The sequence below is a fragment of the Balaenoptera musculus genome, chromosome 4, assembly GCF_009873245.2.
Source record: "Balaenoptera musculus isolate JJ_BM4_2016_0621 chromosome 4, mBalMus1.pri.v3, whole genome shotgun sequence".
NCBI classification, from domain to species: Eukaryota; Metazoa; Chordata; class Mammalia; order Artiodactyla; family Balaenopteridae; genus Balaenoptera; species Balaenoptera musculus.
Genome location: NC_045788.1, coordinates 141,222,119 through 141,352,484, shown reverse-complemented (window position 1 = coordinate 141,352,484; position 130,366 = coordinate 141,222,119). Strand labels below are relative to the sequence as shown.

At 52.1% G+C, this 130,366-nt stretch overlaps 1 protein-coding gene and 1 long non-coding RNA gene across 2 annotated transcripts; one reads left to right on the top strand and one right to left on the bottom strand.

Moving 5' to 3' along the window:
* Nucleotides 1-26,475: 26,475 nt before the first annotated feature.
* Nucleotides 26,476-84,733, bottom strand: UMODL1 (uromodulin like 1). Its single transcript, XM_036851046.1, has 22 exons — nucleotides 84,658-84,733; nucleotides 80,954-81,196; nucleotides 73,673-73,834; nucleotides 72,788-72,909; nucleotides 70,170-70,356; nucleotides 68,349-68,489; nucleotides 62,127-62,381; nucleotides 59,205-59,317; nucleotides 57,473-57,692; nucleotides 52,034-52,171; nucleotides 50,671-50,911; nucleotides 50,315-50,529; nucleotides 48,981-49,238; nucleotides 46,378-46,490; nucleotides 43,442-43,655; nucleotides 40,683-40,820; nucleotides 38,678-38,997; nucleotides 34,404-34,549; nucleotides 33,671-33,907; nucleotides 33,239-33,398; nucleotides 31,358-31,442; nucleotides 26,476-26,657 (listed from the first exon to the last, which is right to left on the bottom strand). Exons 1-22 carry the CDS (start codon nucleotides 84,731-84,733, stop codon nucleotides 26,476-26,478), a joined length of 3,966 nt encoding a protein of 1,321 aa, XP_036706941.1.
* LOC118894648 lies at nucleotides 64,183-65,156 on the top strand. The gene is made up of 3 exons (XR_005019728.1): nucleotides 64,183-64,307; nucleotides 64,494-64,639; nucleotides 64,739-65,156. It is a non-coding gene; the product is annotated as an uncharacterized LOC118894648 (long non-coding RNA).
* Nucleotides 84,734-130,366: the final 45,633 nt, after the last annotated feature.

Genomic DNA, 130,366 nt, shown 5'->3' with positions numbered 1-130,366 from the left:
GCCCATCATCAGGCCCATGCACAAACAAATGGCGGTACCTTCATACAATGGAATAATGCTCTTCAGGAAAAAGGTCTGCATCACTAGTACATACAACAGAGTGGCTTTCAGAATATGATGTAGGAGGAAAGAACCCTTACACACAAGAGCACACACCATGCGGTTCTGTTTACATGACGGTCTAGAACTGGCAAAACTACCTATAGTGGAAAAAATCAGAACTGGGTTGCCTCAGTTGGGGGGATGGGCCTGGGAAAGACCATGAGGAAACGCTCTCTATTTTTTAGATGTAGGGATTTTTTAAAATTTTATTTTATTCAAGTATAGTTGATTTACAATGTTGTGTTAATTTCTACTATAGAGCAAAGTGATTCAGTTATACCTCTATATACATTCTTTTTCATATTCTTTTCCATTATGGTTTATCACAGGATATTGAACAGAGTTCCCTGTGCTGTACAGTAGGACCTGGCGGTTTATCCATCCTATACGTAATAGTTTACATCTATTAACCACAAACTCCCAGTCCATCCCTTCCCCACCCCCCTCCTCATTGGCAACCACAAGACTGGAACTTTATTTTGATAGAGGTTTGGATTAGGCTTAAATTTGATACATTTTACTGTTTATAAATTTTATCTTAAAAAACCCATAAACTAATAATGAACTCTAATTAATGATATGCATGCTGAAGCACTTAACGAGTGAAATGTACTGATATCTACCACTTTAAAATGATCCCCAAACAGTCTGGATTAATGGATAGAGGAATGGACAGATGTGTGATAAAGCAATTATAGAAAAATGTTAATTTTAGAATCTAGGGCAAGGGTCGGTAAACTTTTTCTGTAAAGGGCCAGATAGAAAATATTTTAGACTTTATGGGCCGTACAGTATCTGATCCATCCACTCAACTCATTCATTGGTGCAAGAAACCCGCCATAGACTATATGTAAACGAATGTATGAGCTTGTGTTTCCATACAATTTTATTGAGATGCTGAAATTTGAATTTCACATAATTTTCATGGGTCACAGGATAATCGATATTTTTCTTCTTTTGATTGCTTTTCAGGCTTTTAAAAACATAAAGCTATTCTTAGCTTGCAGGTCCCACAAAAACAGGCAGTGGTGAGGTTGGGCCCCCAGACGGTAGGTGGCTGACCCCTGATCTAAGGGGTAGGTATATGAGCATTCACTGTACAATTCTTTCAACTTTTCTGTGTATTTGGAACTTTTCCATAGTAAAATGTTGGGGAAAATACAAAAAAAAGGTAAAAAATAAACCACAACATGTATTTTCTTAAGAGTGTTAGCACGGAGATCCTGTATATATGTCACCGTATCTCCTGTAATTCTTACTCTGTACATGTTGAAACCTGTCATATGTTTTCTTGCCTGGGACATGTTGGTTGTGAATTGCATTCTTTATTATTCTAGAGCCCTTCTTGGTCTTACCTAATGCTTTTCTACCTAAACTCAGCCTGGCCTGGCGTAACCTACCTTTCCCTTCACACCCATCCTCTGGGTTTAGGAGAGTCTCCTGGATAAGGCACAGAATTGGGTTCTTAATGGTTAAGTTTATTCCATTTATATTTAATGACCTGACATGCATTTCAAAAGTATATGAGCTCTAATCACCATTTACATTTTCACTGCATTTAAAAATTTTTTTTAGCTAAGAAGAAAGACAGTGTTTCCTTATTCTGAGAACATCTAAAACCACTTTTGCGTATTGCTGCTTGGGTTATTAAAACAGGATGGTCTGTAGGTTAAATATGATAAGGTTAGTGAGTCAATCCAATTTTTGATAATGAACAAAATATGAGTAAATATAATTTCTCAGCACGAATAAGTAAAACAAACATCATAGTCTCTCAGTTAAGAGTGAGATAAAATAAACCATTGTAGTTTAAATAGCCTTTCACAAGGAAGCTTCTTGCTCATAGTGACTCAGTTTTACGACAGCAAGACACAGACTAAAAGTAGGTTTAGTTTTAAGTACGACCTCAGAGAGCTACAGTTCTTTTTGTTCACAATTTGTACATGTTTCCTGCTTGTCTACCCAACACCAGATGGTGTCCATCCAGGACATTCTCGAAAACACATATGTCCACCACCTCTTCTCCCAAGGTTCTCATCAGTGTTGTGACCTGTGGCCTCTGGTTTCACCTGTAATTCTGCCCACACTAAACCAAGGTCTGGGGATTCAAACTAGTCAGTTTCTTTCCCCTTCCTCTGGTCACAGCTCCTTGACTTTGGAGGGATGCCCTTGACCACTAACCGCTGTGGGCAGGAATAAAGGGCCATCCATCAAAGAGCGCTGGCCCCTGGCCAGGGTGGGGCTTGGACACAAGCTGGCCAGTGGAACTCTCAAGCCTGGAACCCTGACCAGGGTGATGGAGGGGTGGGCACAATTCCTCCCAGGGGCAGTGGCCTGGACCCCTGGGGCCGCCTGGAAACTGCCCTTTCTAAACTTTATTCTTTGGCTGTTCCACCAGTTTTGCGAGTCTCTGTAACCTGACCAGCCTGGCTGGTCGCTAGCTCCGTCCTTGTACCCAGAGGCCCACAACAAACACCAGGGCCGGCCATTAGGTGTCCTCCTGGGTGAGTCTGCAGATGGTGGCTGGGTTTCCTATTGGGTTAAAGATGGCTTAGGCGCCACGGACAGGAGGGTGGGGCGAGAAGGGGGCTGGCGGAGAGTACCAGATGCTAGCCTCAGGGGAAATGGGTGGGCACGGGTGAGATCTTTCTGAGTTACTTCTCATAACTGCAAGTGCATCTACAGTTATCTCAAACGAAAAATATTTCAAATGACAGAAGGTCATCGCCCTCCATCACTAACTGCCCACCATGCTGCCCAGCCCCGCTCTGAGCTGTGGCCTCACCTCTACTGCGCTGGGCAGGGGGCCGGGGGCTCGGGCTGCAAGCCCAGCTTCCGGCCACACTTCCTGAAGCCACACGTCCTCTCTCCGCCGCCCCTTCCTCCCTCCCCCCTCCCCGCCCCCTTAGCGGGGCAGTTCAGCAGGCCTGGTAGTTGCCCCCTTGTTCTGCTGCACTTGCCGCATGAGTTGCCCCCGTTACCACCCCCCTCAGCGCCCCTCCCCTCTTCCCCCTTCTGGCCGGCAAACCTGCTCCTTGCCCCACAGGCTGAAACAAAACCTTCCTTTAAACTAGGAACCTCTCTAGCAGCTGGTTTTTCCTTTGTCTTTCAAGGCCAGACTCCCTAAGAAAGCAATCCCCCTGCCTCGACCCGACCCTCGATCTAAACCCAGCCACCTGAACCCGCCCCCTCAGCTCAATCTAACCCAGCCACCTGAACCCAACCCTCCCCCTCAGCTCAAGTCCGCTTGCAGATCCCCGCTGCTCCTCCGTCCCACCGGCATGGCAGCCTCCCCACTCTCTCCATCCCCTCCCTCCCCTCCTCCCCCCTCTCCCCTCCCTCCCCTCCCCTGCTCCCCTCTTCCCCCCCTCCTCCCCTCCCTTCCCTCACCCCTCCCTCTGCCCCTCCCTCCCCCCATCCCCTCCCTCCCCTTGCCCTCCCTCTCCCTCCCTCCCTCCCCTCCCTCCTCTCCCCTCCTCCCCTCCCCTCCCCCTCCTCTCTGAGCCCCTCCCTGCCCCTCCCTCCATCTCTTCTTCCTACCCTGTCCCCTCCTCTCAGGGGTGTCCTGAGTCTTTATTTTTTCATATGAAAAACAAATGGGAATAATAGAGGCTTCCTTCAGAGACCGTTGGAGTGAGGAGATTATAACCGCAAGTATTTTGAAAACTCAGAGGGCTTATGTTTGGTAGCGTTTATGCAAATCGGAGCAGGCTTGTGAGCAGGGTGGCAGTTCACCCGTCATGGCCACTGGGGGCGGCGTGTGTGCCTGTGTGTGTCTGCGTGTGTGAGAGGTACCCTGCTGAATAAACGAACAACCCAGGTAACCTCTGCCCGTGAGTTGGTGCTACCTCAAGCCCATCACGTCTCTGATGGGAAGCAATTCGAATTACATTTGCAGTCATGGAAAAATCTGGCGCTGTTCCCAGCCAGAGCTGCTCCAAGAATACCTCTTGCCCCTACTCACCGCCCTGAATTTCTTTGGATTGTAAGAGAAAGTAGCTCTTGTGGCCTCAGGAATCTGGTCACACCCCGGAGCCGCGTGAGGGCGTCTGGGAGAATCCTGCAGCCACGCAGAGCGCTGGTGCTGAGGCTGCAGGCCTGTCCCTCTGCTGTCTCCCCATCTGTGTTTCTCCCCATCTCTCCTTCCTGACTCCCCCGGCTCAGCAAGGTTTCCTGGCCTAAGGAGAACGGCTTTCCCGCCACTCCCCAGGTCCAGGAAGAAGCTGAGGGACCTGCTCCTCGTCAGTTACCTAAATTACCACCTGCCTCGCTGCTGGGCTGGCATTTCATGGGTCCGTCCTGATGGGAGGATGGACAGACAGCAGGGAGGCCCACAGCTGGGAAGTGGGTCCTCAGGGACCCAGTGGTCCTGCCCCCCGCCCCGCCCTTTCCAGGTGGGTGCCTCCGCCTGGGGATCGGGCAGGGACAGTAGAGGAGCCCCCAGTGAACGACAAGGACAGAGGAGGTTACAGGCATCCCTTGGGAGCTCTGCAGCCTCAAGCCAGGCCAGTAACTTGCAAACGGCACCATGGTCAGGAAGTATTTTGCGGTGGTCTCAGAGGCTGGCTCTACGAGGCTGCCCTGGTGCTGACATTCGCCAGAGACAAACCTCAGGCTCCCATCTGTAATATGAGTGATCCTGAGGGTCGCCCACGCAGGCTTGTGTACAAGGAAGGGGCCCGGCCCAGCGCCTGGCATGGCAGGGTGCCAGCCACTGCAGCCGAGTCACCGCCACCTGAAGACTTGGCTTCTCTCCTGGGATCCCATCTGGTCCCTCCTTCACCTCCACCCATCACCCCGCCCACCAGGAACTACACAACCTCGTGAAGCAGGTGAGGCCCTGCTGCTTTCATCAGCGCTTCCCACCAGCTGCCCCGGTTGGGGAGCGGAGGGGAGGGGAAGGAGGGGAGGGGAGGTGGGGAGGGGGGGGGGGGGGGGGGAGGGGAGGTGGGGAGGAGAAAGGGCCCACCCGGACAGATGGCCTCCCCGTCTGCGCTGGGGGCTCCCAGGAGCTGTCTCCCCATTAACTGCCTCCCTTTGCTCCTGAGCACACCTGGCCCAGGATCTCAGCTCCCAGGATCCCCTGGGGAGGCCACTCATCTGCCCTAAGCCCCGGGATCCCCAACCCCTGTGGCTTCGCATAAAGAAGCCCTTTGTCGGGGGTGGCAGGCATGGAAGCAGAAGGTGAGGCTCCCTCCAGACACAAGGGGACGGACGGGGTGGGGCTCCGTTCTCTCATTCCCCCAGTGTGCCCAGGAGACCCCACCCCCTAGGGACCGGCTCCCTCCACAACTGTGTCTACATCAGGGCTTCCTCCTGTGTCCCGGGAGAAACTCAAAGGCCTTACCACGCCAAGAACAACCCCAGCTCCTTCCATGGATGTCTGTGGAGCACCTACTACATAGGGATGGTGCTGGGCTCTGCACAGCCAGGGCCAGTGGCAGAGACAGAGAAGCGAGCCCGGTTCTGGGTGTGGGGATGGGGGGGGGTGTGATATGAGCCCACAGGATGGGCACTCCACCCAGCCCAGGGCCAGGACAGCCTCCTGGGCAAGGTGGCTCCTGCATGGTGCCTGAAGGGCCAGCAGGATCAGCCGGGCGACGGGGCGGGTGGAGTGGGCAGGGGTCATGCCACCCTGTGCAAACAGCATGTGTACAGCAGGGAGGATTCTGGAAAATGTAAGCAGTTCAGAGGGCAAGGGCACAGAGCACAGGGGCTGGCAGGTGGGGCTCGGGGAGGGAGGGGTAGGTGGTGATGTGCTGATAAGCGATGAATAACCAGCTGCCTGCAAAGAGAGGCATGAGCACACACACGTGTATCAGTTTATTCTCCATTTTATTGAGATAAAGGAAGTACAGTATGCAGTTTACGGATAATAATAAAACAGACAGTACTTTTTATTGTGAAGTCCCCATGGCCAGTTGATTCACACGGAATGCTTTGGTTGATCTTTGCCAAACTCTTGCATTTGTAGCCAACCTATAGTTGCATTTCAATCCTGATGGGACAATTTTTTGTGCTATGCACGACGTAACAGTTACAAACACCACACACTTTTAGGTCAGTCTGCGTTACTGGTATTTTCTCCACCACTTTCTAAAGACTAAACCATCAACAAAAATATCTCGAGCTCTGATTTGTAGCATTTGCTGAATCCCGTGGCGTAAACGGCTGATTTCAAGCTGCTGCCACGCAAAGTTGGGAAGAATTGTGTAGTGGAGGTGTTGGCCAGGATTTCCGCCCCTCAGATGCAATAGAGGCAAATAACTGAAAAAGCAGAGATGATAGTAACATACAGTAATAGAATTAGGAAGTGATGAGTTTTGAGCATTTGTTACCTCTGTTTTAATGTATTTCATTGCACGTTTATCTACATTATTAATAACAACTGTTTAACACTCAGTTCTCAAAAGCCAGTATAAGCCAGCCCAGCACCCCCTGCAGGTAGAGACTGGACCTTGGAGGGACGGCCAGTCCAAGCAACGGGATGGAAGGTGGCCGTGGAGGGCACAGATCTGAATGTGCCACCCTCCCTCTGAAGCCTCTCCAGGTCCTGATCCTGGAACCCGTAAATGTATTATCTTACATGGCAAAAGGGATTAAAGGTAGCAGATGGAAATGAAGTCGGTAATCAGCTGGCCTTAAAATAAGGAGATTATTCTGGATTATCGGGGTGGGCCCAGAGTAATCACCAGCATCCTTAAACGTGGCAGAGGAAGGTAGCAGAGGGGCTCAGAGCGATGCGATGTGAGGAAGACGTGACCTGCCCTTCTGCCCTCGCAGACAGAGTAAGAGCCACGCCGAGCCAAGAACCGACGGCGCCCCTCCAGCTGGAATAGGCAGGAGACGGGGTCCCCCCCTGGAGCCTGCAGGAGGGACCAGCCCTGCCGACACCTTGATTTGAGCCCAGTGAGACTCGTGTCAGACTTTCAATGCCCAGACATGTAAGATGATCGATTTGTGTAGTTTTAAACTGCTAAGTTTGTGCTGATTTGTTACAGCCACAGGAGACTAGCGCACAACCTTCCGTATTTCTAGCTCCTGTTCCGTGACCTCTGTGAACGGCCTGGTGGGGCAACAGGTGGGGGTCTGGGCTGACCCACCAGGGCCTTGGGTGGGACTTAGCTTCTGAAAGAGGACTAAGGACAGCAGTCTTGATCTGGTTGGGTTGTTATGAGGATTAACGAAGTTCACGAATGCAGAGGGCTTAGTGCCGGGTGAAGCTCCGAGGGCCTGTGGTCCTTGATTATCTTCACGGCTGCAGAAACCGGAGGCAGGAAGGGGCCCGTCTTTATGAAGCCAGCCCCTCTGGGCAAACTGTTTCTCTTTTTCCAGAAACAGCAGCAGTTGAAAGCCAGTCCTCCGGCTGTTCATTGTTTCCCAGCAGATGTGACTGCAGAATCTGCCTAATTCTGACGGCCGCTTGGCCCCAGGCCAGCAAGGCCAGTGAAGTGTTTGTTTGCCTTAGTCCTTTAATGACTTGGGAGAAAGCCCATCTTCGGGCAACCCCTCCTTCAAACAGATCAACAGAGCCGGAAACGCTCCTTTTCTCGGCCACAGCTGGGTGGAGCAGGGGTGGGGTGGCGGGCACCAGGCCTTCCCCGCAGCCTCCGGGCCCACATCTTGGGTGCTCAGTGCTCACGTGGAGGTGCCCACCTCCAGCCCTGTGTGTGGCCTCACCTGAGAGCAGCTGGGGGAGGCAGGGCAGGTGTAAGGCTGGGACGTGGGTGAGCAGGTCGTCATGGTCACCAGAGCACCTGCTGAGAGAACGAGGGATAAAGATCAGACACCAGGACGACTGTCTCACGTTTCCGAGGTTCCCCCTACACCACGCCTCAACCGACTCTAGTCTCGGCCAGGTCAGAGCCCCTCTGGGTTCAAAGATACAGGCCAAGGGGGAAAAGGGGGAGAGGGAGGGATGGAGTGGGAGTTTGGGGTTGGTAGTGCAAACTATTAGATAGAGGATGGATAAGCAACGAGGTCCTACTGTAGAGCACAGGGAACTATATCCAGTCTCCTGGGATAAACCCTAATGGGAAAGGGTATTGACAAAAGAATGGATATATGTGTATAACGGAGCCACTTGGCTGTACGGCAGAGACTGGCACACCATTGTAAATCGACTATGCTTCAATTAAAAAAAAAAAAGATACAGGGCCTCCGAGTCTGGAAAAATCCGCAGAATGGACCTGCTGCTGCAGGGCCAACTTAGGGCAAAGTAGGGAGGTGGGGGGCAGAGCTCAGGGGCGCGAGGCCCCCCCTCCCACCTGCTCGGGGGTCTCCATCCGCTGCCCCTCCCTCTCCAGGCTGAGAAGCATCGCGACCGATGGGGGAGGGGAGGCAAGACCCTCGACCCTGAGCGTGGGGGGCTGGGGCCTGGGCTGCCTCTGCCCCCTCAGCCCCCAGGACCGCTTCCCTCAGGGGACGCTTGCGCCTCGGGAGAAGACGAGGCTCCGCTTGGCAAGGCATCGGGACGGTCCCTGTGCTGAGGTCAGATGCTGGCAGCCGAGGGATGGGCAGTGCTGCCAGGGCTTCGGGACCCTCTGACACTTGGGCACGGTCTGAGGTGTGCTCAGGGACCCCAGGCCCAGTGGTCGTGTCACCCGGAACCACAGGGACCCCTTTGGCCTCCCATTTCTTCAGCCCTGCCGAGGGCGAGATGCTGGCTGCCAGGAAGAGGGGAGACCCATGCCAGCCCTCGGCCGTGAGGAAGGCGGCCGCGCTGCCCTGGACCCTAGTCACAGGGCAGCGCGGGGAGGGCCCTCCTGCCCAGTTCTCACGGGGCCCTGCGTGCACGTGGGGGCCCAGGGAGAGAGAAGGTCCAGCGGCTCGCAGGACCTCAGGTCAGACTCGGGCAGGCGGGGCCGGGGGCCGGGACATCGGCTCCCGCTGGCTTAGGGGACGGGCGCTCGGCTAGGCAGGGAGTCCCCCCACAGCCCCGCCCGCAGGGCCACCCGCCCTCTCTGCCCCCAGCCCCGCCCCTGGCAGTTTTCTGCTTCTGACCTGAGTTCTGGCTCTTCTTGCTCAGTGAGAAGACCTCGGGGCGGGCCTGGGTCTCGGCGGTCTTTCCCGCCCCAAACGTCTGTCTTTGCTTCTGCATAGTAGGGGCTCAGCCAGGACTCACTTGATCAGCGGTTCCACGGCTGACCCTACAGGGCCCTATAAAGTCTGCCTGAGGCTCAGGGCCTTGGGGAGGGGAAGGCCTCGGCAGCATCCAGCGCTGCCTCCCCCGAGCCCCCTGGAGCAATGAGGATCCGCCTGGGGCTCGGAAATCTGCAGACTCCAGCTGTGCTTGCAGCACCTTGCAGGGAAGCGCGGAAGCTTCTGAGAAACCAGGATACAGATGTGGCCTCCTCCCACTTATCGAACCAGAAACCCTGCGGGTGGGGACCCGGGAACCTGTAATACAATCCCCGCCCCGGGGAGGGGCTGGTTCCAGTGCCGGTGAAAGTTCGGGAAGACCCTTCCCAGATCCACTCGCTCGCGGAGCGCTCCCGCGTCACGGTGCGTCCCAGCCCGTTTACAGGTGAAGCCTGGCCAGACCCCTCCGCGGGGAGCCCCGCTCGGGTGCTGCCTGCATGCCGCCACCCCCAGGAAAGGCTCCCTCCACCGAGGGCTGCCCGCCCTCGCCTCCAGCCCAGCCAGGCTCCCTGCCCTGCGCTCTGGTTCAAGTTCACACTCTCCCCAGTGCCTGTGAGAGGGCTTCACGGCGGGAGGGGCTGCCAGTGCCCCCTTGGGCCCCAGGGGCCCCCAAGGGTCGCTGATGGCGAGCACCCAGCAGGCTGGCCCTCCCTCAGCTTGGCCTCCGTGGCTGTGGCCTCCTGACGCCCAGCCTCTTGCTCATTTGAGGCCACAGAACTTTCTAGACTGCATTGGAAGGAGAGGGCAGAGCCACAGGAAGGAGACTGTGGGCCTTGCTGTCTGCATTTTCTAAAGATTCTGAGATAGTTTTCACAAAACATTTCTTCTAAGGCTGCCAGCCCCAGGTAAGCTCAGGCCAACAGTGCGTGCGTGCCCGGCCCTGAACCCTCAGACCAGCCTCTGGCTGTGCCCTGGCCCCTCTCTCCTCCCTCCCCGGCCTCTGTCCTGTTCCCTGTCCCCTGGCTTCTCTGCCCCACCGCTGTTTAAGGCTCTCCTGCATCTGTCTCTCATTACAGGGTGCAGAGGACACACCCTTGCATCTTAATACAGACACGGCGTCCAAACTCAGAGTCACCCTGCAGGGGTGTCCTCTCTCTTACCTCAACTGGTGTGAATGTGATGAGCTGAGAGCTAGTTAGAACTTTTACAGACGGGTGTAATCAGAGCTCCACAATTTGTGGAGATGCATGTTGTCGATGATCTGGGGGTCATTTACCATTGAAAATTCTGCATGCTAATTATAGTTTTCTCTCCCTCTTGGTTCCTTGGGGTTTTGTTGTTGTTGTTCTTTCTCTCGTTCTCTCTTTTTTCTTTAATCACAAAATCCACAGAGAGAATACTGGAGTGAGCTGGTCAACTTTGCAATACTCGGGCTTCCCGGCAACAACTTTGTGAAACAGAAGCGCAAACAGATCATCGGTTCGGGCCACAGGGAAGAAAGCCTCGCTGTGCTGCAGGCAGGACTCTGGCCCCAGGTGGGCAAAGCTGGTGCCCGGAGAGCAGGGTGTGGCCTCGGAGGACCAGCCTGGGGCTTCAGAGGTTGTGAAACGGGACAGACACCCTGCAGAAAGATGAGAAATACTGTGAAAGTTTCAATCTGATCGATTCCACCCGGAATCAAACCCCAGGATAAACATATTAAATCCTGGGTCCGCCTGAGGTGGTTTTTACGCTGCGCTGAAACACGCAAGTCCCCATGGTTACCCGCATGTTTATTTTGCTGAGCTGACGGCCATTTCTGCTACACTCAAAAGCGTATTTGTAAACACTTTGTGAGATGTGTAAAATACGATGCAGCCCCAAACGACGGAGAGAACGTCTTCCCCTGCACACTCTTGTTGCCTTTACTGGTCGGTGCTGGTTGTTACACATGGCCGGGGTCAGGCGCCTCTGAGCCGAGGCCCTGCCGCCTTAGCCCAGAGCTGCCTGAGTCCTGCGATGATTTCCCTGCTCTGTAAGGAAATCAGGGGGGGAAGCAGGGAGGGGCTGGCCTCCCAGTAGCCTGGGCACCTCTTTAGGAGGACTCCGCCCTCAGAGGGGCCCTCGGGTGCCCTCAGACATCTACTCCCCTTGGCACCCCTGGTCCCTGTGCAGTAGAGGGTTAGCTCAGCGGGGGTGGGGTGTTAAACCCTGCACCTTCCCAAAAAGGGCCCCTTTCTGCTGGGTCCTGGGAATGTCCAACCTGCTAAGAGGGTGTCTGTGCACCTGGGGTCTAGGACCCTGCCTGGTATTTGTGCTAACGGTGCGATTGATTGAGGGGGGCGGGTGTGCTGAGCACATCAGTTTTTTCTTTTTTTAAATATATTTATTTATTTATTTTTGGCAGTGTTGGGTCTTCGTTGCTGCGTGTAGGCTTTCTCTAGTTGTGGCGAACGGGGGCCACTCTTTGTTGCAGTGCGCGGGTTTCTCATTGCGGTGGCTTCTCTTGTTGCGGAGCATGGGCTCTAGGTGTGTGGGCTTCAGTAGTTGTGGTATGCAGGCTCAGTAGTTGTGGCTCGTGGGCTCTAGAGCGCAGGCTCAGTAGTTGTGGCGCACGGGCTTAGTTGCTCCATGGCATGTGGGATCTTCCCGGACCAGGGCTCGAACCCGTGTCCCCTGCATTGGCAGGTGGATTCTTAACCACTGCGCCACCAGGGAAGCCCCTGAGCGTATAAGTTTGACCTGGTGGCGGGAGGAGGCTGCGCTCTGAGTAGTTCAAGTCGCCCACGTGGGTGCCTCACACCGACGCAACTGACCTCCAGTAAAACCCTGGACGCCAAGGCCCACGAGCCTCCCTGGTTGGCAGTGCCCCACACAGGTTGTCACACGCCGTTGCTAGAGAATTAGCAGCGTCCGCAAGACTCCACTGGGAGAGACAGGGCGAGCTCAGCCTGGTGTCTCCTGGTCTCCTCCCCGCGCTCCTCCCCCTTGTTGATTCTCATCTGCATCCTTTCACTAGAATAAACTGTAACCTCTGTGTCTGGTGAGTCTTTCTAGAGGGTCATCAAACTTACAAGTGGCCTTGGGGACCCCGGCACACCCTTCTCCCCAGAAATGTCCCCCACTGGAGCCTCCATCAGAGCAAGGTTAAGATGATTCCTGCCCTTTATGGGAGAAAGGGACCTTCTAATATTCTCATAACAGGAGGATGGGTGGATAGCTGTGAAGGGGAGGAAAATGACATCGCCTCCTTTTGCTGCCACTAAGACTTTAGGTCCCAGCAGATCCGGCCCAGCCCTAGTCCCCAGCGTGAATCCCAAGAGAAGGTGTTGGGCCTCTTGTCCCGGGTTCTAGGACGGTCAGAGCAGTGTGGTGCCCATCCTGTAACAGCCTTGGCCTTGCTCTCAAGCCGGGTTCCTACACTGAAGCCGCCCGTGGTGGTCGGCCGCTCGGAAGCCTGATATCACCACCACCCATGGGCCTCGTGCGAGGTCCTTCCTCTCTCCGGGCTCAGTTCCTCCACCTGAAGAATGAGGAGCAGGGCTCCTGCCTCAGAGGGTAGATGAAACCATACGATCTATGCAAAGCACACGGCTCAGTGCCCGGCACGTCAGTGTTAGCACTGGAAATGGTGTCGGGGTGCAGTCTCAGCCCTGAACCCCAATCAGCAAGGCTGGCAGCTGTCACAGCCTCCCAGGTTACTCAGCTTCCCCCGGCTTCTGTGCCACCTGTGAGACGGGGATCGTAATAGATCCTGCACAGCGCTGCTGTTGGGGGCCATGAACCCCGACACACGCCTGAGACGAAGTGCATCTCCAATGAAAGCCAGCTGTCGTTATCCAGGTTCTAGGGGGCACTAGTCAAGTGACTTTGATCAGCCCCCAATTGTGTCTTAGCGTCAAGTCCTCACCTCGGAAACCAGGAACATGCCCACTACTCACTTGGTCTGTGTGGGGCTGGGTGAAGCTTAGCCCACGCCTGCCCGGCTCCAGGACCCTCCTCCCCAGGGTGGGCCTGGGGGAGGGGTCGCCACCTTGGATGAAGCTCCAGGGGTGGAGGCCCCCAACAACAATCCCAGGTCTCTCTCTGAGCGGGCCACTGGAAGCCATCCCGCTGGGACTTCGTCCAGGACGGTGAAGGTCAAGGTTACAGCTTGGCCAGGCCTGGGTTGGAGGCCCAGTCTACCATGCGGTCAAGCAGTGGAGACGTCCCATCGTAAAAACATCCGTGTGGCCTTGCTGAGCCAGCCGTTCTCACATTTGTTTGAACACAAACCCTCTTCTCCACGTGGTCCACACTTTGGGAAGCGGAGTAATGGCCATGGCCGAGGACAGCCCTGAGCTGACATCCAGCTCCTGCACTTACTGCTTAACCAGGGGAACTTAGAATGTCTCAGGGCCTCTGCTTTCTTCCTACGGTCTGACGCTTGCCTCCCAAGACCTCAGGGCTCGTGGTGAGCGTTCTGGAAGCATCGTCACCGCCAGACACACTCAGAGGTTGAGTACCAGAGCCCTGACTCTAGAGGGTAAGTGGTTTCTCGGCATCTCCCTCAGCTGCCACAGGCAGACTTAAAAGAGAACTCACTGAGGCCCACCCAGGCTCCCCCAGGGCCCCTGGGCGCACACCCCTCACCACTGTCGGGGCCCCCGCCTTTCTCCTGGGGAGGGAGTCTAAGTGGGAACTATCCAATCAGAAGCCATTGCTCACCCACAAAGAACATTCTGGAAGAACGATTTGACAAGGCTGGGTTATTCTTCCTCGGCTCCCAGAAAACATCCTGGGAGATGGAGCCCATGGAACCCAAGGGAGAGAGGCAGACGTCCACACAAACTGATCTGAACCATCTTCAGTCCTCTCCTCTTCACTGGCGCCAGGCCTGGGCTGCGTGAATCAGGAATGTGTGTGTTGATTTCCTGTGGCCTCGGACTGGCTGAAACCGACCAGCATGGTGCCACCTCTCCACCTCCCATGGAAATGGCTCCGAGGCCCAGGCCCCAGCAGTCAGCACAGGACGTCCTTCTGGCTGGAGCGATTGGCTCAGGGTTGGGACAGGACACAGGATGTTTCAATCAAGAGATAATCCCAGCCCCCTTGGTCAGTAGTTGAGGAGACACTTTCTTTCGCTGGACACAAATGAGAATTTCGTGCTGGTTACTGCTTACAGGTATTTGGGAACTAAGAGGGAATTTCTGGTTGAAGCTGGAGCCATGGAAGAAGAGCGAAAGGAGGAACAAAGCCTGGTCCTTGGTTGCTGCAGGAGAGAACCGCACCTGGAGTCCACCCTGCCCTGGACTTCGTACTTGCAAGAGGTCGTAAATTATCGTTATCATTAAAGCCCCTTAGAGGCGATGCTTCTATTACTTGTAGCCCCAAACTCCCTGATTAATGCTAGTACCATCCCCACTTCACAGGTGAGAAAACTGAGGCTCAGAGAGATCAGGTGACAGGCCCTGCAAGGCGGAGCAGGTGCCTTCAGCCTCAACAGCACCCTGACTCCCACAGTCCCCGCTACCTTGTGAGGTGCAAACTCTATTGCCTGGGCTGGGGAACCCCAAGCTAAGTCCTTACTGTCCATTTCTTTCCACCAGAATCGCTTTTGTGTCCGGGATCTCGACAAGCAAGAACCCACAGTCCCTGATGACGGAATGACCTTTCCCTGCCCACAAGGGCGCAATGTCCAGGCCAGAAGCACTTCCACTGGTGACACAAATGCTTTCCTCCTCACGCTGGCTGGATACCCAGCTTTGCTGGCGGCCCCAGAACCTGCGTTCCCCACCACACCCCAGCCCTGGTCCAGGGAAGCTCACTCACTCACCCTCGGTTCCACGGCACAGAGACACTGTTTCCTGCTGTGGCTGCCCTTTTCCTCCCAGAGACAAAGACGGATGAGAGAGAAGGCGTCCCCTCCCTCGGGGAGTCCAGGTAGGAAAGCAGAGTCCACGTGGGCTCGGCCCCTACAGTTGCCCAGACCGGCATCTCTAGTGCCCCTGCTCTGAAGGCACCGGGTCTGTCCACCCTGAAAGACCAGTGATGAAATAAAAAATTCCCCTTTTAAGGCAAGACACGTAAACTTTAAATATAAACCTTTTTCTCTGCTGTTTGGCCTGTTCCCTCCCTTCCCTCCAATGTGCATGGTGTGTTAACCAGACCTCCCCAGAGCAGAAATACCTGCTCAACCATAAAGACCAATTTTTCTTCTCCTGAAACCAGCCATGTAACTCCTTAGAAGACAGTGTTCCTTTCTTAATCCTGTAAGGGGTCATGATGACCCACCACTCACTTTGTACACGCAGACATCTTCGGTGACCTTTATGTAAAACGCCAATATATCATTTCCCTTAAAGACAGCGATTAGAATAGACTGCTCAGATGACCTGGGGAGATACTGGGCCGCACTTCTTGGAAGTTCCGAGCTTAAATACTTACTCATGACCTTATTAATGTTACTAGCCGTATTACTTGTATTCTGTCTATTTTACAAGATTATTGTTTCTTGTATCACCAAATGTGTGACTGAGCCTCAGATAAAATTAATGATGACAAGGTGACCTAAGATGATTGACCAAATATATAGTCCTATAAGATCAATGATTGTTAGTAGTGTAGCTCTAGATGTGGGGAGAAGCAACAAGGGGGACCATTTCCTGGACCAAAACAGACCAGTAAGACAGGTGGTCCAGAGGCTTTCGGCCCCTGTTAACAGGGCCTACTTCAGGGAGAGCACATTGAGGGGCCGATCAACGAAGTCCTCGCCTGACCTGGGAATGAGCGTTCCTAGCGCTGTAGGGTTAATTGGTCCTGAAATGCCTCCCAAACTTTGGCTGAAATTAAGACCGAAAGGGAGGGGATTGTAAAATAAAGAACGTTGCCCACCCTCCGATTCTACAAGAATCAAGCCCTCAGCCACTGCATTCTCGGACCTACAAGGAATTCGGAGTGAAGATCGGGATGAGGCCCTCTGTGCTCTGGGAAAACTGGCAGAACTGGCCTTCAGATAGATATTTCAGGAGAAAATTTTTATGATGCTGGATTCTTGCGTCTTCCCGTACTTAGAAAAGCACCCAAACCATTAACCGAGTTGTCCGTTCCTGGTGACCAGCGGCCGCCTTCTACCGACGTGTGTGCTTGGGTGCACGTACCCTTCCCCCAAATCACACATACGCTGACCCCCCATCTCCTCGGAACAGTCCCCAGAGCTCCTGAAAGGCTGTCTCCTGGGTTATAATCCTCAGGTTGTCTGGAATAAAAGTTTTCATTTATTTCTTAGAATGACTGTTGATTACTTTTTCTCGTTACCACCAGCGTGGTTATCTGAGACTTACCCCGGCATACAGGTGCGCTGGGAAGCTCTGTGGAATGATTTCGGATTCCCTTCGTTTGCAGGCAAGAGGCTCAAATTGGGCGAAAAGGAACAAACCGGAGAAGCAGCGCTCTGGTTGCTGTGGAACCAACAGGACTCCCGCCCTGGTCTGCGGCGCCATCTCGTGGTAGCCCCGCGGTAGTGCAGCCTGGGCCGGAGAGTGCGAGGCGGGCGCCGGTGGGTCTCCATCGACCCTCCGTTTCTATCAGACCCTCCGCCACAGAGCAGATCACAGGGCTTTACAAGCAGGCAGGCCTGGTTTCAATTCCAGCTCCTCCACTTATTAGCTCTTTGACTTTGGGAAAGTTGCGTCCCCATTTCCTCCATTTTAAAGTGAGAAGGCGCGTAATTAATATCTGCAAGGTAAGGGCACAGCGCGCACACAATCCCCGCCCCTCACTGGGGGGAGAGCCCACTCAGTCCGTGAAGGGGTCTTCTGGAGGGTCTCCAAGGCTCCCAAGTCTGGCCTCACAGGTTGTGCCTTGCACAGCCCTGGAGGTGACCTCTGCATTGGAGAGCAGTGAACAACCTCTACAGACGTCCAGGGCCACCCTGGATCCCTCCCTTCCTTCTTCTGTTTCAACATGCTTTCAATCTAACTCCGGAGCCATGCCAGCAGAAAGAGTCTGGGATCAGAGGCATTAAACTACAAGCAAGATGCAGACTGAGTCTAATCCTACACAGCAACCCTGACACAGCAGCATCCCAGAGCCCTCCCGTAGAAGTCTGTCTCCCTCCCTCCCTTCTTGGCCTCCCTGACTTTACTGCGTGTAGTATTCACAGGGGCTTTTCTTTAGCTGGATTTTGAGTTCCCCAGGGCAAGCACCCTACCTCATTCTTTTTGTCTTCCTAATGTCAGCCTAAGAACTGGAACTCAACAACATTCCTTGGTTGGATGGATGGATGGAAGGAAGGACAGATGGATGGATGGGTGGATGGATGGATGGATGGATGGATGGAAGGACAGATGAGTGGATGGATGGATGAGTGGATGGATGGATGGATAGATGAGTAGTTGGATGGATGGGCAGATGGGTGGGTGGGTAGAGAGGAGAATGGTGGATGCTTAGATGAGTGGAGGGGTGGACCAGGTCAGGGTACCTCACAGCACACATGCACTTGTCCGTTTCAGCACATGACCCCCATCACCTGTTGATCTGAGTAGCTCTCTCTCCCCCACAAGACCACGTGCTCTGTGAGGGCAGAACCAAGCCTGCCTCTCTCACAGTCATCCATAGCACTGAGCCCAGGGCCTGGTGCATGGTGTGTGATCAGGAAATATTTGTTGAAAAAGTGACTGGGGCAGTTGAGGGAAAAGGGGGTGGGAGGGAGACCAAATTTTCATAATTACAGAAAACACAAATGAATGGACACAGTAGTTACTGAGATTACATGAACACTGTAGATGGAGTTTTTAAATGCACATCAACTACTTTACCTGAGATCCAAAGAGCCACACGGTGATGGGGCTCAAGCCTGGGTTTACTAAATACTTATTGTCTCTTCCTCAAGAAAGGTAAGTTAGAGGTACCAAGCTGATGTCAGAACAAGTGGATGCAGCTCAGGAAGAGCCAGAGATGGGCTCTTGGTCTCCCTGAAACGCACAGCACAGCATCCACCCTCTTGGATGCTGGGTGAGCATGTGATGTGGATGGAGCCAGACAGAGCAGTCAGCACGGTCACTTTTCAGTGTCACAGCAATTTATTCCACTTGTTCAGAATTGGTATCCACGGTATTACATATTGTAATTCTGTACTGACTATGAGACTATCCAATAAATCAAAATAGTCACATTTCCCAAATGTTCTGTGTTAATGGCAGTTAATTACATTTGACAAAATTAATCTCATCAATTAAAAACTAAGACCAGGTGGAGGCCAAGTCAAGAAGGAGTAAGGAAAGATGCGGAGTTGGCGTCTCCCCACAACTAGGGCGCCTGCTGGCTGCTGGTGGGGGACTCTGACGCCCAAGGAGACGGGAGGAACCCCCAAATGAACCGGTAGGATGCGGGGGGACAGAGGGGGAGGAGAAGTGGAGGCCAGACAGGATCAGCGCCCCTGAGGCCGGGGAGATCAGGAGAGGCAGGCGGAGGGGCCATCCAGGAGGAGCAGGACAGGAGCAGAGGGCAATTGCCCCACCCACTTGGGCACAGGGAGCCTCCTGAGCTCCCAGCCTGGTCCCCCATCCTCCAAGGGCCCTCCCCCCCCAGCCACATTGGTCCTGGAGGCATAGGAGGGAGGCTGGGGAGATCAGGAGAGGCAGGCGGGAGGGGCCCTCCCAGACCGGAGGAGCAGGAGAGGAGAAGAGGGCATTTGCCCTGCCCACTCAAGCGCAGGAAGCCTGCTGGGCTCCCAGGTGAGGTCCCCGCCCTCTGAGACCAGGGGTGGGGGGCATGCATACACATATTAATCAAACTAACAAAAATTAAATTCAAAGAAAAAATATTAAAAGCAGCAAAGGAAAAACAAAAAATAACATACAAAGGAATCCCCATAAGTTTATCAGCTGACTTTTCCACAGAAACCCTGCAGGCCAGAAGGGAGTGGCAGGATATGCTTAAAGTGATGAAGGAGAAAAACCTACAACCAAGATTACTCTACCCAACAAGGATCTCATTCAGATTTGATGGAGAAGTCAAAAGCTTTTCAGACAAGCAAAAGCTAAGAGAATTTAGCACCACCAAACCAGCTTTACAACAAATGCTAAAGAAACTTCTCTTGGCAGGAAACACAAGAGAAGAAAAAGACCCACAAAAAGAAAACCGAAAACTATTAAGAAAATGGTAATAGGAACATACTTATCAATAATAACCTTGAATGTAAATGGATTAAATGCCCCAACCAAAAGACACAGACAGGCTGAATGGATACAAAAACAAGACCCATATATATGCTGTCTACAAGAGACCCACTTCAGACCTAGGGACACATACAGACTGAAAGTGAGGGGATGGAAAAATATATTCCACGCAGATGGAAATCAAAAGAAAGCTGGAGTAGCAATACTCGTATCAGATAAAATAGACTTTAAAATAAAGACTGTTACAAGAGATAAGGAGGGACACTACATAATGATCAAAGGATCAATCCAAGAAGAAGATATAACAATTATAAATGTTTATGCACCCAACATAGGAGCACCTCAATACATAAGGTAAATGCTAACAACCATGAAAGGAGAAATCAACAGTAACACAGTAATAGTAGGGGACTTTAACACCCCACTTACACCAATGGACAGATCATCCAAACAGAAAATAAAAAAGGAAACACAAGCTTTAAATGACACAGTAGACCAGAAAGATTTAATTGATATTTATAGAGCATTCCACTCAAAAGTGGCAGATTACACTTTCTTCTCAAGTGCACATGGAACATTCTCCAGGATAGATCACATCTTGGGTCACAAATCAAGCCTTGGAAAATTTAAGAAAATTGAAATCATATCAAGCATCTTTTCTGACCACAACGTTATGAGATTGGAAATTAGTTACAGGAACAAAACTCTAAAACACAAATACATGGAGGCTAAACAGTGTGCTACTAAATAACCAAGAGATCACTGAAGAAATCAAAGAAAAAATTTAAAAAATACATAGAAACAAATGACAATGAAAACATGATGACCCAAAATCTATGGAATGCAGCAAAAGCAGTTCTAAGAGGGAAGTTTATAGCAATTCAATCTCACCTCAAGAAACAAGAAAGATCTCAAATAAACAATCTAACCCTACACTTAAAACAACTAGAGAAAGAAGAATAAAGAAAACCCAAAGTCAGTAGAAGGAAAGAAATCATAAAGATCAGAGCAGAAATAAATGAAATAGAAATGAAGGAAACAGTAGCAAGGATCAATACAACTAAAAGCTGGCTCTTTGAGAAGATAAACAAAATTGATAAACCCTTAGCCAGACTCATCAAGAAAAAAAGGGAGAGAACACAAATCAATAAAATTAGAAATGAAAAAGGAGAAATCACAACTGACACTGCAGAAATACAAAGGATTATAAGAGACTACTACAAACAACTATATGCCAATAAAATGGACAACCATGAAGAAATGAACAAATTCTTGGAAAGGTACAATTTTCCAAGACTGAACCAGGAAGAATTAGAAAATATAAACAGACCTGTCACAAGTAATGAAACTGAAACTGTAATTAAAAATCTTCCAACAGACAAAAGTCCAGGACCAGATGGCTTCACAGGTGAATTCCATCAAACATTTAGAGAAGAGCTAACACCGATCCTTCTCAAACTCTTCCAAAATATTGCAGAAGGAGATATACTCCCCATATCACCCTGATACCAAAACCAGAAAAAGATATCACAAAAAAAGAAAATTATAGACCAATATCACTGATGAACATAGATGCAAAAATCCTGAACAAAATACTAGCAAACAGAATCCAACAGCACATTAAAAGGATCATACACCATGATCAAGTGGGATTTATCCCAGGGATTCAAGGGTTCTTCAATATATGCAAATCAATCAACGTGATACACCACATTAACAAATTAAGGAATAAAAGCCATATGATCATCTCAATAGATGCAGAAAAAGCTTTTGACAAAATTCAACACCCATTTATGATAAAAACTCTCCAGAAAGTGAGCATAGAGGGAACCTACCTCAACATAATAAAGGCCATATATGACAAACCCACAACAAGCATCATACTCAATGGTGAAAAACTGAAAGCATTTCCACTAAGATCAGGAACAGGACAAGGATATCCACTCTTGCCACTCTTATTGAACATAGTTTTGGAAGTTCTAGCCACAGCAATCAGAGAAGAAAAAGAAATAAAAGGAATACAAATTGGAAAAGAAGAATTAAAACTGTCACTGTTTGCCAGTGACATATTATACGTAGAAAATCCTAAAGATGCCACCAGAAAACTACTAGAACTAATTAATGAATTTGGTAAGGTTGCAGGATACAAAATTAATGCACAGAAATCTCTGGCATTTCTATACACCAACAACAAAAAATCAGAAAGAGAAATTAAGGAAACACTCCCATTTACCATTGCAACAAAAAGAATAATATACCTAGGAATAAACCTGCCTAAGGAGGTGAAAGACCTGTACTCAGAAAACTATAAAACACTGATGAAAGAAATCAAAGATGACATAAACAGATGGAGAAATATACCATGTTCTTGGATTGGAAGAATCAATATTGTGAAAATCACTATACTACCCAAAGCAATCTACTGATTCACTGCAATCCCTATCAAACTACCAATGGCATTTTTCACAGAACTAGAACAAAAAAATTCACAATTTGTATGGAAACACAAAAGACCCCGAATAGCCAAAGCAATCTTGAGAAAGGAAAACAGAGTTGGAAGAATCAGGCTCCCCAACTTCAAACTATACCACAAAGCTACAGTAATCAAGACAGTATGGTACTGGCACAAAAACAGGAATATACATCAATGGTACAGGATAGAAAGCCCAGAGATAAACCCATGCACATATGGGCACCTAATTTATGACAAAGGAGGCAAGAACATACAATGGAGAAAAGACAGCCTCTTCAATAAGTGGTGCTAGGAAAACTGGACAGCTACATGTAAAAGAATGAAATTAGAACACTACCTAACACCATACACAAAAATAAACTCCAAATGGATTAAAGACTTAAATGTAAGACCAGACACTATAAAACTCTTAGAGGAAAACATAGGAAAAACACTCTTTGACATAAACCACAGCAAGATCTTTTTTGACCCACCTCCTAGAGTAACAGAAATAAAAACAAAAATAAATAAATGGGACTTAATTAAACTTAAAAGCTTTTGCACAGCAAAGGAAACCATAAAGAAGACAAAAAGACAACCCTCAGAATGGGAGAAAATATTTGCAAATGAAACAGCGGACAAAGGATTAATCTCCAAAATATGCAAACAGCTTATGCAGCTCAATATCAATAAAACAACCAATCCAGTTAAAAAATGGGCAGAAGACCTAAATAGACATTTCACCAAGGAAGACATACAGATGGCCAAGAGGCACATGAAAAGATGCTCAACATCACAAATTATTAGAGAAATGCAAATGAAAACTACAATGAGGTATCACCTCACACTGGTCAGAATGGCCATTATCAAAAAATCTAGAAACAGTAAATGCTGGAAAGAGTGTGGTGAAAAGGGAACCCTCCTGCACTGTTGGTGGGAATGTAAATTGATACAACCACTATGGAAAACAGTATGGAGGGTCCTTAGAAAACTAGACATAGAACTACCATATGACCTAGCAATCCCACTACTGGGCATATACCCTGAGAAAACCATAATTCAGGAAGAGACATGTACCACAATGTTCATTGCAGCACTATTTACAATAGCCAGGACATGCAACCAACCTAAATGTCCATCAATAGATGAATGGATAAAGAAGATGTGGCACATGTATACAATGGAATATTACTCAGCCATAAAAAGAAACAAAACTGAGTTATTTGTAGTGAGGTGGATGAACCTAGAGTCTGTCATACAGAGTGAAGTAAGTCAGAAAGAGAAAAACAAATACCGTATGCTAACACATATATATGGAATTAAAAAAAAAAAGTTCTGATGAACCTAGTTGCAGGGCAGGAATAAAGAGATAGACATAGAGAATGGACTTGAGGACATTGGATTGGAGGGGGAAGCTGGGGCGAAGTGAGAGTAGCATCAACATATACACAGTACCGAATTTAAAATAGCTAGTGGGAAGCAGCCACGTAGCACAGGGAGATCAGCTCTGTGCTTTGCGACCACCTAGAGGGGTGGGATAGGGAGGATGGGAGGGAGGCGCAAGAGGGAGGGGATATGGGGATATATGTATACGTATAGCTGATTCACTTTGTTGTGCAACAGAAACTAACAACACAGTATTGTGAAGCAATTATACTCCAACAAAGATCTATTAAAAAAATTCTTTTTAATAAAATAAAAGCTTGAGAAATGAAAAAAAAACTAAAACCCTGTTATATATAATTCTGTCTAAGTTCTTCACGGAAAAACACTATCCTCTCAGGTGTTAGGTATCAAATACAATTCCATTTGCTTTAAATAAAGTGAAAAGCATTATCAGTTAGCATGGTGTAATGAAGAAAATTCTAGACTAAAATGCCTAGATTCTAGACCTATTTCCTCATGAACTCATTTTGTAAACTTATGTAAATAACTCACCCATTCCTTCTCCGGTTTCCCATTGTGCAGTGGGTAAATAGTGCCTCACCCCTGGTAAAATTATTTATTTTAATATCTGTGAAAGTGCTTGGAACAATATAAAATAAGGATACATATAATGTTATTTCTACTTGCTATAAAAATTTTCGTATTAATAGATGCCTTTTGAGTCACTGCTGTGTAAATAAAAATAATATCCTAGTAATGCAGGACAAAAGTTAAAGAGTATATATGTCTACTAAAAATCACATTGGCAGTATTTTTATGACTCACCTATTTTTATTTTTTTATTTAATTGTATTTTTTTATACAACAGGTTCTGATTAGTTATCTATTTTATACATATTAGTGTATATGTGTCAATCCCAATCTCCCAACTCATCCCACCACCACCCGCCCACCCCCGCTTTCCCCCGTTGGTGTCCATATGTTTATTCTCTACATCTGTGTCTCTATTTCTGCCTTGCAAACTGGTTCATCTGTACCGTTTTTCTAGATTCCACATATATGTGTTAATTTACAACATTTGTTTTTCTCTTTCTGACTTACTCTGTATGACAGTCTCTAGGTCCATCCACATCTCTACAAATGACCCAATTTCAATGACTCACCTATTTTTAAAAGAACTTCAACTGCACTGTCAAATAGTTTCGAAAATGTTATGTATTTGACAGAGGGTCAAATGGATGGATGGATGGGTGGCTGGGTGGGTGGGTGGTAGGTGTTAGATGTCAATGGTGAGCAAAGCCAGGAAGGACCGCCTGGACCACTTAGGGTGGTAAGGGGCCTGGGAGCTCTGTGTGGTGGAGGCGATTGCGTGATGGCAGAGCTGCGTTCGAGCTTGGTTCGAAGATCCCTGTGTCTGAGGCTCTGGGCATCCAGCTCCTGGCCTGCTTCTCCACCAGCTCCGCTCGCCCACCTGGTGCTGCCTTGTCTGGGACCCAGGCAGAGGACGGGCCTCCTGGGGGCAGGCAGAGGCTGTGTTTTCACCACTTCTGGAGCTCATCCAGGCTCTGGATGCGGGACAGAGCAGACTGCCATCAACGCTTGAGTGAAGACTGGAGCTTGATTCACGGCTACCTGTGCGGGGAAGGAGATCACCTGCGTCAGTCTGCAGCAGGAAAGGTGGGGTTGATGCTGGAAAGCCCAGAGTGGGTCGTGGAGGTTACCACCAACCCCCAGGACACGACATCTGTGCTTGCCGAATAGTGAGAGATTGAGCCCAAATAAAAGGGCAGCGAATCCCAGGAGGCACAGGAACCCCAGTCTCCGGTGAGTGCAGCTCCCGTAGGTCAGCAGTCAGGTGAGACAGGTACACACACCTGAGCCAGAGGGCCACACCCTCGGGGCTTTGTGCCTTTGTACTGTGGACCACCCACGGACGGCCACACCCTCGGGGCTTTGAGCCTTTGTACTGTGGACCACCCACCTGGACTCAGGGCTCATCACCGAGTGGGGCTGTACCAACTGCCAACCTTGGGGATGTTTATTTGTTTGAGATTTTCAAAAAGCAGATTTTTTCAGGAACTTGAGAACCAGTTATAGATGTTTTTTACTTTGGAAGACAGAAGTCCCAGGAGAATAAGAAAAGAAAAGGGGACAATTTTCCCTCTAGTGTTTTAATTTCGAGGAGGGGGCCATCCAGCACGGCTGAGGCACCAACACACAAGATTTCCTTAGAAATTCCCCAGGACAAGTGTTGGCCTCCTTGTTGGAATTCATTTCCTAAATATTAAGTAAAAGTTGCTGAAATTCCCTTGCGATTCTATGCGGGGAGGTGATTGGCCCTGGTCCAACCCTTCCCATCCAGGCTGTAAGGGCTCCGAGGCCCTGGAATCACGTGAGCTCTTGGGTCCTCGGAGCAAAGGGGGCTGAGACAGGGTGAAGACATCACGTTTCCAGTGTCTGCAGGACCAGCCCCTGGAGGAGGTGACATTTTCTCTGACGACGCTGAAGTCACCCAGAAAGGGACGTTGCCTTGTGGGGAAGTGCGCTGTAACCCCGCCTCTGCTGTGTGATGGGGGTGATTCACTTGAGCTCTCTGAGCCCCCTTTCCTCATTTAAGGGATGAGGCCAGGAACTGCCACACTTTGAGGAGCTGTATCAAAGGTCTGTTATCTCGAGAGAATGAAGAGCTAAACGTGGGGAAGGTGGCCCAGCTGGGGACGCTGCTGACCCAGGCAGGAAACTGGGACCTAGGCCGGCCACTGCGGGGCATGTCCACGTGACAGGACCCCCGATGGGGGCAGGATCGAATAGGATGGGGAAGTGGAAGGGTCTTCGTGACCAAACCTTGCGGGCCCCCAACCAGACTGGAAGGCACCCCGCCAAGGCAGCTGTTATCTTTATTATTAGAGGAAAGTTGAACTGAAGTTACCGCTGTTGGTCCCCTATCTAGAGCCTCAGCAGAGCACATCTAGCCCTCTAATCACGCGGCAGTCTCTCCCAGCAACCGGCCCCCATCCTAAGGCACAGGCCAAAAGTCACCTCACTAACATGACAAAAACACCTTTACCGCCCTCAGCACTTAGGAAATTCCAAGGGTTTCAGGACCTCTGTGCCAGGAGCAGTGGATGAAGACCAAATATATATTTCTGATTATAAATCACAGTATCACAGGCACGAGACGCCGAAACCCACAAATCTACCCTTTGCCAAACCCCGCGGGACGCGCTGTGCAGGCACCCTCGGTGGCAAAGGCAGGACTGGTGCATCAGATGAGACGGGCCTCGCTCCTCACCCACCTGCGGGCAGCCGGGCGCCTTATTCGTGGAACACCTGGTAGCTGAAGTTGTCGGACTGGGTTTTGAAGTTGTATTTTCCGGTCATTCTCTGGTAGCGCATGATGAGAAGGGCAGCTGAACCCGCCACCAAGGCAAAGGCGGCCACCAGGATGAGGACCAGGTAACCGGCTCCCAGGCCCGGCTTTGCAGCTGGAGGTTCTCCTGCAGGGATGAAACAGGCACAGGTGGCAGGTCTGTCCAAAGCAGCTGGGCCTGGTCCCAGCGGGGGCCCAGCATGGTCCCTGGATGGAGGGCTCGGGACGGGACGAACCTGCGATGGAGCAAGTTCTCACGCGTCAGACGTCCAGCGTGCCCGTGTACCCGTCCCAAGCCCAGGAGAGCACAGCAGCCAGGACGGGTCTGCCTGCCCACGTTCTGGATAATCACTGGCCAAGAGGAGGAGGCCGCGTGGGAGCCACAGGCCCTCCAGGTCGGGGCAGAGCGCTCAGCGTGCCCCGCACAGAGACACACTGTGCCCACACACTGCACAGCGCCGGGAAGCCGGCCTTCCCCGGACTCGGGGGCAAGAAAGCACAGGAGAGCCTGGACCCCAAATTGCTGAAAACAGGGACTCAATAAATACTCATACACACGGCCTCATGGCAGCATATCCAGAATAGCTGAAAGGGGGAAACAGCCCCCAAATCCATCAGAGGATGAATGAATAAACAACATGTGGTCCATCCACCCAGTGGAATAATATTTGGCCATAAAAGGAATGAGATTCGGCCACAGTTTATGACATGGATGAGCCTTGAAAACATCCATTGTGCTGAGTGACAGGCAACAGTCTCCAAGGACCACACGTCGTCGTGTGACCCTGTTTCTAGGGAAACCAGAGACAGGAAGCCAACCTAGGTAGTTTCAGGGGCAGGGGAAGGGCTGGGGAGTCTCTCCCTCCTGTGGGCACGGAGCTGCTTTGGGTGATGAAAATGTTTTGAAACTAGAGAAGGGTGGTGAATGTGCTAAATTCCGCCCAATTATTTATTTTAAAACAGTTAACTTTATATTAGGTGAATTTTATCTCAATTTTACCACAGGAGCTTATCAGAAAGGTCTGGGTAGGAAAGCATTCCTGGACGATAAGGGACACTCGAGATCCCATTTTCCATTTCTGGAGCTGTTTCCGGAAGTGGCCGCAGCTCTGGGTCTCCCAGTCATGGCTCAGACGAGTGCAGACACCAAAGTGATCCAACAATGGCCTAGAAGAGGCTCCCACGCAACTGCCTGGATGGTGGGCCAGCTGGAACCGGGCAAACCCCTCCTCCAGAGGGAGGACCACACTGGGATAGGGATACTGGGGACAGTTGCTGGAGTGGCTGCAACCTCCTAAGGAACCTGAGGCCTCCAGACTCTGGGGCACCAGCTTCCTGACAACTCCTTCATGGCTGGATCTTAAATCCATCCTCCAGTGGCTGCTACAGTGGACCCTTCCCCCTCCTCCTGTGCCTCATGTAGGGGACCAACTTGTGAGCACAAGGGGGGCTGTCTGCCCTGAGGATGCTGGAGCAGAAAGGCAGAAGAGTCCCCCTTGTTGGTCCCGTGGAGCCCAGCCCCAGCCCCAGACTGGCAGCTACAGAGATGACCGAACCTGTTCGGTCGCTGCCTCTCCAGCTGGGTTTCTGTTCCCTGCAGCTGAGCACTCTTAACTGGCCACTGACTCAGAGCTGCTCCGAGTGGGGTCCACAGGCCGGTGCCGTCCACTGGTTACCATGGTCCAGGAACCGTTACTGGTCCAGGAGAGATGTTTACAAATCGAGAGGGAGCCTGTGTCGCAACGTGACCTGCGCTATCAGTGGGGGTATTTCCTTAAACATAGTATCCATCTGTCAGTCCATGATGGACGAGATGCTTAAATAAAAGACACTGGTCCTCCCGCAGGATAGCAAGAGCAGCCGGCACCATGCACAGGGCTGTTGTGATATCACGGCGGTGATGCACATGATCAATCTTTTTGCAAAGACACTAAAACCTATCGCTGCTCTTGTGAAGGGGACACATCTCGGTGAGGGAAAGTGATGGAGGACCTCCCGGCACGCAAATAACCTAGGAGCAGGGTACATATAACCCAGGCCCCTTCCAGGGGGTCCAGGTCCTTCCAGAGGTCTGAGGTCCAGCTCAGCTGTCCTCTGGGGACACCCAGGCTCCTCACTTCTGAGCTGCCTCAATAATTGTTCCAGACCCTTCCCACTGGGACATTTCAGGATCCCACGGACATTAATCTCAAACATTCTCTACCTCTTCACACAAAAAACTCTAGTGAGAGAGAAATAATGTTCTCTATAAAGCAAATGGCCATGGATGATTTCCAAAAATTAAGTGCAAAAATTACAGTGCCGATATATGATTTGTTGGTAGCACAGATTCAGCAACGATTACCAGTGGGATGCTGCCTTAAAATTGCCAACACACAGTGTTACGTGTTGAAGTGTATCCCTCCGAAACAGGTATGTTGAGTCCTAACCCCCAGTGCCGGAGAATGTGACCTTATTTGGAAATAGGGTCATTGCAGACATCTTTAGTTAAGTTATACTGAAGCAGAAGAGGCCCCCAATTCAATGACTGGTGTCCTTGTCAGAAGACGGAGACCTTCAGGAGAAGCCATGTGATACAGAGGCAGAGGCTGGAGGGATACAGCCACAAGCCAAGGATGCCAGAGCAGAACCACCAGAAGCTGGGAGAGAGGCCTAGAACGGATGCTCCCTCAGGGACTTTGGAAGGAACCAGCCCTGCCCACCCCTGCCCACCCCATGATCTTGGACTTGGGTCTCCAGACTGTGAGAGAGTATTTTCTGTTATTTTAAGCCACCCAGTTTGTGGTTCTTAGTTTCCTGTGTCACTAGCCCCAGAAAACTAACACCCGTGGTGTGAAGGCTGGGGTGGACTGACCCCTGGAAAGGAAGCCAGGGCAGCCCCTGGAGACCAAGGGTGGGTGGGTTAGGAAAAGCCTGGAACTGCTGGGAGAGGCCCAGCTTGTCCAGGTGACAGCTGTGTGAGCTTGGACATGTTCCCTGAGATCTCCCAGTGTTCTCATTCTCCCCCAGAGTAGAAGTGATGTGATAGCAGGGGACAGGTCATGGGTGCCCAGTGGGAGGGGCCGGGGTGCAGGTGCCCAGTGGGAGGGGCAGGGATAAAATCCTGGAGGTACTTGTCTGCCAGCCTCTTTTCACTCTGTGTCTCCAGCAGTATTTCTGTTACTACACACTATTAAAATGTAATCACCTGCCTACCAGCTGAGAGATTCCATGTTTCTAAGTGATGTTTCTGTATATTTGTATGACACAGTTATGAAGCAAAAAAGCTAATAATACAATGAGAAAGAATGATGAACAAAATGAGTAATTATAATCCTTGTTATTGAGCTTGACCGTCTATACCCTTATTGTGTTTGGTGTTCTCTGCAATGGTTGTGTTAGTAAAGTGCACTACCAGTTAGGAAGGACAACAAATAACACTTACCAGTAACTTCTATGGACAAGGCACAGTATGAACTAGGAATTGCCGTCATCATCATTGTTGTCCCCATTTTACAGATGAGGGAAATGAGGCAAATGCAACATGCCCAAAGTCAGACCCAAGTTTTGTCTCCAGGCAACCTAGCTCCAGCATCACAAATTTTAGCCTCACAGAGGATTTTTATTTACTGTAATCTTATTGGCCAGGTATGTAGGACTGTTGTAATAACTCCTATGATGTAGAGAAAAAGCACAGGGCCTGACATACAGTAGTTAGAGGAGATAATGAATAAGTGGGTAGATGAGTGGATGGATGGAGGAATGATGGATGGATGGATGGGACTCAGAAGACTCAGGAATGTTCCTAAGACCACACAGCTCAGAAGTGTGAGAGCCTATGTTTAAACAAAAGCCTCCTGACTCCAAACCCAGTGTTTTTTTCCACTCTGGTTTTGACATTATCTGTAATATCTACGAATAAATAGAAGTTCTGTTTCTATAAATAAGAATGCAATTCACATACATTCTCTTTCATATTAGATCAATCAGTTCTCAGCCATTTAAGACAGTGAAGAGGGTAGGAAAAGCACATTGTCCCAGGACCCAGGCCAGCGATGGCCCGAGGACCAGTGCAAACACCAGGGCCTGGAATCCAGCTCCAGAGACGTTGAGTTGGTTGGCCTGGGGCATGGCCTGGGACCTGTGATGTTTTTTTAATTTCCAAAATCCTTTGGATGAGAACCAGCAGTTGAATATCACTGGCCAAGAAGACCTCCCTTCCCAAGCCCTGGTTGGCACACCCATCCCGGTTTACACCCTGCATCCAAAACCCAGAAGTTCCTGTATGGGAAAATAGAGAGGCAAGGAGGGCCATCCAAATCAGGAAGAAAAACAATAAAAAAGGAAAGTCAACTAGGATTAGGTTTAGCTGTAAGGAAGAGAAAAACCCGAAATAGCAGCGACAAAGAAAATGGAAGCTTATTTCTTTCTGGCATAAAAATTGGAGGTCAGAGCCCAGGCCTGGCCCTGCAGCTTTGCTCTGTGGTGCCCTGGGGCACCCGGCTCCTGCCCCCATGGTGCTCATGGCCCCAGATGGCGGCTGGCTGCAGCCGCCTCCCCTGAATGTCAGGCAGCCGGGTGGGTACCAGATGTTTATAAGGCAGGCATCCTTAAAAAGTTGTCACTTGACACTCTCTCTTGCATCTCATTAGCCAGAGCTCACTCATATGGCCACTCTTGCTGTGAGGTCGGTTGGGAATTATAGTTTTTATTCCTGGCAGCCCCCTGTCCCCTAAAAACTGGGGTTTCTATTACCATGGAAGGAGAAGAGAACAGATATTTGGGGACAGCTAGCAGTTTCTGAATCAATACCCGAGTTTAGTTGTCTAAACCAAGTCACCAACTCACCTTCGGACCGAATCAGGGGTCCCCAGGACATCTGGTGCGTTGCAGAGGGCTCACCATTTCTCAGCGACCGAAAGTCATCGCAATTCTGTAATTTTAAAAGGAGAAGAAGTACAAATTAGTTGAACAACGTTTATGAGAAATGTACCCACTATCAGCGTTGATACTCTGATTCGTACATGTTCCTTCCAGCTGGAAACGTCAAGTCACGATGGATGAGTTCAGTCAGGGGAGAAGGAGGAGGGGGGAGGCTGGACCACCTGGGCCTCGGGGCTCTGCAGGTGGGGTGCCCAGCTGGATGGGGGAGGGCTGGGCAGCAGGAGGGCTGGAGGAAGCAAGATGTAGCCCCCTGTGCTGTCTCCAGTTTCTAGCTCTGGCCCCTTGGCCCCTGGGGGCATCGTCTCAGAGTCACCCTTTGTTCTCCACAGCCTGCGGCAGACACCTGCTCCTTTTAACACCTTTGCCTGATGAAAAGTTTCAATGACATGATAGAATCTGTCTACCATATACCTGCCATGGGGTGCAATGTGTCCCCCAAAAGATGTTGCAGTCCTAACCTCAGTACCTGTGGACGTGACCTTATTTGGAAATAGGGTCTTTGCAGATGATCAAGTTAAGATGAGGTCATTAGGGTGGGCCCTAATCCAATACGATTGTGTTCCTGTAAAAAGAGGACATTTGAACACAGACACAGATATGCACAGAGGGAAGACATGTGAAGACACAGGGAGAAGGTGGCATCGATCAGTCAGGGAGCTGGACCTGGAACAGATTCTCCCACAGCCTCACAAGGAACGGCCCAGCCGACGACACCTTGATCTCGGACTTCCAGCCTCCAGACTGTGCGAGGATAGATTTATGTTATTTAAGCTGCCCAGCCTGCGGTACTTCGTTACAGCAGCCCCAGGAAACCAATACAACACCCATCCTAGAGGAGCTTGGAAAGAAATACGTGAAGCTCATAGTGTAGAGAATTTGAGAACCGGAAGCTCCTTCTCAAAGCTGTCGTGGTCATTAACACCCTAGGGTTTCTAAGGGGCTGATACAGGCTTGGAGCCCCTCAGCGGGCAGGCACCAGGAGTCTGTGTTCCTTTCCTGCTGTTGTTCCAGAAGACCTACTGTTTGAGAAAAAGTGACAGCAAAATCAGGGCTCACTGGATTTCTTCTGCTGTGCATTCTGAATGATGTTTGGCCCTGATCACCCAGGAAAACCGCCCAAGTTTTGTAAGGAGCACAGGAACAAATGTGTCCCCAAAGGAGAGAGAAATATACAGTTGCTGAACCAAAGGCCAGCAGAGCCCTCCGTGCCATCCCCAGCCACAGGTGACACATGACAATCACTTCATATACTTGTCTGCGGATGAAGAATAACTCTCCAACCCAGAAGTGCAAAGCACATTGCAAATTCAAAGTTCTGAGGAAATGAGAATGTAAAGTTATTCATAATCCCAGCGTAAATGCTGAACGGGAAAGAACAAAAACCTGATTAAATAACCTAGCGGCTAGGATTCAGCAGCGTGCCATCGACTTGCTAAAAATAATTTCAAATTAAAATAACATTTTTACACCGAAATATGCATTCGGTCACCTGGAGGAGAAGCATTACAGCACCATGACAAGCAAGGTCTGATGTGATGGCCAGTGGAATGGTATGGTCTAAGGAAGGACTCAAGTTAGCCACCCAGCGACACTGGTCCTCCACCCAGGACTGCCCACCGTTAAAACCTCATTTCATGTCTTTTAAGAGCCAGGTCTGCAGAGCCCAGCACCTCCTCCCTGAAGTCTGGCCCCAGAAATGCCCAGGCCCTGGGCTTCTGATCACAGAGCAACCCTCCTCATAACAAAGAGGATGAGTCCAGAGGTTTAGAACAGCTAAACACCTACTATTTTGCACGTCGTTCCAGGGGATTCCATGCAGATGCGGAGTTTGCAGTGCAGATAGACTATGGAGTTGTTGATGAAGGAAAAGATTTTCAGCTTAAACTGGGCCTTGTTGGAGTTCCCGTTCTCAATCACATTCGTGTGTGTATTGGGGATAGGGCAGCTGGGAAGAGAGAAAGTGACTCATTAGTTCTAAACTGGCCCTCCTGTCCTTGTTCCCAGGTGAGTTTCCTTACCGTGCACCTGAGTGCACACAGGGCATCCCCACTAGGCTCCAAGAAGGCAAGGATGGCTAGGTCTCCAGTTCCCAAGAGGAGGGTCTCCTGAGGGCACCACCTAAAACCCGGGTCTGCATCCATGCATGTCTGGAAATTCAGAGGGTCCAAAGAAGGTTACACAGAGGGGGTGGGTGCCCAGTGCCCCCTGAGCCCCTACCTGTTGTTAATGAAGCCAAACATGACCGGGTCCCTGGCATTGCTGGATGGCGTTGCCCAGCACTCGGTCAGGACCACCTTGAGGTTGCTTTTCTGTTTATAGAGCCCTACTTCAATCTTGACGTCATCACTGGCAGACACGGTATAATTTTGAGGAATAGGAGAGTCTCCAATAAATAACTGCATTTCAGTGACAAAACTTCCAGCGCCATGGAGGTCCTCGATGACGGTGTAAACCCTGCAAGAGGGAGCGTTTGCAGGGGGGGCTCTGCTTCTGTGACCCTCCTGTTCCCATTTCTCCCCAAAATACAACTCCAAAGAAAGATGGAATTAAAAGAAGACCACCCAAATGAGAACAAGCAAAGAAAGGCTATTTTTTTTTGAGCTGGCTAGAGCTGGGGTCAGCCCCGGTCACTAGAGTTTGGTGGAGACTCAAAGGCAGGCAGAGGAGGGGTGAGCTTCACAGGGGAAAGGGGGAGACAGGCGTGCCCTGATGGGGGCGTCCCATGCAACTGGCTAAGGGAACAGATCTGGCTTTCCCGGGTTGGTTCTAAACTGGAAATGGGGACAAATCTAGGGAAGCTGGCAGTTATTAATCGTCTTGGCCACTGCCTTTTGTATGTTCAGTCTCTCAGAAGGGTCCTCAAGTGATTAAAACCCGAAAGAAACCCCCAAGTGATGGTGCTGGGAGGAACGTGAGCTGCAGGGAATTGGGGAGAGACCTCTGCACTCACCCCCACTCCGGGGTGTAGCCCGATGACGTCAGGAGGTCATTCTGGAAGGCACAGTGGATGGGGCTCAGGATCTTCAGGTGATGGATGATGCCCTCTGGGGACAGGTCGTTCCTCAGCGTGGTCCTCACCACCGTATTCGTCATGTTCTGAACACAGACGGGAAACGAGTGAGCTCCCGGGCCCCAGCAGGCCCCCGACATGGCTACGGACCACAGTTCTGGGTGCAGGGGTTGTTTAAAGCTTATCCCCCCAAATATGAAAACCTTGACAACTTTTTCCCAGTGTAAATTGCAAAAGAGAACATAACGTCGTGACATCTGGTTTAGCCTATTTCCTGTACCCGCTTTCTTCATTAAAAGAGAACCAGAGACAGACTAGATCAGATGATACCCCAAACAATAGATTAGATTCTTCCCCAAATAATCCCCAAGTACACTTCTGAAAATTAGAGAGCAAGCCCTCACCAAAGGAATCGAGTTAAAATAAATTGGTTAAAGTCTGCAACTAAGAAGTACTAGGGATGTCATGATAAATATAATTAGCACTGCTGTACTTTATATATGAAAGTGGTGAAGAGGGTAAACCCTCAGAGTTCTCACGCCAAGGAAAAAAGTTTTTTCTATTTCTTTAATTTTGTATCTATATGAGACGACAGATGTTCATTTAAACTGTAATAATCATTTCATGATGTACGTAAGTCAAATCATCATGCTGTACATCTGAAACTAATACAGGCTGTATGTCAATTACATCTCAATAAAACTGGAATAAAAACTTTTTTAAAAAGAATCTTTAGCTGTTGGATATTATTAGTCTCTCTAAGTTTTTATACAGATGCTGAAATTAGAATGATTGAAAGTCATAATAATTTTTAGAATTCATTTTCCTTGGTAGAGATTCCTGATGCATTAGCTTCTGGGAACAAAGGTGGATAGGTTCTTAACTGAACGATCCAAAATGGAAACATTTAAACACAAACTCTTCTTTGTTTGCTTTTTAAAATAAAGTGCTTGTGTTCGTATCTCATATTTTTAATTATCTGCATGATGTTTACAGGTCCTGTGGTTTCTTCAGCTCAGAAGCAGACCCTCATTCAGCACATTTAGTTTTACAATAGCCAGGAAGCCACATCTCGGATTGGGCTGTATTAGAGGCACCAAGTTTAGAACATGTGTCCTCACAGTGGTGGACATGATGTGCCTTGACTCACTTTGAAAAATGCCTCAGAAAACCTGGACAGTCCCCTGCTATCTTCACAAGAATTTTACACGTATTTATGAAGATGATTCTGTACTTCGTGAATCTCTGGGGCACGGGCTAATTTCTCTCTTCTTAGTCATACTCTAAACCATCTGAATATGGTATATCAAACTGAGAGGTGAGACCTTAAATTTAACGGAAACATAGATAGTATGAAACATAGTTTGATGTATATAGTACATTAAACTGAAAGATGAGACCTTAAATTTAACTTTTTTTAAAAACTAGGAGGTCAATAAAATTTAACCCCCTTCCCCCCAAAAAAGAGGAAGAACCTGCTAACCGTACCTAATCTGTTGTATTTGTATAACTAAGTCTCCAGGGGGACACTTAGTTTTTGACAAATTTCAAAACACAGAAGAGCTCCTGTGGTTTCCAGGGCCTGGATGACTCATAAGAGATGAATTTCCCTCTGCTCTGAAAGCACCCTGAATTTCACTGAATTTAATTGCTAAACCAGGTGTTTGTCTACCACGGAAAAACAAGCAAGTGGGAGAGCCGACGCCTGCAGCCTTGTGTCTGTGCCTCCGTGTAGGTGGTGCTGGTTCCCCCGAGGGCAGCCCGGCCAGCCCATCGCACCTGAGCACTGCGGGCAGGACTGTCTTATTTTCTAGCATCTGTCACTTGAGGTCTGCAGGTCCTGCACCAACGTGGACCTGAGAACCACAGCGGCAGCTCTGCCCACACCCGCGCCCGCCCCCCGCCAGCGTGTGTGCAGACTCTGGCTCAGAACTGAAGTCGCCCAGAAGCTGCGGCCCCCCCACTCCGCACCTCCCACCTTGGCTGCTCGCTCCCTCTCCGAGCCCCCACCTCCAGGTGAGAGTCTTAGGAATCTTTAAGAAAGAGAAGCCAAACCCTGGTTATTTTCCAGTTGTGCTGGCTGGAGGGGTTGGAGGGGGACTGCTGAAGGCTGTGGTCACTGGAAACGTCCCAGCTGGTCCGTCAACCCAGCGGCCCTGTGTGTGGGTCTGAGGACCACCCCACCCCCGTCAAGGGGAAGGTGGAATCACGCCTGAGGGCGGCCAGCCGGGCCCGCAGGTGCGCGTGGTCCTCCAGCTGCCTGGGCAGCCCTCGCCCCGGGTCTGGCCTCCAGGCAGGCTGGTACCTTGGAGCTGCCGTTGTCCCCGTGCCCTGTGTCCCCTGCCTGCCCTCCCCGGGTCTCTTCTGCGAGAAGTCTCCCACTGTGTCTCCCCTGCCTCCCCTCCCCAGGGCCCTTCCTACTGAAGCCCACGCCAACTCTGAGCCCTTCAGCCCGCGATGTCGCCTCCCTGTGCCCTTGACCTGGGGTCATCAGCAAGCCTAGCCCATCCAGAGCCTGGGCTCACCTGCCCCACGAGGGAGCTCACCCAGGGCTCCAACCAGAGCCTCTGAGGGTGCGGGTCCCTTGCCCACCCCGTGCCATTGAGGCCCCTGGAGAGGCAGAGTCGCAGAGGCCGCAGGGCTGGTCCTCGGAGGCCAGGAGACCTTGACCTTGACCACCGTCCCCATAGACCTTGGTGAGCCTCCAGGTCCCACTGGTTAAACGTGGATGACAACACCTGGCCTGGGGGTGATGAGGGGGCTAGACACCCAGCCAGCAGGTCCTTGGGGTCCTCAAGACCCGGTTCCCTCTCCACCCCTGTGCTAGGAAGCAAAGCCGGAGACCCTCAGCCCCACCCCCGCCCAGCCCAGCAGCTCAGCATCCCTGAGGACCACCTTCCCCCAGTGCCATGGCCGGGCCCCTGCTGAGACCGTCCCCCAGCCCACCTCCCACAGGAGGCCCTTCCCCTTCGGGCCGCCGTCCCACCCAGGGCCCAGCCATCCCACTGGCCAGAGCTACTCGGACACCCTCCACCTTGTAAATCCTGCCCCATTTCTGACCTCCCTCATCCGGCTATCTGCACTTGCCCTCTGGGGTCGTGGTCCACCCCCCATACACCCCTTGGGACCACTTCAGCCTCCTTCCAGAAGGCCCCTCCCCACCCCAGGCCCAGGAAGCCCAGCCCCACCCTGCTCTACTGGGTGATGGCACCTCCCGTGCCAGGACCTCACATCTCTCCAGGGACAACACCACCCAATGCTGTTTCTGCTCCCCCCGTGCCCGGCACTGGCTGGACCCATGGAAGGTGCTGCTCGTCGGCCTGGCGTGGCCTTGAAAGCAGTGGCCAAGCGTGGGGAGCGGGAAGGATGGGGGGTGAGGGGTGCAGGAGCATCACTGTGGCCTAGAGGCAGCATTTGAAGACGCAGGACCTGGAGCCATCAGCCCACCACGTGATGGACGCTGCAAACCAGAGGTGCTGACATGGGCCCAGGACCCCCAGTCCAGAGTCACCCCGGCACTTGGGGAGGCATGGGAGCCCCTCTCTGCACATGAGATGCGAATGCCTCCCGGCCAGGACAAGCCCACTCCCCGCACTGTGCCATAGAGGAAAGGCCCTCAAGTAAGGAGATTTTGGATGGGCCACGGCTCTCCAGCCACCCCGCATCCCCACCAATGCACGGGAACACACAACCGTTCACACATTCTTCACAAACACACTCCCACATGCACACACATGCTCACCAACACACATGCACACGGACACATTCTTATACACGTGCACGCATGCGCACACACACGCTCGCCTATGCACATGCACACACACACACTCACCTACGCACATGCACACGAACATGTTTTCATACACGTGCACACATGTACACAGGCACACACATTCACACGCAGGCTCCCGGCTTTCCTGCCCTTTCTCCTCCCCCACTGGCTCTCCATCCCGCCTGTGCATCAAAATCACTGGGAGGCTGTTGTAAACCCTGACTTTCCACCAGAATCCCTGCACCAGGGTGCAGCCTGGTCCCCAGTGAGAGCTCGGTCCTATTCTAACCCTTGGCTGGGTCCTCCTGCACTTAGAGTTGGAGGCCTCGGGGTGCAGGGTCTTCCCGGCCCCCCAGGCCACACGCGGACCCTCCCCGGATCGAGATCCAGACTCCCAGAGCTCCCTCCCCGCGCCCCATGGTGGGTCTGAGCCCGGCCTCACACTCTGCACGACGGTTCCACACTCGCCCCACGCGGCCACCAGGATCACGTGTGTGCTGTTGTGGTCGCTGACATTGCAGGACGGGTGTCCCAGGTACAGGGAGGATTCAGGGATGGACTCCTGCTGCAGGAAGCGCTTCTGGATGGCGATGGCCACCTTCTCGATCTCACAGAGCACCCTGACGGCCCCGGTCAGGTTCAGCCGCGGGGACAGGCCCTGGGGGTCTGGGCGGGCACCCTGCACAGAGGCAGCCCCAGGTCCTGCTGGGGTAGGGGGCTGCTCTGGGCCGGGGGTCTGGGATGTGTTGCCAGGAGAGTCGCCTGCAAGGCACGAGGAGACAAAGGCATAGGGTGGGTCTGTGCTTCGGGACAGCCATGTGAGCCTGGCCAGCGAGGTGGCACAGGGCGGGGGCGGGGTAGGGGGCAGACAGCAGGTGGACCACCCTGCACCTGCAGCAGCGCCCACCAGGGTCGCACGTGCCAGCAGAGCCACACACATGCGTGTTGCATGTTCCTGCCAGCCCAGGCAGCTGGGCCTGCCCTGGTTCACCGTGGCCCCCGTGGCTGGGGGACTGAGGGGTCCCCTGCCCTCCCAGACTCTCCCAGGCCGACGCTGGGCGTGTGCTGAACCCTTGGGCTTGGGATCAGCCGTCACCCCTGGGGGCCCCTGAGTCTTATCTCTAAACTGGGCTAATGAAGTTTACTCTCTGGATCCTTGTGTCCCTTGCTCCTACTCCAGCTTCCTGCTTCCCTAAAGCACGCTGGGTTTCGACCTCTAGAAGAACACGAGGCTCTGTAAGAGCATCCACCGTCCTCGGAGGGCAGACCCAGGACACGCCTCAGCCCTCCCGGAGCCTCCTCTACGGCCCGGCTCTGCCGCCTGCCACCCCGGCACCTGCCCTCTCATCTCAAGATGCTGCTTACCTGGCTTCCTGGCCCCAGGATGCAGTCCAAACCCCTGCTCGTGGCGTTCACAGCCTTCTCAACTGGCCTCACCCGGCCTCGCTGGGCGGGGTGCTCCCCCTCTCTCCCACCCATCTCCTGTAGGAACCACGCTGCAGCCAGCCCACGCTGCATGCCTGGACCATGCCCGCCTTCAACAGCTCTCTTCTTACTGTTGCACCCACCCACCACACCCTGCCCCACCGCAGCCCCCTCTGCTGGTGCCGTCTGAGCCATCCTTTAAGACTAGCTCGAAGACACCTCTTCCAGGAAGCCTTCCCTGACCACACTCATGGGACTGAAACAATTTAGTCTCCTCAGGGCCTCCTGCTTCTGCCTCAAGTAGAGCATATTCCATATTCCTTGAGACACTGTGTTCACTCCTATAAGCATCTGTCTCCTCTACTTGACCACAGATCCCTGGATGGCAGGGGCCATCTCCGGGTCAACAGTGAATCCACGAAGGCCCCATGTAATGGGAAAAGTGCTGTGTGGACAGTGGGGCTGAGTAGAAACGCTTCCATGTCATGTGTCATTTGTCACACAGGCTGTATGTTTTGCAGGATCATCTTTTAGCATCTGAGAGGACGCACCTGAGTTGATGTGTGTATTTTCTCATCAAGGGCATCAGAAGAAGCACTTGGAGATGAGGCACCACCCAGAAGGCTGGAGGGATGTGGAAGGATGGGGCGGCACAGGCATGTGCACACGTGTACACACACACACACACACACGCACACATGTGCACACACATGCACGTGCACACACACATGCATTGTGCACCTATGCATTGCACACGTGCGCACATGCACGTGTGCACCTATGCATTGTGCACGTGTGTACACACATGCATTGTGCACATATGCATTGAGCACCCTGCACACATGTGTACACAAATGCACTGTGCACGTATGCATGCTTGTACGTGTGCACACACACGGAAACTTGCCCAAGACATAAAACTATGCCAATCTCGTTTAGAAAAGACGCACTTTGGGGATGAATGTCCTTCAAAGAACAGACTATCTGAGCGTATTCCGGACAAGGGATCCAGAGACTATTACCTTCGCAGGGTCTTCCAGAATATTCCACGGGGAGGTCGGGGGTGCCTCCCTCGCAGCTGCAGGTGAAGGACCCCAGGCTGTTGCGGCAGGAGGAGCCCGGGGCGCAGTCGTCCTCCCCGCTGTCACACTCATCGTAATCTGCGGCGTTTAGGAAACAAGACAGGAAACCCTCACAGGAGGTTTGAGCATCGCGGCTCTGCCCACCGTTACAGGCAGCCTGCATCTCGGGAACCAAGATTAAAATTATCAAATGATAGCAAAGATGGCCAGTTCTGCAGGGTTCAGGAGACAGGGCGGTACCCCGATCTTCTGCCGGGGATGGGGGTGGGAGGCGGGTGGCAGGAAGTTTGCAGGGGCTGTTCTGGAAGGAGGATGATGGGGGCGGATGGGAGGGGGGGAGGGTGCAGGCAGCTCAGCATCCCCTCAGCTCCCTGCAGACCAGGAGACCAACGGGCCCCACCTGGACCCTGGTATCAGGCAGACGGACCCCGGCACACACTTGCTTTCATCTCTAAGCTCAATTACTTACCTTATGAACCATAATGTGCCTTTATTGCAGAAAATGGATAAAAACCAGGACAGCTTAGCAAAGAACATAAAATCCCCCCGTGAGGCCACCTCCCAGGTGTTAAGTGTTTGCATGTTGGTGTATTCCTTTCCAGCCTTTTGAAAGGCAGACTGCAATGCAGCTAAGATCACATTTTATACACAAATGTGAGTCCTGCTTCCATCCCATTTCCTTGGGTCAGGAATATTTTCTATCTCAGCAAACCTCATTTTTAATAATTGCCTGACAGTCCATGGCATGGATTACCAAAATTGACTTACTACCTTCCCTATTATGGGACTGTGGGTTATTTCCAATCTTCTGCTTTTAAAGTAACACTGAGAAGAATGTCTTTGCATGTAAACTATAGTCCACATGAGTTCTGTTTCCTTAGGATGGAGTCCTATAAGTGCTATGATCATGTGCTACATGCAATAAGCAGGATAAAACATTAAGGAAGAAAGACAAATATCATATGATATAGCTTATCGGTGGAATCGAAAAAATTGGTACAAGTGAACTTATTTACAAAACAGAAATAGAGTCACAGATGTAAAAAACAAACTTATGGTTCCCCAGGGGGTGAGGAAGGGATAAATTGGGAGATTGGGATTGACATACACACACTACTAGATATAAAATAGGTAATTAATAAGGACCTGCTGTATAGCACAGGGAACTCTATTCAATACTCTGTAATGACCTATATGGGAAAAGAATCTAAAAAAGAGTGGATAGGTATATATGTATAACTGATTCACTTTGCTGTACAGCAGAAACTAACGCAACATTGTACATCAACTGTACTCCACTAAAAATTAAAAAAACAAAAACAAAAACAAAAAAACAAAGTAAAAAAAACCCCCCAAAAATAAAAAAACAAAGTGGATGAAACATTTTTAAAGCTGTTGACAAATACCAGGAAGTGTGAGCAAATCCTATTCTCCCAGCGCTGTGTGCAGGGGCTGCTTCGCTATCAGGATTATCTTTAAAAAAAAAAATTCCTTGTAGATGGGCAAAAAGAGTAACTCATTTTAATGGGAATGCCTTTGATTCTTCCATCTTTGTTAGTCGCGTGGGAGTCATCTTTCACATATGGTCTATTTGGGTCTTTTGTGCCTGTGTCTATTGGGTTCTTAGTATTTTATTACCAATGTGTGTGATCGCTCTTTATTTAGGATATAATACTTCATCAGATTGTTGAAATTACTTTTTGGTTCACTGCTTGCTTTACAATGGTGACTGTTTTGTTTGACATGAGAGTTTTAACTTTTTATAGAGTCAAAGAGTCCAGGCTTTTCCTCTGCAGGCTTAACCCTTCTCATTCCAAAGATCAGAAAAATATTCATCTATATTGTCTTTGACTTTATCCATACATGTAATTACAAGCTTTTTATCGTTTATTCTCAGGCATGCTATGTGCTAGGGTCTGAACTGTGTGTCCTCAAAATCTGTGTGTTGAGGCCTTGACTCCCAGTGTGACTGCATTTGCAGGTGGGCCCTTTAGGAGATAATTAAGGTTAACTGAGGTCGTTAGGGAGGGGCCCTGATCCGATAGGACTGATGTCCTTATAAAAAGAGACAGCAGAGCACTCCCCCTCTACACACACAGAGGAAAGGCCATGTGAGGACACAGCAGGAGGGCGGCCGCCTACACATCAGGAGCGGGCCCTCACCAAAATCAGCCGGCACCTTGATCTTGGACTCCCAGCCTCTAGAACTGTGAGAAAATAAATGTCTGTTGTTTCCATCCGTGGTATTTTGTTACAACTCCAGCTGACTAATACAATATGAGAAGAGACTCTAAATTGCTTTTTCTCCCTGCTTTTCTTTTCAATTATTTTTCCTAGGAGCTCCTTGGAAACTGTGCTTGGGAGGAAGTCTGACAGCAGAGAGGGACCTGTCTGCCCTCAGCCCATGGAAGAGCAGCAAAGGCGGGAGGGGCAGGACGCAGTCTGCAGAAAGGATGCAACATCCCCGGGAATCTTTGCAGGTTCACCCGAAGATTTTTCAACCCTTAAACCTTTTTTAAAAAAAAAAAAAACACATAGGAGCAATAAGAGAGATGAGGGTCCTATCTGTTTCACATTCTCATCTAACGCAGGGAAGCCCTCAAGAGGAGGCGCGTCTTTCAGAAACAAAGCCAGTGGCTAGGATTTCACTGCCTCTCCTTTGCAGAGTGAGCCGCCATCGGGGTCCAGCCTCCGCCTACCCGTTATGAAGGGGTCACCTCCGACCACCTCCAGCAGAGGGGCATTCTGAAAGGCGGCCAGGAACGTGGCAGACACCTCCCGGACATCCACGTCTGCGATGACCAGCAAGTTGAACTCCACCACGACGCTGCCACTGGAGATGCGGGTCACTTCCACCTGCACCCCACCTGTGTCCAGGTGCTGAAGCATGGAGGCTGGCAAGGAATTTCGCACCTTTAGAGAAACAGGTCTGGTGAGAAGAACCGCATGCCGAGAGAGAGGAAACGGGGTCCTCGTCCTAAGGTGGCTCCTCTGGGGATTGCAGCCAGCAGCAGCGCTGGCCTTGGGAAAGATGTCAAGGCCACAGGTCAGTGCTGCCCAGTCCCCAGGCCCGGCACGAATGCCGGTGGGGTCTGAGACACGGAGCCCTGTCCCCCAACCAGAGCCAGCCGGTCAACGTGGGGCTAAGTGCCAAAGCCCCCCCGCTACGGGGCTTGTAACTTGGTAGGGGGCTCACAGCGGCATTTAGGATCTGCTGCTCTTAGCTCAGAGCCCCGGAGGGCAGGGCTGAGCAAGTGGTCCTAGGGAGGGACACCACCTCCCCGACTCCATTTTTTCCAGGACAGTCCTTGTGACCCGCATACTGCAGAACACTTCCCCTTCCTTTCTTCCTGCTGCCTTTCCGAAAACTGCTTCCCCGTGAGCACCCTACTGAGACAGATAGTTCCTGCCTCTAAAAGCCTTGTTCATTATTCCATCAATTTGGACAGAATCCTACATCACACACCATATTATTCCATTCTAGCCCATCATGGCCAAAATGCCCAGAAAGGTACCCGATCTTGTAATGAGCTTTAAGTTGTGCATATAATGCAAATGTGCTATGGAAGAGCCCACCTCCACGGTTTGCCCTCACAGAGAAAACCTGGTCTGCATCTGAACTGCATGAGGTTCAAGGCACAGGCTCGTGGATTCCCAGCCTTGGGACAGCCAGTGTGAACAAGTCTGTTGTCAACCATCAGAGGGTGCAGATGCCCAGGAGACCCCAGAGCCTCCTGCAGTCACATGGCTGCCACCTTTATCATTGGAAGAGTTGGTCTTCTCTCTCTCTCTGTCTCTCTTTCTCTCTGGGATTTCCAGAGAGGGATCTGCCAGAGTCCTGGATTAATATCACTTTTATCTGCATTTCAAGCCAGTCTCAAAGCGAACTGAGCGAACTGTTCAGCGAACTGTTCCTGTCAGTTGCTAGGAACTGACAAAGAACAAAGTGACACATTAACCCACAACCTCCCAAAATGTGTCCTAATGTCCTATGTAGGTGTTAAGTTGCATAATTATTTGCTATCCTGAAACTCTAGACAGACAAAAACTGTCCCCCTAAATAGGCAAAAGATGAAAAGTTTTAAAAAGGAGAGATTAATCAAGGAACTTAGGGTAGCACTGAAGCTGCCTCATGTGACCACCAGAGCTATGTGAACTGATTTCAGTGATTGTTGTTTAATGTGACGTGTAACTATCATTTAACCTAAGGAAGATTTGATATTGTTGTTTAATGTGATGTGTAACTATCATTTAACCTAAGGAAGATTTGATATACATATGAATCAAACCATCAACAGCTCTTGAATCCACACACTGGGCCAGAAGCTGGGGACCTCAGAATAAGTAAAGCAGGATCCCCGATCCCCAGAATAAATCAAGCAGGATCCCCGATCCCCAGAATAAATCAAGCAGGATCCCAGATCCTCAGAATAAATAAAGCAGGATTCCAGATCCAGAGGAGTCCCAGTGGGGCAGTTCCTGGAGGCAGCATGACTGTTTTATCAGGAACGCTGATGGGATTGAACGGAATCCCCAAACAGCGCGGCCACCAGCGTTGCTAAGGCTAAGGCGCCACCGTGTTATGACTCCACCAACAGGTGGCGCTGCCGAGCTCTCTCTAGTCTGCGTCTTAAACCCCCAGAACAAGGAAAAGCTAAAATGTATGAGACGTCCTCTACGCAAACAAGATCATGACAAGTGCATTCTCTATTCATCAAAGGGTAATCTAACCACCAGCAAAAAGAATATTGAGATTGCTCCTCTAACTAAATTGTAACAATATACCATCCCAAAGAATGCCAGTGGGTTGGCGGAGGGCACTGCAAGGAAGAGTAGGAAAAAGAATTTTTTTAAGGTCGGATCATAGTGGCATTATTCACAATAGCCAAAAAGTGGAAGTAACCCAAATGTTCATCAATGGATCATGGATAAAGAGAATGTGGTCTGTCCATACAATGGAATACTATCCAGCCATAAAAAGGAATGAAGTTCTGATGTTGGTACAGCATGGATGAATCTTGAAGACATTATACTCAGTGAAATAATCCAGACACAGAAGTCACATATTGTATGATTCCATTTCTATGAAATACCCAGAACAGGCAAATCCATAGAGACAGAAAACACATATCTGGTTCCAGGGGCAGAGGGAAGGACAGATGATGAGCTAATGGGTTTCTTTCTGAGAGGATGAAAACTTTCTGGAATTAGCTGGTGGTGATGGTTGCACAATTCTGCAAATACAGTCTAAACCACTGAATCACGCACTTTAAAAGCGTGAGTTTTACGGTATGTGAAATAGATCTCAATTTTTTAATTTTTTTCTTTTTAAGGCCGGGGGAGGCTTTCTGCTCTACGGGGTCCCACATCAATAAAGAAGTTTCACTGAACAGGAAATGATGTGAAGTAAGGATGCAGCAGAGGAAAAGGTGTGTCTCCCACCTGCTGATGTGTCTGTCTAATGGCAGATCCAGGACACAAAGGCACCACACCAGAGCTGGAAGTCCCAGCTTCCTTCAGAAATGAGAAGTCTATAGCACCTTCAGGTCTGGGTCCCATTTGGCTGCCACTAGGATGCTACCACCTCCCTCCTTCACATCCCAAGAGAAAATAAGGACCGATTCCACCAACTTACCATCCTAAAGAATAGCTCTAGGAAGGCCTGGTACTCCTTGCTGCTTGCGTTGCGGAAGGATTCTGAATAATTGACGTTTGCTATTCTGACTTTTCCACTGAGCTTCTGGGCCGCTGCAGGATGGAGAATAAACACGTTTGCAATGGTATCAGGTAGCAGATTACCATCTCTATCTTAATAATAGTATTTTTACGTTGGCCGGGAAGAACATCAAACTGAGGCTGATTTGCACTCTGTAAAGAAGGAACAGCGCCTGGTACACACAGACACAGCCCCCAGCTCCAGAGGACGACGGGACAGAGGCTGGGCGCAGAGGGAGACCCTTCCGGAGGCCGCGGAACCAGCTCAGCCCCTGCGTCTCTCTCCTGCCTGCCTGGAGAGAGTGTGGCAACAACTGGAGTGTGTGACCCGACCTATAAGCCATCAGGAGCAGGAAGGTGCACCGGTGAGAGCAGAGGTGGACCCATCTCAGGCCGGGGTCACACACGCGCGGGCCGCTCCTCCCCGTTAGCTGTGCACGAAGTGGCCACGTAATTCACCAGCAATCTGGGATAACTCTGAGAGTGAAAGGAGGCACGATCCGGTAATGATGCCGAGGCTCAGCTGTACGCCAGCTGTGCAGGCAAACCAGGATATAGATAGTGTCGCCTTGCCACGCGTCTGCTTGGATCCCACAGCTCAGGACAGAGCGCCCAGAGGTCCTACTCTTCCCTCCGCCATCCCCACAGCCCTGCCTCTCCCTGCTTTGCACTGGTCTGTTCCATCTGAATCTTCTCCCTCCGAGTAGGGCTTCTAGGAGTACGTGGTCCAGGAGCATCGCCCCGCTGCATGCTGGGTCCCGAGTAGCAGCCGTCTCAGTTCTTGTTCAGTGATTCATCAGGTATCTGTGAAGCCCCTGCTATGTGCGTGGTATTCTGGGCAGTGAAGGAGGAAGGCTACGTTGTCCTGTTGGGTCTGAGTGTCCCTCTCCCAGGAGTGTGTTGCCCAGACGTGTGACAGACCACAAAGCTGTCCCACTATGCGTTCCTGGATGAACCCCAAACCCCGTATCCTCGGGATCATGGCTGTCACTGTGCCTGAGGGCCACCGGTCCAGACTCACAACAACTGGAGAGTGTGACCCGACCTAAAAGCCATGAGGAGCAGGAAGGTGCACAGGTGAGAGCAGAGGTGGACCCATCTCAGGCTGGGGTCACACAGAAGCGCGGGCCGCTCCTCCCTCCAAGCACGGGTGAGACCTTCAGATAGCAGATGTACCCGAAAGCCCAGCACCAGCTGTCCTCCGGGGCTGCCCTGCCTGACCGTCCGGCCAGCAGCGACCTCCACTTCTCCAGCTTGCCATGAACTTGCACTTGCCTTCATCACCCACATCTCCTCTCTAATTTCCCAGTTCACAGCTAATTCGTGTTTTCAAGCATATAAAAAGAAGTTCTGGGCTTCCCTGGTGGCACAGTGGTTGAGAATCTGCCTGCTAATGCAGGGGACACGGGTTCGAGCCCTGGTCTGGGAAGATCCCACATGCTGCAGAGCGACTGGGCCCATGAGCCACAACTACTGAGCCTGCGCGTCTGGAGCCTGTGCTCCGCAACAAGAGAGGCCGCGACAGTGAGAGGCCCGCGCACCACGATGAAGAGTGGCCCCCGCTTGCCGCAACTAGAGAAAGCCCTAGCACAGAAACGAAGACCCAACATAGCAATCAATCAATCAATCAATAAATAAATCTTAAAAAAAAAAAAAAAACTCTTTAAAAAAAAAATGGTAGCCTCCTTCTACCCTAGTAGCTCGCCATCGGTCGCACCTGGTGGCGTGTCGCTCCAGGACCCTTTAAAAAAAAAAAAAAAAAAAAAAGAAGTTCTAAACGTTTATGACTTAGGCATCCCCCAATGGGTCATCTTAGGCATCTCCCAAGGGATGTGCACCCCATCTCGAAGACCACTGTTATCAACTCTTAGACAGTTGCCCAAGATTTGAGGACTAATCTGCAATATCAGGTCTGCCCTTGGCTGTTCAGGTAAGCTGGACATTCAAGAAGGTATGTGGATGGCAAATGCTAATGAGGATAAAAGAGGAATTTTATCTGAATATATAACTATCGACAAGGATCAGCTCCACCTTACCAGAGGCTACGTTTGACTTGCTCAATTCTACTCCCCTCCTTTTTACTCTGCAGCCCCAGGCTCAGTGGGCGGGGAGGGGGGCACACAGATCTGTCCATCATCATCCTTCCTGAAAGCCAAGTCCAGGTCTGTTAGGAGTGAGGATGGTCACAGGAAATGGATAGACCAGCACTGCACCCATTTCCCTGCCACGTACCCATGAGGACACAGATGAGCGAGCGTCTGCAACCTCTGCAGAGTCTGGAGCGCTTTGCAAAGCAGCCTCTTTGTCCACCACCTGTCCCTGAAATAAGCCCCCTCCTGTGTGGCCTTTGAACACCAGCTGAGTATGAAGTGAGCCAGACATTCCTACACTGAGAGGAAAACGGAATCCCAACATCCACAAGTTCATGCAGCTATTTTAAACCTTAACCCACCGAAAATCTTTTTCATGCCTTTTCTCCTCCCTTTAAGAACCAATGGCAAAAGCGTTTCTGAAGCCTGTTACCTGTCCTCACTTTCAGGCGGGCTCTGGCACTTTCTTTTCCACATGCTTTGGCCACGATCTCCACCAGGTACAAAACGCCAGGCTCTAGGCCAGACAGTGTCAGGCTTGCATTCCGGGTCTCCAGGTGCACAGTGGGGGTCTGCGCAGAAATCAGGGTGAGCTGGAAAGTGGGGCGCAGGGTGAGATCCGCCACCCAGGCCACGTGAAAGCCCGTGCTGGTCACATTGGAGACGATGACCCTTCTGATGGGCATGGGAGCTGAGAAGTGGAATATAAATGCCCTGATTAAAATCAGTCCAACGTTCCCAGGAGACAGGAAGGAGAACCAAACCCCCCCCTCGGGGACATGAGAGTCCTCAGGGGAGGCCATCCCAGGGGAGTCAAGTCCCCCAGCTGCCAGCTGCACATGTGGATGCAGAGTCCCTGGACAGCCCCTGAGCCCTGGGCTCCCAGGGACGGCACCCCTGCCCCTTAGGTTTGCTCTGTGTCCACCCCTGAGGTCCCGGGACCTCTGGCAACAAAGTTTTCTTGAGCAGGTTCTGGGCGGCTCCTCCAGAGTGGCTGCCCCCCTCAACCCCTGGGCAGACTTCCCAAGGAATCAGCATGGTGGGCTTTGCTGGCTACAGACCATTGCTATGGGGGACTTGGGTGATTTACGTGGGCTTAAGAGCTTAGTTTTGGATCTAGCACTGTGCAGCAGAGGAAATGCATCCACGGAGCTGCATTTAACAGCTGGATGCAATCCAGGGCCAGGCTAGCTCAGTGAGCTCACACAGGGATGCCAAGGCCACCTCCTTCCGTGGGAGTCACAGGGCCAGGCCCGTTCCCTGCACAGAGCGGCTGCCTGTCTCCTGGGGTATCACCCAGGGGTCTTGGTGATGGCTCAAGCCTCTACAAGTAATGGGTAATGTGGAACTGCTGGGGGTCAGTACGGCTGGGAGGGTACAGAGCTGCTGGGGGAGCTGCAGCAGCTTGGGGGTGCAGAACTTCCGGGGAGGTACAGAAAGGTTGGGGGCCCAACCCTGCTGGGAGGATGTGCCCCGAGCTCAGTGCACTTAATGCAACACATGCCCAGCTTCCTGCTCCAGTTGTTGGCAACCGGGAGGCTTAGGAAGGGGGAGGGCTGGGCTGGAGAGAAAGTGGGGAGACCAAGTTCTCACCCTTACGAGACCGGAAGCTGACCGCCAGGGGACAGAGCTGCACTGTGCTGGGTTTGCCCTACCCAGTGCTGCTGGACTGCCCTGGACTGGACGACTGCGTGAGCCTTTGCCCAAGGGAGCTCACACACCAGCAGCTCCACGTGGCCCCTGGGACGCACCCTTCCTGCCACTCACCGCAGGCTGGGGTCTTCAGAGATGCAGGCGTGGTGGCCGAGGGCAGGTCTGGGGAGCCGGAGGGTCCAGGGTCTGAGTTTTTTGGCCATGTGGGGTCCAGAGGTACTGGCGGTGTGTCCCTTGTGGGGAGGCTGGCGTGCCACTCAATGTGGTCCATGGGGCCCTGGGTAGGAGCGGGCCGGAAGGGCGGCTCCGTGGTGGAGTTCGGGGGCAACCATCCAGGGGAGTCTGGTAGGCTGTCCATGGCCCCAGGAGGGGAGCTGTGGGTTGGCCCAGGAGCCCGGGAGGAGAAGGTGGTGCCAGCCACCCTGCTGGCCGTCCACCGGCTGGTCCCCAGGCCCGGGGCCACGCTGGCCTCCTCCTCCACGGCTTGCCCAGTGCTGTTCCTGCCATGACCGAGCATGCCGCTGACCCCTCTCCTGGGTGGGAGCCCTGGGGTCCAGGCCTGGCCTGCTGCAGTGGTGCCCCACGGGTATCCAGGGCTGGGGGACAGGGCGGGGGTCTCCAGGCCGAGGGCTGTTGTTTCTGTGCTGGGACCTGGGGCTGTTTCGCCTGTCACCGGAGATGGCGCACCACCCGTGAGGCTCACCGCATCACCTGCCGAGACACATCCTCTCTCAGACGGGGCATCTGGTCTACTCTGGTCAAGAGCTCCCCCACCCCCAGGTGACCTTAAGAGGGGGCACAGGCTATCCCCACGGGTGGTTAAGAATGTTTGACACGGCCCATGTTCGTGGTCTCCCAAGAGCTCTCTCGGAAGGCCTGGAGCCTCTCCATTGATCAGTGAGGATGCCGTGACCCCGAGATTAGGGGGTCCACCTGGGAGGCTGCAGAACCAGGACATAAACGCAAGGCTTGGTTCTTGCAGGCCTCAGATGGATCATGGATCCACGGGCCTTTGGGAAATTAGGATAATTTCCCCCAAATGTGTGCTCAGTGTGGGGCTAGGCTCTGGTCACTCTTATCAGCTTGCTGGGCGACACAGGTATAAGAAAAAGGATGGGAGAAGAGAAGCTGTGTGGGTCTTAGGAAGCGGGACAATATACACAGTAGTTAAGGACTAGAGGCTTTCTCCCAGGGAGCCATTTTCTGCTGCTTCCTCCAGCCAGAAAGCCTTTGCAGGGATGGCAAACAGGTAGCTGAGCACCTCTGCTGCCCACTCTGTGTCCAGAGCAGACATTGCTAGTCGATCACAGCATTTTAAGTCTGTATATGACCTCCTCCTGCTTCTGAACTCAGCACGCCAGATAGCCCCAACAAGCTGATCAGACCTGGCCCCCAAAACATTGGGGCAGAGACATGCCAAGAATGGGGCTCAGAGGCCCCACATGAAGGCCTTCTCCACGCTCACCGGGGCTCCTACACCATCTTGGGCTCCTGCCCACCCAGGGAGGGACCCCTGCCCACCCAGGGAGGGACCCCTGCCCCCAGGGGTTTCATCATGACTTTCTCTGACCCTTTCATTCATAAAAATAATTTAAAATCATACTTTCAAACGGCATTGGTATAAAGACTAGATTCGTAATTGATATTTACTGTTATTAGATTATTTTTTTCTTTTGATTTTAAAAGCAATTAAATCATTCTCATGGGCCCCTAACAGTATGGTGGGCCCCGGGCACTGTGCCCACGCTGCTTGAGGGAAGCCAACGCTGGTCCACCCCAGGTCCTCAGGGAGGGGGCTCAGCCCAGAGCTGGGGGCTTGGGGGCGGGGCGCACCGTCGCAGGCCCGGCCCGGTCTGGAGGGGTGGGCGTCCCTGGCCGTCCGGCACCGGCAGGTGTACGAGCCCTCGAGGTTGATGCACTGGGCTGCCGGCGAGCAGTCGTGCTCCGGGCTGTCTGCGCACTCGTCCCAGTCTGTGGGCGGGAAAGAGACAGGACGGGAGTGGGTGAGAGAACCGCCGGAGGCTGCTCAAGCAGAGGCGATGGTGGCAACTTCTTGCTGACCGTCTTTGCAGCGAACGACCAGAAGGATGGAGCAGGGCGTCAGTGAAGCCCTTGGCATCCAGCACCCGGGGCTGGCGGTGGGGTTCCCTGTGCAGAGCCCTCCCTGAAGCTCCTATTTGGGCCAAGGCGACGAACCGAAAGCCCGCCCTTGCCCACCTCCACTGCTGGCTGATCTGGGGGCAGAGGTTAGGGAACGCTGGGATTCCTGTGGAGGTATCAGCACCCACAGGTGTGAATATATTCCCCTCTTGTTTATTCTTTGTTCATAAGGTGCTTTCTCTTCCCTCTGATGTGCCAACATCCTCTCATATTTAGTGTCTCAAGAAAGAAACAGAAAAGTAACTGAGCCAGGAGGTATCCAGTTAGTATAACATGAACTTTCCAAGACACAGATAGGACGGCTGTAAATACCTCCTCCCCGAGTCTGGGAAATGACTGTGAGAGACCCCAGAGCCACGTGCCCCTGGGAAGCCCTGACCCTTCTGACCTGGGCAAGGAAGGCTCAGAGAGCCCCCCAGCCCTATAAATCCCCCCAAACCCTCCCCTGCCACCATCCTTTCTCGGCCTCTGAACTTGAACTTATTTACAAAACAGAAATAGAGTCACAGATGTAGAAAACAATCTTATGGTTACTGGGGGGAAAGAGGGGAGGGATAAATTGGGAGATTGGGATTGATATATACACACTACTATGTATAAAATAGATAACTAATGAGGACCTACTGTACAGCACAGGGAACTCTATTCAATTCTCTGCAATGACCTGTATGGGAAAAGAATCTAATAAAAGAGTGGATATATGTACAACTGATTCACTTTGTTGTACACCTGAAACTAACATAACATTGTACATCAACTCTACTCCAATAAAAAATAAATAAATAAAAATAAACCCTTAAGGAATCAATACTCAAGCTGTATTTCAGGCTGGGAGGAGCCGGGGGTCGGGGGGCAGTCTTCCCACGGCTCTAGAAATCCATCCTTCAGCCCAGGTCCGGCTCTACGGGTCACTGCCTGTCCCATCCCCGCCCAGGAGAGCAGGTGGCTGTTAACAGAGTTGCATCTGCCAGCTGGGGAGGCTGGGTGCCTCGACCGGGTGAGGTTACCCTTGGGGAGTGGCTACCAGGCTTCCCGAGAGCTGCAGGCGGGGTCCCCGAGCCAGGCTCAGGGCGCCAGCGAAGCCCGGACTTGGCTGGGCTTCAAGTCAAGATAAGGCATGAGTCCAGTTTCGTGCAGAGAAAACTCTGCCACTGGGTGCTCCGAGGCCCGTCCTGTGGTTTTCAGTTTTGCTTCATGTGATCTTCACAGAAGCAACCCCCACCGAGCCCAGCAGACTCATCAGCTGACGCAGCAGTTACACCCCGACCCAGATCGCCCTGGAGCGCAGCCTGACCTCCAGGTGGCTCGAAAGTGCTGGGGCGTTAAGGCCGGGGCTGGAGCCAGACCGGCCGGGCAGCAGGGCCACGAGGAGAGCGGAAGTCCCCGTGGAGACCTGAGCTCAAAGCGCAGAGCACTGGAAGTTATCTTGGGGAGGTGACTCCCCACCCGCTTCGCTCCGCCAGCACGTGGCTCAGGGGTAAGTCTGAGTAAGATGCAGACAGCTCTGCTTTTTCTTGTACAAAAGCCCGAGGCCTGGCAGTTCTTGGGTTCAGAGCGGGAGGCGGGTCTGCGAGCTGTGAGAGCTGCCAGGCGGCCTTTGCGCCTCCTGGGCCGTCAGACGAGGATGTGGACCAGCTCCTGGTGCAGGACCTGCCCTCTGCTCCTGCCGGGCCTGCAGCTGGGATGAGGATGTAGCCCACTTCCCGGAGGAGGGGGCAGCTGTGACAGAGCCAGGACTCCTGGCACAAGTAAGCCCCCAGGAATGAGGCAGGGAGGCCCAAGGATAAGCCGCCCCATCCCTGAAAAGGCAGGCTCTGCGGGAGGCCCCAAACTGTCTTTGGGGCCCAGGTGGCCTTCGGAAGTGAAGCCTGGCCGGAGCCCTCAGCCCTTGCTGGGGGCCAGAGTCAGATTCTCACTCAAGGAGGAAGGTGGTCACAGAGAACTGGGTTCTAACGGCGGCAGGAACAGAGGCTGGACCAAAGGCAGTGCCACCGAGTCTGGAGAAAGCAAACCCAGCCCAGCAGGCCAGGCGGACGGTGACCGTCCTGGGGCCAGGCTCCCTGCTCGTGCACCGTCTCCCACCGCCCACAGAGGCGACAGGAGGGTCCACTGCGTCTAGGATGCTGTCAGGGGTGCGCGGCCGACTGGAAGCTTCGGGGAGCATGGCCAGGCCAGTCCTGAGATCACAAGAGAGGGTGCTGCCCCCCAGTACTGTGGTGACCCCAGGGGAACCCCTCACACAGAACAGTGCCACCATCAGGCCTCGTTTGGCTGGCATCTGCACAGAGCATGAAGGCACGCAGGGGCCACGTAGATGCACGTGGAGGCCCAGTGGGTTGTCTGCGCTTGGAGCAAATGAGCAGGACGGCCCTTCCGGAGCAGATTTTAAGGAAGGGGAAGGGCGAGGGTGGGAGATCCAAGGGGAGTGAAGGGAAGGCAGGAGGGACGGAAGGTGAGGGCTCGGGGACACTGCAGGACCTTCCGGGCCTGAGAACTCCCCCGAGACACGAAAGGCCATCCTAGAGAAGAGTTAAAGCGAAATGTCGGTGGTGCTGTCAGACGTGCGCCGGGCACCCCGCTAACCCCACAGCTGCAGGATCCCTTTACTTACCCTCCAGGGGGAATGGGTCAATCTTCCTGTCTCTCAGCTGAGCACACTGAGGCCCAGGAGGCGACACGCCTTGTACAGGGACCCACAGCGAGGGAGTGTCAGAGCTGGGATGCCAGCCTGGCCCGTGAGGCCCCCGCCCGCCGGGCAGTGTGAGCAGGACCGGACACCAGGCTGCTGCTGAGCTCTGGGCCTCCCCGCACGGGGCACGGCCCCCCCGGAGGACGACCAGGACACGTGGCCACCCAGTGAGCCGGGCGGGGTGGTATGGGCCTCGGGGAGAAGATGAGGTCGTGACAACATGACCGCCACGCTGCTGGGACACGTCGATTCACAGACGCGAGAGCTCCCAGATAACCCGGGAAAGCTCAGCAGTGCCAACACCACCATTTCTGTGGGCGTCGCTGAGGACAGGAGCTTTCTGTGCTGCGGTTTGTTGAAATTTTGCAGAATAACAATGAATGTGCTTCTCCAGTTCCCCGGCTGTGACTGCGGGGCTGGGGGCTCTGGGCCGGTGGGGAAGGCGGGGGACTTGGGTTCGGGCCTCCCCGGGTGAGGGCTGCGGCCCGGGGGCTGCCCCTGGGGCTCTGGATCAGGGGACTCTGTGCAGGGCAGAGCCGCCTCGTCCGCCAGTAACAGCCGAGGCCCCTCATGGCCCTGGGAGACCCTCCCACCACGGCCCTCAGCTCCGAAATGTTAAGCAAACAGCCTACCGTTTTTCAGGGATGCTGCAAGGTGAGGGCCTGCTGGGGGCTCCCAACTTCCAAGGATACTTCCAGAACTTCGTGGTGGGGGGGGGGGCTTCAGAATGATGAACCCTGGGATATCAGCAATGCAGGGCACCTCTTCTTCCTTTGCATGAGTTTGCTGAGGCTGCCATCACAAACTGTCACAAGCTTTCAAGCTGGCTTAAAACAGAATTCATTCTCTCACAGTTCTAGACGCCAAAGTCCAAAATCAAGGTGTTGGCAGGGCCGGGCGCCCTCTGGGGCTTTCGGGGAGGGTCCTTCCTGCCTCTTCCGGCTTCTGGTGGCCCTTTGGGCTCCTCGGCCTGTGGCTGCATCACTGCCGCCTCTGCCTGCATCTTCATGTGGTCTCCTCCACGGTCCCTGGGTCATCTCCTTTTCTGTCTCTTCTAAGGGCACTGTCACTGGACTTTGGGCCCACCCTGATCCAGGATGATTTCAGATCCTTAATTTCATCTGCAAAGACCCTTCCTCCAAATACGGTCACCTCTGAAGTCAGGTGTGTGCTTATCTTTTGGGGCCACCATTCAACCCACAGCATCACTTGACAAAGCTCTGGAATAACCTAAGCCCTGGGGCCAGGGGATGAGGCTGGGAAGCACCTCGAGGTTAGGGCTGGATCTCCAGAAGACGGCTCAGATCTGTCTCAGGTGGGCCCTGGGGGTGCAGGCCGAGGAGCCACCCACAGGCTGCCCGGCGTCTGCCCGGCACTTATCCCCTGAACCCAGGCAGGCAGGCCCACCAGGTGCAGAGGGCCGCCGTCATCTCCATCCCCGAGGGGGTGAATGACAGAGGGACCCCAGGCTCAGCAGGCAGGTGTTTCCCAGGTGTGACTTCAGGTGTGACACTCCCGCGGCCCCTTCCCTGCATTCATGGGTTGGGGGAGCTTGGGACAGCAAGCTGGCAGGTGACGGAGCTCAAAGGAGTTGACAGCGCTCACTCTGGGACCTGCTCCACTGGGGGGTCGCGCATTGCATAGATTGAGCCCCAGACAGGATCTTTGATGTAGAGACTGCGGTGCCCTCACCGCACGAGGGAACTTCATCCCTGCTTTGACAGCAAAACCTTCCTATGTGACAGCTTGCTCTCTCTGTCTCTCTATGTCTGTCTCTCTCTGTCTCTCACTGCCCCCTCTGCATCCCCTGCATCTCTCCCTCTCTCTGTCTCTTGATGTCTCTGTCTCTGTCTTATCTCTGACTCTGTCTCCCCCTCTCTTCCCATCTCTCTCTCTCTCTCTCTCACTGCCCCCCTGCCCCCAACCCCCTCTCCCCGCCTCTCTGTTTCTCCATCTCTCCCCCCTCTTCCCTAATCTGTGACTTCCTGTATCACCAAGTAAAATTGCAAGCCTTTGGGCTAATGAAATAGATCTCCATGTTAACAAGGCGCACCGCAGCCAGGCTGTGCTGGGCCCCGATGCAGACACAGTAAGCTCCCGTCCTCGTGCCCCTCGTGGACCCTCCAGCCCGGTTCCACCCTGGGTTCTGGTGGCAGCTGAGAAACACCATCCAAGGGAATAAGCGTCCCTGAGCTCTGAGGGGTGCTTCTCCCATCAGGAATAGGAGGTGTGGGACACAGGTGGGCTCACAGTTTCGGGGCGGCAGCCCTAGGCCCCAGTTCCCATGGAAGAACACAGAATAAGGACTCAAATTTCATTTGCTTTATCTTTTGGAACAAAGTGAATGTTGATCAGAACTAACGCAGCCTGGGCTTTGGAGGGCATCGGGGCGGCACACCCTGGGCACGGGGACGAGGACCCACCTTGCACAAGCGTCTCCCACGGGTCCACCTGGAACACGGTGTTCGCCCACAGAGGCGGGAGCATGGGGGACAGCGTGGACACGCCCACCGGGAACTCGGGGTCCTGCACCGTCAGTCTGAGCCTCACCACCACGCTTCCGGCCCGGAGAGACACGACCTGCATCCTCAGCTTCCCTCTTCGGTACAAGTCAGAAAGCGCCGGCGGAAAGGAGGTTGCAACCTGGCCCGGAAGAGGCAACAGATGCTCAGATGTAGCAGACTTTTCCATCAAAGTCTTCAAAACCGGTCAGCGGGGCCCCGGGTGTGACACATGGATGGTGCACAGAATCCACGTGTCCTCTTCATGACCAAGAGGAGGCGCCCAGCCCCCCTCCTCTGGGGACAGCAGAGTTACCCCCCCGCTCACTGCAGCCCTGGGACAGTGGGCCGGGCCTGGTCGGTCTTGGTAAGGACTCAGAGACCATGACAGGCGGCTCTCCGTCCTGCAGCCCTAGGTGCACGGCCCACTCTGGGTGCCCTGGAAACTGGTGCGAAGATAACGTGTGTGTGAGAGAGACGGTTGGATTGACTGATGGATTGGCTGAGGGACCGAGAGGAGCAATCCCGTGGCTCTTCGGAGCTGCCCCCCCTCCCACTGGGCTGTATCCCCAGGGAGCATAGGCACAGCCAGGTGATCAGGGCCACCTGTGCCCAAGCAAGGAGACCCAAGCCTCGCCCACATTCCTCCTACACCATTCCTGCTCCCACAGGCGAATTACTGCTAGAAACAAGGGAGAATTCTCCAGGAAAGTTCAAAAACCAACCCCTCTCTGCAAGTGAACATTGAGAGGCAGCCCTCCTTCGGTCCCTCCCATATCCACACATCCTGCAAGTAGAAGCCTGAACTGCCCTCTTGTTCCAGAATATCTTTCCAAGACGTTTGTATGATGAACAGCCTTGGGAGAGAGAGAGGATGGCCCCGTCCAGAGCACAGAGCAGATCTGTTCACCGTCTGATGTGGTAAAGATAACGTCTCTTTCTGGAGCAAGGTTTAGGCGGGTTTGCATGGGGGTCCTCAGCTGTGATGCAGATGCACTGCACGTGCGTCACCCACCGGGTTCCCTCTGCATCACCCCCGTGGCACTTGGGGGCCAGCAGGGGACCTGGCACCAACGTGATGCTCGTGCCGCCTGCTGTGCTGTGAGTGAGGGCGTCCTTTGTCTCTGACCCAGGCATCTCGTGTCCTCTGCCAGCATCCATGCAACAGGCTAACTCACTAGCTTGCAGGAAGGGCCAAATCCTAGACCTTTCCCAGTTACTGACAGTTTGGCAAGTCGCTTTTTTCTCCAACTCAGCATCCCGGGATAGATGATAGCTGCTACTGGCCTGGTTCTCCCAAGCCTCATGCTGGTGCCTGCCTTCAGCCCCAGGGAGGAATGGATGCTTTGATCACTGGTAAATGCTTACTCAATGAAGCTGCCCCAGAGAAGGAGGACAGAGGCCCCAGGTCCCCCAAACAGAAGGTTCTACAGAAAACCCAGCCGAGCCATCCAGTGGTCCAGCCCATTTGAATCAAAGTTGGTTTGGCCCCAAACCTATATTAAGTCATGCATAAAAGGGGGCATTTTGAGCAATGACGGTGGGATTTGAGTCTGGCCCCTCCCTAGCCCTGGTGAGGGGCACTTGTCTCACACCCGCGCAGGGCGGGTTTCTGGCTCCAACTCTCTCTGAAAGCTCCTCTGCCGGGCTTTACCTCGTGCAGCAGCTGCTGGGAGAAGTTCTGGAACTCGGGGCTCCCACGGTCCAGCAGCCCCTCTGTCACGTTGCGGTTTAGGATCCTGACTTTGACTTCGAACACCCGGGCCTCTGAGACAGACGGCGACACAAATTAGCTGAAATCCGGTGAGCACGAATCACATGCTTTTCCGTCAGTGTTTTCCAGTTTCCCCTACTCTTTGGAGGGGAATTTTTTAGAAAACAGATTGAGGCATGAGTCTTAGGTTTTAGTAGCCAAATTGGGGGAAATCAGCATGAGGAATATATGCCTCTGCGCTGGAGTGAAGGAAACCCAGACATAAACACACGCTTTTAGAGCCAAAGCAGGGGAACAAGGTACATATGCCACATGGCTCACCGCAGCGGGAACTGGGGTTCAACCAGCCATGTAGGGTACGAAGCCCCTCCAGCAATTCCTCACCCAGCGTGGTCGCTGCTTTCCTTGGCCTCAATCACAAGCACACGCCCCAGCCAGGCCCCTGACACTCAGGTGACAAGTTCATCCTGATTTCTCTGGGACTTTCCAATTTTCCCACCAAAAGTCCCACCTCTCAAGAGCCTACTCTGTCCCGGGCAAAATGATAGGGTTGGTCAACCTGTAAGGGAAGTGTCCTTTTCTTTGGACCTAAGTGAAGCTGGAAAAGATTCAAGATGGGACATGGGAGCATGTCTCTTTCGTTACCAAGAATGATACCCACATCCACAGCAGACCCTGCAGCAATGATCTAAATTCTAATGATCTAAAGGCACTCGCAGTTTGTCCCACCCTGGTTCTCCACCAGCCGGCGAGCTTCGGGCCGGTGGGGCAGAGTTTATCACCGCTGCATGCACACAGCCCCAGAAATGACACCAACATTGTATAGCGTACATTTCTAGACGGGAGCCCCTCTGAACTTTTTCCCACCTTAGCAAGAGGAACGGGTATCCCTTAGGGCCCGGGATTCCCAGGCCCTGGTCCTGCCCACATCATAGAGCCTCTCGGGAGGTCAGTATCCACCAGTGCTTTGGGAATCCGGACTTACTGTGAGGCCCTGGGTCTCCACTGCTACGATAATCTCTATGGCCTCCAACATAGCAAGCATTTAATAATGTCAAATTAATTAGCTAAGACCTTTAAAGTGAATCGAGCTTCTTAAAAAAAAAAAAATAGGGCTCTGCAAACATAAGGCATTTTTACAATACAGAGAAGGAATGAGAATCCAGCTGGGGAAGGAATAAGCTGGTAATCAGGAGTCTTATGGAATCTTCCGTATTATCTACTCTGCGTTGGAATGTAGGTATTTTTTCCCGAGGGCACAGAGTCTATGGGGTTGGGGCGGAGCTGCATGTTCCTACTGCACGTCCCAGCTGAGATGAATTTGCGCTGGGACGTTGGTCCCACCAATTTTCACATCTGAGATAAGTTGGGAGGGGACAGAGGGTGGAAGTGACCTGTGGGGATGGGGCCCCTCACGGTCCCAGTTTCCTCAAAGGGAAAAGAGTGTTCCCCCCATTTTCTCCGTGGAGCAACTTGAAAATAAAACAAGAAGGTGAGATGGCACCAGTTTGGAAATTAGAGGCTTGTGCAAAGTCAGGGGCTCGAGTTTTTGCATGGCTGGGGTTCTGGGGGCCCTCTGGGGGCCCGTTCCGTGTGTTTGCAGTTTAGCATGGGTCAGCCCCCACTCAGTGCATAAAGGGTGTAGGCCTGCCCCTCCCATCCCTCACTCATTCACTGCCGCCATCACTGTCACTGGCGTTATCCCTACCCGTGAGACAGACCCCCCAGAGGGTCCTTTTTTTTTAATTTTTATTTTATATTAGAGTATAGTTGATTAACAATGTTGTGTTAGTTTCAGGTGTACAGCAAAGTGAATCAGTTATACGTATACATATATCTATTCTTTTTCAGATTCTTTTCCCATTTAGGTTATTACAGAGTATTGAGCAGAGTTCCCTATGCTCTACAGTAGGTCCTTGTTGGTTATCTATCTTAAATATAGTAGTGTGTTTATGTCAATCCCAGACTCCCAATCTATCCCGCCCCCCCAACCCTTCCCCCCCCACCATAGCATCTTTCATACAGCGATTTCTGCCCTGTGCCTGCTCTGAACCCCCAGGCTGGGTCTCCCCCGCTGCTCTGGTCCCCAGACCAGAATGTCTCAGGGCCACACTGTCTCTATGCACACTTCCACGTCCCGCTGCCGGAGGCCAGCCTAGGAGGGAACTCCCCGGGCCGAACCTGACAGAGGTCTACACCACCAGGGTAGCACCACGACCAGGCAGAGGGGAGGTGGCATCATGGGGCAGGGTCAGTGTCGGCCACCTGACAGAGCTATGTGGGTCATGCCAGCTGCCTCCTGGACACTGGAATCCCCAATTCATGCCTACGCTGTGTTTGTTTGGGGCAAAAATTTTTTCAGGGTTCTGATGCAGTGGGCATCATGTTAGTTTTGCAAGTGCACAGCGTGGGAAATGAGGCAGACTTCGTGAAGATCTTACAGATGCTCAGCTCTTGGGTTTGGGGAAGTTATACAGACTCAGCCGTGTGGAATTAAGTGTGGCAAAAGGTCCTTCGATGCACACAAATCGCTACCCTCTTCTGCTTTACTATACTTTGGGCTTCACTCTATCTGACTGCATTATGTGTCCTTTAAACCACAGCAAGATGGGATCTTGCCCTCATCACCGCAGGTGTCAGAAGAGCCCCCAGTCAGGATGAGACGCAGGGGAGCTAGGGGAGCACCGCGGCACCGCTCCGGGACACAGAGCGCGCTCACTGCCCCCCAGGAGAGCTGGGGCCAGGGCAGTGACGGCCCCTGCCCTGCTCGTAGGAAGCACATGATTGGAATCACCGGGACCAGCAGACTAGGCTAGAGAGACAGACTCACAGGTAATGTGGATTTCAGACACGTGGCCTTACCGGTCCTGACAGTGACCTTGGTGGTGACGTTGGCCCAGCACGCCTGGTAGCTGGTCCTCACCCCATACAGCACTCCGGCCTCCAGCCCGGCCACCTCCAGGCTCGTCCCCCGGGTGCTGGCGTTCCTGAGCGTCTCCTCACCCTGGTAAACCTGCACCTGGAAAGTGCAGTTCTGGGCGGAATGTAAACTCCAAGACACTTGAAAGCTGCTGCTGGTGACGTTGAGGATCACGAGGTCTCTGACGGGAGCGCAGTCTACAAAAGGACAGGATGAGGAAGACGCAGAAAACGTCAGAGAGAAGCAACAGAGGCAAAAGTCAACAAGTGGGCCAACCTCAAAGTGAAAAGCTTCTGTCCAGCTTGAAACCATCCACAAAGTGAAAAGGCAACCTACAAACCGGGAGAAAAATCTGCATATCATATATCTGATAAGGGGTTAATATCCAAAATATATGAAAATCATACAACTCATTAGCAAAAATAGTAACAATTAATCATAATCCCATTTAAAAATGGGCAATGGATCTGAATAGACATTTTTCCAGAGAAGACACACAGGTGGCCAACAGGCACGTGAAAAGATGCTCAACATCACTAATCATCTGGGAAATGCAAATCAAAACCACAACGAGATATCATCTCACACCTGCTAGAATGGCTATTATCAAAAAGACAAGAGGTAAGAAATGCTGGAGAGGGTATGGAGAAAAGGGAACCCTTGCACGGCTGGTGGGAAAGTAAATTGGTGCAGCCACTATGGAGAACAGTATGGAGGTTCCTCAAGAAATGAAAAATAAAACTACCATATGATCCAGCAATTCCTTTCCTAGTTATTTATATGAAGGAAACAAAATCACTAACTCAAAGAGATACCTGCACCCCATGTTCATTACAGCATTATTTACAGTAGCCAAGCCATGAAAACAACCAAGCTGTTTTTGTAGCTGTGGTCATTATGGTGTGTGATGGGCTGAACTGTGTTCCCCTAAAACTCGTGTGTGGGGTCCAACCCCAATGCCTCAAAATGTGGCTGTATTTGGAGACAAAGTTATTAGAGAACTTGCTAAGTTAAAGTGAGGTCATCAGGGTGGGGCCCTAATCAAAGTCATTAGAGAGCTTGTTAAGTTAAAGTGAGGTCATCAGGGTGGCCCTAATCCAACCTGACTCGTGTCCTTATAAGAAGAGGAGATGAGGACACAGCCAGGCAGAGGGATGACCACGTGAGGACATGGGGAGGAGACGGCCGTCTGCGTGCCAAGAGGCCTCTGAAGGCACCAGCCTGCCAACACCTTGCTCTTGGACTTCCAGCCTCTGGACTGTGAGAGAGTAACTGCCTGTTGTTTAAGCCCCCAGTCTGTGGTGTGTTTTATGGCAGCCTGAGCAGATTAACGCATGGTGTGATGTTTCTGGGCTACTTCTATAAATACTATCTCAACACAGATCCAAAGGGCCTGCTCTTCTGAGCCACAAGTACTTGATCATTTGCCCGAGGTCTTCTGCTCAGCTAATTCATCACCAAAACAATGGCCCATGGGGAAGCAGGACTCTGGAGTCAGGCTGAGGTGTCCTGTGTTTTCATATCGACATTCATGCTTTAGGGAGTAATACTCAAATATAACAACCAATATGTATTTTAATGCTCAGATGGAATTAAATCTCTTTTTTGGGGAGAAAAATTCTGGCTTCACAGCAGGCACCTGGCCAATATGAATTATACAAAGCGTAGGGTGGCCCTCAGTCTAGACACCATCATTTTTACAGCAGAATTTGATTCTATAAGAAACAAGCAATAAGGAGATTTTAAAAAAATCTTTTGCAAAACCATAGTAAAGAAAAAAGAATTAAAATATATGTGAAGTTTCCAAAGCCCTTCCTGTAAGGATTCATAGGATATATGCTTTCTAATATTACGAAAAAATTGTCTTTCTGACAAATGTGTACGCTTCCTTTCAGTAAAAATTAAAATTGGCACAATTCAACCCATTTCCCTTTTTGCCTTGGCTGCCAAGAGGCTCAGGATCAAGATTGGTGACCCACCCTCATCCTGCAACTCAGCCCTGCTGGGTCCTTCCCGAGCTGCCCTTTAGAAATGGCAGTGCTCTGTGGCTGTGCTCCCCTACCGTGAGCCCCTGCAGGTCCCCGCAAAGCACGGGTATAAACTGGTGGATGCTGGAGAGACAGGTGAGCCCAACCCTCCCTCCATCTAAATTCTTGCAGCTTCCTGAAAACTCCCCTTGCATGCAGAGGTAGCGTGTACTTTGAAGAAGACATGTCTGTCCTTTTCACTGAATTGTCCTGTATTTTTCTGTGCCTTTGTCTCACAAGTGGTTTTCATTCTTTATGACACTGTCCTTTGTTTCACCTGAGGACTGGCCAGCAGCTCAGGCCCTGAGACTGTGGGTCTCATCCCCACCTCCCGGCCACTGGGACCATGAAATCAAGACGATCACCTTCTGGGGGTCTAATAACCACATCACTTTTCGGCCTGTCCCCAGGAACGTGTCACTGAGAAAGTAAGGAAAAGCTACAACTTTTCTAAAAATCTGCTAAAAGCACTGAATGTTCTGATTCACGCAAAACACACAACACCCAACATTCTTTCAATCCCGCAGGTGACCACACGACGCCTGGCAAGTAGGACAGTGGGGCTGAGAACGAGGCCTGAGGCCTGGGCAGCAGACTCCAGCTCGCAACGGGGCTGCAACCCCACGTCCTGGTTGCCATTCAGGCATCGCTCGATGTGGAACGGCAGACGAATCCGTATCATGGGCCTGTGTGTGGCCCTTTACAAGCACGTGCTATAGCGAGTGCCTCCGGGCTGAGGGGAATTAAAATAGAAAGGGTCCCCTAGGTGTTGGAAAGAACCCCGGGACTGGCGTTTAGGAAGTCTGAGAGGGTATCAGGCTGGCTGCAGACATATTCACTGTTTAAATTAAGACGCCAGAGGGTCCCTAGATCAGTGGGCTAAGGAGCCACCAACAGGGTCGTTTCAATGGCTATGACACCCTCAGAAGCATCTGCAGAAGCTGCCGTCCGCCCATGGTTCCTGCAGCTAAGGCGCTGTGGGCATGTGGCCCTCTCATCCGTAGAAATAAATCCTCCCTGCAGAGAATGCTACAGCCGAACATCTGTGTAGCTCTTTCTCCAATCTATTACCTTGAGACGTTTACAACTGTCCGGATTCAACCGTGTTTGACCAGCCACAGTGGCAATTTCATATGGTTTGACATTTATTGAGCACCTACTATGTATCCAGCACAGTGATGGAAACAAGGATGGATTAAGGTCCACAGCGATGCCAGACACACACACGGGACGTCCAAGCCAGCGTGGCCAGTGTCGTAGCAGCAGTGGGGACACGGGGCTGTGGGGACACCCACGACGCTATGGGTACCCCCTCCCGCTACATGCAACTCGCTGCCAGCCAGGCCATCAGTGACACACTTAGAGCTGCCGTTGGCTGAGTGCTGTGGCAGCGGGCATGTCATTCCACACAGCCCTTCTAACAATACCAGGTAATAGGTTCTATTGTACTATGATCCCATTTTACAGAGGACGAAACTGAGGCCGAGAAAGGTCAAGTAGAGAGTAAATGGCAAAGCCGTCCAATAACTAATGACAAAGTTCCCATGCTGTACTCCTAAACTATCCCACCACCGGCAATAGACTGGGTAATGACCTCCAAAGATAGCAGCTCCTAATCCCTGGAACCTGTAAATATGACCTTATTTGGAAAAAGGGTCTTTGCAGGTGTGAGGAAGTTAAGGATCTCAAGAAGAGATTGTCCTGGATTATCCAGGTGGGCCCTAAATGCGATCACAAGAGAGAGTCAGGAGAGTGGACACACACATACACAGAAGAGAAGGCCACATGAAGAGGGAGAAGAGAGAGGATTGAAGATGTTGGCCTTGAAGATGGGAGCGATGTGGCCACAAGCCAAGGGGTTCGTGCAGCCCTCAGAAGAAGGGCGAGGCAAAGAAGCGGTCTCCTCTAGAGCCTCCGCAGGGAACCTGGCGCTGCCGACACCTGGACTTGAACCCAGTGATAACGATGGTGGGCTTCCGCCCTCCAGAACTGTGAGAGAATAAACTTCTGTTGTTTTAAACCCCCAAGTTTGTGCTGTTTTGTTACACAGGCCCAGGAAATGAATCCACCTACCCACGCTTCTTTAAGTAGTTTTCAAGGCAGCTGTTGGTGAGACAGTACAACTTGTTGGAAAGTTCTTTGTGTTGCTGCAAAATCAGCCAACTTCTGACATACTAAGTCTAAGCGCTCTTCTGGAGGACAGACCTTGAGATACTTTAAACTGGAAATAATCCTTCTTTCCTGACCCTTCCTTCTTCCCTCTGACTTGGATTTCAGTTCATTGGCCAGGACACTTTCTGTCACTGCCTTTTGGCTTTGCAACGTCCCTCCCTCTGAAAATGTGGCCCCAGAAGATAAACCCAATTCTTGACTGTGCGTGATCCCAGGGTACCACTGCCCTGTGGCCCTCCCCGGGCTACGGTTGTGAACCTGAATTCAGGAGTCGACAGTGATCTGAGTGCAGCACATCAGATTCTCTGTGTCCACGGGTCTGGGTCTTTGTTCCTTCCAGGCAGCCCTGACCTGTGTCTGGTGGGGCAGGAAGGGCGCTGCTGGGGCAGTGGCCTTTCCCGTGATCTCCCATGTCAGTCTCTGCTCCTCTTTAACCCCTGGGCCTGTCAGCTGGACACCTGAACCTTGTAAAGGTAGAAACACTGGGCATTTGAGCCAAGATGCTGAGCATTCAGTTGTTGAAAACCTGATTATAGATCAGGTTTGGGAACTTGAGTGGCAATCCTTGGCAGCCTAGTGGACTCTCCGGCGGCAGCCCTGCCCTCACCAAGCAGCCACCTCAGAAGACGATTCTTTATGGAGCTGAATAGCTATCAGGCTCCAGCTGGGTAGGGGACCATGTCGGAGGGAGTGAGGATGACCCTTGAATACAGTTCCACTCCATCCTAAAAGCAGAACGTGTTCCTGGAACATGAAGTGCAAACCGGGCAATATTTCTTATGGGTTTTTTTTGTGCAAGAATCCAGCTGCCCTGTGTGTCATTAACTGGGTGACTAATTTCACAAGAAAAGCATCTGAAATTTGCGCTGTATTTTCCACGGGTCTGTACCTCTAACCCGTTCCAGCAGATAGCTCATTTATTATATTAGCTTCTAAATTTAAAACATGTGCTCTTTCCCTTAGCCATATGAGATTGGAATTCACTCTAAATTTCTGATCGGGAGACACTGGCTTTGTCTTTTCTGCCCTATTGGAAATGAGGTCGGGGTGGTGCACTTTCCCTGTTTATGTTCAGCTGTCGGCGTGGCAGTTTGGCAACGTTCCTCCCTGTGAACAGAGTCTGATGTCTTCTCAGATAACTGAGCAGAGTATTGTCAATAACTGTATTCCAAACTTCTGTTCACATTGGGGGTCAGGATGCCCCCCCCCGAGGCCACAGCGCAGGAGATCTAGGATGGTCTGCTAGGATTCTGTGCAAAGCTTTGTGGGCACATCGTGCGCAGAGGAGATGCACAGTTCTAATCGGACAAAGCCCGCAAGGCACAGGAGAGGGGAGTCTGGTTGCAGAGGTGGGGCTGGTAGGTGCATTTTTAAATATCCAGAGACCTTAGGAATAGCTACCACTCGATCACCCCTCTCCCCTTAAAGGGAAAAGAACATGAGGATTAAATCACTAATTTACTCAAACTCAGTTATAACAATATTCTCCCCAACCACTTCACAATGCTAGTGAAAGTTGCAGTTTTCAGAGAGGAATGTTGGAGGTGACATAAAAGTCCCCCACGAGGGAAATAGCTAAGAGCATTGTATCACTGCTATAGCATACCACTGTTACGCAAGCATTGAAAATCGTAATTATGAAGACAAGGTTGCTTCCTGGAAACCTTTACATGACATAATGGGAAGTGAAGAAAGCAAAATACAAAATTGCATATGTGGCAGGATTTAAATAAGGCTAAAAAAAAAAAACTGGAAGGAAACAGGAGAAAATGAAAACAATTTGCCAGGGTGCTGAGGCTGGGGGCGACTTATCCTTGCACTCCTGTAACAATGTTGTTAAAGCCATAAATCAGGTTCCAGAAAGAAGAGAGAATTCTAGCAGCCAAAGGGGATAAGGTGTGTCTGCATCTCAACTGAGGCTTCCTTAAGGCTTTCCTTCCCCACCTGGAGAGCCCGGTGGCTCACCTTCACAGGTGCCATCCAGCTTCTGGGGGGACGAGGTGGGCGACTCCGGGTGACTGAGGCACTGGTACGAGCCCTCCATGTTTAGACACCGTCCCCTCCCAGGGCAGGCGTTGAGTTCGTCATAGGAACATTCATCTACGTCTGTGGGAAAGGAGGACGGGTGAGAATGCTCATCAGGGCCATCGGTCCTTCCCATTAACCTCCAAACGTGTATCACACGAGCTGAGGAAGTGGTTTGGGCCGCAGTCCCCTGGGGCCTCTTGATGCCCTGCCTTAGAGGCCCCATTGGTCACAGCCCTCTTCACCGGCACGGCTGGCCCACGGCTCAAGGCACAGCTCCAGGTGCTTGGGTGGGCGCTGTGGCCCGAGCAGGTCACTTTGGGGCTGCGTTGAGTCTGAAATCATGAGGTCCAGACATCTTCCCCAAGCATCTATCCTGTGGACGGCAGGGTATGGATGGAGAAATAGGGCAGAGCAGCCCCTGACCTGCAGAAGGGGCCTGGCCCTCTCCTGTCGGGCGGGAGCACCTGCCCAGAACAGGCAGCCAGGCTTCTCCACCACGAGGACAGAGCAAGACAAGGCCAGGCCATATCACCATTTTATCTAAGCCAGACGGAAAAAAAAGGCTGCCGTCACCCACTGAGTACCAACCCCTCTCTTGGCCGCAATGAGGGGCTATTCATTCTTTACTGATCCTAGCTCATCTTCATGCTGGCTACCCTCCCTGTGGATGAGATTGATTGAAATACCCAATCACAGAACTGCCTCTGCGTTCTGACAGCACCCAACCTAGAACAAGCCCCACTTCCTTACCCCTCCCTCTCCTAAGCCACCCAACCAGAGCTGCACCCCATAACGGATTCTCTCTGACACCCTCCTGCGGACATGCCCGCGGTCCCTGCCACGCCTTCTCTCTCGCTGCCTTGTGAGATAACCCCTCCTTGTTCACCTGCTGGGGAGTTCCTAGGGTCTCCAGACGGAAACCTGTCAGAACAGACGAGACAAGCACTTGGCTTATGGGCGCTGCCTGGTTTGGATTTCAGGAACATTTGTAGAGTTGAAGGGAATTAAATGCCATCCTTAGAGCTTTTCCTGGGCTCCAGACCCTGGCATCTTTACGTGTGACCTTCAGCGTCATAGAAGGAGCTGCCTCACAAGAGTGGCCATCCTCCTAAGGGTGCAGCAAACTTCAGCTGCTTTCTGTAGCGGGAAGGAAAGTGCTATTGGAGCCCAGCTGTCTGCTCACAGACTGTCCACGGTTACTTTCATGCCACTTGGCAAAGCTGAGCTTTTGAAACAGGCCATGTGGCCCACAGCCCAAAATATTTACTATCTGGCCTTTTTCAGAAAGTTTGCCGAACCCTGACATGGACAGAAAAAAAAAAAAAAAAAAAGCCAGGTAATTTCTTCCAGAAACACATCTATCTGCTGTACCAAACTCAGATTTGTGCAAACTCTGCTTTAAGAGCCTTCGAGATATAAGGATGTCCTTAGCGAGGGTGGGAAAGAGGCCAGAGGGAAATTTGGGAACCCAAGAACTGAGGAAATGGGTTATTTGTGTGCTGTGCTGGGACTTGTTCTCCAGCCCCACCTGGATGGAAGGAGCAGCTGGGCGTGAGAGGCTTAGGAGGAGGCCGGGAGGAGGGAAGGGAAAGGGGTTGCTAGCACAGAACGAGTTCTCAAAATCTCGGCTTCGGAACTTGGAGTTTAAACTCCGGGCTGGGATGAGCTAAAGGTGGGTCTGACCGCCCCTCACCCACTGGATGATTCTCCCATTCCGGCGGCCCCCGCCCCCAAGGGGACCACAAAGGGAAGCCGCACCTTGCACCCGGATGCCAATCACTTCATAGACGCGTTTCACCACACCGTCCAGCGCCGCGGAGATGCGGGCCACAGGCTCCGGCTGCGGCAGACCCAGCAGCAGCTGGGACACCGTGATCGAGGTGTCCCCCCCGGCCGAGTGCAAGTGGTGGACAGTGGCGTCCAGTGGCTGCAGGGCACTGGTGACCTGTGAAACCAGAGTCAGAGCATCAGGCGGTGGAAGGACACGCCCATCAGACAGACAGGGAGACGGAGGCCTAGGGACGTTAAAATTAACTGCACACACACACACACCACACACACACACACCACACACACACACACACACACACCATTCTCCTGTGCAGCAAAAAACTCTCTCCAGTATTTTTATTTCTGTTGCCATTCCAATAAACGTCCCGCAAACCAGATTATAAATACTTTGGGGTTGAATTGCGTCTCCCCCCACCAAAAAAAATCCCCATGTTGGAGTCCTAATCCCCCAGAACCTCAGAATGTGACCTTATTTGGAGATAGGGCCGTTGCAGATGTAGTTAGTTAAGATGAGCTCATTAGGGTGGGCCTTGGTCCAAGATGACTGGTGTCCTTCCACAAAGAAGACGTTTGGACACAGACAGACACTGGCAGAGGAAACAACGTGAGGGCATAGGGAGAAGCTGAGGAGAGGCCTGGAGCAGACCTCTGCCGTGTGGTCTGCTACCGCAGCCCCAGGAAGAGACACCGGTCAACCACGGTCCCCCCACCGGTCCCTGCCCTTGCAGCTGACAACAGAGAATCAGGTCTGGAATTAGGGAACTGGACGTCAAACCACATCTGATATTTTCTGAAGTTTGATGATCCCTTTTCTCATTTCATATGAATTCCTTTTGTTCCAGTCTAATATCCCGAAATCTCAAGATAGCATTGATATTTGCCTTGGGAAGCCAGGCAAACAGCGTGACTACCAGGCCGAAGGGCATCACCGAAGCAGGCTTTGCCAACAAACCCACAAGTCTCCCCTGGGAACCGGAAAGGTGTTTTGGGGGCTCTGGAGCCCGTGCCCTCCTCAGCAGACTTGAAACCCTTCACAGGGGGAGGCAGGTCAGGAAGTCAACACTGGCCTCGTGCAAACCCCTCAGTTAGGGCGCCCAGCACCTGCTGCAGTCGGGAGCCCATGTGGACAGGCCCTCCTGAGGGGAGGAACAAAACCTACACACATGAAGAGGCAAAGGGTGACAGGGAACAATAACGTTCAAAAACCAACAATCACAGCAGCTCCGAACCTACATGGATCAGCATGGTTTTAAGCTTTTTAATGTACTGTCTAAACCTCACAGCCACTGTCTCAGGTAGGATTATGATTATTCCTGTTTAACGCAGTAGGTATCTAAGGCACAGAGAGGTTAAGTAACTTGCGCAAGGTCACACAGCTGATGAGTGACAGTGTTGGGATTTGAATCCATGCAGTCTGGCTCCAGAGCCATGTTCTTACTGGCCAACTGGGCATCCCCAACCCCCCAACAAGCTAAGAAAAGACAAAAATCTCTTCTAGCTGCGGCAGTTAACGAGGCTTCTGGGTCAAGGTGACATTTGGGAGTACCTCTCAAGCCGTTTTACTGGACAGCCCAGAGCAAGGTGAGGGTGGGTGCCATCTGTTTTGGGCTCACCCCGGCCAACTCTGGATCTGATATCATGACCCAGGGGCCGCATCTACGGGACCTGACGGTCAGGAAGGACCAGCCACACAGCGTGAGGGGTCCAGTGCGGAGGGAAAATGTGCAGCCCCTTGTTCAAAAATTATTACGCATTTCAAGAGGCAACAGCCGAGCATTATACAAATGCAGGGCCCTTCCCAGCGTGGGGTGACTGCAGGTCACTCACCTGGGAAGCGGGTCCTGAGGTCAGACCACCACCCTGGGCAGGCACCGTCAGGTGGTGGTGATCAGTGCCTGCCCCCAGCTGGGCTCCCAGGACCTGGGCGGGGTGGGGCGACTCCCAGTGCGTGAAGACGTCCTGCTGGTTGGAAGGCGCTGCTGAGGCGTCAGCAAGCGTGAGCTGTGTCTAGGCTGGGGCTCCCCCCCGGGGGTGGGGTGCGGGCGTTGCCCCTCGGGGGGCCTGTGGCCACATCTAGAGACAGTTTTGGTTGTCACAGCTGGGCACGTTTCTGGCCTCTTTTGTGTAGAGCCAGGCCTGCTGCGAAATCCTGTGGGGACAGGCAGTCCCATGACAGAGCCATCCAGCCCCAAACATCGACAGTGCCGAGGCGGAGGAGCCCAGTCTAGAGGTCCCCATCTCAGCACCTTCCAGAACTCCTGGGACTTCCCTGAAGCGGGAGCCAGAACTCGGGGATCCGTGAGGGAGGTGCTCAAGGGCACAGCTCTGGGGCCTGGGAAGGCTGCACCCGGGCCTTAAGCAACAGACCCTGAAAAGAGGAGGAGTTGTCTGCTTCACGTCGTGATGGGGTAGGGCTTGCACGCCACGTACCTCAAAACACACCAAACTGCACCCTTCCGAGAGTGCATTTTATTGCACAAAAAGCATATCTCTTTCAAGCTGTTTTTAAGTAAGAATCCACATTTGGTTCAGAGCCAGTCAGTTGGGGTCTCTTGTGGAATCCCTCCTGACACCCCGCCACCTACCATGGAGTGCAGGAGCCTCATGTGATCCAGGAGCCTGGGGTCCACCTGCTGGAGCTCCGTGAAGTCCATCTTCACCAGGACGGTCACGTTGTACCAGAAACTCGCCAGCTTCCTCTCTGGAGCTGCCCGAGGGCACAGGGATGAGCCACAGGCCCAAGACAGGCTGGGGCCACAGGAGGCCCCTGGGGAATGCGGGGGGCACGCTCCCGACCCCCTGTCCCCGCTTCTCTTATATTATATATGATCCTATTTATACCGTATATTATTGTACACAAGGTATACTAGATAACACGATGTATATTACTTATAACATATATACTATAATGTATACAGTATAATAGTATCTTTATATACTATATGTAACATAATATTTACATTATGTATACTATTACTTTATACTATGCTAATAAGATATATATTATACTAATATATCATGTTTTATAATATATTGTATATTGCACATTATATATATATACAATTTATATATGTTTCCCTGGCTCTGAACCTTGACCACCCCTTCTCCTGGGGGCCTGCACTGACTTGCCAGACGGGGGCCTGGGAAGGATTTCGGGTCCCCGTGGGGCTGCACAAGCAGACAGCCCTCAATCTCCCGGCTCTGACACAGCTCAGCTCCCAGCAAGCTCACCGGGAGCTCTGAGGGCCTCCCCAGGCAAACTTGGGAAACTGGGGCCCCTTCTCTTCCAGGAACACCTAACCCCGTCAGGGCAGCTGGGAGCACACTTCTCCCCCGAGGCCTCAGTGGCCGGATTTTGATGAGTGAAATGGGCCCGTGCACAGGCTGCAGGCTCCCCATAAAACCCGGGCTGCTGCTACCAGAAACCCACTCCTCCCCGCACCTCCTCCCAGATCAGGCCTCAGCCCTACCTCGGGGAGCGGGGGCCGAGCAGCGGGGACCCCCCGACGAGGGGCAGCACTTCTGAAGACCAGGACAGTCTGCATCCAGGGTGCATGGCGAGGTAGACGCTTCTGGCCTCACCACCGGGCAGATCCCGGGTCTGGATGCGAACTCCTCAGACCGATTCAGGGCTGGGGGACAAGCGAGCAGCGATTAGCGGTATTGGCTGTAGAACCCCTGATGGCCTGCGTGGCGCTGTGTCTGGATGCCGCCTGGCACTGGGCTCTGTCTGCGGTTCCGAGGCGCGCAGAGCAGCCCACTCAAGGGCCATCTCCAGGCCTGGGCAGGGCCTCGCCCTGTCCTGCAGAGCCGCCATCGTGGCCGTTTGCTCTGACTCTAACGTAGCCTGACCGTCTTTCCTGGGAGGAGGGCAGCTTCTCCCAGGAAGCTGGGGGCCCGGGTGACCTGTTCCTCTAGGCCTCAGGAGTCCATGTACAGGGCTCTCTACCACCCCCGTAGAGGCCCCCTTGCTGCTCCGTGTCCTGACAGCTCACTCACTCACTCATTCAATATTTACTGAGCACCTACTATGTGCCAGACACAAAGCAAGGTGCCTGGGACCCAGCAGTGGGCCAGAGGCAAAGTCCCTGCCTCAGGACACTTAGATTCCGGTGAACAGAGACCAATATGCCAATAGGCCTGCAAAAGCTCAGATGCACGAGAGCTGCAGGGAAGAAGGCAGGGCCCAGGGGCAGGTAAGCAGGGAAGGCCACCCTGAACAGGGATCTCTGCAGGGGCCGGGGCACTGGGGGGACAGCCTGTAGCCTGATGCCCGGGAAGTGGGAATGTGCCAGGCCTCCCAAAGGTGAGAAGGAGGCCCCCCAGGGATGGTGAGGGCGTAGTGGGTGAGCCGGTGGGCTGCGCCACGGAAAGACCCCCGCGGTGTTGAGGTGGGTGCCCTGGGGGTTTGGGGCAGGTCTGTGGTGAAGGGGACACTGTGGTGCCCTGCCCAGACTCTCACACTGCTCTGCCAAGCTCTGTGTCCCCATCTCCTAGGATCCTCAGGTGGCCCTTGGGGGCTGGAGCTGCCGCACCCCGTATGCAAAGCCCCAGGTACCTGGGGTTTTACGAACCACCTTCCGACCCCATGGCCAAGGCCGTGAAATCGCCCCCTTCCTCTGCTCCTTGCCTTCCCTGTCCTGCGTCCACAGCTGCCCTGAGGGCGGCCTGACTTGCTCATCCCTGCTGCGCTCTGGCAGCTGGGGTAGACAGCCGCCTGTCGAGAGCCTGTTGTGATGGTCCAGGCGAGAGCTGGTGGAGGCTGGACCAGGGTGATGGGTGGAAACAGCAGGAAGCCTCAGATCCTGAGTGTCTGTAGCTGGCAATGCCCGCGGGACGTGCTGACAGACAGGACAGGGTGCAAAAGAAAGAGAAGCTTCAAGATGGTTCCAAGGCTTCAGGCCTGGGTATCCACTTGGCACCATTTCCGGGAGAAGCTGCAGGAAGAACGGCCTCGGGTGGAGCCAGGGTTTGGCCGTGCGGATGTGAAGTTTGGCACACCTCCTGGAGGCGCACATGGAGATGGGGGGCAGCGAGGCCCTGTCCCCTCCCCTGGTCAACTCCTGGGAGGCCCGCTGAGGTCAGTCAGTGGGGCTGTGGGCTTCACACCTCCAGGGCCAGCCCTCACAATGTGCTCGGTGGGACGCAGCTCCGGGTAGACGATGCAGACGTGCAGACAGGAGCCTGCAGGAGGCAAAGACGACGGGAGATGTGCAGCCAGATGTGGTGAGGGCTGGCGAAGGCGTGGGCTTCTAAAGCAAAGAGCTTTCAGAGATCTGAGAAAGGCAGGAACCATCTGAGAATCCAGGGGCTCCTAGGGGGACTAGCTGGGAGCCAGGGTGCTGATATTCAGGGGAGAGAAAAGCACAGAGGAGGGAGAGAAGAACGGGAACCCGGGGGAAGCGGGTGTGCTGCTCTCTGCAGGGAGGTGGCCAGGGTGCCAGCTGATGCTGCCAGGCACTCACTCAGTGGCTGGGCATCGGGGGTGGCAGGGCTGACCCCCGCGAGAGCCTGCGGGTCTGTGCACGCCCGGCGGTGGATGGAGCTCAGGGTAGCAAGGGATGCAGGAAGCCGGGCAGCCGTGAGCGTCCGGGGACTGAGGGCAGCAGGGAGGGAGCACAAGGAAGGCAAGACCCCAACATCAGCATCTGCGGAAGGGCCTGTGTGAGCTCTGGCCACCCACCCGGGGATGAGGGCTCCAGGCCTGATTGGGGGTCACTCAAACCCATCTGCCTCCTGCCCAGATCCACGTAAAGCTCTGTGTCCTACGTGACATTTAGAAGTGCCACTCTGGGCTCCTCAAACTCCACGAAAGTCAGAGAAGGCGTGACAGCCATGCTCTGGAAACACACCCTCAGAGCTGGGGAGGGCCAGCCCCTTGGGAGGATGTGTGGGGTCGCCAGGTGGAAAGGAAGAGCCGAGGGGCCGGGGTCCTAACGGTGGTCCTCTGGGGCTCCCCAGAGTCTCTGCAGGATGCTCCACAGCCAGAAAGAAGGTGGTGGCCCCTCCTGCTGGGAACACATCACCAAGGCAGCTGCATCGGCCAAGGAGGAGAAGAGAAAAGGCAAAGCTGCTGAAATGCACGCAGGGTCCCCGTCAGCTCTCTCCTCGCGGAAGCTGAGCCCGGGCTCGGCGGTCACTGTCAAGAGCGTTCTCCTCTCCATGCTGTCCTTGGCCCCCGCCTCACTTCCTAGCTGTCCCGGTGGCTATTCCGATGTCTGACGCCCTCGAGAGGCGGCCACGCAGGGACAGCTTTGGGGGCAGTAAGAGCAGGCACGTGGTGCAGCCCGAGAGAGGCTGTGCTGGGATGGAAACGCCGAGACCCCTGGAGGGCCACCAGCCAAGGATTTGGGAGTGCTTTGCTTTCTCTCCCATTAAAAACCAACCACCTCAGTGCTTAAGAAACCTGAGACTAAATGTATCATGGGCTCCTGGGACTGAAACATGACATTAGGCGAAAAAAAGGGAAATCCAAATGAAGTGTGGAGTAGAATTGAACAGTAATGCACCCACGTTGGTCCTTATTGGGGAAAATGCTCCCTGGTAATGTAAGAGCTAACATTAGGGACCCTGGGAGAGGGGTGAAGGGGGACTCTCTCTACTGCCTTTGCAAATCTTTGTCTGGAAATCGAAAACTATTCTAAACCAAGAGGTTTATCTAAATGAAAGGAAAATAGCCACCAGGAAAAACGGGCTTCCAAAAACAGTGACCTGATCACAACAGAAGTGCTTTCGAGTTAAAGTTCGTGTTAATAGGCGAGGCTGCTGGGAGTTCCCCCTCCATCCCCCAGGGCTGGCCGGCTTACGGAGAGCCAGAGAGAACAGTAAACAGCTCCAACTTGGTAGAAAGTCAAAAATCCTCTTCTCCTTCTCTAACTCGACACAAACAATGACCCAGGACTGCCCAGCGCCTGGCAACCCCAGGTGAGTCACGGTTCAATGAGATAAGGCGGAGATTTCTGTCTGAGCCACAGCCCTGAGGACTCTCTAGGGCTGGGGAATCGGATCCGCTCTGGAATAATCAGATAATAACCCTTCCTCGGAATTCTCTTTCCTCAAAGGGGCCCTGGCCATCGGCCTGGGAGAAGGGAAGTTTGGGGTAGGCTCCGGGCGCAGCGGGGTCCTGGGTTTGCCGCGCAGGTAAACGTGCGGAGGAGACGGGCCGTGCGGGAACCGGGGCGTCGCTGCAGGTGGTGGGCGATCACTGAGATGCTCGGTTCTGCGCTGCGGAATCCGTCCGGACTAAATACTCCAACTTTTGTGCCGCAGTGTTTGCACCATATGATACTCATCGCAGCGTTATTTATAAGAACCAAAAACTGGAAACCACTAGATGTTAAGTGGTAGGAGATCGCTCAGTGCTGATCCAGCCCTGTGAAGTAGTGCCTTGTGGGCATTAAATCACGCTGGAGAACGCGATTTATTGACTCGGAAGATGTTCCAGATAAATTGCCGAGGGGTACAAGTGTGCTACAAAACATCTCCCACAGGGTGACCACCCTTCTGTAAAAGGTCTGCCCTGAATGAAACTGGAAGAAAATGTTAACAGTGGTTATTGTTGCGGGAGGGGGGTTGTTGGGGGTGGGGCGGGGGGAGGGCAGACTTATGGGCAATTTCCCTTTTCTTTGTTTCCAAATTTTCTACGTTGCTTGTGTATTCGTTTTTGTATTTTAAAAATACACTTAAAGAAAATCATGTATGACTTATCATGGCCTTCCAAATGTGGGACTTAAAAAAATTGAAAAAGTCATCGAGGCTGAAAAAAAAAAAATCACGTGTTCTCGTAATGCTCTTCCCTTTTTTGGGTTCTTGACTGTTGAGTGGGAGGAGAGAGAAGAAAGGAAAGCTGAGGTTTCACTGCTGCCGGGGATGAGACCGCTGAGCTGAGGTCGCTGAGACGTAAGAAATCCCACCCCCGGGCGACCCGGAGGCGAGTGCCTTCTGCCTGCCTCGCCTCCCCAGGTGCCCAGGCTGCCACATCCAGGCTGTGGCCCCAGGCTCCTCTGTGCCAATCAACCAGTGGGTCTCAGCGCATCACTTACAGGGACCTCTCACTTCTGGGTCCAAAGAGCCAGGCCGTCATGAGGCACCTCTGAACCAGCTTTGATCCGAGGAGCCAGGAAGGTGTGGAGAAAGCTGAGCTTCCCGTGCCCGTGGTGTAAATACTTCCGACCAGGCACTTTCCAGCTGCCCACGTGGTGTCCCTGAGCTCGGAGGTGGGGGGAGACAGAGGCTCACTGGGGGCCTCCCAAGCCGCAGGAACAAGCGCTGCAGCCCCCATGCCCTCCCCGGCGGTCACAGGGCAGCCCCGCAGCAGCTGCAGTGCCAAGCGGGGCCCAGGCAGCAAGCCGGGACTTCCCCGAGCAGGTGTCCGGTGGGCTCTGTGCCTCGATATTCCTCCTCCCTGTCACCTCCCACGTGCGCCGGAGCCCCTTCCTCAAACGTCACCAACTGAATCCGACGGGGGTCCAGGTCTGTGCCATCCTCGTCAAGTCACCCGCCTCCCCAGGTCTGTGTCCCCGTCTGGTCCCGTCCGGTAGCGACCAGGAATCTCCCGCTGGCCTTTACAGGCCCCTTTTCCTCTCTCCTCTCCTTCCTTCTGGGCTCCTGCCTGCGTCCCCTCCACGCTGCTTCCAGAGTGACCCTTCCAAGGCCTGGTGGGGGACTGTGGACCCCACCCCACCCCGATTCAGCCCCCTCTGCCGGGCCTGGGGGCCTTCAGGGTGAGTCCTCCTCCCCTCGCCCCCAGCGCCTCCCACCCCGTCCCCCCGCCCGGCACCGGCCGCCCCATGACCTGCGCTTCCCCAGAGCAGATCTGCCCACAGGACTCTAGCTAGATTGTTCTGGGCCTCTCCTGCCTGGCGAGCTCCTATTTAAAGGCGCTAACACTTTAAAAGTGGGGCTGAGTGCCACGGGAGGCTGGTTCGCTGGGAAGCAAGACGAGCTTGCTTCCCTGCTTCCCTGCTTCCCAGAAGGCAGGTGCCTCCCGCCTTCTCTCCTGGGGGGAGGGCAGCACAGAAAGGTGACCGCTCGGGCTGGGGCGGGGCTGGGGGGCTCAGCCTCTCCTGGGGGCCCCTCCGGCCCTCCAGACCTGTGACCTCACCAGCCCCACGACAGACCGACAGCAGGTGGGGAGAGTGTGGCCTCTGCGGGGGAAGGCGGGCGGGCTAGGGCGGCCCCCTCCTTCTACCAGGATCTGATGCTCCAAACCAAGTGCTGTGCGCCCCGCCTGAGGCCTCCCCGACCTGGGACCCCCAGCCCCAGAAGAGCGTGCTCCCAGGGCAGGGGCAGCTCCCGCTGTGCATGGGGCCCTTGGAGACAGAGGCGGCAGACAGGGGGCCGTGGTCACCAGGAGAAGGGACTCCTCAGACCCAGCGCCGCCCCTGCAAGTGTCCCTTCAGGGCACCAGCGGGAATACACAACAGGCACCCAGCCGCGGACCTGAGGCCAGCTGGCCCTTCCTGGTTTTTATTGGTGGTGGCGGCATTGGTGGCCGTGGTGTCGTTTTAACACTCCCAGAAGAGGTGTATTCCTGTGACCTGCTCAACCCTGAGCTGTCCGGTCATCTCTGGGCCTGGCCCTCTGGGCTGGATGAGTGCACACGTCAGCCATCCCGTCCTCCGCGGGCTTTGGAGGCTGAGCGAGGATGCGCTCAGGATAACTGCAGGCCCAGCCCGTCTGCAGGGTCTGAGGGACCCAAGACTCTACATCTGACAGCCCCTGGGGCTGGGGGGCTGGCACCCCTGGTGTGCGACGTCCACGCCCTAGCCTGCGGCTGTCCTGCTGCCCGGGACCCCGGGGATGGACGGGTCACGGGAGCCGCTCCCACACCCCGCGAGCTGGTGCTTTCTGCATTTCGGAGGCGGCAGCCTCATGTCTCAGGGCGCCCTATTGCCACCCCTCCCACTTCCCCTCCACCACGGGGTGGGTGTAGGCGGGCCTCCTGCCTGTTCAGAAACTCATCTCAGCTCTGAAACTGATTCAAGCGATCACCACCCACCCCCCCACGCATTCACACATGCACATGCCTGCACCCTTGCCCCTGGAAGAGGCCTTCTGGAAAGTTCCCTCCGTGTCGAGAGGCTGAGCCCTGAACCCCACACAGCCCCGTCCGCCTGGCCTCAGACGCAGCCTGGGACAGCCTCAGCAGTGCTGGTCGCCGCCCCAAGCGTCTTTTGAACCACACAGTGGGAGTAAGAGGCCTTGGGGACCTCTGGACAGTTAGGGGGGCCCCTAGGGGACCCTTTCCATCTCTTTCACAGGTTGGGGTTCAGACTAGGGTTTCACAGCCTTTAGAATGAAAAGGCTGGCTGCCAATACAGAAGAGATCGCGGTGCCGGTTCTCAAACTCAGCTGCCTGTTAGAATTGCTGGGGGAGCTTTAAGAAATATCCCCGGGCCCAAGCTATGCCCCGGACTGAATCCATCAGAGTGCCTGAAGGGGGACCCAGGCGTCATCGTTTTTAAAGCTGCCCCAGGGACTTCGGTGTGCCGCCAGGTCTGAGAGCCACTGCCCAAAACAGAGGTTCCCAGAGCGGGGCTCGGGCCGGTAGCACCACCGTCACCTGGGAACTTGTGCTTCACCCCTGCCCCGCTGGACCTGAAATCTGGGGTGAGGCCAGTGACCGGTGCTTAGACTGGCCCCCTGGATGACCCTGCTGCACACTTGAGGCTGAGAACCAGTGTTCCAGAAGGATCTAGTCAGCTCAGGGGCCGTGAAGAGTGACTATCCCGAGACCGGGCAGGACTCACGCGGGACGCAGTAGAGGCCCAGCTGCTCGTAGCCCTCGCAGCAGTCAGTCACGTTCCTCCACTTAGGAACCTCCACCACCACGTACTGGGTCCGGGAGACGGTCTTGGGGCAGCGCCGCCAGGGGACCCACCAGCCGCAGGGAACGTAGGTCAGGCGGGACGTGTGCACTGCCTCCACGCTCTGGACGTTTTGGCTCACGCTGTAGTTGCACAGCTGGTAGCTCAGCAGGGAGAGGCCTTTTTCTACGAGGGAGGGAGGAGGATGGAGAAACAAGAGGGGAAAATGCCAGAATCAAACCAATCTGAGGGGTTCTCTGCAAGTCCTCTGCTTCTGCAAGAGCAGGTGAAACAAGACACCCACACACGGCGGACCCCTTGGGATCTGCCCACCGGCCCGTATCCGAGAAGGCGATACAGTAGCATCGACTCAAGGGACGCAGCATGACACCTGCTTGCTGAGAAATCCTCCTCCACAGAGCAGGAGATGCCACCCCAGCCCGACCCCTGCTCCCCGCACCCAGGGGTTTGACGGTACACTGCAGGGGACACAGAGAAACCAAGCTTCTGGGGCTCGTGTCCTGGGCTCTGCTGCGTGTTCTCTGACTCTGCGGGCTGGAGAGCCCTGCGCACACCTCGTATCTCCACAATAAGGGCTGTCACGTGCGACGTGAATACACAGCGGTTCCCCCAGTGAATACATAATGAAGGCCCACTAAGCGCTGGGCACGCTGGCAGTGACACCCTTTTTTGGAATGAGATGAAAGATAAACACACAAGTCAAATACACGTGAGAGGTTCATAGATGGTAAAGTTCAGTCCGACCGTTGCTGTGGTCGGCGGGAGATGAGGGCACAGTGCCCGAGGTGGGACATCCAGCTGGCCTTTTCAGGCCCTAGGTGTCTCTCACCTGGAGCCTGGTTCCTGGGCACAGGTGTCCATGGCCTTTATCAGCTTTATCACTTGGTTCTCGAGACCCCATATCACCTACTACCTTCATCAGCCTCAGACCCCTATGTCGTGGACCACCTGCCACGGGGTCCTGGGGTGTCCCATCTGCCCGGGGAGCCTCTATTGCCTCATAGAGCAGGGACCATTTGAGGGCTGAAATATGTCCCACCCCAAATTCATATGTTGAAGTTCTAACCCCCAGTACCGCAGAATGTGACTGTACTTGGAAAAAGGGTTTTTGCAGACATAATTAGTTAAGATGAGGTGATATTGGTGTAGGGTGGCCCCTGATCCAGTATGACTGGCATCCTTATAAGAGGGAAAATTTGGACACAGAGACAGGAATGCACACAGGGAGATGCAATAGGAGACAAAGGCAGAGATCAAGGTGATGCATCTACAAGCCAGGGGTCACTAAAATCATCAGCAACCCAAACCACCAGAAGCTGGGGAGAAATGTGTCTGGGACAGATTCTCCCTCCCAGCCTCAGGAGGAACCAACCCTGCCAACACCTTGACCTTGAACCTCTGTCCTCCAGACTGTGAAGAAATAAATCTCTACCACTAAGCCCCCCCAGTCTGTGGGGCTTTGCCGAGGCAGCCCCAGGGAACTGACAGGAGGGCCGTGGGGTGCCTCCCACACCTGCGGCCAGCGTGGGACTTGCTGCGTTCCTGAACTGTCAGGGAAGGATGAATGAATGCTTTGAATGTAATTCATGTTTTCCGATACTCAAGCTCTGAGGTCTAAGCTTTACGAGACTGTACAGCCGCTGGGTAGGGGGTCCATGTTGTAGCGTAAACCCTTCAGTGAGAAGGTGGATTTCTGGGGCGAAACTCAGAGGGCGCAGGAGAAATCATCTTCATCCCCACCCCCAGGACAGCACTCCTGAAGATTTCCACCTTTGGCCTCAGGGTCCCCCACAAGCATGCAGAAAGCGAGACTTGGGGACTGGTGACCCCCAGGAAGAAATGGGGCCAAGCCAGCCCTCACGCCCAGGCTGCTGGGAGAGCCTGCAGCCTTACTCTGTGCAGAATCGGGTGCTGAAGCCCACCGCCCCAGAGCGAGCCCACTCCCAAGCCACGTAGTGGCCTCCCCTGGGGTGGCAGGGCCTCTGGGAGTAGACCCGGCCTGTATTCACCAAAGGGCGGGTCCCAGGAAGCTTTGGGAGGGAACAAGAGGCCCTTGGCTGGGCGGGGTAGGGCAGGAGAAGGCGGCTTCCGAGACCAGAGCTTAGAGGTGACTGGGATGAGGGGCTGGAGAAGACGCCACAGTGAAACGTGGTCACTAGTTGAGCGATGGCGCCGTGCATGTGTTCGCGAGAACATGCACACGTGTGCACACACGCGCACACGCTCCTTCTTCCAAGCGAAACTGCACTTGGATCTCCATGTTCTGTTTTTCACATTCTATGAGAGGCCACCAAGTCCTCCCCAGGCCTGGCTTCTTGGCAGAGCTCGCAGTAGAAACCTCTTAGCAGACCCTGCTGTTCAACAAATCCTTTCAGGAGCACGGGAGGCAGGGGTCCTGGGTTCTAATCCCAGAGGTAGAAAATCTTAATGCTCTGGTGGTTTCTAGGGTCGGAACTGCATTCACACCAGCTTCACTAATACCAGCCGTGTGATTCTGAGCATGTTTCATGCCCTCTTGGTGCCCCAGCCTTGTCATTTGTAAAATCATAGCTGTGCCTGAGGTTGTAGGAGAATTAAATGAAATCACGCCTGTACCGGAGCATGTGGTACCTGGGAGCAAACAGATGTGCAGCCCTGACGGACCACCTAGCGCTCCTGCGGGGTCCTCCCGCACATGAAATGCCTCCTAAGACCTCCTCTGGCTTCCAGACATTCCCATTCGTCTGCCACTGAGCTGTAGGGTTTGCATAGTACTCATTCCAAAGGAAATATCAAGTTTTTTTTTTTTTAATCACAATTCATTAAAAAAAAAATCACAGAATCCTGCCCATGGGTGAAAAATGTTTAAATTAGTACAAAACTGAAGCCGATGGTAGAAAGAGTGGCTCTGTTTGAATTCCCAACAGAATAAGATGAATTTCTAGAGGAAAATGATGTAAAAGGTTTGCAATCTCAATTCTCTGAAACCTAGGGCTTCAGAAATCCAACGTGTTTTTAGCAGCTGACATGTGTCTCTCAAAGGCCTTGGACATGTGCTTGGTCCCTCAGGTCCCCATGGGCCACTCGCATCCTCACTTGCTGAGGAAACGGGGCTGGCAGAGCCCAAGGTGAGCGGGAAGCCTCACTTCGTGATCCCCCCTCTCTGGCGGGCAAAGGAGGTCTGAGCCAGGGTTGAAGGCAAGGGTAGCCCTGGTGGAAGTCTTGCCCTCGGCTGGCTGTGTGGCCCTGGCCACTCTGGGTCTCCCTCTCCTTATCTGTAAGCTGAAGACTAATGGGCCATGGTTCCAGAGGGTTCGATTCTGACTCTCCAAGAATGTGTTACTCTCAGCGTGGCCAGCGGGCCTGTAACATCTGTATCACCGGCAGAAATGCAGAGTTCCGGGCCCCTCCCAGACCCACTGACTCAGAATCCACACTTGAACCCCACCAAGCCCCAGGTGATTCAGAAGCATTCCCGCCACCTCTTTTGTGGTTATGAAAAAGTATGGCCAAGAAGGGACAGACCTGGCCTCTCAAAGCAGGTGCATCTTTGCCTGCCCAGCTCTCGGCAGGGCTGCCGTCTTCAAGGGACCCACTCCCAGCCCATCGCCCCTCCGGCATCCCCGCACAGAGCCCGGACCCCTCACCTGTGAAGCCACTGGCCTGGCTCGGGCCCACGGCGGTGACCAGAACCAGCAGCGCCCGCACAAGGGTCCTGAACATGGTCGGGCGGTGGCAGTGGCTCTGGCCTGTCCTGAGCGGCAGCACAAAGGGGCCTGGGCCACCTGGACCCAGAGAAAGGGCCCTTCCCTTCCCTGCGCCGCCGACAGTGGCAGTGGCTTCAGAGGGTGCACTCGCCAGGAGCGTTCCCTTATGCCTGCTCGTAAACACCCCGCCACTGCCGCAGCAGTGTCCCTCGGGGCACCTGCGTGTCACAGCCCATTCTCCCTCCAGGCAGATGGCATCTTTCAGGAAAGGTGAGTACCCAACTGCCAGGCTGCATCTCTGGGTCCCATCTCGTTGTTACGCAGAAAACACATTTCAGACCCGAATCTGACTCCCTCCATCAAGTCCAAAGTATTCTCTTACCTTATCGTCCCAAACTGGCAGGAGAAAACAGCAGCAAATCAAAGTGGTACATCAGATTCAGAAAAGCATCCTTCACACAATTGGACAGAACAGATCAAAGCCATAAAAATGTTCCTATGACCCAGTGATCCCTTCCCGAGGCTTGGTCTGAGGGCCATGAAGCTGCAGTCTCAGAGAGGTTCATTACTTGCCGGAATTTAAACCGGCAAAGCGTGGAAGTGAGCCTTCGGGGGAGGAGGGGAGAGTAAGTTGTTATAGAGCATCTGGATGTAGCATCACCCAGATGTGCTCTCCATGAAGACGTTTAGCGGCGTGGAAACGGCACCTCACCACGTGAAATCAAAACAGCACCTCTTACAGCTCTGTCCCCAAAAAGACAACAATTCTACGATTCTATAAAATTGGGCCCAACCCAGAAAGGACCAGAGGACTAAAACACGGTGAGGGGGCTTCCCTGGTGGCGCAGTGGTTGAGAATCCGCCTGCCAATGCAGGGGACACGGGTTCGAGCCCTGGTCTGGGAAGATCCCCCATGCCGCGGAGCAACTAGGCCCGTGAGCCACAACTGCTGAGCCTGCGCGTCTGGAGCCCGTGCTCCGCAACAAGAGAGGCTGCGATGGTGAGAGGCCCGCGCACCGCGATGAAGAGTGGCCCCTGCTCGCCACAACTAGAGAAAGCCCTCGCACAGAAACGAAGACCCAACACAGCCATAAATAAATAAATAAATAATTCCCATTTAAAAAAAAAAAAAAAACACGGTGAGGGATGACAGAATGATAGCTGATTTATGTTTCATTTCTATAACCATCATGTGTTGTGTGAACTGGATTTTTAAATTTCGTATCAAATACTTCCTAGTTGATGACACGTCCTTATTCCTCTGTTGGGCTGTCTTTCATTGTTTGGTACAATTTTTAACATTAGACTAGGCACAATTATTAACATTAGATGAAGGTCTCATTAGTTCTACTGAGAAAACTTTCAAGTAGGGTAACAAAGATCCATCTTGGCTACATGTTTCAGAGGGATAATTCCCTTGTGTTCAAAATACAAAACAGTTCTGCCAGAAGGGCCCTTCCAGCCTAACTCCCAAAGGACATCAGTACATCTTTTATTCTCGGGAGATTAATTTCTGAGATGATTAACTGCTGCATTTGCCTTGTTAATGACTAGATCACAGATGCCAGGACAAGAAGACAAAAAAAGGGAGCTGGAAATAATCACGCAGCTAAGGGGCTTAGTGCAAGTCTCCTGGGAGACAGTACCCTTTATAGAAAAACAGTACTACAGGATTGACTCATAAACTCTGCTGCTGTAAAGGAGGTTAAAAAAAAAAAAGTGTCAATAAGAAAAGAAAACATGTTAAAGCTATAGTATAATATTCAAAAAAAATAAAATTTAACTAGCTCTTACAGAATAAATCGGAAAAGTATTGTAATTAAGGGAAATATGAACATTTAAAATGTGAGATGAATCTGTATTACAGTATGCTATCATCTCTTAGAGCTTTTGCTACTATAACATATGAGCACTTCTATAAAATATGAAGGTGGAATCAAAGATAATGTTATATTTTAAAACTCAAAATTGGCCCTGTGCACGCACCATTTTTTCTCATCTTCAGAAACACCCTACGAAGTAAGTCCCTTATCCCCGTTGTGCAGATAAAGAAATGGAGGGTCTGAGGGGCCACACAGCCAATGAGTGACATTCAGTCCTGAAGCCCACGTTCTTCACACTCCACTCCACTCCCTGTCTGGCCACAGCTCCAAGAGAGGGGAGCGAAGTCAAGACATTTTACCAGCTGGGCGCTTCCTGCTATTTGGAAAGTGTCCATAAAATGTTGTCACATCATGCTTTCTCTTTATATCGAAACTCATATGATTTAAAAAAATAAACCCTCGAAATTGGCAGCCTATTCCTAGCTCTGTCCTCTCTCACTCTCCCGTTCATATCCTACGGGCATAGAAAGGGTAAGCGTGCGGGTTGTTTCCAGTTCATCCACAGCGAGGTGTTTCCCTGCAGCGTATTTTTTCTGCATGACGGCCACAGGGACTTTCCACATTTGACTTTTCCATACAAATGCTTTGAGGAGAAATAACCGTCCACTCTAACCAGCGGGGAGAAGGTTGTCCCTTCAGGACGTCATGTCTGGGTGCGTCTGGCCACGGGTCCATCCAGCAAAGAGCCCCCGGGTCCCTCTTTTGGGACAGAAAATCCAGCATCTTGCTTACACCGTGTCCAAGAACTGGGGAACCGGGGGAAGCCAGCAGGGTGCCGGGCTAGACCTAAAGATACACACACACTCATTCACACTCACAAACTCACACTGATGTGTGCAGACACATTCACACTCACACTTATATGTATACACACATACAGGCACATTCACACACTCACACAAGGCTGCAGTCATATGTGCACACTCACACACTCACTCACCTATGCACAATCGCTCACACACATCTACACTCACACGCACACGTGCATGTGTCCGTGAACTCACACGTGTGTGTAGACAGACTCACACTTGCAGGCTTGCACAATCAGATGCTCACATGTGCATGTGTACGTACAGACACACACCTTTGCACGCTCACACACACGCACAAACACGCAGGATGAGGTTGAGCTCCCCGACCCTGGAACCGGTGTCTCCGCGGACCCGACCTATGCTCTCTGCCGTTGGTGACAGAGTCTGGGCCAATCTCTGCCCACTTCCTCCTCTGGAAGAGGACGAGATTGAACTAGGTGGCCTCCCAAGGGCCTTTCTCATCGCTGGTTCTGAGTTCTGTGGCCCTATGAACAGTGGGTCAACAGACCCCTCTACAAAATCACATCTGTCGTTACCCTGCAGGCCAAGATGTATACGTGCCCAGCGCCATCCTGGGATGTGGCATTGTGTCCCAGGGGACAGACGTGCAGGGCCATTGCGGGGCTCCAGGTATTGTCTGGGCCAGGGATGGCACGGGCAGCCTTGCTCACAGCCTGCTGCCCGGAATCCTGCTCCATGGGCAGCCCTGGCGACTGCCATCCAAGAGGGGCGGGTGGGAGGGGCCGTGCGGGGCCTGCCTTACCTGGCCCGGCGGGGGGCGGGGGCAGGGGAGGATGGAAGAAGAGGCTTGGGTTGCAGAGGTGTGGGGATGGAGGTGAGAACTGCCGTGGGGCACAGGGGAACTGGGGGGCTCTGGACGGGGACAGCGTGGGGTCTGGAGACTGCTCTGCTCGTTGCCAGTTGGTGAGGCCATGCTGGAGGTGGGGAGGCACCCCCGTCTCTAAGGGGTTCTTTCCAGGGACACTAGCCATGATGGACGGCCATGATGAAGTTGTAAAAATGTTGTATTTGGAAGACACCCTAAGCCATCTGGCCCAGCTTCTGACCCAGTCCAGGCTGCCCTCTGTCACCCCGATTACCTAAAGCCACGTTTCCCGGGGGGCAGTGAGGACCACCCACATCCGAATCCTGCAGACGGGCTTAAGGGAAGTGCAGGCGCCTCCTAGCCTCGCCCCAAACTTCTCAGGCTGTTCGGGGTGGGTCCCCAGGGGCTCAGGTCCCTCAGGGGCACACAAAAGCTTGAGCACCCCCACCAGATCTCTCTAAACCTCTGAGGATGCAGTCCTGTGTGGATCACCCCCTCCCTTGCAGCTAAATGCCTCCCAACGGGGCACACGCACACAGACATACACAGACACACAGACACACACACAGTGACAGACACACAGAAGAGGCGCCCGAAACTCTAGGAGGTGAGGAGGTATAGGGAGAGAGGCCGCCCAGGGACCAGGTCACCCGTGCCCAGAGCACGTTCTGCTCCCGCCGGCTGCCTCTAAATGGACATCCAGCTTCAACTGCAGCGCCTGGAGGCAGGTGTGCTACACCCTCTGCTTTGGGCAAAGCCACCACCGAGGCAGAGGGAAGGAGCAAGCAAGTGGCAGGTGGGGTGACGTCCCCAGTGGCTGCCTCACTGCCCCTCCTCAGAGGGGTCAATTCCGGTGGCTTTCACCCCCGCCTGCCCTAGGGATGGAGTAACCCACCATCCTGGTTTGCCGGGGTTGAGGTACTTCTCAGGATGTGGGACTTTCACTGCGAACCCCAGGGAAGTCCTGTGAAAACCAGGATGAGTTTGTCGACTACTGGGAATCTCATTAAGAAATACCAGTCGCCACCCTAGCTGAGGAAAGAGCTTAGGACCTCTGGGGGAGGGTCAGGACCCTCTTTCTTTAAGGCACCTGGTGCGGGGGTGGCGTTCAAGGGGCAGCAAGGTGGACAACCTCTTGTCCAGTCCAGACCCAGTGTGGTTTGCCAATGAGGAAACGGAAGTGAGATGCCCTTGGACAAGGTGACCACGTGTAATGGGCTGAATCGTATGTCAAAAGATACGTCCAAGTCTTAAACCCCGGTCCCTGTGAATCTGACTTTATTTGGAAATAGAGTCTTTGCAGATGTAACCAAGACAGAGACTGGAGTGATGCGTCCACAAGCTGAGGGACGCCAAGCGTTGGCGGCCGCACCAGAAACTGGACGAGACAGGGAAGGAGTCTCCATCTGAGCCTCCAGAAGGAACCACACAGCTGACACCTTGGTTTCAGACTGCTGGCCTCCAGGACTGTGAGAAAATAATGTTCAGTTGTTTTAGGGCGCCCCAGTCCCCCCAGAACACTCACACGCCAGAGGCGGAGCCTCACCCACCTTTCCTTTGAACCCCCAGCTGGCACTCTTTGCTCCACCCCCTGCCCTCTGCCCACCTCCCCTCTTCTTCACCCCCACGAGCCCCACCCCTCTTCCAGCAGAGTTTATTTGGGGTGAATAATGAGAGACATTTGATACACGTGGGGTCTGTGAGCGACAGGTACGCTCATTCTTTCAGGAAGTGTAGGCATCAACCTAAAGCAACACAGTCAGGTTCTGTGCCTTCCAGGCATGGGGGCTTTCTGCAGCTTCGGGAAATGTCTCCAGAGGTGACTGATAAGTCTCATCCTTGGGCATTTCCCGCTGACAGCCCAGCCCACAGTCTTGCTCTGCCAGCCGTGATCAAATGGGTCTATAATGCCTTCATCCCACTAGGAAAGCACCTTTTCCATCCTCTGGTGCAAGGGAGCCGTGCACGGGCTTGGGCTGTATTGTCTCAGCCACATCTGGGTGATTCCCCTGCAGGGACGACTCACCAGCGGCCCACACTTTGTTGTCCGCACTCGGCACTGGCCCTGCCTGGCTTCTTTGCAAACCTTCCCTCACTTTCACTTGGAAATTCTCTCACATCGTCTGTTTCTTGTACTGCCTACAGTGAGTGGTTTCCAGAGAGTGCTGTTTTCGTCCTGAGGCCTTTATCCTGATGGATAGTCCTGGGGTTCGGCACTGGGGCCTTAGCAGAGCTGTGTCAGAACACCCAGCTCCCAGCATCAGGGCATCCAGGGCCCCAGCCCAGACCTAGCCCCCTCTGCCTCTCTGCCTGTCATGGCCTCAGCCAGCAGTACACGACAGCATTTCTCTTTGTGCTTCACAAGGAAAAGGGAGATTCGTCCTGAAAAAACTGGCGTGCATGTTGTGGACTGAATATTTGTCTCTTCAGAATTCACAGGTTGAAGCCCACTGTGGTTCTATCTGAAGGAAGGAAGTATATAATTAAGGTTAAATGAGGTTGAAAGGATGGGGCCCTGATCTGATAGGGTTAGTGCCGTTATCAGAGGAGACCCCAGAGCCCTCTCCCTCTCTCTGTTTCTGCCATGCGAGGACACAGCGAGAAGGGAGCAGTCTCCAAGCTAAGAAGAGCCCTCACCAGACACCTACCCTGCTGGACCCTGATGGTGGACTTCTGGCCTCCAGAACTGTGAGAAAGTAAATGTCTGTTGTTTAAGTCATGCAGTCTGTGGTCCTAGCTGACTAAGTGCATCAAGAAGCTAGCAACAATGTTGATGACGGTAGCTGCCTAGCACTATGGGTCTTGCTGATTTTCTGAGATGAGGTCAGAGATGAGCTCAGAGCCTCTTGGGGGAAGAGAAAGCCCCCAAGACCACAGCCTGAGGGGCCTCGCGAGGAGCCCTGGGTGGGATTTTGCCTGCAGACAAGTGGAAACAAGAGGACACGAGAAGGGGTTGCCTGGCCTCCGAGGGAGCAAGGCGGGTCCACATCACAACCAAGAGCCAGCCGTTTCCAAGGTGACACAGGAAGCTGCTGCGGACAAGTGCGGAGCCAGAGCCCAGGAGAAAGTGCCATTGCTGCTCTTGCCTCCGTGGGCATGTCCAGCCCTGACGGTCTGATTCTGAAACAGCTCCAAGGAGGGGCAGGAACCAGGAAGTGAGAAAGGAGGAGGGGAGGCTTTGACACTGAGAATTCACATTTGAGAAGAATCAAACATACAAGAAAGGAGAGGAAGAGAGAGAGAGCTTGCCTGCACAAATCAGACTCCTCTGGGATGTCTGTCCTTTTCATCCGCAAGCTGTTTGCAATCAGCTCTCTGTCTGTCCGTCCATTCATTCCACACACATCCCCGTGGTGCCTTCCAGGGCCACCTGGGGACTCAGCAGTGGACAGGGCTGACCCAGACCCAGAAAGCCTTCAAGTCTGCTGTGGGTTAAATCGTGTCCCCAAAAAAGATATGTTCAAGCCCTACCCCCAGTACATGGGAAAAGAGGTCTTTGCAGTTGTAATTTAGTTATGATGAGGTTATCCTGGCTTAGGGTGGACCCTAAATCCAATATGCTCGGTGTCTTCTGAGGAGGGAAATTTGGATACAGACTCACAGAGGCCGTGTGATGATGGAGACCGAGGTTGGGGACAGCTGCAGGTCAAGGGACACTGGGGACCGCCGGCCACCGCAGAAAGGGACACAGCCCTGCCGACTCCTAGATCTGGACTTCTGGCTCCTGGGCCGTGAGAGAACAAATTTCTGTTGTTTTAAGCCCCCCAGTTTGTGGTGCTTTGTTACGGTGGCCCTAGAAATCACACAAAATACAATGGAGAAGTCTGACATTAAATATAATTTCACAACTAATTATATCCTGACAACGGGGACCCTGGAGAAAGCTGAGACCTGGAGGTTGAGGCACTACCTGCAGAGGCTCTGGGGTCGGGAGCTCGGTTCCTCCAAGGAACTGGTGGAGGGGAGGGCCCCGGGGCTCAGAAAGGCCAGATGCGGCCCCAGCCCGTCACATCATGCCATCTTTCAGGCCACAGCCCAGGACAGCGTGGCATCCAAGGGCCGTGCCTCTCTTGAAGTGGGTATTGAGGCAGAGTGCCAGGGAAAGCATCCCGGTGTCACCTCCACCTGGGAGCAAGGTGCCGACCTCCACGGGGTATGCGATGACAGGGCCTCGGTGTCACTCAGGGCCAAGTCACAGGAGGTCGACGTCAGTTTCAGCAGGAGGTATGTGGGTCAGATAATGAGGGCTGTTAAGCCCTGGAATGCCGAATCTAGAGCACTGTGACAAGGAGACGCTGGCGCTGGTGAACCTGCAGAGGCAGCTGGGGCTCCAGCACCTCACCCCATCCACCCCACCAGGGTCACACCCAGGAGCACCACCTCCACGCTTACAGCCGCAGGGCAAGGCTCCCTTCCCGAGGGGGTGGCTTCAACTGGGGGTGAACAGGCACTCAGCTCTGGGGAGCATGATACGGAGCGAGAGGGACCCACTGGCCGCCAGGGAGGAAGAGGAGGAAGAGCTTGCCCTGGGCTTTCGGGCCCCACGGATCTGGCTCCACCCCTCCGTCACCACTTTCTGAGCAGCCTTGGAAGGCACGGGGACAATGCACCTCCTCACGGGTGGCCCTGTGAGCTAGAGACCCTAGCATGTGACCAATGTTTCATCAAGGCTCTTGTGCCTGCTAGCCCCTCGTGAAGGTGGAGACCAAGAGTGACCTTGAGATGACCTTGGGCAGGAAAGGGCAGTGCAACGTCAGCTGCAGTCACGTCCATGCGTGAGACCCACTGGACACATGGACTCCTTGCCACTGGTGGTCTGGGGACAGACAGGCAGGCAGTGAAGGCCTGGCCTGGAGGTGGACCCGCTGGGAGCTGGCTGTGCTGGGGAAGCTGTCCCCACTAGCGGTGCAGGTGTGGGTGCTCAGCCCGGCCGCGTCAGTAGTCGGTCAGGGTTAGGGCAGGTGACACTGTGGCAGCCAGGACAGCATGGATCATGGGCACACGGATGCCACAGACAGGGAGCCAGGGCAGGGGTCAGCTGGCCGGCCCCAGGAAGGTCCACCAGTGGTGGCAGGGCTGGCCCTGGGCCACAAACTCCTGATCCCCAAAGGACAATGCCCAGGGCCATCTTGGGATGGGGAGGGACCCTGAACAGACCACAGGACCAAGGCACAAACAGAGGCTGAGCTGAGCAGCAGGAACTGGGTCCAGGGTCCAAGCCAGCCTGGGGCTGGAAGTCAAGGTCAGGCATCACAGCTGGGGCCCGGCCTGAGGGGCTGATGCTCGGGAAGGACACCAGGGCCATCAGGTCAGGGTTGGACCAACAAGGGAACAAATATTGGTCCAATCAGCACCAGCTCAAATACTAATTCCTCCTTGTAACCTCCTGCCCTCCCCTTCTCCCATCTCTCTTCCTTCTGAAGTTTTTGGCCCCTTTGTTCCTTATATCCATGTGAATAAAGGTCTCCTCTCCTGATGGACGGTGGGCAGACCAACGGGAGGGATCATGGCTAAGACCACCTCCTCCTGGTACCCAGCCCAGTGCCTGGCATACAGTAGGTGCTCAATAAGTTCTTATTAAGTGAATGGCCTTGGGTTAGCCCACATGCACATTAGCGGGTCACCAAGACAAGCACAAGGAACAGAGGTCCCCATGGCCAGCTTCCCCCACCCTCTGCCTTGAGGGCACCTTATTTTCGGGTCAACAGACTCTAACAGAGCCACAGCCTTGCCCCCCAGAGTAATCCAGACCACTCCGGTGTTCAGACCTTCAGGAAAATGCTGCATTCTGGCGATCGGGCTCGGGCTGGTAGGGTCCCCTTTCCCACGGAGATTACAAATTGGGGAAAGATCACTTTTGGCAGCTTTCTTCACTTATTTCCTGGAGAAGAGAGTCCAAGAGTGAGAGAAGGACCTTCCCAGATGAGAAACTGATGCCCAGTCGTGCGTGTGGTCTTAGAAATATATCTAAATTTAATATTATTACGTGTTTAAAATTCTCATGGGGGGAGGCTCCCTTTAAATCAGACCACTTCACAAATCACTGACCAAGAAAAGACTCTGAGTATTGCACCATAGGACAAAGAAGACCCTCTGGAAAATCTTGGCCGGTATTTGAACCTGGAAGAGACGCACAGCATAACGCAGAAACCTCTGCTGGGCACTCAGCCCTGAGGCTGGATGATGCCTTCCTAAGGGCTGGACAGCCAGGCCAGCACAATCACCCTGAGGGTTTGGTAATGGGTTCTTAAACTGGAACCCATTACCAAACTGGAACTGGAATGGAAGTTCTGGAACTTCCTTCCAGATGAGTAACTTCTTTTCTATTTTCCGAAAGTTGGGAGGTTTTCTTGTTGTTGTTGTTAAGAGATACACTGGAAGTGATGTTAAGAAAAACATACCCTTTCTGAAAACCTCAAAGTACGTGAAGAAAGTCCACCAGTGTGCCGGCGCTTTGCTGAGGCTTTTCTGGGGGAGGGAGGGCCTGGAATTCCGCGCCCAGCGTTTGCAGAGTAAATGAATGAGTGTTTGCCCCACAGCGTTCGGTGGTTTGGGGCTTGTATAAATAAGAGACAGACAGATGAGAAAGCCCAAACGGAAAGACTGGCCTGGAATGTCTCGCTGACTGGTGGGGCCATGGAGAGCAGTTTTCCATCCCAGAAGGAAACAGACAACGCAGCGTTTCCAGCATGACACCCAGGGAGTCTGCTGAACAAATTAGGGAGAAATGATACGTGCAATGTTTGGGGGGCAACCGTCTCTTGGATCTCAACAGTGTTGGAAGGGAAAAGAGCAAGTGGGGGGCACCTGAGAAGGGAAAGATGACAAGCAAGGGTGGTAGATGTAGTGGGTAGACCAGTGTCCCCCCCAAAAAAATTCATGTCCACTCAGAACCTCAGAATGTGACTCTTCTGGAAATAGGGTCTTTGCAGGTGGAATTAAGGTAAAGACAGAGAACGAGGTCATGCTGGATCAAGGTGGGCCCTGAATCCAATGAGCCTGTCCTTCTAAGAGACAGAAGAGGACACCCAAAGGAGACAGAGATTGGAGTGATACATCTCCAGGCCCAGGAACACCAAGGACGGCAGCAACGCAGGAACTGGAAGAGGCAGGTGAATTCTCGCCGCGAGCCTGCAGAGGGAGCGCAGCCCTGCTGACACCTTGATTTCCGGCTTTTGGCCTCCACGCTGCAAGACAATGCATTTCTGTTGTTTTAAGCCACAAACTTTGTGCTAAGTTGTTGCAGCAGCCCAGGACGCTATTACAAATGAAAGGGATGAAAGGCTCCCACAGGACTCAGGCAGGTCCCACCCGGCATCTTTGCTTGCTGGTGTGTTAGTTTCTGCTGTATAACAAAGTGAATCAGCTATACATATACATATAACACCATATCTCCTCCCTCTTGCGTCTCCCTCCCACCCTCCCTATCCCACCCCTCTAGGTGGTCACAAAGCATCGAGCTGATCTCCCTGTGCTGTGCGGCTGCTTCCCACTAGCTATTGGTTTTACATTTGGTAGTGTATATATGTCCATGTAGATGCCTGTTTTCATGCTTGCTCAGAGGCAAACCACGAGGAAGGGAATGATTTTCCTGCTGAGATACCTTTGCTCACAATAGATGATGCCTCTGGACACAGAACTGGTGCAGAATTTTTAAGTGGTTTGCCCTCAAGGTTTCACAAACTATTCTGAGAAAATTAGACAAAGAAACTGTTGGTCAGGCAGTGATGGGAGCAGAGGATGGAGGGAAGGATTCCGAAATCAAGCTCTGACTCTGCTTCCAGGCTGAGGTATCTCCTCTCCCCTGGCCTACGAGCCAGGAGAAGAACGGCATTGTGTCACTAAGCGCCCGAGAGAGGCAGAGTGGCCAGGTAGGGGGTGCAGGACCCACCGGGATAGGCCTGGCCGTGCACAGGCAAAGGGGTTTAAACCAGACCGACATCCATGAAGGACCCTCACATCCATCTGTCTACTGAGGGGCCCTGCCATACCCCCCGGGCCCTGCAGAGCTGAAACCTACCAATGCACAATAATTTCGAATTCTCCTTTTCCCAATTTTTATAAAATAGAAATAAAATGGCCTTTTGATCATCCGATTTATCCTCTTGGAAATACTCTTTTTTAGAAGAATGGAAGGACAGAAGGAAGAGTGGAAGGGAGGGAAGGAGGGAGGGAGGAGGGAGAAATGTCCCAGCGAGACAGCTGCGGCGTCGGGGTGAGGGCCACCTTCCTTCACGCTCGCTCTGTTCCCCGCGTTGCCGCCCCTACTGCCCTGGGTTAGTGAGTCCAGCCCCGGCCTTGGACTTGCAGTCATGCGCTTGGAGCTCCAGCAGGGACACCTGTGACTTTGCCCTTGGGTCTTATCTCTGTCGGTGGGGAGGAACCCGAGTGAGACCCACCCACAGTCCAGTGACCCGAAACCCCAGAGGCTAAGGAGAGGCGGTGGTGTGGAAAGAGGCCCCTTCCACGCGCTGTCAGCCCCCTCGGCCCTGCTCCCTGCGTTCCCCAGACAGAAGGTCCCGAGCAGGGAGACGTCCTGCCCCAGCTGCATTCTGGGTTGTTCCATCCTGTTCCAGGATGGCTCTGGGATGCCCAGGGCAGGGCTGTGAGGCAGGCACTAAAGTCTCACTCTACCCTTTCTTGGGCGTCCTCCCCCCATTCTGAGCTCTCAGGCATCCTCCTGCCGGCCCAGGCTCACAACGCCTGCCCCCCAGCAATCATTCCACCCACGTGGTGCGGGGCAAGCGCACGGCCAGGCCGGGTCCACTTCACCCTGGACCCCCACTCCCGGCCTGTCTCCCCTCTAGCCAACACCAGCTGGAATCCAGATCTTCCTGGATGCATAGGGCCCACCACTAATTAACTGACATCTCTGCAGGAGAAGAAAAGACGGATGGAATATGGACTCGCTAGGGAGGGGGTCAGGTGTGGGCAGAACAGGTGTGGTGCCCACATGTGGAAATAGTTCCCCCAGTAAAGACCGAAGGCAGGCATGATGGCTAATGTCAAATGTTTGGACATCTGTCATGGAGAAGCAGCACGTATTTGTTTGGTAGAAAGCCAAATATTAAGACAAGGGACAATGGCTGGAGTTTATCCCCAGGTGGGTTTCGGGCAGAGATTTCTCCTGGTTAGAGCTGGACAGATGGCTGCCTGGAATGGGAATGAGCTCCCCGACACTGGGAGCATTCAAGTGGACTGCAGGCCATGTAAGGTCCTCCGAGCTGGAGCATTGCAGGCAGGCCCCGTGCTGCTGGGATGCGCTGAGCCCTTGCCCGGGGCAGCAGTGTTAGACACTGATCCACAGGAAAGTCCCTGAAAGGAGAAGTGGGCTTGTCACCGAGTAGGAGGGAGCTTTGGGGAGAGAGAAGAGCAACAGAATGACAATCTGAACTCGGGTCACCTAAGAACATCCAGAGACCAAAGACATCCTGTGGGGCCCCTCTGGCTTTCGGGAAGGAGAGCTCCACCCTGGGCCTGGGAAAGGGACCATGCCTGCCGGACATCACGGCCTGCACTGCTGCCTGGGTGGGCCCTGTGGGCTGAGATGTTCCCAGACTCTGTCCCCATAGCGCCATCGCATTCACGCCAGAGCCACAGAGAATGCAACAAGGGCCCTGGGGCCATCTGGGGCCAAAGTCAACACAGGAAGTGTTCTTCCCCTGAACCCAAGTCACCAACCCACACACCAGCCACGGGGGTCTTCTGCCTGGACTTCGCTCACCAAGGTCAAGAGTAGCCCTGGGCACCTCTCCGACATCTTCTGCAGGTTGTTACCCCTCTGCCTGGAGGGGTGTTGAAGGCGGAGTGATAGTGGGAGGTGGAGTTCTCTGTAAAGACCCCAACCCAGGGGGCTTCAAGGCCAGAGGACGTACAAGAAGAGCTGGTGGAGGCCGCACGGTCCTGCGGGAGAAGCCGGGATCTGAGATCAGCAAAGCTGGAGCCTTTGTGGGGCTGCCCAGCAGCTCTGCCACCTGGGCCTCAGTTTCCTTCTGTGTCAAACGGAGAATTAACAAAGATCTGCCCAAAGCACTGGCCGCTCTCCTCCTGAGAGAGGTAAGCCGATGGCAAACTCATTCATGTGGCGATGTGACCCCCTGGGCCCTGCCCCTTTCCTGGGCACTGTGGGAGAGGTGACAAGCCCAATTCCCTGTGCCCAGCAGCAGAGCAGGGCCAGCCGGGGGTCTCGGAGGCAGAAAAGACAAATTTTAGGCTCTACACAGTTTTGGAGAACCGGCTCCGGATCTAATGATCTGGATAAAATTGAACAGGCCTTCAAAGATGGATGGAAACAAAATAGAATATGATGTTGGGGGCTTTGAAAGGTCACTGAAGTTGCCCTCCAGAGTGGCTAAACGTTTAAAAACACAACACAAAATGCTGACAAGGCTGTGGAGTGACCGGGCCTCACAAACCTGTTTGGTAGAAGCCCCAAATGGTGAGACCACTTAGGAAAAGGTCTGGAAGTTTCCTATAAAACTAAACACCCTTACCCTAGACCCAGCAATTTCACACTAGACATTTACCCAAGATACATGAAAAACCAAGATATCCACACAGAGATGTGTTCTTACATGTTCCTAGCAGCTGAATTCATAACAGCCAAAATAGCCAACCCAAGCGTCCATTAACAAGAAGATGGATAGTGTATTTGTATAACGGGGCACTACTCAGTAATAAAAAGAAATGAAATAAAAAAAAAAATTTTTTTTGATGTGGACCATTTTTAAAGTCTTTATTGAATTTGTTACAATATTGTTTCTGTATTATGTTTTGGTTTATTGGCCATGAGGCACGTGGGATCTTAGCTCCCTGACCAGGGATCGAACCTGCAACCCCTATGTTGGAAGGCGAAGTCTTAACCACTGGAATGTCAGGGAAGTCCCCAGAAGTGAACTTTTGAGGTATCACAAACAACATGGAAGCATCACAAACAAACCTGATGCTGAATGGAAGGGGCCAGAAACAACTGAGTACACACCGCATGATTCCATTTATGTGACGCTCTAGACCAGGCTAAACAAAGCTCTGGTGGAAAATGTCGGAGCAGTGGTTGCTTCTGAAGGGTGAGCATGGGGACCACTTGGGAAGGAGTGTTAGGGAACTTTCTGGAGTTCTGGTAATGTTCTATACCTTGATGACGTTCTATACCTTGATGGAGGTTTATACCTTCATCAAAATTCAGTGGATGTACATGTACCATTTGTACATATCAATTTATCTAAATTTTATTTCAAAAAAAATACACACTACTATATATAAAATAGATAACTAATAAGAACCCACTGTATAGCACAGGGAACTCTACTCAGTACTCTGTAATGACCTCTATGGGAAAAGAATCTCAAAAAAAAAAGAGTGGCTATATGTATATGTATAACTAATTCACTTTGCTGTACACCTGAAACTAACACAACATTGTAAATCAACTGTACTCCAAAAAATTAAAAAAAAACAAATATAGATACTTAAAAAATAAATAAATGAAATTCTTTAACAAAACAAAACAAAAAAGCAGTAAACAAATGTTGGACTCTAACGTTACCCATAGTGAAGTATTTAGGGTGAAAGGTCTGGATGTCTGCAAATCACTTTGTGTCAAAAACAAGACAGCACAGGCTTGGGGGTGAATAGATGGTAGAGATGTGAGAAGGTGAGTGTAGCCAATGTTAACTGTAGAATCGAGGGTGTTCACCGTCAGTTTGTTCCAACTTTTCTGTATGCCTGAAAATTTTCATAATAAAATGTTTAGGATAAAAAAGCCGGCTCCCAGGAAGCCCTTGCCCCCCCCCCCCCGATCCCTGACAAGGTGCATAGACAGCGCTTGCAAAAGCCTGGCCAGGTCTCTTCTGTGTATTTGATCGTGTTCTTAAGATCCTGGCGAAGATATTGCTGCTTTTGTGTGCAGGACCTCGTGGCGCGAGCGGAGAGGAAACGTGTTCATGTACTCGTTTCCAGACAGAAAATGAGGATTCAAACTCAGATCATCTGATTCCACCCCACTTTCCTGCTTCAACAGGGAATCGGGCGCTTTTGACAGAAAAGTAGGCGGAAGGGAGTGTTGTTCTGGAATCTGTCCGCTGTTCATCATCAAAGGGACCCGAGTAGGACACACCTGGAAGATCCGGGTGGAGGCGGTGCTGACCCGGTGCAGAAGACTGTGCCCCGCTCCCCGCTGCCCGAGAGCACCTGCCGGGAGACTGGCTCCTGGCTCAGGCGGCGTGCCCGCAGACTCCGGAACCAGGTCGTACAGTGGTCACCTCCGAGCTGGTGACCTCTGGGATGTTGATCTCTGAGCTGGTGACCTCTGAGCTGGGAACCTCAAAAGTGGTGACCTCAAAGGTAATAACCTCTGAGGCATCGACCTCTGAACTGGTGACCTCTGAAAATTTCAGCCTCTGAAACAGCCTGGCTCTACCCCTCACAGGCTGGGTCAGCTCGGACGAACTTCCTGCACACTGTGAGCTCCATCCTCCTCACCTGCAAAGGAGGACAGGTGTCGTAGAAATGTTTGTCTTATTACCACCATCAAAGCACATTGGGAAGATGAGACCACCTCAACACGCCACATGAAAATCCAACGTGTGACCCAAGCCAGGTTTAGTTTCCTTCTGAGTATCTTCTCTTCACCCATAAAGCATCCTGGACATTTTGCTGTTAGGGAAAACATTTAATAAACGTTAAAAAGATTTTTTTTTTTAGATAAAATGCAGGCTAAAAACGTATCTTCATGTTGTGGATGGTCCTTCACAGTCTCACCTGCTGGAGGCTGGGATGCAGGAGGTCCCAGCACGAGGTTGGTCAGAGGCTCTGGTCTAGATCTCGCCCTGGCTCGGGGCCTGAAGAGTGCGGCCACCATCGCCACCCTTGTCCTTTATGTGCACCACACAGGCCCTCGGAGATAATGCCACCCCACAAAAGGGCTTTGAGGTTGGGGTGACCGACATCACTCTGGACAAAGAATTATTATTCAGTTATGGGAAGACGGGCTGATCCAGTCGAAACCTGGTGACTCGCGGCTTTAATTTAGCTAGGAGGCTTTCATTCCTTCGCTGCGAGGGGAAAATTTGTAATCAAATTCATGATCAAACAGCGTGGTCAGAAATCTGCCTTTTAACACAAGAGCAGTGGCTAAAACCATATTCAAGAGCAGAGAAACGGACACTGCCGTCTAAATAACAGACTCAGGACAGGTCGGGGTCAGGACGGTGGTGCTTCATAAACTGAAACCTGAAACCAGGCTCTGGTACCCCCTGCTCCCCGATGTCAGTCACGTGAGGTTTGCCCATGTCGATGTCTTTTGGATTTTGTTTGCCAGTTGATGGAAAGGGTTTGTGGATTCCAAGTCTTTAAATAAAAGCAATGTTTATGCCACTGGCTCTAGTTTTATACTTCACTAAAGAAAGAGAAAATAATACTTTCCCTCAATATCATTATGATCATGACAACTAAATATAGTGTGCGATTCTGGAGAGGGTTCTGGACCCCAAAAAAAGTAGTCACACAGGGCAAATATATTTTATTTTTTAAATCAATTTTTATTGGAGTACAGTTGATTTACAATGTTGTGTTAGTTTCTGCTGTACAGCAAAGTGAATCACTTATACATATACATATATCCACTCTTTTTTAGATTCTTTTCCCATACAGGTCATTGCAGAGTATTGAGCAGAGTTTCCTGTGCTCTACAGTAAGTCCTTATTAGTTATCTACTTTATATATAGTAGTGTGTGTATGTCAATCCCAATCTCCCAATTTATCCCTCCCCCCTTCGCCCTTGGTAACCATAAGTTTGTTTTCTACATCTGTGACTCTATGTCTGTTTTGTAATTTTGTATTTCATAAACTACAAAAAAGTTTAGCTCATTTGCCGGACTTCTTTATTTTTACTCATCATCAGTGGCAACATCTCCCCCCCAAAAAGTATCCCTCTGTTCCCCAAAGGAGGTAATCTCTGGACAACCAGTTATTTGAAAGTTTTTCAAGCCCTCTAGACCTTTTCAGTGGAATAGAAACGGGCAAAGAGAGCCTCCCTTATTCGCCCTGGGGAAGGAACTTGTGAGGACGATGATAATGGGCCAACCAACCAGCAGCTTTGACCCCCCGGGAAGAGGTCACAACAAAGCTGTTCCACTTCACATCGTCCTGCTCACGGGAACAATCCACCATCATTTTAATTTGCTCTAATGTACTGCTGGTAGCAGTGGTAACTGAACAGTATCAGATATTCATGCTATTCACCAGATCTACATTTTTTTTAACATAAAAAGGGCATTATATTTGAATACGGATGATGGATTAGAGACCAGGGTGTAACGTTGTTAAGTCTCCTGATTTTAATAAATGTACTGTGGTGATGTAAGAGGGTGTATTACACACACCCACATATGAAAACATAGATAAGAGACAGAGATATTATATGTATATATGAAAAGACATATACATAGAGATTATAACATATATGAAAAGTATGAAAAGATATATGTATAGACAGAGTGTCTTAGTCCATTCAGGTTGCTACAGAAGAATATCATAGACTGGGTGCATGGCTTATAAACCATAGAGATTTGTTTCTCACAGTTCTGGAAGCTGGGAAGTCCAGATCAAGACTCCGGCAGATTCAGTGTCTGATGAGGAACTACTTTCTGGTATGTAAAGGGCCATCCTCTCACTGTGTCCTCACATGGTGGAGGGCGAGGAAGCTCTGTGGGGCCTCTTTTATGAGGGCACTGATCCCATCCATGAGGGCTCCATCCTCATGACCTCATCACCTCCCACAGGCCCCACCTCCTAATACTATCACGTTAGTGATTGAATTTCAACAGATGAATTTTGGGAGGACAAAAAATATTCAGACTATAGCACAGAGGTTATAATATATATATCAATACACATATATGCATATATATATAAAAAGATAGACAAGCTATACTATATATATATGAAAAGTATATACATAAACAGACTATTCTGTATGTATCAGTATATATAAAAGGAAATATAGAGAGACAGTTTATACTATAAATATCTAAGAAAAGATATCTAGGCATAGACGGACATTATACAATACATATGAGAAGATATAGAGAGATTATACTATATATATACAAGAAAAGATATATACATAGAGATTAAACTAGAGAGAATGGAGCAGAATTCTACCAACTGGTGAATCAGTTGAAAGTACAGGAATGTCTTGTCCTATTCTTGCAACTTTTTTCCAAGGCTGAAATAATATATCACAATGAGAAGTTTATAAGTCATTATGATGGCAACGCACTGCCTTGATCTCTTAGGGTTGACCTGGGAAAGCAGAAAGGCGGTCCTCGCCAGGCAGGGCCTGTCTGAGCCGTCTGTCCTCAGGACTCCTCCAAGCCAAGGCAGCTGCCCGGCCTTCGCGGGCATGAGGGGGTTCAAAGGGCACTTACAGTCAAAAGCCTAGAATGAGGCTTCATGGACTGCTGTCAGCTGGGCTTTGCAGGGACCTCGGCGACCATGATGAGCGGGGATGTGCAGGCCACGCACCTAGAGAGTGGAGGGAGGGTCGAAGGGACGGGGGCCCAACACGAGTTCCTCCTCCAGGGGGAGGAACTGGTCTTGCTCCCAGCCCCATGCACTTCCACCAGAGCAGACCACCCCCCTCTGTGATGGGGACACCCAGCCCCCAAGTCAACAAAGGCTCCGGAAGGGACAGTATGCTGGACCATCCAAGTGGCAGCTCTGACCCAAGTATGTGGAGAGGGATGCCCAGGTGGGCCCCTGCCTTGTTCAGAGCCCAGTACAGTCCGAGCCCCCAAAGCCGTGGCAGGTCCCCGGGATCCCACAGCTGAGAACCCCCAAGGGCTGCATCAAGCCCCTGATTTCTCCTCCGGAGATGCAGACGCTGAGTGCGCATCTTCTCCCGGCCAGTCCTACGGTGACCCTGCTTGGGGACAGAGCGCCAGCAGGAGGAAAACGAGTCATGAGCCACCCGCTCGCCCCCCAGGTGCTCTGAGCCAGCTTCCTGAGCTGATGGGACCCGCTCTTTTCACAGTCCTGCCCCGTTTCCACTCCATTCGTTCAAGATGCGTTGACTGAGAACCTACCGCGTGCCACCAGCCTGTCCCAGGCCCTGGGTCCCGTGGTGATAGTTCCACCTGAGGCTCCTCGGGGCTCTGAGGAAGCAGGGTCGTCTCTGTCTGGTTCCCGAGGGCCCAGCCTTGAGTTCGGCCTGAATCCATCACCAGGCTGCACTTGGTGTGCCAACAGGTGAGTCCCTGGCTGCCCACTCACAGGGCCCCCCAGGTCTCTTTGCAGGCGTCAGGCCCCACTCGGCTCCCCTATGCAGTCCATCCTCTTCCTTTTCGAGATGGACCCTGCTGTCCTCCGCCCTCCGTGCAAGAGCTCCTCTGCCTTCTGTGTCTCAGGCCCCCCAAGGCTTTCTCTTCTCCCGACCTCAGGGTCTCCCATCCGTGCCCTCCTAGCTGATGGATAAGTCCATCTTTCCCTCGCTTCTCACCAATAGGAAGTCTCTGTCCACCCATGTTCACGTCTTGAGCCGGGCCAGGGGGGTTATGTCTATATGCTGACCTGTCAGACCTGTCAGGATCGTGGAGAAGTACCCGTGGGCTCCCAGCACCCGATATGCTATAGAGGCAACCATATCAGGAGCAGGTCTAGAAGTCTCCTGAGGTCCAAGGAGATTTCGGGCTGGGCTACTCAAAGCGTGGTCCCCCGACCAGTGGCAGTGGCATCACAGGGAGCTTGTTAGTCACACTGACCCGGGCTGACCCAGAACAGCTACATCAGAATCTGCAGTTTTAGAAGCCCTCCAGGTGACTCGTGTGTGCGTGAATATTTGAGAAGCAACTGGTTTAGAGGATGCTTGCTATGGGGAAAAAAGGAAAGAAAAAAAAATGACGGAGTTTTAATCAAGGGCGTCTGCCCAGGAGCAATGAACTCAGCTGCAGGTGTGAACGCCGAGGTTCCGGCACGAACTCCCACGGCTTCCCACTGACCGGTCCCTGGCATCGGACAAGCAGCTAACGGGCATTTACAGACGAGATCAGTGGGATGCCCTCAAGCGGGTTGCCAGAGCAACCTGACCCCAGCCCCCTTGTTACCGTGGAGGAAGAAAAGGATCGGGTGGTTTTCCTGAGCTCCCACAGGCCGGGAGCAGCCACTACCGCCCTGTGTGCTTGTACAGCTCCGTCCCGTGGGCCTCACCTCCTCACAGCCCAGGGTCTCATGTGCCAAAGAGTATCGGCTGGAATCAATAAGAGCAGTAAAGCATCGGGGATGGAGGGTCCTCCACTCAGTGGCCCGCAGCTGGGCTATAAACCCGCAGCAGCAAGCCAGTGAGCTCACACCTGGCTTCCCTCTGGGCATGGTGGCGATGACCTAACGCTGGAGAAAGGCGACTTCGTCTCCAAGACAGGGCACATTACTCAGAAAATAAAGTGCCGAGGTGATGACCTCAGAATCTTAAATTCCTTTTGGCCACAATAAAATTCTGAAGGTCTAGAATTTACAGCTTGCTATTGCTTTACTTACACCTCCTAACTTCTGACATGCACAGTGGGTACCTTCCCTTATAGATAAGAAAGGGCGAGCATTTCTCTCCCAGTGCACAGCCCATCCTGCTGCAAGGTCACGCTGGATTCAGCACAATGAGGTCATCAGGTTCCCCAACAGAGGTGGAAACCAACGGCTACCCAGATGTTTGGACTAGAGACACTGAAACCCAATTTTGGTTTCCCGAAATTCCTCCCCCCACTTCCCCCCAGCACAGCCTAAACCAGACTTTTTTTTCCCACTGAGACAGGTTTTGAATAAATACTGCCATCAAAGATTCCATCCCACTTCAAGGAAACATGGAATAGTCAGTTACCGATTTCTAAATCCTGCCTTATTGTTTTAAACACAAATTTCAAAAGCCATGATCCCCTGGCCCTGTCCTGCACCAGAGTCTGCTGAAATGGCCTGACTTTTTCTGTTGCCCTTTGGGGCACAGAGAGAGGACGAGTCACAGATGATGATCTTTGTCCTAAAATGAGGCTGAATCGAGGAAGCAGAGGTTTCTCCCTGAGTCACACGTCCCGTCTCCGGAGGGCAGATGGGGCAGATGCTGAGCAGAGGCCAGCCTTGGTTCAGGGGAGCCAGCAGGAAACTCCTAAGGCTCCCAGCCCTGCTGGGAGGCCGGCCTCTGCGCCGTTTAGGCAAAGGTGGACGTGGAGACCGTCGTGGTCGTGTAGGAATAAAACAGTCCATTCACCTACTAAAGTCACCTGACAGGTCTGGCGACCGAGATAACAGAGCCGCCTCTGAACCCTCTGGGAAGCTAGGGCAGGGATGGGCAACATTACCTAAATACAATCAAGTTCTACATAGAAAGCAAACACTTCCAATTCTACTTGATGTTTTCCGGCTTCTTTATCCATTATCTTCCCTCCCCCACTTGTGGAAAGCTTCTGATCCTCATGGAAACCAATGGTTCCTGTACCCATTCACTCACAGCTGCTGGAGGTGACTCTCGCCCACCTGCTTACTCAGCCCTGCGTGTCCATGGCCACACGTTGAGCAGACAACCTCCCCCATGCGTGCCTCCCTTTGGGGGTGTTCCAGGAGAGATAGGGGCTATCTTAGCCCAGGTCACGTGGAGAAATGCAGAACCACGGGGGGAAAGTCTGCATTCAAACAAATCGTTATTTTACTTGTGCTACCATCTCTGCCAGGGATTCCAGTAATAAAAGGAATTGTCTGTATTTGAATCCCATTTTCAGCACCAACAAAGCAGATTTGAATTCTCTGTCCTTCCACCCATTCGGGTCTGTGCTCCTACGAGGCACCCAAGGTTCATCCTGCACCCTGACAGACACCGGCACTCGTCAGTGGACTCCAGGGACCACGGGGGCTTGGTTGTCCTGAAACAAACGGGCAGGGAAGGGGAATTTACCAAGGTAGGAGTGGGGGGCGGGCGAGGTTTGGGGAGGGGAAGGGTGGTGAAAACAAGGACACTTGGGATCCATGGGTCTTGAAAGTCTTAAGGTGGGAAAATTCATAGCAATGCCACACACTCACACGCACACACGCAGACACACATCATTTAGGTGTTACTCTCCCTCATGAGATTTAGCTACAGGGTCTAAGTGCATTGGCATGTGACTGATTGGCCAGTCCCAGGGCCTAGAGGGCTGAGGGGTCAAGGCTGAATTTCTGCCTCCGGGACATTTCCTTCTCTCCGTCCACAGCCCCCTTCCACTGCCCCTGCCCACCCAGCCCCCAGGGGGGCCTGTGCACCCACAAGCCATGAAACAGGCACGGCCAAGACCTCAGAGGGCCCAAGGAAGCCTGGAGACTGCCCTATATGGAAAGGAGAGGGGTCTGCGCCCTCCTGCCCCGTGGTCACCGGCTGACGAGACAGAGACCAGAACTGAACAGAACCAGAGGCGCCAGGTGGGGCTGGGGCCGGGGACGATGGCTCACGAGGGCAATGAACGCCAGCGGCTGAGCCAGAGAAAGGCTGGGCTCAGATGTGTTTACACAAATTCCAGGCCTCGTAACCAAGAGGAGCCCCGTAGAGTCAGAAAGAGGGAAATAAGAAAATAGCACCATTTTATGCAATAGATTGTCAACTTGTGTAATCAGCTTCTTTCCTCTTCTTCCCACCAAGAAGAGGCCCAGTTTGCAAATATAAATAGGTACCGTCTTAGTCAGCTCAGGCTACTAAAACAAAACACCGGAGACCGGGCAGCTAATAAAAAACAGACGTTCACTTCTCACAGTTCTGGAGGATGGAAGTCCAAGATCAAGGCACCAGCAGACTCGGTGTCTGGTGAGGGCTCTCTTCCTGGTTCGTAGATGGTGGCTTCTTACTGGGGCCTCACATGGTAGAAGGAGCAGGGAGCTCTCCAGGGTCCCTTTTATAAGGGCACCAATCCCATTCATGAGGGCTCCACCCTCATGACCTAATCAACTCGCAAAGGCCCCACCTCCTAACACCATCACATCAGGCATTAAGATGTTGACACATGAATTTGGGGGGCGGGGACACAAACAGTCAGACCACAGCAGGTACCCAGAATCCGTGTGATGATGGAATTTGGGAGGTCCACCTTCTTCATGGACACCTCCAATGCAGGGGACTGTCAGATCTTGGAAAAGCCTCTTCTGGGGATCAAAGCCACAGCACAGGGGTTATCTGAGGTGAGCCGAGGCTGGAATCAGACGCCCAGAAGAACCGCCCCCCAAGCTGAGGCAGGCTGGGTGGGGAGGGCAGGGGAACAGGATACGAAAGATGGGCCGGAGTACCTGCCTAGAGGAATGAGTTAAATGGGTCTTATATGTCTGAGCTTTTAACCAAATGGCAGTGGGGTCCCAAAACTACACGTGGCCTTTGTCAGCCATCTGACAATTGATGCCCTTCGTTCTTAGGGACAGGACAAGAGCTCATGGGTGGAACTACGGGGCCGGCCAGGGCACCTACCCTCCCGTGCACGCACAACTGTCCCAAGAAGAGCCATTGTCACAAAAAGAGCTTGAGCCAGGCCTTAAGGCTCAAAGGTCTGATGGGGCCCAGCTTCATTGTTTACCACCCGGTTGGCTACAGCTAACTATTCTGAGTCTCTGCATCCTCGTGGGTAAAATGAGGATGAGACTAATGCCTGGCCCCCAAGTCCTTGTCAGGATCAAGAGAGTACGTCCCTAACAAAAGGGTAAACAGATGCTCTGAAATATTACATCGCTTTTTAGAACCTGTTGTCCCCTGGCCCTACTGCCACCCCACGCAGCCCACCTGGGACTCCTCGTGGGGGGAGCTCCTGCCTCATCCTCAGGCAACACAGATGGCTGTGAGGGGCTGGCAGGGACCCACCTGCCACTGCCAGGGCCGGCCGGGCGAGGCTGCACCAGTGAACGACTACAGCAGCAGAAATATATTGAACTAGGGCACATCCAGCTGCTACACTTCATTCTGCTTTTGGCTGCAATTGCCTTACAGCCAGGAGTGTTAGAAGGAAGATTGACTGGCACTAGAGTCTCTGCCCATCCTTGGCTCTGGTTTGGGTCACAGCAAAGCATCTACCTTCTTGCTTCACCGCTGCTGTCAATTAAAAGATCTCTGGGGCTTCCCTGGTGGCGCAGTGGTTGAGAATCTGCCTGCCAATGCAGGAGACACGGGTTCGGGCCCTGGTCTGGGAAGATCCCACATGCCACGGAGCAACTAAGCCCGTGAGCCACTATTACTGATAAATAAATTAAAAAAAAAAAAAAACAGATCTCTGAGGCCCGTCACATATGGATTCCCAGCCGCGGGCTCAAGAGTACAGGATGCTTTCAGGCACCTGCCACCTGACATTCGAAGCTCCCGCCGTGTTTTTACCTGCTTCAGATCTCACCATGCAGGAGAGACCAGCTGGGTGTAATTGAGGGAAGAGCTGTGTTCGCGGCGGGAAGATCAGAGCTGACTTCCGGTTCAGGCCCAGCGGACCCGATGGTTCCTCCATGGTGTGGTTCCAGACTGGTTAGGAAGGTCACCTCGCCCCAAATACACCCTGCTGGGCTGAACCCCTCCTTCCCCTCATGCTTAATCAGAGTAGGATGGCAGTTGGCAGCTATGCATCGATTTTGTAGGACAAATTAATTTAGAAGCAAGTTTCTAAATGTCAGAAAAACCTAGCTCCAGATGTTTTGTTATTATCCAAAGATCACGATGAATAAATTGGACTCGTTACAACGGAATGAAATGTATCACAGAGCACTACTCCTAGAATAATATTTTCTCTTTCTAAAACATAATTGTGCCCTTATTTGTTTTTCAATTAAATGGACATAACACACCCTTATCAATTTTCCACGTAAATGAACATAATTGACCATAGTACATAAGAACTTTCATTAGTGCCTGAATTTCACTTCCCTCATAACAAACCCCAGGATGAGGATCTGCGTGCAAATAGTTGGTTTGGGTGGTGGTAGGAAGCACAGCGGGTGAGGGAGGTCGGGGACCTGAATGAGAGAGCTGGTCCCTCTGGGGCTGTGCGGGGAGACCAGGCAGAACACACGGCAGAACTGTCCCAGTGAGGGAAGCAAGAGCCGAGGCTTTTCTCCAGTTTCCATCCCTGTTGCCTGGGACTCCCGGACCTCGCCTCTCCGTCCTTCACCCCGTCCCACGAGCAGGACAGACTCACGCCTGAGGCCAGAGAACGTCACGGATGCTGTTCCCACGGGGCAGCTGGGCCTTTCTGGGGGAGGGGACCCTGCAAAGTGGCTGGGGTGCCGACAGCTTCCAGCTGGAGGGACAGTACTTGGTTGTGTCCTCTGCAAACTGTAGCACTCTCGTTTGTGTGGGAGCTTGAAGAATCTGGGCGCTTCCTCCTGCCGTCCGTCCACCGCATCCCCCTCTTCCCACCCTCATCCTGGCTCTGCTGGCTGCACCTGGGTCCACGGCGGAGCACCGGTCCCAGCCCCACAGCTTGTCTCTGCTCTGCACCTGCTTCCTCCTTAAAGGATCCCACACCCCACCGGTTGTTCAGGCCGGAGACGGGGTCACCGTGACCCTCCCCCAGCCCTCATCCCCCACTCCCCATCAGCCTCTGGTCCAGGGAAAATGGACCTCCTGAATCCTCTTCTCATCCGGCCCTGCTCCCCCTGTCGTCACTCGGACCCAAACTACTACCTTCCCTCCACTCCGGATGTGAGTGGCCACTTCCAATGCCCACTGCCCTGTGGTCCAGGCCGCACACGGCCGCTCCGGGCACCAAACCCTCTGTCCTCCAGCCTGGGGTCCAGGTGCTCCAGAGTAAGTCCCCAAGTGAAGAAGCGAGGGAGTAAAGGACTGCTGTTCCTTTCAAACATGTTTGGAATCCACCACCTGCCCCCATCACACACCCACACACACACTGCCCTTCGCTGCCTCACAAGTTTCAACTCTCGGCCTAAATGTCACTTACAGATGCTTTGTCTGGCTCTGAGGCCAGAGGAGCTCCAGTTATAACAAGCTGGACTTTCTCATCATACCCCTTATCACAACGGAATTCAAGATTTGTAGAATTTCAGGGAATTCCCGGCAGTCCAGTGGTTAGGACTCCAGCTTTCACTGCCGAGGGCCGGTGTTCCATCCCTGGTCGGGGAACTAAGATCCCACAAGCTGAGCGGCATGACCAAAAAAAAAAAAAAATTGTAGCATTTCACGTTTGGTAATCATCTGTCTTCTCCCCAAGACTGTAAACTCCCTGGAGGCCAGAATAACGGCAGACTCCCCAGCCCTAGTGCCAAGGAGATAGTCAACGCGATATCTGGCGAATGGTACAAGAGTGTCCAACTGGATTTGAGGAGGTAGATGTGGCTAGTCCTCTGAGCCAGGGAGAGCGGAGGCTGCGTCCAGTGCTCATGAGACTGGGGTGTTCAAATCAGCTGAGAACTCAGAGCCTCCATCAGGTGGAAACAAGAACTAAGATTGTCAGCTCTGAAGCAAGCAGGGACAGAAGTCCGCTGGGGGGTGCGGGGGCTAGAGGGAGCTCTGAGGCAGCTGGACCCGAAAGCTTGGCTCCCGCTCTGTCACCCACGGGCCTGGGAGGGAGGCTTTGCCAAGACATCAGCTTGGGACAGAGATGGCAAAGCTGAGCCTTAGCTGAGGCAATGGCCTCCTTAACCAGCCAATGAGCACACCTCCAGCCAGAAACACAGGTAACAAATTCCAGAGGGCCAGGCGAGTCCCCAGAGACTAGAGCCGTGATGTCCCAGGAAGGCGTGGGGGAACCCAGAGTCTCAGGATGGGGCCCGGAGCGTCATGCTCAGGACAGGTGAGGGCAAGTCTGAGAATCCCCTCCGAAGAGATGGTGTGGCCACCCCAATCCAAGCTGGACAGGGGTCAAGTTTAGGTCCCCTGGCCCAAGCTCCAATCTGGCCAGGGTTGGGCAAGAGTGACCCCCCTGCAAGAATTGGGAAACTCCTGGATGAGCTTTAACAGGAGAGTCAGAGAAGAAGCCATGGAGAAACGGACCTGGGCCCATTCCTACTGGGGAAGGCCTGCGTCCACCACAACCAGTAACTTTTAGGATCTCTGACAACTCCCTTTTTCGTTCAGCTTGCCTGTTTCCCTGCCTCGGCCAGTAGTAAACCTTGTGTATCAGCTTCCTGTGGCTGCTATAACAACTACCACAAACGGTGTTTAGAACGGCACGAATGTATGACCTTCAAGATCTGGAGGTCAGAAGTTTAAAACCAAGGTATTGGTGGGGTTGCATTCCTTCCAGAACTGGAGGAGAAACTTCATGTCCTTGCCTTTTCCAGCTCCTGGGGTCCACGTGCATCTTTGGCTTGACCGCTCCTTCCATCTGTGCCAGCGGCACAGCATGTTCTCTCCTCCCTGATCTCTGCTCGGTCACGTCTTCTCTGACCCCCCCCGCCTCCCTCTGTCCCTTGTTAAGGCCCTTGTGATCACACGTAGGACCCACCTGGATGATCCAGAATACTCTTCCCTTCTGAAGATTCTTAACTGAATCACACATGCCAAGTCCCCTTTGCCGTGTAAGGAAATATATTCAGGGGTTCTGAGGATTGGGACGCTGGCCCCTGCGTCCTTGTCCTCAAGAGAGCAGGAGAGAGAAAGCAGCGGGAAGCTTGCACCCAGCTCCCATATTGGAGAATGAGAGGAGGTGTGGCGGGCGAACCCAAGGGGAAACGAGTCATCACAGCCAGCACAGAGCCTCCAGGATGGGGAAGCCCAGACCCAAGCGAAGGAAGGGGAGGGTAGGAGGGAACCGTGCAGAACTGAGAAACGGCTCTATGGGTTAGCCAGCAGGCAGCCTGGGTTTTCCACCTTGGATAGAGGCAGGACTCTGGAGACACACTGTTCAAGGTCATCTCATCCCACTGGCCATCATCTCTCCAAATGTCACTGTGAAAGGAGTAGTGTCTCATTTGAGGAGGACTTTAGAATAGAATAGAATAGAATAGAATAGAATAGAATAGAATAGAATAGAATAGAATAGAATCCCACCAGCTTGTCGAGCTATCACACCCGTTTCCATCCTCTGAGATCCAGACCCCGTGGCTCCAGATGGAAAGAATGAGACCCACGCCAAGAATTGCAGCGATTGACAAAGCTTCACGTCAGCTCAAGACGAAACTTGTTGGCGTGTAGATTCGTGTTCCTGACCAACCTTGATGCCGAAATATTGCATCTGCTTATACGCCTGTCACTCATTTGTTCATTCGGTTGTGCAATACCCAAGTCCCTGGCAGCAGCTCTGCTCACAGACCTTTGATCTGCTCCCGGTGAGTCGGGCCTCTTTTCCCACCACTTCCACTAGGAAGAGCTGCTGTAATCGGGCGTCGTGGCTGACTCTCTGGAGACCAAATGACAGCACGAGAATTTAACAGGTAAGGTCAACGTACTGTTTTCTAAAATAGAACAGGGCCGTGGTGGCAAATCCAAGAAGCAGGAGGGCTCCAGGTCAGCCTTGGTGACACCTGGATAGTCCACAGCTGCTGACCCACTTTTGTGTCTTTTTTTCCTTTCTCTTGTAACAGCTTGATTGCGATACAATTCATATGTCCTAGAATTCACCCATTTAGAGTGTAAAATTCAATCATTTTTAGTATACGCACAGGGTTGTGCAATCATCACCACAGTCCTTTTTAGAATACTGTTCATCACCCTAAGAAGAAACCCATTAGCTGTCACCTCCCCAATCCTCCCAGCTGCCCCACTCCCCCTCCAGCCCTAGGCAACCACTCATCTAATTTCTGTGCCTGTGGATTTGCCTATTCTGGACATTTCATATAAACAGGATAATACAAAATGTGGCCTCTTGTGCCTGGCTTTTTTTACTTAACAGAATGTTTTCAAGTTTCAGCCATGCTGTTGCAGGTATTGGTTCTTTGTCCTTTTTTATGGCTGAATAATACTCCACTGTATGGATAGAGCACCCTTGTTTCCCGAGTCGTCTGTTGATGGGCATGTGGGTTGTTTCCACCTCTGGCTGTTGTGAAGAACGCTGCAGCCCCCGCTTGTTGAGTTCTACTTGCTCACGGAAGAATTGTGTTTGTTTGCAGCAGCAAGGGCACCTTTGTCCCACCAGCTCTAGGCTGGTGCCTTTGGGGCCCCTTCTCTGTCTCCCTAGGCAGGAGCCATGAGGACCCCCCCCCCAGTTCCCTGTGAAGCACCCCAAGGCTTCCAATCGTCTCTTGGAATTTATGGCCAGCACTGCCTTGCTTGCTGTATGGCCTGAGGATGTGCAGACCCCACTTCCTGCCGCTGATGGTCTGTACATCGGGTCAAACCCTGTGTAAGGATTTTCAGCAGGTCCCCTCTTCCTGGGGGGCCTAACCGTGAACCCTGGGGCCCCTGGGGTGAGACCATTCGGCCCACTCACTGCCACCTCCAGCCCAGCGGCCCACAGGAAGCTCGGGAGAGGACGGTGGCCTCCACAGGGCCATGTCTGTCTCACCTAAACCACAATCGTTAGGCTCCGGTCGCCTCGTGCCCCGGACTTTGGCTATTCATGAGCGCTAGCAACTATAAATCAAGAATCGGTTTTCATAACCTTGATCAAAACATCATGACGTATGTTGCTGTCCACACCCAAACACTATCATTATAATATTCTTGGAGCAAAACCTCTCCCTGCAGAGTAATGTAAACCTCTCACTGTGCTTTCTTCACCTGGATCGAATCCCACCGAAATCGACGTATTACTTCCTCCGTTCTCGCTGGGAAATTGGTGGGAATCTTACCGAAAGCTGTGCCATACTTGGCCCACTGGGAATAAAACACTGGCAGACGAAAGGGGAGAAGCAGCTCACTGTGTGCAAATTACCGACACACCCCCGTGCGTTCATGCACGCACGTGCACACACGTGCACACACACGTGTGGTGTTGACTTGTCTGTCTGGGCCCTCAAAGGTCCTCTCAGGTTATGAAGAAAGGAAGGGACAGTGGGCAGTGGGTCCTGAGGACCATTCACTGAACTGACCCGACCAGGGCACGGCTACACGGAAGGTGTTTCAGCCCCACAGACAGAGCAGTGCGGGGAGAACACCAAAGTCAGAGTAGCCAGAGGTTTGGAACTGGGGGAAGAGAGGTTCTGGTGACCATAGAACACCCTGGAAGGAAAGAGTGGAAAAAACAGGGGTAATTGAAAGGGACCAGCGACTTCACCTAAATAGGAAGATAGACTAGGGGGAAGGCCCTGAAAGTTCAGGAAATGTGAAATGCCCATGGGGAAAAAAGGCCGAGGAAGGAGAAAGCTGAAGACACCTGCTACAGCATCCCCAGTGGGTGAGTGGCAGGTGGGGAAATTAACGTGAAATGCACAGTGACCCGGAGAGAGAAAATACGGAGAATCCTTAGAACAAAAAATTAAGTGCTGCGAGGAGCCTGGAGAATCTATGAAAACACTGAGACCAGGGGAGGAGTAGGAGGCGGGCTGGGACCTTCACTCTCCAGGGCCGTCTGCTTTCCACCCAGAAGCGGCACCTATGCTGCACTCCACATGGCCACCCAGCTGATCTCACACTTGGTCTTCACAGTAAACCTGCAGAGGGGGACTCCTGACATCCCCAGGTGCAGGGGAGGACCAGGACTTGCCCAAGCTTGCACGCAGGACCCAGATCAGCCCAGGTCTCCTGGCTGCAGATCCCGGTCCACAGATGGGGCCCTGGAGGGGAGGGCTTGGTGAGCTGACAGCAGGGAAGCTGCCCCAGTGCCCACCTGCCCCGGGCTGTGCCCTGTAGCACCACCCAGCCGGGTCCGCAGCCCGCAGTGAAGATGGGTCTGGGGTGCAGCCTAGCATCAGGCTTTCGGAAAGCTCCCCGGGCGAGTCTGATCACTGCCGAGATGAGGCTGGGCACCGCTGCTGGGGCAAGGGAGGTTCCATCCGCCTTCTAAAGGCGGCCCGGCAGGCCCGTCACCAGCTATGCACAATTGTAAAAATGTTTAAAGTCTGCAAACCGTGCCATCTGGCCATTCGTGGGACTCTACGTTTTAAAATGAGCTTCAAGCCAAACGCCAAGCAGGGAGGGTCAGCAGCCAGGAGCAAGGATGGGGCTGGGTGAGGGTGGTTCCCCTCAAGCCACCCTCCTGGAGGGGCAGGTTCAAGGTGAGCCACTCCCATGAAGGCACAGCACCTGCCTATCAGGTTAGGCCAGTCCTGGGAACCCCAGACAGCCAGAGACCATCTCGCCTGGATCAGCTTGGACATGCTGTGGGAGCTAACTTGTTATGGGGTGGATGGGACAGCCGGAGACGGAGCCAGACCCCCAGGGCTGAGCCCCAACTGGGCAGGGACCCCGGAAAGAAAGCCTGAGGCCAAGGACTACCTCCTAGGCCCTCGCCTTTTAAATCCTTGCCCCTGGGGCGTGGCTAGATGAGAGCAGCCTCTGGATTAAGTCAGCCTCCAGGCCCTCACAGCATCTGGAAGAAATCTAACCCCTTAGACACGGGGAAGGAGAGCATCTTCGACTATGAAAAGCCCAGCTGCGCCTGGTCTGGTTGCTATTTTGAAATTAGTCATCCAATTCAACCACAGATACCTTCCATCAATCAGCAGCAGTTACTGAGTGCCCACTGGGCTCTGGCCCTGCCCTTATTTGTGGCCTAGTAGCCACTCTACTCATAGCTGGGCCAGAGTCCCGTTGTTGCCCGGGGTGAGCCCCTGCACCTTGGCCACAGGGAACTTGGCCCCCTGTGCTGACCTTCTGGGATGCCTTTGGGGTCTCTTCCACACCCCCAACTACCACCCCAGCTTTCACCTGCCTGGGGGACAGGCAGTGCGCACTGAGGGCCCTGGAGCTGGGCCACTCCCAGGACTAGTCTGACCCAGGTCTCACCCTTCCTTCCCCCAACTTATTTTTCCAAGTTGCAAAGCTCCAACCGACTTCCAAAGTCACTCATTTTACAGAGAAAACACATGGAAATGCTAACATGGATTCAGATCGAGTGAAAGCCAAGAAAAGAAAACAAAGGAAAGGAAAAAGCTCTTCACGGCTTCACCAGCAGCAGCTCTGCGTACTCCCTGCTTCATGGCGCATCTGCCCAGGTTCCAAAGGGCTTCCTCTGGGAGGCGAGTGGGGCTTCAGAGTTGCTGATGCACCAGTTTCCTGGGGCTTCCATTTCCATTGTGGACCGAAAAAAAAGTGGTAAATGTGAGAACCAGGAGGACACCCCATTTTCCTGAGTTTAGCAGCCCCGTTTAATTCAAAGATTCTCAGGCCCCACGGGGCAGCAGAAAGGAAGGTGGAATTTCTAGTCACCAAATGTATGCTCATGTACTTTTTTAATGTCTTTATACCCAGGAGTCTTCATTTGATCTTGGTCCATGGAAAATGTTAGGATTCAGTTCAGTTGAATATAGCAAAGACCTGACAACAGTGTCTTAAATGTGCAAAGGTTTAATACTCTTCCATAAAAGAAGTCTGAAAGCAAACATTCCAGGGCAGATACGGCAGCTTCATGAAGTCAACAGACCCCTGTGCTGCTTCTATTTTTCTGTCTTGCCACACATGGCTTCCCTTGCCAGAGTCACCTCATGGAACAAGATGGCTGCTGGACCTCCAGCCGTGGCATCCACATTCCAGGGAGTGGAAAGAAAGAAGCAGGGGGTTGTGAGAGAAGTGCCTATTCTCTTTGGAGGAGACTTACCAGAATTCCCACATTTCTATGGACATCTCTTTGGCAGAATATCACATGAGGGCCAAGAGGCTGGAAAAGGCAGTCCTTTAGCTAAGCACATTGCCACCTCAAATAAAATTACTTAGAAGGAAGGGGAGGGAGGGTAGATGTGGGGGTGGGTACCAGCAATCTCTCACAGATGCTTATTACCCTGTTGAAAAGATGTAAAGGTGATGGTCACTGCCGGTCTCTCCTTTACATCCATAGTAAACATGTGAAGAGGATCAAAGTTGCAGATGATGCTGGCATAGTTTTCCTAGGTGTATAAGGAGGTTGATAAAAGCTAGAGCAGACGGAGAGAGGCGTGGCAAGATTTAACCTATCTTTTTTTTTTTTTTTTGCATTGATGGAGTTTCTGCATCCATGGCCCCAGCTGTCGACTAATCAGTAGTGACCATGTGTTTATCAGCAATTACTTTGTGCAGGTGACCCTGGGCTTGGAGCTTGCAGCATTGGTGGGAGTGTTAACTGAAGTCAGACACTGTTTCTGACTGTCCTCCCCACCCCATCCGTCAGCTGTGGCCGCAGCAAAATACTGCAGACGGGACGACTTCAACAGGAGGAGTTTATTCTCTCATGCTTCTGGAGGTTGGAAATCCCAGATCAAGGTACCAGCAGGGCTGGTTCCTCTGAGGCCTCTCTCCTCGGCTTGTAGATGCTCATCATCTCCCCGTGTCCTCACACAGTCGTCCCTCTCTGTACGTGTCTGTGTCCTTATCTCCTCTTCTTATAAGGACACCAGTCAGATTGGATTAGGGCCCACCCTGATGACCTCATTTCAACTTGATCACCTCTTTAAATACCTTACTTCCAATAAGGTCACATTCTGAGATACTGGGGGTAAAGTAAAGACTTTCAACATATGAATTCTCAGGGGACGCAATTCAGCCCATAACACCCCTCAAACCAGGACTCCGGTCACCATTCTCTATTTAAGACACTGCTAATAATTTAGTGGAACTACACTTCAGTATTTCCTCAGACTATTTCTCCTACTCATCTGTGTTTCACCAGAGCAGAGAGACATTAGTATCTCTTTCAGATGCTTGGTTCCTGGAAGCTCTAATGAGCAGAGCTTCAACGCCTCAAAAGGTGATTGTGTTGCACAACCAGGCTTTTGGCGTTTCTGGAAAAACAAATGGACTAATTTTAGGGACTCTGTCGTTCTCCTAGGTAAGTGCAGGAGCTCTCATTTTGGACCATTTATCCTGAAATAAGTACTAATCTTCAGTTTCTTGAGGCCTCTTAAGCCTCTCAGATCAGCCAGAGCCCTGGGTCTGCTGCACTTTGACCGCATCTTGACTGTTTGTTTGTTTGTTTGTTTGCTTGTTTGCTTTTAATGCAAAGCCAGTCCCCTAGGTGGACTCCAAGTTTACAGGGATAGGAACACAGCTCACCTGTGCAGGCCCAGGAGACCTGAAATCGAAGGTGGGCAACAGAATCACGCTACTGTTCTATGCATTGCGAATGCTGGGAAGGAAATGGTTGGCAGCCGGATTGCAGGGTAAGGGAGAACATCCCACACTCCACGACTTTGGGGCCAGGTGGCACCACCACCAGTGTCTGCAAAGACAACCAGAGCTGGGAAAGGGAAAGCCAAGTGCAGGACCAGGTCGGCCCAGTCCTGGACCCCCAGCACTGTGGCCTCCTCCATCAAGTTCACCTTCCCATGAGAGGCCCAGCTTTAACCTGACACTGATGTTTCATCGCGGGATGGAAGAGGACTTTTCCCAGCAGGCTGGAGACAGGCAGTGGCTCTCTGCAGCCTTTCCTACCCTTGGAGAAAGAGCCCTAGAGTCAGAGGTCTGAGTTCTGGTTCTCATGCTGCCCCCGGGCTGGACTGCTTGACTCCCACCTAAAAGGTGAGCAGGTGGACCTAGAGACCCCCAGGCCCCTGTCCATCTCCAGAGTCCTACGACTTTTTCTTGGGAACCAAGAGGAACTGATTTGCGAACCATCCTCGCGGGTGCAACTGTGCCTTTCTAATCCAGGTCCAAAGCCGCCATGTTCCCCAGGGCCCTGTCCCTGCCCTGCCCACAGGGAAGGCCGAGACACGCGCTCTACATAGGTTCAGCCAGACTCAGCTTACCTTCCGTCTTCCTCAGCCACCTGCAAACCGCTCTTTATTAAGTGTGAGCTATGATGGAAGCACAGCTGGCCCTCTGCCTCTGCAGATGCGGAACCCACGGATTCCGAGGGCCGACTGTAAGGGACTTGAGCATCCTCGGATTTGGGTATCAAAGGAAAGTCCTGGAACGAATCCCCTGGGGATACCCAGGGATGCCTGTATTAGAAGCAAACTCATTTCTTTCCTCTTCTTAAAATAGATATACATTGATATATGCTTTTTAAAAAATCTTCCTTTGTCTCAGTTAGAAAGAGACAAAGTCATACGTGTGTCCTGCACTTTCTGGTTGATTAAAGAACAGCTTGACCCGATAAATGGAAATTTTAAGGCGCTTACAGGGCCTGGAAAGAAACACAGAAGCCAATTTGAGCACAGAATAAAAATACCATCTGGGTTCTGGTGACAATGAGTAACACTCTTGGCTCTTCTGAGCTCAGACAATTATTATATGAAAAAGAAATTTTTTAAGCCTGCACAGTTAAAATGGTAAAAGATGTTTCACGGTGAAAAAAAGAGACAAATTTAATGCCCGTAGTCGTGCATCGCGCACCCTGGTACCCAGGGCGTTCATCACGTCTGGAAGCATGTGGAGGATGGAGAATGTCATTAGGGACATCTTCATCCTCGATGAGTATGAGATGATGTCACCGTGTGTTTGGAGTTTATGGTCGCCCCGTACACCCAGGAACTGATGAGACGAGGGTGGGGTGGAGACGGGGAGGAAGTTGATGAGCTAGGATTATGGGGGCACTTTCTCAAAATACTTGGACTCTTGACCGAAACCCACACGAGTCAATGGGGGATGGCCTCTTCTCCTAGTCTTGCCAGGAGACTCTGTTCTGTCCCTGAATCAGGACTAGACATCACTCCCCCATTCGGCATCTCAGCCTGCCTGTCAGACACTCACCTGCCTCTGGTTCTGGGACTTTGGCCTTCCCTAGTCCTAGCCCAGCCATGGGGAGGACACAGATTTCTCTCTTCAAGGCTAAAAACCATGTCCATGGCTGTGGGCGAAGGGGAGATGTCCATCCCGCTGTTAGGGAGCAGAGATGGGTGTTGAAGGAGGAATGCTCAGGGCTCCGAGTTCCCCGATACAACGAGGAAGCCGCAAACGTTTCTGCCAGTGCGGTTACAGCAGTCCCAGCTCACACTGATTGAACCTTTCTACGTGCCAAGCACAGTCCTAAGTGCTTTCTCGTGTATTGTTTCATTTAAAAATAATCACCCAGCAATTAGACTCTTTCCCATATGTAAAACCACAGAACCCTTGACCTTCACATGCTGTCTGGACACCATGCTGCTTTCTCTGTTCCCCAGCCCCACTCAACACACACACACACACACACACACACACTTGCTGTCCTAATTCCTTGCCTTGCATTCTTGAACCACCTGTAATCAGGCTGTCACCTCTACCACTCCCCCCCAAGCAAATCTCAAGGTCACCAGTGACGGCACTGTCGCTCAATGCAGAGCTCAATCCTCGATCGGCCTCTTTCTTTTTTCTTTAATTAAAAAAGTTTTATATACAATTTTTAAAGGTTACTTTCCACTTAGAGTTACTACAAAACATTGGCTCTATTCCCCATGTTGTACACTACATCCTTGAGCCTGTCTTACACTCCACATTTGTCCCTCCCACCCCCCACCCCCTATATTGCTCCTCCCCCTCCTCCCCACTGGTAACCACGTGTTTGTTCTCTACATCTGTTAAGTCTGCTTCTTTTTTGTTATATTCACCAGTTTGTTGAATTTTTAGATTCCACATGTAAGTGATAAAATACAGTATTTGTCTTTCTCTGTCTGACTTATTTCACTTACCATAACGCCCTCCAAGTCTATCCATGTTGCTGCAAATGGCAAATTTTCATCCTTTTTTATGGCTGAGTAGTATTCCATCTTCTTTATCCACTCATCTGTCAATGGACATTTAGGTTGCTTCCATATCTTGGCAATTATAAATAATGCTATGAACGTCAAGGTGCATGTATTTTTCAAATTAGTGTTTTGGGTTTGTTTGTTTGGTTGGTTTTGGATATATACCCAGGAGTGGAATTGCTGGGTCATATGATAGTTCTATTTTCAGTTTTTTTGAGAAACCTCCATACTGTTTTCCAGTTGTCCTCTTTCTTGACTCTGCAAGCAGCATTGGACACTGTGGATCACTCCCACCTTCTAGAACACTTTTGTTTACCTACCTCTCCCGGCCTATATGATGCCTTTGTGTGGATTTTAAAAAGCCACTGCTCAGGGCAGATGCAACTCCATGGGCATCCAGCCCATGAGCAGAGTGAAGGTGGCCCCCTTCACCTGGAGCCTTTATGCAGTACACAGACTGCACAACTGTACAGGGCAGTTCTGCAGGGCTACGGGCTGAGGATGGGCCATCTGATAGTAAGACGTCAGAGGCACAGAACAGGGAACTCGAGCAGACCCCAGGAAAGGTAGGTGGGGGTAGGACAAGGTTTCTGGAAGAAAGGCAGAATGGAGAAGGAGAGGGCATATCTTCCAGTGGGATAAGAGCTTCCCAGTGACCTCTCACCGAGCATCTGACCCGGTGCTTACATGAGGGCATATTCTGATTATTCTGGAGTAAGGCTCGTGATGCATGTAACTTACTCTCACATGATTCGGCTCCATATCTATGTATGTATGTAAAGGGGGAGAGCAAAGGCTCAAGCAAACGGGGTCAAAGGTAGATGGACATTCTTTGTATTCTTCCCATACTTGCAATTTTCTGTAAATTTCAAGTGATTTCCATCTGAGGTGCTCTTTTAAAAAGGAAGAAAAAGGCAAAACTCTAGAGCCAGTAAGAAGATCAGAAGTTGCCAGGGGCTGGGGAGGAGAGAGGGACGAACAGGTGGAGGACAGAGATTTGCAGGGTGGTGAAGGTACTCAGTAGGATACTGTTAGGGCGGATACATGTCATCACACACGTGTCCTCACCCAGGGAACGCGCAACACTGAGGGGCCCCTAACGTAAACCATGGACTTCGGGTGATAATGATGTGGCAATACAGGCTCAGCAGTGGTGACAAATGTACCATCTGGTGGAGGGTGGCAGTAATGGAGGAGGCTGGGCCTGTGTGGGGAAAGGGGGTATATGGGGAATCTCTCAATATCGCTGTGAGCTTAAAACCATTCCAGAAAAATCTCTTAGTTATTTATTTATTTTTAATTTATTTATTTATTTTTGGCCATGCCACGTGGCTCGTGGGACCTTAGTTCCCTGACCAGGGATTGAACCCGAGCCCCCATCAATGAAAGCGCGGAGTCCTAACCACTGGATCGCCAGGGAATTCCCCAAATGTCTTTAACATTTTTTTAAAAAGTAGCAGCGGCTGAACCCGTAGGACACCCGGTTGACAACCTGGAAAGCCCACCTTCATGCAACCCCGGGTGGAGCGTAGCCCAGGACCGTGTGCTCTCAAGGGCCTGCAGCAGCAGATCAGCTTCTCAGAGGCCCAGGTCTCCCCTGCAAACCCTCCATCTCAGGCCTCCCCCAGCGTGGGGCCCTCGGGGCGAGGCCGTGGGCTGTGGAGGGGCCGTGTGGACAGGAACCGAGGAGCGCCCACGTGGGCGGGAGATGTGCGCAAGGAACGATGGCCAGATGCCGCGTATCACTGCACCCACATCCAGGAAAGGAGCCACTGGCTCGGGTCCCCACGTGCAGGCATCTGGAGAAAGCTGGTCCAGAGGCCACAGCTGAGGTCTGGAGGCCGGGCTGAGACCTGCCACTTCTGCCCGGACTCGACTTGCTCAAGCCCTCAGAGAGAGGGGAACGACCAGCCCCAGGACAGCATCTCCTGACCTGACCCAGGAGGACAGCCCGGCTGAACCTCCCAAGGAAAAACCCCAAAGGTGGCAGGAGCGGGGTCTGGGCCAGTACAGGGGGGCAGGCCCACAACCTGAGGACAGGTCCGAGGCTCCCAGGCTCACCTTCAGGGCCCGCGGCTTGGCCCGCTCGTAAGCCGTGCCGGGAACCAAGGGATGGGCAGCTCTTCCCGTGTGCGGCCAGCCTGGGGGGACAAAGGCTGGGCGGAGGAAGGCAGAGCCCCGCCCAGCACAATCACCACCATCTCGCTTTCCCCATTCTCAGGTTCAGGGTTGAACGTGGGCTCCCAACAGATGCAGTTTTCCAGCTAATGTTTTCCTTCAAGGTATATAAACATCACAGCAATGGTTTTGACTCTTCGGTTCAAAAATATTCGCCAAAACAAGTGATCTCACCACTCACATTTCTGTGTATAGAAATATCCAAAGAGGACAAGTCTCCTGAAGCAATGCTTGCCAAAAATATCCTTTCCTAACATCCTTGTTTATGGAAAAATTAAGTGTCTGTACTGAAGGTTCAGCAAAGAGTCGGAGGAAGAATCCTTGCGTGACGGACGCCAGCACAGTCCCAGAAAACCTTCCTATGTCTTATGTTTATAACCGATCAGGGGGCTCATGCCCCAAACCTAAAACCCAGAAACGAAAAGATTTAGGAGGGATTGTTCTGAAACTCTGTCTTCCTCTAGGCTTCTCAGGGGAGTATAGTACAGGGCGAGAAAGTTTTCCCTTCTGCCCTTCTAGGTTCTTTGGCTGGTCTGATCATTAAATCCACATAAGAGAGATTCACAGGAGAAACAAAGAAAATGACTTACGTATGGGAGCCCCAGAAAGATATGAAGACTCAAAAGGCAGCCAGGTAACTGAAGCTTTTGTATAACATCTTGAGCTAAGGAAAGGGGTGGGGTCTGGGGACACCAAGGGGAGGAGGGCCCTTCACAGGAAGGCAGAGGAGATATTTGGAAAACAAAGGTTGCCCTATTATGCAGGTAAGTTTCTCAGGTAAAAAGGCATCGCTGGTGAGAACTCTCTTCCTGGTATATTCCCCCTCTGCAATGTAAGTAGGCAGAGGGAAGGTACAGAAATTTTCCTGAATCTGCTGGGGGTTTGATTGCATTTAGCCCAAAATAATCACGAGAAAGTGGCATATTTTGGGGTGGCAAAACCTGCCCCCACCTCAACGGCACGATTTCAAAAGACTTCAGGACCGTGTGAACTTGAGTCTTCACACTTTTTGAAGGAGAGCTTGTTTTGCATTCTTTATGTTTTTCTCTTTAAGATGGATTTATCGAGGTAAAATGTACCTATGATAAAATTTACTCATTTAGTGATATATACCTATATCAAATCATTATGTTGTACACCTGAAACTAATACGATGTTATATATCAATTATATCTCAATAAAAGCATTCATCATTTTCAGGTGTACAGCTCTTATCCGTCGAGATATAGAGCTTTCCCATCACCCCAAAAAGTTCCCTCTTGTCCCTTCCCTGTCAATCACCTCCCCCCCTCAGCACTCCTGATTTACGTTCCTATATTTTTGCCTTTTCCAGAATGTCACATAAATAGAAGCATACAGTACGTAGCTTTTAGTGTCTGGCTTCTTTCATGTAGCATAATGCTTCTGAGGTCGTCACGTTCCTGTCTTGGTAACTGTTTACTGCTGAGGAGTGTTCCATTGTATGGATGTGCCACTACTTCTTTATCCAAGTGCCAGCTGATGGCCATGTGGGTTGTTTCCAGTTTGGGTAATAAAGCTGCTAGATGTTTTCTCCTCTCGTGGGTAAACCCCTGGGCGTGACACTGAGGGCTCACTGAGGAAAGCATATGTTTAACTGCAGAAGAAACTGCCAAACTGTCTTCCAAAGGGGCTGTAACATTTCACGTTCCCACCTGCTGTGTGTGAGCCCCAGTCTCTCCACATCCTTGCTGACACCTGATATTGTCGGCATTTAAAATGTTAGCCATTCCAATAGGTGTGTAAGGTATCTCATTATGATGTTAATGTTCGTTTCCCTAATGACTAATGATGTTGAGCATCTTTTCACGTGTTCATTTGGGGTCTGTATCTCTTGTCTGGAGTCTGCTCAGCCCATTTTTAGAAATGGAAGCTGCATTTTCTTATTCCGGCTGCTAATGAGTGGCGGGGTGGGAGGCATCTCAACCTGTCAGTTCTAATCATTTTCCTTCATGTCACCTTTAGGACGCCCTGAGCATCCCTGAGGTTCTGTAGGACACATGCAGCCACTCTGGGAAGGCTCCTCGGGGTAAAGATCCCAGCAGTACCTGGGCACGTGGATCATTTGTGAGCACATGAAGTCCTCTCGTGGATGCTGTAGGTGCCTCTCCAATCCTGTGTTCACATGCTCTCCTGAGTGGGAAAGAAAGTGTGGACCGTGCAGCTGTTGCATTTAGAATCCCCTGAACCTGAAGCCTGCCTGGTGCTGGGCCCTCAGGGGTGGCCCATTTCAGCTGGTCTGAACCAAGTTCTTCCGGCAGTGAAGGCCACAGGAGCCCTGTAGCAAGGCCACCTTAAGGCTCTAGATGGGAAGGGCGTGGCTGGACCCAGAATGGACTGCCCGAGACCTCTGGAACCGCATACAGGATCCCAGCATGAAAGCGTCAAGCCCTGCAGCTCCTGGGCTCCTGTCCCCCACCAAGGTCATTGTCCTCTCTGTGCACAGTCTGTGCGGCCTCTTAGCTTCAGCCTGCAGTGACCCACCCCCCCACACGCTCCTCCCACCCCCTACACAGCCTGGCTCCTGCTGCCCACGCCTGATGCTCTGGGGCCCCCTCCAGCCGGAGGACATTGGGCAACTTCTGGAGATGCTTTCGGTTGTCAAAACTAAGAGGGTTGCTACTGACATCTCATGGGTGCGGGGCCAGGGATACTGCTCAACCTTCTACAAGCCCCAGGATGGCTCCCGCGCCCAGGAATGATTTGGCAGCCCCCAGCACTTCCTGATTCACGTCCGTCAGGCGTCCGGCCAGCCTGTGACACATGTGTCCAGTGCACCGGCCCGCCATTGACACTTGCGGTACTCTAGGCCATTGCGATGCTTGTGAATTGCCATGTTATCACTAACTACCATTCATTCCATTGTATTTTCATCCTCATCAGGGAAAAAAGCAATAACGGAAAACGCAAAGGTAAGTGAAGAGGGCGTGTGTGGCGTATATGCCTGATCATTTGTACATAGGTGGGAATGAAGCCGGAGTGTCTGTTGATGACGCACGGTTACGGCCGCGCATCCGTCCTGCACAGACGTCGCGTCCAAGGTCTGAGAAACCCACGTGTCATTCTCTTCAATGGTGAGGCTTCTCTATTCTCATTCTCGCATTGTTCATTTTAACTGGGAGGTTTACAAAAACTTAACTCATTTTCAAAAATAAAACTAAATTAAAAACTAGATTAGTCATATGTGATGGTTAATTTTATGTGTCAACTTGGCTAGGCTGTAGTACCCAGATTTTGGTCAAACATGATTTTAGATGTTTCTGTGAAGGTAATTTTTTGGGTGAGATTAATATTGAATCGGTAGACTTTGACTAAAACAGGTTGCCCTCTGTATTGGAGGGGGTGGTCTCATCCAATCAGCTGAAGACAAAACAGACCAATGTCCCCCAAAGAAGAAGGAATTCTGCCAAAAACGGACTTTGGGCTCAAACTGCAACTCTTCCCTGAGTCCCCAGTCTGCCCGCCCACACTACAGATTTTGGATTTACCAGCCCCCATAATTGTGTAAAATAATTCCTTAAAATAAATATTTCCCTCTAGGGCTTCCCTGGTGGTGCAGTGGTTGAGAATCTGCCTGCCAATGCAGGGGACACGGGTTCGAGCCCTGGTCTGGGAAGATCCCACGTGCCGCGGAGCAACCGGGCCCGTGAGCCACAATTACTGAGCCTGCGCATCTGGAGCCTGTGCTCCGCAACGAGAGAGGCTGCGATAGCGAGAAGCCCACGCACCGCGATGAAGAGTGGCCCCCGCTTGCTGCAACTAGAGAAAGCCCTCGCACAGAAACGAAGACCCAACACAGCCATAAATAAATAAATAAATAAATAAATAAATAAATAAAATTTTAAAAAAAGGTCAATATTTAAAAAAAAAAATTTCCCTCTCTCTCAATATACAATAGATATATAGATACACAGACACACACACAGACACACACACACACACGGTTACCCTACTGATTATTGGTTATGCTTCTGTGGAGAACCCTAACACACTACATTTATTATTTTTCTTGTAAAACGGCACTTGTTTGAGATTTTTAAATGGCTGACACTTCATTATTCACATGACGTTGGCTATTCTTCCCTTCACAAAGATTTTTTTTTCTTTTTTTCAGGATATTGAATGTATTTCCCTGTGCTATATAGTAGGTCCTTGTTGTTTATCTGTTTTTTATATAGTAGTTTATGTCTGCTAATCCCAAACTCCTAATTTATCCCTCCTCCTACCCTTCCCCTTTGGCAACCATAACTTTGTTTTCTACGTCTGTCTGCTTCTGTTTCATAGGTAAGTTCATTTGTGTCATATTTTAGATTCCATGTATAAGTGGTATCATATGATACTTGTCTCTCTCTGACTTACTTGTATGACAATCTCTATGTCCATCCATGTTGCTGCAAATGGCATTATTTCATTCTTTTTTATGGCATTATTTCATTCTTTTTTATGAAATCATTGTGTGTGTGTGTGTATATATATATATATATATATATATATATATATATATATATATACACACACACATATATATATACCACATCTTCTTTATCCATTCATCTGTCAATGGACATTTAGATTGCTTCCATGTCTTGGCTACTGTAAATAGAGCTGCTATGAACACTGGGGTGCATGTATCTTTTCAAATTAGAGTTTTCTGTGGATATATGCCCAGGAGTGGGATTGCTGGATCATATGGTAACTCTATTTTTAGTTTTTTAAGGAACCTCCGTACTGTTTTCCACAGTGACTACACCAATTTACATTCCCACCAATGGTACACAAGGGTTCCCTTTTCTCCACGCCCTCTCTGGCATTTATTACTTGTAGACTTTTTGATGATGGCCTTTCTGACCAGTGTGAGGTGATACCTCATTGTGGTTTTGATTTGCATTTCTCTAACAATTAGTGATGCTGAGCAGCTTTTCATGTGCCTCTTGGCCATCTGTATGACTCCTTTGGAGAAATGTCTATTTAGGTCTTCTGCCCATTTTTCGATTGGGGTTTTTTTTTTTTTTAATTATTGAGTTGTATGAGCTGTTTGTATATTTTGGAAATTAAGCCCTTGATGGTCGCATCGTTTGCAAATATTTTCTCCCAGTCTGTAGATTGTCGTTTCATTTTGTTTATCGTTTCCTTTGCTGTGCAAAACTTATAAGTTTCCCTTCACGAAGATTCTGAATTCCACCAATACCTGGGTCACCGTGTGCATGTGTAGCTTGTATAATCACAGTGGTGAGTACGTCTGAAGAACAATGCTGAAAGTGGCTGTCCTGTCCACCCACGGCAGGGATCCATGGGCACGGAGGCTCTGCCAGATCCAGCTGCAAGCAAGACACAAACAGAAGCTCAGATCACGTGTGTCTCCCTCCTGGGTACAGGGAGAAGGTTGTGGGAAACCAGCTAGATTCGGAATGGAAAATGGGACGTTTAGAGGAAAGAAGCTCAGGACAAGTTGAAGCCGGAAAAAGCTGAAGCAGAATTAGAGGAACTGTGCAGTGAGACACAGGAGAAAGGGCTCCCCACTGCTTGAAGCTGACCAGCAATTCCCAGGAGATGATGGTGGTGAGGACCAGGGCCTCATATCCCGTTTTACCTTTCATAGACACTAGAATGCAAAGGAATGCAATAAATATTCATTGAATGAACAAATGAATGAGTAAATCCCATAAAGTCAAACTATAAGAAGTTTCTGTGCACACACAGGTGGGTTAATTCCTGCACTCTCCCCACCTATTGATGAAACCTCACATAGGAGCAGCTAGCACCTGCTCTAACACATACTTCAGTGGTTGCCCAATGCTCGTTTGTGAAATCCATTTTAAAAAATCTGCTGTTTCAAGTGTCTGGAGTGAAAATAGTGTCCCCACCATTTTTAGAAGTTTTCACAAGAGGCAGTGTGGTGGGGTGAATCGTGTCCCCCCAAAAGATATGCTGAAGTCCAATATCAGCGTTATTGGTGACTGTGACCCCAATATCCGTGACTGTGACCTTCTTTGGAAACAGGGTCTTTGCAGATGTCATCAAGTTAAAATGTGGTCATTGTGGATGAGCTGGTCTCTATCTAATGACTGGGGTCGTAAGGAGAGAGACATGAAGACACAGAGGACACACAGGGAGGCCATGTGACCACGGGGCAGAGATTGGAGTGCTGTGTCTACAAGCCAAGGAGGGCCGTGGAGTGCGGCACCCACAGAAGCTGGGAGAGGCGGGAAGGACCCTCCCGTAGAATCCGCAGAGGAAGCATGGCCCTGCCAGCTCCTTGATTTGGGACTTGT

Coding starts and splice junctions, on each gene's coding strand:
- UMODL1 (XM_036851046.1), bottom strand. CDS start 84,733: ATGTTCAGGACCCTTGTGCGGGCGCTGCTGGTTCTGGTCACCGCCGTG. Junction 73,835..80,953: donor GGGCCTCTACTGCGTCCCGC/GTGAGTCCTGCC, acceptor CTTGTCCCCCAG/CCCTGAATCGGTCTGAGGAG. Junction 40,821..43,441: donor AGGTGACCCCTTCATAACGG/GTAGGCGGAGGC, acceptor TAAACGCCGCAG/ATTACGATGAGTGTGACAGC.